The sequence below is a fragment of the Canis lupus genome, chromosome 37 (assembly GCF_048164855.1).
Source record: "Canis lupus baileyi chromosome 37, mCanLup2.hap1, whole genome shotgun sequence".
Taxonomy (NCBI): domain Eukaryota; kingdom Metazoa; phylum Chordata; class Mammalia; order Carnivora; family Canidae; genus Canis; species Canis lupus.
In genome coordinates, this window is record NC_132874.1 from 2,650,740 (window position 1) to 2,768,910 (window position 118,171).

Genomic DNA, 118,171 nt, shown 5'->3' on the forward strand with positions numbered 1-118,171 from the left:
CAGCAATGGACAGATAATCTAAGTAGAAGATCAACAAGCAAACAAGGGCTTTGAATAACACAGTGGACCAGATCAACCTCACAGATATATTCAGAACATTTCATCATAAGGCAGCAGATACAGATTCTTTTCCAGTGCACATGGAACATTCTCCAGAAAAGATCACACACCAGGGCACAAATCAGCCCTGAGCCAGTACAAAAAGACTGAGAATATACCATGCATATTTTCAGACCACAATGCGATAAAACTTGAAGTCAAGCATAAGAAAAAATGTGGAAGGACCACAAATGCATGGAGGCTAAAGAGCATCCTACTAAAGAATTAATGGGTCAGCCAGGAAATTAAAGAAGAATTTTTAAAATTCATGGAAGCAAATGAAAAGGAAAACAGGAAATTCAAAATCTTTGGGATGCAGCAGAGGCAGTGCTAAGAAGGAAGTACATAGCAATACAGATCTTCCTCAAGAAGCAAAAGTCTCAAATACACAACCTAAGCTTACACCTAAAGGACCGGGAAAAAGAGCAGCAAATAAAGTCTAAATCCAGCAGAAGATGAGAAATAATAAAGATCAGAGCAGAAATAAATGATACAGAAATCAAACAAACAGTAGAACAGATCAACAAAACTAGGAGTTAGTGCTTTGAAAGAATTTAAACGATTGATAAATTCCTATCCAGACTTATCAAAGAGGAAAGAGAAAGAACCCAAATAAATAAAAGCATGAATGAAAGAGGAGAGATCACAACTACCAAAAAAAATACAATTTTAAGAGATTATGAGCAATAATATGCCAACAAATAAAGCAATCTGAAAGAAATGGATAAATTCCTAGAAACACATAAACTACCAAAATTGAAACAGAAAGAAACAAAATCTGAACAGACCCATAACCAGCAAAAAACTGAATCAGGAATTTAAAATCTCCCAATAAATAAGAGCCCAAGGATGGATAGTTTCCCAGAGGAATTCTACCAAACATTTAAAGAAGACCTAAGGGATCCCTGGGTGGCGCAGCGGTTTGGCGCCTGCCTTTGGCCCGGGGCGCGATCCTGGAGGCTCTGGGATCGAATCCCACGTCGGGCTCCCGGTGCATGGAGCCTGCTTCTCCCTCTGCCTGTGTCTCTGCCTCTCTGTCTCTCTCTGTGTAACTATCATGAATAAATAAAATATTTTAAAAAAAAATAAAGAAGACCTAATACCTTTTCTTCTGAAATTGTGCCAAAAAATAGAAATGCAAAGAAAACTTCCTAACTCATTCTATGAGGCTAGCATTACCTTGATCTCCAAACCAAAGAGCCCACTAAAAAGGAGAATTACAGACCAAGATCCCTGATGAACATGGATGTCAAAATACTCACCACAATACTAATCAGTAGGATCCAACAACCAAGTGGGATTTAATTCCTGGGCTACAGGGGTAGTTCGACATCCACAAATCAATCAACATGATATATACCACATTACTAAAAGAAAGAATAAAAACCATATGATCCTCTCAATAGATGCATAAAAAGCATTTGACAAACTATAGCATCCTTTCTTAATAAAACTTTCAACAAAGTAGGGGTAGAGGGAACATCATTAAGGCCACATGTAAAATACCCACAGCTAATATCAATAGGGAAAGAGAGCTTTCCCCCTAAGGTCAGACATATGACAAGGGTGTCTACTCTCACAACTGTTATTTAACATAGTACTGGAAGTCCTAGACTCAGCAAATCAGACAAGAAATAACAAAAAATAACAGGCAAAGAAATCCAAATCTGTAAAGAAGTCAAACTTTCACTCTTCACAGATGACATGATCCTCTACATAGAAAGCCCAAAAGATGCCACAAAAAAGCTGCTAGAACTGATACAAGAATTCAGCAAAGTTGCAGGATATAAAAACTCACAGAAGGTTGATGTGTTTCTATACACAAACAATGAAGCACCAGAAAGAGAAATTCAAGGAATTGATCCTATTTACAATTGCACCAAAAATCATAAGATACCTAGGAATAAACCTAACAAAAGAGGTAAAAGATCTGTACTCTGAAAACTATTAAAAAAAAAAAAAAAGAAATTGAGGAAGACACAAAGGAATGGAAAAACATCCCATGCCCATGGACTGGAAGAACAGATACTATTAAAATATCTATACTACCCAAAACAATCTACATATTCAATGCAATCCCAAGCAAAACTACAGCAGCATTTTTCACAGAGCTGGTGTTGTTTTAGAACAATTCTAAAATTTGTTTGGAACCAGAAAAAGACATCAAACAGCCAAAGTAATATTGAAAAGAAAACCCGGAGGCATCACAATTCCAAATTCAAGCTCTACTACAAAGCTGTGATCATCAAGACAGTATGGTACTGGCACAAAAACAGGCACATAGATCAATGGAACAGAATAGAGAACCAGAAATGGACCCTCAATGTCGTGGTCAACTAATCTTCCACAAAGCAGGAAAGAATAATATCCAGTGAAAAAAAAAGACAGTCTTTTCAACGAATGGTGCTGGGAAAATCGGACAGCCACGTGCAGAAGCATGAAACTGGATAGGTCCCTTACATCAAACACAAAAATTAATTCAAAATGGATGAAAGACCTAAATGTGAGACAGGAATCCATCAAAACCCTGGAGAAGAACATAGACAGCAACCTCCCTGACTTCAGCTCCAGCAGCTTCTTGTTAGACACGTCTTCAGAGTCAAGGGGAAAAAAATGCAAAAATGAACTACTAGGACTTCCTCAGGGCAAAAAGCTTTTGCACAGCAAAGGAAACAATCAACAAAGCTAAAAGGCAACCTATGGAATGGGAGAAGATATTTGCAAATGATGTATCAGATAAAGGGCTAGTATCCAAAATCTATAAAGAACTTATCAAACGTAACACCCCAAAAATAAAAAATCCAGTCAAGAAATGGGCAGAAGAACAGACATTTCTCCCAAGAAGACATACAGATGGCAAACAGACACCTGGAAAAATGCTCAGTATCACTCAGCATCAGGGAAATACAAATCAAAACCAAATGAGATGCCACCTCACACCAGTCAGAAAGGCTCAACTTAACAACTCAGGAAACAATAGATGTTGGGTTAGGATGTGGAGAAAGGGAAAAAGTAGTGTCCTCTTACACTGCTGGTGGGAATGCAAGTGGATACAGCCACTCTGGAAAACAGTATGGAGGTTCCTCAAAAAGTTAAAAATAGAGCTACCCTAGCAATCACACAACTAGGTATTTATCCAGAGGATACAAACATAGTAATCCTAAAGGGATCTGCACCCCAATGTTCATAGCAGCAATGTGCACAAGAGCCATGGACAGAGCTATGGAAAGAGCTCAGATGTCCATCAATAGCTGAATATAAAGAAGATGTGGTCTATATATACACAATGGAATATTACTCAGCCATCAAAAAGAATGAATCTTGCCACTTGCAATGACATAGATGGAACCTTATGCTAGGCAAAAAATCAGTCAGAGAAAGACAAATACCATATGATTTCACTCACATGTGGAATTTAAGAAACAAAACAGATGAACATAGGGGGCTGGCAAGGGAAGGAAAAAAAAGATACAGACAGAAGAAGGCAAACCATAGGAGATGCTAAACTCTAGGAAAAAAAAGGGTTGCTGGAGGAGATAGGTAACTGGGTGATGGGCATTAAGAAGGGCATGTGATGTAATGAGCACTGAGTGTTATATGCAACTGATGAATCACTAAATTCTACCTCTGAAACTAGAAATATACTATATGTTAGCTCACTTGAATTTATTTTTTTAAAGATTTGTTTATTTATTCATGAGAGACAGAGAGAGGCAGAGACACAGAGGGAGAAGCAGGCTCCTCACAGGGAGCCCGATGTGGGACTCAATCCCAGGACCCCAGGACCATGCCCTGAACCAAAGGCAGATGCTCAACCACTGAGCCATCCAGGCATCCCAGCTAACTTGAATTTAAATTAAAAATAAATAAGTTAAACTGTCAAGATGTCAATTCTCTCCAGATTGATATAATAACTTTAATATAATCCTAGTAAAAAATACAGCTGGTGCTTTTGTTGGGGGAGAGGGGCGGTTATCACAACTGGCAATCTGATTCTAAATTTACATGGAAATGCCAAAGGCCAGAGAGAACCAAATCAATCTTTAAAACAAGGAAAACAGGGATCCCTGGGTGGCGCAGCGGTTTAGTGCCTGCCTTTGGCCCAGGGCGCGATCCTGGAGACCCGGGATCGAATCCCACGTCAGGCTCCCGGTGCATGGAGCCTGCTTCTCCCTCTGCCTGTGTCTCTACCTCTCTCTCTCTCTCTCTCTGTGACTATCATAAATAAAAAATTTAAAAAAAATTTTAAAATAAAATAAAATAAAATAAAACAAGGAAAACAGTCCAAGGACTTACTACCATCGAATTTTAACATTTCATTGAAAAGCTGTAGTTATCAATACCGTAAGTCAGTATGTGCTGGCATAAGGATAGACAGATCAATGGAACAGCACTGAGTACCCAGCACAGAGTACCACAGATCCAAACATCCACAGTCAACTGATTTTGACAAAGGTGCCAGGGCTAGCTAGTCAAGAGGGAAAGAACAATCTTTTCAACCAATGGTTCTCAAACAACTAGATAGCCTTTGTGGGGTGGGGGGTGGGGGAAATAACATCAAGCCTTACGCAAAAATTAACACCAAGTGGATCACAGATTTAAATGTAAAAACCAAAATCACAAAACTTCTAAAAGAAAACACAGAAGAAAATCCTTAATACCTCAAAATAGGCAGAGATTTCTTAAAAATACACAAAAACCATAACCATGAATGATAAAATGACAAATTTACCTCATCAAAAGTAAAAATCCCTGTCCTTCAAAAAGCAGTTAAGACAATGAAAAGATAAATCACAAGTGTTTATAATACATATATCTGACAAAGGACTGGTACCCAGAAAATATAAAGAACCTTACCACTCAAAAAATAAGAAGACAAGCAAAAAGAAAGTGTAAGTTTTCAACAGACATGTCACAAAAAATGTACAAATGGCCAAAACATGTTAAACATTATTAGTAATTGTGGAAATACAAATCAAAACCACAATGAGATACCATTTCACACCTAATAGAATGCTTAAAATGAACAACACTGATTGATGTTAGCAAGGGTCTGGAAGAACCAGTACTCTCACACCATGCTGGAAAAAAGAGTTTGGCTGTTTCTTATAAAATTAAACAAACACTGATACATCCCAGGAATGCCACCCAACAGAAATGAAAACACGTCTACACCATGACTTGCATACAAACGTCTCTATCAGTTTTTTTTCACAATGCCGTATATTAGACACAACCCAAATGTCCATCAACAGGTGGACTGGATAAACAATTGTATTATATCCATAATACAAAAGATGGCAATAAAAGGGAACACATGCAATGACATGGATGAATCCCAAAAGCATATTGAGAAAGAGACCAGATACAAGAATATGTGATATAAATTCCATTCATATGAAGCCCTGGGAATGGGAAAACTAAGGTATAATAGCAGAAAGCATATCAGTGGGTCGTTAGGCCCCCAGGTGCGGGTCTGAGAGGTGGGGGACATGTATAAAGTGGCATAGGGAAACTATGTTGATGGAAATGTTCTGTATCTGAATTATGGTGAAACATTGGTATATAAAATTCATTACATCATACAATTAATATAAGTGCATTTTTTACAAATTATTCTTCAATAAACGTTATTTTTTATTAAGAATATTACCGAAAAGAAAAAAAAAAAGAATATTACCGGCTGGAAAAGGGCAGGCGACAATTATTATCAGGTTAATTAAGCACAGTAAGAACTTAAAAAGTACTATTTACCAACTCATAATTATATGTGGAAATTAAAGAGGAGAAATTATGGTGTAATTAATTAAAAACAACCTCTAAAGAGAAACAAAGGCAAAACTGAACTATTGGGACTTCATCAAGATAAAAATCTTTTGCACAGCAATGGAAACAGTCGATAAAACCAAAAGACAACTGACAGAATGGGAGGAGATATTTGCAAATGTCTTATCAGATAAAGGGCTAGTATCCAAATCTATGAAGAACTTATCAAATGCAACACCCAAAAAATAATAAATCTAGTCAAGAAATGGGCAGAAGACATGAACAGACATTTCTCCCAAGAAGACATACAGATGGCAAACAGACACCTGAAAAAATGCTCAGTATCTCTCGGCATCGGGGAAATATAAATCAAAACCACAATGAGATACCACCTCACACCAGTCAGAATGGCTCAGCAAATCAGGAAACAACAGATGTTGGGTGAGGATGTGGAGAAAAGGGAAAAGTAGTGCCCTCTTACACTGCTGGTGGGAATGCAAGCTGGTACAGCCACTCTGGAAAACAGTATGGAGGTTCCTCAAAAAGTTAAAAATAGAGCTACCCTACAACCCAGCTAGGGTAATACACCCAAAGGATACAAACATAGTCATCTGAAGGGCACCTGAACCCCAATGTTCACAGCAGCAATATCCACAAGAGTCAAACTATGGAAAGAGCCCAGATGTCCATCAACTGATGAATGGATAAAGAAGATGTGATATATATATATACATAATGGAATACTATTCAGCCATCAAAAAGAGAAATCTTGCCATTTTCAACAATACTGATGTAACTAGAGGGTATTTTGCTAAGTGAAATAAGTCAGAGAAAGACAATTATCATGATTTCACTCATGTGGAATTTAGGAAATAAAACAGAGAATCATAGGGGAAGGAAGGGAAAAATAAAACAAGACAAAATCAGAAGGAGACAAAACAAAAAAAAAAAAAAAAAAGAAGGAGACAAAACATAAGAGGCTCTTAATCATAGGAAACAAATTGAGGGTTGTTAGAAGGGAGAGGGTTAAGGGGATAGAGTAACTGGGTGATGTAAAAAAAAAAAAACATTGGGTCTTAGGTGCAACTGATGAATCACTGAATTCTACCCCTGAAACTAATAATACCCTATATTACTTAACTGAATTGTTTTTAAAGATTTTGTTTGTTTGTTTGTTTATGAGAGACCCAGAGAAAGGCAGAGATACAGGCAGAGGGAGAAGCAGGCTCCTCGTGGTAAGCCTGATGTGGAACTCGATCCCAGGACCTTGGGATAATGACCTGAGAGCCAAAGGCAAATGCTCAACCACTGAGCCACTCAGGTGTCCCTACTTAATTGAATTAAATGAAATAAGAAAAAATAAAAAATAAAAACAAATAAAAACATCAACACTTAATGGTAAGATTCCACATACTAGACCAAGCGAATGGGAAGATCTGGAGATCAGGATTCCCCCTTCACTCTTTTGCTCTCCCCACTGAACACATATATTGGGCTCAGCTACTGAAGTAGCTGAACAACTGGGGTATAAGTACTTTTCTAGCTGAATCCTGGGTTATGTCACAGTGATATGGACAATCTCTGACTATGCCACATCAGCCTTCCCTGTTGATGGTGTGGTTCTGAGGACCCAGCAGGTCCTTTGTTGGCAGAACTCTTATTTCCCCAACAGAAGAGAGCTCTGATTCAGAAATAAATGAGGAAATCAGTACGATAGAAGAGAAAGCCTAGAGACAGCGCCAATACATACCATACAATAGCAACAGTTCTAAAATTTGGTGGAGAAAGGCAGAGAACTCAGGCTGAGTAATTGGCTTTCATACAGAATCAATAGAAAATTATAGTTCTACCCCACACAAAAAGTTCCAGATCTAGTAAAGAAATAGACTAGAAAAGAAAGTATTTTAAGATTTTAGAAGAAAATTGGAGAATATTTATGACCTCAGGGAAGTGCAGAATCCCTTATTATCAGATACAAAACCAAAAATGATTAAGGAATATGGTATTCAAGTTGAACAATTGAAAATTAACATTTTCTTTATTTATTCGTGAGAGACACACAGAGAGAGAGGTAGAGAGAGAGAGAGAGAGAGAGAGAGGCAGAGACACAGGCAGAGGGAGAAGCAGGCTCCATGCAGGGAGCCCCACGTGGGACTTGATCCCGGGACTCCAGGATCACGCCCGGGGTGAAGGTGGTGCTAAACCGATGAGCCACCGGGCTGCCCTGAAAATTAACATTTTCAACGTAACAAGATCCATTCTAATCACAATTAAGGGACAAACAATATATTTGTAGACATTATTTGTTACATCACTAAGAATCAGAAAAGAATCAGAATCCAAAGTTCATAAAGACCTCTTAAATATCAATCAGTAAAGAAAAACAACCCAGAAGAATACTGAACAGACAATTGGTAAAAGAGGGAACTACAAAATGACCAATAACTTGCAAAAAGCAAGGAAATGCAAATTAAATAATAGTGAGATACCATTTCACATCCTCAGTGCCAGGAATGTAGGAAAACAAGGATGCCAACTTGGTGGTCTGGAGTCCAGTTGAAAGTGTGTATTCCCTAACACTCAACAGCTTCCCTTCTTGGTATATACCCTGGAAAAAATCTTGTACATCTACACAGAGATCTGTACTAGAACATAAGGTGCAGCAGTGTTTGCAAGAGAGTTAAAAATAAGACACAAGAAGGTCATGAAGAGCTCACACACTGACTTGGGTGGTTACAGGTGCTGATCACGATCACCAGAAAAGAACGGATAGTTTGTATATGGAGCCCTGAAAACTAGCTCACTGAGTGACAAAAATTAAACAATCCTAACACTCCATCGCCTACAAAAATGGAATCCAAATGAATTAAATGCCTATGAGTATAAAGTAAATTCTAAAGTTTTAAATAAATAAATAAACAAACAAGAACTTGAAGTCAATCCCATAGGCACAAATCAAAATCAAATCAGTAATTTCAATTATGTTAGAATTCAGGTTTTCTGTTCAATTAAGGATCTATGACAAAGTTACCCTGCATGTGAGGAGATACTTTTTAAATATCAAAAAACAACAAAATATTAATAGCCAAACTATATCAAGATCTGAAAAATCAACCAAAAAAAATGTAAGTGACTCAGTGGAAAAATGAACAAAGGATATCATCGGGCAGTATTCAGATGAGAAAACTGCAATGCTAACAATCATTTAAAGAGATTTATAACTCAGTTCCCAAACTGGACAAATAAAACAATGAGATGTCACCTCACTCCCTATTTGCCTGGCACAAATTAGAAAGCTAGATAAAAGCAAGCACTGAGGAGTTCATGGGACATAAAAATTGGGACATAAAAACGCTCACCTGCCAATACTGGATTCTAAGATCCTGAAGCCACCAGAAGTATCTGGCAGCACTTAGTAACTGCTGGAACATGGGAGTCTCACTGGGAGGGTGAAAAAGTGTGCACACACTGCAGAGGAATGCTCTGGAGTCATTAGGATTCAGGTAAATTAGAAACACAGCAGCATAGAGGGGTCTTAAAAACATCACAGCGGGACCCCCAGGGTGGCTCAGTTGGTTAAGCCTCTTTCTGCCTTTGGCTCAGATCATGATCCCAGGGTCCTGGGCTCCCTGCTCAGCTCGAGCCTGCTTCTCCCTCTTTCTCTGGTTCTCTCTCTCAAATAAATAAAATCTTAAAAACAAACAAACAAACAAACAAACAAAAAAACCAAAACACATCACAGCGTCAGAGCCTGCCACTCCCCACCAATATCCTCACTGTGGAAATACACCAACTAAATGTTCACTAACACGGGAATTCATTATGACCTAATCTTTCAATGGAATGGACTCCACTGCATGTATTTACCAAGATGAACAAAATCAATACCCCGTGGCAAGTGACCAAAGCTTGGATATAAATGGTCAGTGCAACAACACAGCACTTGATGCTATTTTGCCTGTCCTTAAACATTCATTTAAATGATGTACTGCAGCTAATATTTCGGAAAGTACCTTTTCATATTTTTAATAAAAACGGGTGCTGGGAGTTTCCACCCCACCTGCAAAGGCACTGCTGACACTCAGAGGGCTAGGCGGTGAGTCCTTCCTTCAGCTTGTCACCGTTTATTTCTCTAAACACAATCTGGAGCAGACACGGTCTAATGTTCACTTTCAAACATCTAGGGGCTGGAGATGCAGGTTTCCATCACATTATTTTTTGTATTTTTCCATTTAAAGCCCCTCTCAGGAAACCCCAGGAGCTTCACCCCAAAAGTACAAAGCTGGGAGGGGTCGGGGTTCTGTACTCAGACTCACCTCTTTCCTTTTGGCCCGACTCAGGCCTAGGGTCTCCATCTCCTTTACCTGACGATCCCACCAGGGTCAGCTCCTCTGCTAGAGCTCTCGCTCTGAGAAGGAAACGAGGAAAACCTCCGCGGGGAGCAGCCGCAGTCGGGCTCCTGAGCGCGCTGCAAGCCGGCCGGGGACGCCAGCTTTGGCCGGGCGAGCAGCGACCACGCCAGGTGCAAGGGCGCCAGGTGTGCACGGAGGGGGCTGCGGGTGAACCCGAGATGCGGGGAAACAGGCCCCGGGCGGCGCCTGCGCGGCTTGGGCAGCCGGTGGGGGCGGGGCCAGCGTGGGGCGGGGCCGGCGTGGGGGCGGGGCCAGCGTGGGGGCGGGGCCAGCGTGGGGGCGGGGCCAGCGTGGGGCGGGGCCAGCGTGGGGCGGGGCCAGCGTGGGGGCGGGGTTCCTGCGGCCCGAGTCTCCGGACGCCCTCGGGGGCGGGGTCTGGGCTCGGAGGGGCGGGTGCTGCTTGGTGGGCGCGGACTCCGGATCCCGTGTGCCCCCCTCGGGAGGTCTCCCCCCACGCCCCCCACCGTGGAGTCTGCGCAGAAGGCCGCCGGCGTGGGAGGGGTGCTGCGGCGGGTAGGTGCGCGCGCTGCTCTCGCGCCCCGGCGCCCGCGGGCGATGGAGAGGCTCCGGTAGAGGTGGGACCTTGAGCGCCCCCGGGACCCGCCTCAGGAGAGAAGGGTCATCCTTGAGGCTGATGGGGTGGGGGGACCTGGGTAAGGCCGAGGAAGTGACACCCCTGGGGGAGAGGTCCCTTCAGTGTCCCTGCAGCAGCTCAAGATGTCACCCCTCTGCGTGGGCTCTCCTTTTAATTTGTCTGGGGCAGGCCGGCCTCGGTGTGTTATTAAAAAGTTCTCTCCAGGGACACCTGGGTGGCTCAGGGGTTGAGTGTCTGCCTTTGGCTCAGGACGTGATCCGCCGGTCCTGGGATCTAGTCCTGCGCCAGGGTCACTGCATGGAGCCTGCTTCTCCCTCTGCCTGTGTCTCTGCCTGTCTCTGTGTCTCTCATGAATAAAATAAAATCCTTAAAACAAAACAAAAAACTCTCCGCAGATAACCACGATGGGCTGAGAAGCGCTGATCTGGGCCGAGTCCCACACAGTAGTGAGTATCTTTTGTCATCACTAAAATGGGTTAATATTTTTCTGGAGTAATGAAGGCCCAGAGAAGAGATTGAATTACCCAGGATCCCACAAAGATTTCATGATGGTGGCTCAAGAAGTCCTCTTTAGCAGGTCATGCCTATGAAAGTGCTTTGCAATGTTACATAAATTAACAGAGAAAGCCTATTTATTGTGTTACATACCTGACGCTTTGTACCTGAGTCTGGGATTATGGACCCAGTATTACACTTGAGGAAACAGGCCCGGGAGGGTAGTGTCACTTACCCATTTGTAAATAAAATGAGAAGTCAGACATAGGGGCGCCTGGGTGGCTCAGTGTTGAAGTCCGCTTTTGGCTCCGGTGGTGATCCTGGGGTCCTGGGATCAAGTTCTGCATCAGGCTCCCTGGGGGGGGGGGGGAGCCTGATTCTCCTCTGCCTATGTCTCTGTCTCTCTCATGAATAAATCAAATCTTAAAAAAAAATCAGACATAGATCTGCTGGTACCACAGAAAGGTGAAAATTTTTAAACTTCACTTAATAACTTTAATGGATGCAGGTGTCTAACAAACTCAAGCAGGCACTTAGGATTGGCACCAAGATATAAAACAAACAAAACCCAGTCCCGTCCTCAGATTAGGCATTGGAGAAACCCAGAGGATCAGATGGCTGAGATGCAAGACCGGTGGGAAGGAGATGAGCTCTGGACTGAAGACCCTGCCTTTGCATTGGAGTGATGAGACACCTGATTCCTACAGGATGACAGGTTGCATCATTTTTACTTTCCAGAGAAATTCAATATAAGCTCAAGGAGTGTAGCACCTGCTCTTGGCCACATGCTCATTAACATGCTAACCAAACGCCTTTCTGAATAATGATCTCTGTCCTCCTTATTCCTGGTGAAGAAGAACATTCCAGTGAAGGTCAGAGGAGTTTGCTGCATTTCCAATTCCAGCTGCTTGGAATACTTTTCCTTCCCTGGGAGTCCCAGAGAACCAGTGCACAGACTCCACTTCAGGCTGGTGTTATGGGTGGGCATGTGTTCTGAACAAAAGATTCACGACAGCCATGTTTCAGTTTCAAAAAAGAAAGATAACTTTATTATTATTATTACAGAAACCTGATAGAAACAGATAAGGCAACAGAAAGCAATACATGAGAATAAGGCAAAGTTACATTAAATCAAATACTTAGAACATCCAACCTCATCATCTGGGGATGCAGGTGGGAATAGCCAGCTGGTAGCCAGATGGAGAGGCCTGGATGCAACTCCTGCCTCCGGTGAGACTTCCAACTAACCATCCCCAGAAGGGCCCTATTCACAGGGCAAATGACGGGGTCTGAATCTAAACACATGTTCCCCTACATACAGTTTGGAGCAAGCTGAATTTCCATGTTACCTGTTTCTGCATTTTCAAGGAGACTGGGCTGTGTGTCTTCCTCCCCTCTTGGATTCCATCAGGGGGTCAGCCCTGCCTGGAGCAGGAAGGGATGTGAGATTTGTAGCTCCTGGTGTTCAGAACAGAACAGCCAGTTCTGACCTGGAAGATGATGGATTTTAAATAACCAGGCTTCCAAGGGTATTCACACACCACAACTCTGACAAACACTTCTTGTCTATACAGGTCCAGGTGGTCAGTTATGGGGAACAAATCACAGAAACATTTATCCATATAGATGCGTGAGGGGCAGGGCTGAGAGGTGGGTGTGAAGATCAGTTCTCACAGAGTTCCAGGGGCTGAGGCTGTCTGTGTGGGCAAAGAGTGGAGTTACTGATGTTGCCAAGAGTTTCTAGGGGAGAAATTGGAACAATCTGCTATGGGCCAAGGCCATTCAGGGTGTCTCTGAATCTCTATCCCTCCCTGAGTTAGATGTAGAGACTTTAAACAATAAGTTTCTTTTTTTTTAAAGATTTATTTATTCATTTATGATAGAGAGAGAGAGAGAGGCAGAGACACAGGGAGAGGGAGAAGCAGGCTCCATGCCAGGAGCCCAACGTGGGACTCGATCCGGGGACTCCAGGATGGCGCCCTGGGCCAAAGGCAGGCCCTAAACCGCGGAGCCACCCAGGGATCCCCCTAAACAATAAGTTTCTAATGATAGATTGCAAAAATTGCCCTGGCTTCATTTCATCCTGTTCTGTCTGCATGCTTTTGCTTTTGTGATTTTGCAGCTTCTCCCATCAAGAAGTGGAATGTATTTCTCTATCCCTTGGATCTAGACTTGGCCAAGTGATTTAGCAAATGTCACCTAAGCAGATGCTTGAAAAGAGGTGCTTTGCAACGTCTTCCCCTTTTGGTTCTCTTGTAGCCCTGAAACAACCATGTGAAAGAGGTAAGCTTGCCTGTTAGCAGGAGAGGGCACCCCAAGAAACCACCTGCCAACCCCCAGACTTATGGGTGAGGCCAGGCCTGATCACCAAACACCAGTGACTCCAGTTGTTACAGACACATGAGAAGGCACAACAGGGTTCAGCCACATACAGCCCTGACCTACAGCACTGTGAGTAAAACTGATAGTAGTTTTAAGCAACAAAATTTTGGAGTGGTTTGATGCAGAAATTAATACACATTCAGTGAATGGCCCTGAATGAGTCTTTTACAACTGTGACAGTTGTGTCATTCCTTCAGGAGAAGCAAGTGTTGCTTCTGGAGGAAAATCCCAGATGCATCCAGCTCCTTGTTCCCTGCTCCTTCAGCCTCCTAATTTTTAAAATTCTGTACCCCTCCCTTTCTCACATGAGGAAACACAAGTGGGGATTAATGAGATGATCTCCATTCCAGTGATGTTTTCATCTCCAAATAGCAACATTCTCAACCCCCATCTCCTGGGAATGATTCTCCCATCTGACCTCCAGCTGCCACGAAACTTTGATAGTTACCACATTATCAAAGCCTACCAAGGATCCAGCTCCTAGAGGGGTTAGCCAATGACAGCCAGAGCTACAGGAACAGAAGGGATAGAGGGAGTGGGGGAAGGGGAAAAAGGGGGCAAGAATATATCAACAGTCTTTTAAACAAACGTTCATATTCTATGATTCAGGCTAGGGAAAACAAGAGAGGTGAAGACCTAATTACATACAATGATGTTCACTTGAACATTACTTATAATTGCAAGAAACAATCCAAATGAGAGTATGAGACTGCTACAGTAACTTAAAACCACATATTAGAGTAATTTTTAATGCCATGGGGAAGCACCCACACTGAGAAAAACATGCAAGCTCTAACATATATATGGGGAAGGTGATTCTGCCAAAATCATGCCAGCAGTAACTATGTGTTGAGATCTTAAACTATGTCAAGACAGCTGGCTTAGCACACAGAATCTGGAAAATATCAACTTCTTTCCCAGTACTGAGTCCCCCAAGAAAATTTGTTTTTACTTTTAATCTCCTTCCCATTTGAAGCATATCACCGTAAGGCAATTTTAACCCTTCTTTCATACTTTACTAGTTATTGCCCAGGTGGAGCTCACTAGGTATGGCAGGCATCTGCACTCATTGCATCATCCAGGGTTATGGCTCAGATGAATAAGCAAATGTCAGTGGTTATAAGAGTCACTACATTGGTTTTCCTCCTCTTTCTTGCAGTTGGCAGAGACAATCGCAACTTTTCCTCACCGCCTACCCATGAGTTCATATGGCATCAAACAAACTGGGAGAACTCAGACCTCTTGACCTCTGGGTCACCCTGCAGGTCACCCAAAGACTCTTGGAAATCAAAGCTCTGAACCCATTGAGGGGAGATGGAAAAGACAGTGCGTGATCGTTGATATTCTCTTGCTTTCCCCCAGCTCAGGCTGACAATCTGCAGCATTTTTGCAGTTGTTCTATCTATTCACTCAAAGCAGATGTATTAAGTAGCCACTCTAAAAGCCCAGTACAAGAGCAGTGAAGAAGACAGACCACATTTCTGCCCTCACAGGATTTTCATTATATTTTCTATGGTGTTAAGCCAAGAAAGAGATTTTACTTCTTTCCTTACTCGTCTGGGGGAGGCAGAAACAAAGGAGAATGTTGATAAACCCAGAAATAGGGCCACACAGTATCCGAGGAGGAGGTCTTTGGGAAGGTAAAGATGTGGGATCCAGGTGTCATGTTGTAAAAGGATACAACTCCAATATCACAGTCCGAAAAAATCCCCACAACCAGGGGCTGCTCCCTCAGATAAAGGGAAGTTACGGGAGAGGTAAGTGCTACGTAGCCTTTCTTTTTGCATAGTCTAATGGCCCAGAATCCAGACTGAGGCTTTTGTATCACACCAACGTCCCTCTGAACACTATCCAAACAGACTCCTAAGTCCCATCCAGTTCCTTCTCCCACGTCCACTTCAAAGTAATGTCTTCCTGAGGTGAAGCCTTCACAGCCCAGAATACAGGGTAAGACACTAAATCTCTTAGAAGAATTTTTCAGATTGTCCTGGAGGTATCCACGAGTCACTTGTCTCCGATCCTCAGACAGAATTAGCTCATGATGAGCTGTATCTGGATCCAGGGTCACACTGACTGAAAAAAAAATAAGTAAGTAAGTAAGTAAGTAAGTAAATAAGTAAGTAAATAAATAAATAAATAAATAAATAAATAAATAAATAAATAAATAAATAAGACACGCTTTGTTGCTGTTGGCAAGAGCACAGTTTAATTTAAATAAAACCAGCCTGTGCTCAAACCCAAGCATCCTCTGTGACTAGCCAGTAAGAGCTTAGGCAAGTCATCCTCCAAGACTCGGTTTGTTAAATATGAAGTAGAAATTATCATATATGCCACAAAGAATGGTGGGGGAATTGAATGAGCTAATGTATGCTCAGTGCTCAGAAAAATTCCTGGAATATGGTAAGTGCCCAATAAGTGCCCCATAAGTGGTAGTAATAATAATATCATCCTCCTCATCATCACCATCTTAGTCATTCAGAGGAGCCAAGGCCCGGAACTAACCAGAGCTGACATGGTTACTATCCTCTCCAAAGGCAATGGGAAGGACCAGAGGAGACCACAGGGCAAAAAGAAGCAGAGTTCAGAGTATTTAGTATCCCAAGACCCTCCCCACTGGCTATTGTTTGGATGGTCTGCCTTCCTCTGCCTTTGGCTACCCTCTCCTACAATTAGTGCCCTCCACCTGCTACTGAGGCCCCAGGGAGGTGATGAGGCTCCCTACCTACTCCTAGCCCTGGCTGCTTCACTCTTCCTTATTAATAACCCCAATCGTCATCTTTGTAGATAACCCATTTATTAAATGCTGTCCAATCAGTCCTTATTATGAGCCTGACTCAAAAAAGCTTGGAGCTTCAATTTATATTATCTTAATGATTCAGGAAAACCCAAGTTAAGAAATTAAAATGCTTACAGGTTGGCAATACCACTTGAAGGAGAAGATACCAAATTGGATTTTTAAAATTCTACCTCATGTTGCTTATAAGTGACATAACAAAAAGACATAGAAAGGCTGATAGACACCCCCTTCCCAGAACCAGAGTCTATAAAGAGAGAACTAACACCCGCAAAAAAAAAAAAAAAAAAAAAAAAAAAAAAGGCTGATAGTTAAAGGATGGATAATACAGTTATATAGATGTTACAGTTATATAATTGCATCAAAAGGTATTAAGTCAAAGTATTATCAAGGATGAAAAGGATTACCTAAAAGAGAAAAATATATAATTCACTGGGAAGATATCCTAATTCCAAACAAGCATGCGGTAAGTCTCAAAATATATGAAGTGAAAATTACAGAATTACAAGGAGAAACTCACAACTCTACAGTCACCATGAGATATTTTAACATTCTTTTTTCCCATAATTAATAGATCAAGCAGGCAAAAGGAAGATATGGAAGATCTGAACAATCCAACAAGCCCAATCTAACAAATATATGTAAAGTTCAGCAACTAATAGAGAATAGGCACTATTTTCCAGTACAGATGGAATATGTACTAATTGAGTAAAGACTAGTCAGAAAGCAAATCTGAACAAATTCCAATGAATCCATACTGCATAAACCACATTCTCTGACCTCAATACAATTAGGTTAGAAACCAATTAAAAAAAAAAAAACAGTAAAAAATATTTTAATTATAAGGAAATGTAAATGTTTCTAAATCATAATATGATGATATACACACTTGAGCAATAATAAATACTACATTTAAAAATTATACAATGAAGCTAAGGTGGAATTTTTGGGAAAATTTATACCTTTAAGTGCTTATTTTAGAAAAAGAAAAAAGCTGGAAATTAGGATGCTAACTAGCTTAAAATAGGAAAAGAACAGAGAATGGGGTGCTTGGGTGGCTCAGTACACTGGACGCCCAAATCAGCTTAGGCTCAGGTTATGATCTGAGGGTCATGAGATGGAGCCCCATGTAGGTCTCAGCACTTGAGATACTCTCTCCCTCTCCTTCTGCCCCTCCCCCACTCACACATTCTTTCTAAATAAATAAATATATAAATAATCTTTTAAAAAAAGTAAAAGAACATAGAAACCCAACAAGACTTTTTCTTAAAAAAAGGAAAATAAAGTCTAAACAATAAACCAATGAAATGAAAGGAAATAAGAATTCAGTGAAGAGAGAAAAGCCAACAGTAGCTTTCACAAAAAGACTAATATAATAGGCACAGCTCTAAAAAGATTTATTAAAGGAGAAAAAAGAGAGAGGACAAAATTTGAATGAATATAGAAATTTAAAAATTAAGATAATCTATGATAAACTTTATGCTATAAATAAAATTGAAAAAAATCAACCTAATGAATAACTTTCTAGAAAAACAGTTCTTAGGAAAACCCATTCAAAAGAAAAATGTGAACAGACTTAACATAAAGAAATATAATAAGGAATTTAAAATTTACACACAGATAATAAAACATGCACATAACATCAAGGGACCTTGTCAATTTTTAAAGAAATTCTACCAGTCGAGGGATAGATAATGGCAATCTTATATCAAATCTTCCAAAGAATAGAGAATTACAGAGCCCTGTAACTTACACAGATGTAAAAATCCTAAAAATACTGTAATTAATAAGAAATCAAATTTTACATATACATATAAAATTATATTTTATATAGACATTTAATTTACATTTTATATATGTATATACTTTGTGTATTTAATGTGTTTATTATACATATTATATATTTTTACAATATATCATGTAATTATGTGATAGCATTATTTATATGTAAATTATATAATCTCATTATATAATTCAAGTCATCTAATATGTATCAATATATACTATAAGTCACACAGAATATATTTTACATCAAAAATATAATCTATATATTATATATCAAATGTTTTAATATATTATTAGATATATAATATTCTGTGTGTGTGTATAATTGTATGAAAAGACTGAGCTGTTTTTATTACCAACTAGACAGAGTCAAGCAGTCAAGGTGAAGAGCCATCTTACAATATTATTATCAACAGAGCTGGTACAGTATCAGTTATAGTAATGAGAAAAGAAGATGTCTGGAGAGGGACACTTACCAGGAAAACATATGACCCACTTTATATGTGAGGAGGTCTGATGTGTAAGCAGCCTATCCCGACACACTTAATAACTGTCTCCATCATCACTCCATCATAATCATAATACTATCAGAGTTTGGGTGACAGCTAAACTTTACTTACTAATGTCAGGATTCCTATTTACCTAATGGACTATTTGTTTGTTAACTGCTTTATGCAACTAACCCTTATCTAGCAATCTAAGTGAGGCACAATAATGATCTTCATGACAAATTAATATTTGGGCATCAGACCTATGTTATATATACTATAAAACAAAAATATCAAAATTTAGCTTTTTCTGAGGCTGCAACTATGGTTTAACGTTAGAAAATAAATTATCATAATCACAAAATTAACAGAGGAGAAAAGCCACATGATCCTATTAATTAATGCAACTAACTCATTGAGAAAATTCAATGCCCATTGATGATGATGGCACTCTTTGGAATCAAGGAGTCACAGACCTTGAATAAAAATGCATCTTGAAACCCTATATATCAAAAGATAGACTGAAAACATAAAATTCCATACATATGCCAGAGGTACTAGCTATAATGGGTTCCCTTGAGTCAATAAGAGAAAGAATCCAACAGAAAAATGCCTAATGATTGAGAGCAAATCATTGGTAAATCACAGAAGTCTAAAGGGCTAATGGACTTACAAGAGGCTTGACCTCACTGGTGAAATCATAGAACACAAATTAAGTCCACAATCAGGTATCATTTCAGATCCATCAGATTGCCAAAAATTATAAATTATAAGCAAAAACTCAGGAAGATGTGGAACGGTGAGAGCTCTGATGTTGTCGGCAGGATAAAAACTGATACAATTTCAAGATCTGCTATACTAGTCAAATTAAGATATGCATCCCTACACAGCAGCATTTTCAATTCAAGGCATATGCTCAGAGGAAACCATTCACAGAACACAAGGACACATCAGTAAGAATGTCCACAATAGTAGGTGTACACCAGCAACAAACAAAACCAACTATACATAAACTTCAAAGTCCCCTCCACAACGTGGATTAAAAAACAACATATTCCTTTTTTTTTTTTTTTTTTGCCACAGTACAAAGTGATTAAGAGAGTGAGTTCAGAGAGATACTACTTAAGTTACCAATCATTGCTTATCTGTGTCTTCGTTTCCTCATCTATAAAGTGAAAAATGCTTCCTACAGAAAGGACTGTTGTATAAAACAGGTTAACACATGCGAAGCTTTTCTCATCTGCCATGGAAAGAGTGCTTGGTATATTTCTTGGTGCTGCTGAGACTGTATGTTGCTACACTGGAACAAGTAATATGCATTAAGATTAACAAAAATCCCAGGAACCCCAATGCTAGGTATATGCCCACAAGTATGAAAACACAAGGATGTAAGGTTGCATGGCCCAGGCAGTTATTACAGCAATGTTGTAATACACGAGTGCTGGAAGCAGCCTGAAGCTCCAATGGTAGGGATATGGTTACAAATAATTATGATATACTTATTAATATTTGCTTTAAAAAAAGCAATGAGTGACATTCTATATAGCAAATGTTTGTAAACAAAACAAAAAAAACAAACATAGAGAAAAACATAGATCTTGTTATCCAGAAAAGTAAGATTGGAGAGGGGTAGGAGAAACCTTGAATTTTTCTTCATACTTATCTGTGTTGTTCGATTACAATATATTTGTGTTACTTTTGAAATAAGAAAAGTTTTAGGGATCCTGGGTGGCGCAGCGGTTTGGTGCCTGCCTTTGGCCCAGGGCGTGATCCTGGAGACCCTGGATCGAATCCCACATCGGGCTCCTGGTGCATGGAGCCTGCTTCTCCCTCTGCCTGTGTCTCTGCCTCTCTCTCTCTCTCTCTCTCTCTCTCTCACTGTGTGCCTATCATAAAAATTAAAAAAAATAAAAGTTTTAATAATAAGGGCTCTAAAAAAGAAAGGAAATTATCTAGTTAAAAGATGAGACAATTTAAGAAAGAGATTGACTTGCACAATGTTGTAATCTTCTGTAAAAGCCAAGGGTAGACAAATCAGCTCAGTGACATCTGAGTATGATTTGTACAGAGTCCTATTTTTTCTTTTCCTGAATCTTTATAGGATCAAACACAGAGTTGCTTTGCTTTATAGTTGTTCTTGTTGTTTGTTGTTTTTAACTTGAGGGAAAAACAAATACAGGTCCATAATCCTTATCTCAATTCCCTGGGGCCAAATGGTTTTTGGATTCAGAATTTTTTATCGATGTTGTTCTACTGTGTAATAAATGCAGCTGATATTTTGATAAGGATTGCATTAAATCTGTAGACTGCTTTGGGTAGTATAGACATTTTGACAATATTTGGTCTCCCAATTCATGAACCTGGAATATCTTACCATTTATTAGTGTTGTCTTCAAATTCTTTCACCGATGTTTTATAGTTTTCAGAGTACAGATTTGTCACCTCCTTGGTTAAGTTTATTCCTAGGTATCTTAATAATTTTTATGCAATTCTAAATAGGATTGTTTCCTTATTTTCTCTTTCTGCTATTGCATTATTAGTGTATAGAAATGCAACAGATTTCTGCATATTGTTTTTGTATCTTACACCTTTACTAAATTTAGTTCTAGTAGTTTTTTGGTGGTGTCTTTAGGGTTTTCTATATAAGATATCATGCCATCTACAAATAGTGAAAATCTTACTTCTTCCTTATCAATTTGTATGCCTTTTACTTCTCTTGTTTGATTACTGTAGCTAGGACTTCCAGTACTATGTTGAATAACAGTGGTGAGAGTGGACATTCTTGTCATGTTCCTTACTTTAAGGGTAAAGTTCTGTTTTTCACCACTGGGGAGTATGTTAGTATTGATTATTTTCTTCAGGTTATTAACTGCTTCTGTATTTGGGTGCTCCCATGTTAAGTGCATAGGAATTCAGAATACTTTTGATGTTATGAAGTATATATGTATATTCTAAATTATGTGCCTACCTCTACCAGGTCTTAAGCAGTACCTTGTGATCAAATGCATCAATATTTCTGCAGTAAAATATATATTCAAACTAAGTGGGATAAATAAAGACTTCAAACAGTCTCATATTAGTACAGCTCAGTTTTGGCCACTGTGGAAGACAGACACAATGATAGCCTTTCAGAGTCCCTGCCTTCTGATGTTCCTGCTCTTATACAATTCCTTCCCATAGAGTGTGAGCAGGACCTGTGAATTGCCTCTGAATAACAGAATATGGCAAATGGGATGTGACTCCTATGATTGTATTTCATTATATGTGACTCCATCTTACTAAGAGACATGCACTAGAGACTCTTCTGAGCTCACTTTGAAGAAGTAATTGGCCATGTTGAGAGGCCCATGTGCTAAAGAAATGAATTCTGCCAACAACCTGAGTGAGCTTACAAGAGAATTCTTCCCCAATCTAGTCTCCAGATGAGAACCCAGCCTGCCCAACCCCTTCATATGCAGCTTTGTGAGGCCCTAAGCAAAGGACCAACTAAGCTGTACCCAGATTTCTGACCCACAGAACTTGTGAGATACTATGTATGTGTTGTTTTAAGCTGCTAAATTTGTTTACTGGAAGAGATAATAGAGTCACCAGATCATTTTAGGTTAGGTCTGCTTTTGTAGCCAAACAAGTTTTTAAAAACTTTGAGTTTTCAGAGCTTTTAAAATGTTGTAATTATAAATAAGAGATTGTGGAAATATAGTAAGCACTGATTAGGAGAATCAATGGAGCAAAATTTACCAATTGAAATTGGAATTGGAATTACCAATTTGGAATTGGTAAAATTTGGTTTTCATCATGGTTCTAATATTTACCATCTGTGTTGTCTGGGTCAAGAGCCTAAAATCTTTTGAACCAAAGTCCATAATATTCACTTATCTTTCTTACCTTGCTCTGAAAATTGATTAAAATATTAACCACAAACACTATGTCCCAGTCACTGCACTAAGGACTTTGTACTTGTTGACAAATTTACTTTTCATGACAACCCAATGAAGTGGGAATAGTTCATATCTTCATTTTTTCAGCTGGGGAAACTAAGGAAGTTATTTGCCTGGGTGACACAGTTATTATATGGGAGATCAGGAATGTGAAGGGTCTGCACAGATAACCAGTACGCTATGTCCTTATCTAAGCACTGGAGTATGCTAACAAGGGAGAGTAAGACAGTTACACTAAAAATCACTAAACAACCTCTCTGCTGTGAGCCTGCCCAGGGACAGGTGGTGAATGTGATCACAACATAAGGTCCCTTCCACCCTTAGCATTTAGGGATTCTTCACATACCTTGATAGCTCCGTAACATTTTCTTCACATCAAAATATAGCTCAGAAACACTGCACACAGTATGAGGTTCCAAATAGTGGGCCTCTGGTATTTCCAGCGTCACAGCTCAACTCCTAGAATAAGCAAAGGCCAAGGGCTTCTTCAGTGATACACTCAACTCTATATACCCATACCTCTTCCCTCATGCATTCATATAGGACTTATCTGCGCAAAGTATCTTTCACATCCTACAGAGAAACAAAGACAAAAAGTGAATGTGGAAACATCAGTATTTCATGAGGCTTTGCACATGCAGCTGGTCTCTATAAATGTTCCTTCCAAAAAAGTAAATAGAGTGACTCCAGCTTTAGCTATTGATGAATACTCAGATAGAATGATTCCCATCCCAGCTCCCTGGGTATTCAGAATGGCAGGATGTTTATCAACCTCTGAGTCTGTTATCTTTCTTGCTGAGATCTGTGGGAACCTGTGGTGTCTACAATCACAGTCTGTGGGAGGCTTAGGGAAGAGGCCTAGGAGGTTTCCCCATGCTTCCTTTGCTAAGACTTGCTTCCAGTGACCTAATTTCTTTCAGAGTGAGCCCATATTAAAGACCACTTATCATTAAGTGTCCTTAGTGGTGAATATATACATAGCCTCTGAGAATGTGCCACTAAGATGATGGGAGCAGGTATCATGTGGTGGTGCAACAGTCATGCTATGGTCTCATGCTTACAGTATAACCTCAAGATCTACCAGTGGGAACTAGAATTAATAGCTCCGGGCACAGTTATCTTAATGGGCTGGATCTTTCATATAGCAGAAAGAAGGCCCCTTAAGGGCTGTGAAGGGCTCTACAAGCAAATTAGGGAAAAGACTGTCACTCATGTTGGCTGCCCCACTTTATCACCACCAGTCACCTGGCGGAATATTTCAGGAGGCAGTTTGACAGTCAGGGTTCTGTGCACATGGAACAGAGACTAATGGTAGCAAAAGTTACCCTATGATTCCATTTAGCCAAGGACCCCACCACATCCATCCAGAAGGGCTATATTTTCCTGATTCACATAGATTTTTCTGATTCACTACAAACAAGTGAAGGCTACCCTAGAAATACTGAGGTATACATAAAATAAACATTTCTTTAAATTCCCCATACCAGTGTGCCACTTTTAAGTGAGGCAGGCAGGCCTCATGAATCAGCCCATATTCCCTCACCCTTCTTCTCTTAACAGTTCAAGAGTTCTTTCCCCCAAGTACACAACCCCACCTGTAGCAACTTCTGGGGTGACCCCTGACATTTCTCCTCTAGTTCCAGGATGTGACTCTTGCGCTCTTGATTCTTCTGTTCCAGAGTGGCCTCATTATCTCAGTCTCCTTAGAGTCTGCTCTCTCTCTTTCTCCAGTCTCCAGAGATAAGACTTCTCCTCTTCTAGCAGGAAGCTCTGAAGATTCTTAAAGTCAGACTGAATTTTTTGTTTCTGAATCTCTATCTTCTCCTAGAGTCAAGAAAGTATGCTCAGACGGTAGAAACAAGCCAAATGTCCACCAATGAATGAATTGATAAAATGTGGTACTTTGATAATGGAATACTGCTAAGACTTAAAAGGGAATGAAATGCTGATGTATGCTATGACATGGATGAATCTTGAAGACATTATACTAACTGGAGGTTGAGAGGAGAAAGAAATGGGGAGTTAGTGTTTAATGGGCAGTTTCAGTTTGGGGTGATGAAAAAGTTCTGGACATTAGTTTCCACTATTAGTTCCCACTAATAGATGGCAGTGATGATTGTACAACAAAACAATACTTAATGCCAATGAGCTGTGTACCCTTACAAATGATTAAGATGGTAAATTTTATGTTATGTGCATGTTAACATACACATACAGAGAAGAAAGTTTTCTCAGCTACTTAGTCATTGGAGCTGGAAGAATGTCACAAATATAACAACAGAGTCATGCCTAAGAAGTAGGCACTCAGATGTTGGAGAGTTATCATGATTCTCTACAGTTGCCTGATTGATTTCCTTCTTCTTCAACCAAGGTACAAGAGGAAGGAGGGTCAGTGGTGCCAGATAATTTAATCATGGAATTAGGGCTGAGGTCAAACACTTTATCAGTTACAGAGGAAAAAAAAAATCTGAGTTTTTATTTGGGATGTAAGGAGGTATTTCTGAGCCTGAGGAAATTTCTTGAAGTGAAAGCTTGTAATAAACATCACTGTGACTGGAGTCTAAGACAACCAGGCTAGTAGGGAAATCCATGGTCTCAGCAGGGGGAGGTCTGAGTGGCAGGCTTTTATCATAGTTAACTGAGAAATAGTCACCACCAGCCCAGGGTCTAAGTAATTATCTTTATGTGTAAGACTTACAGAGGCCAAGTGATACATCTCTTGGGACTTGGCTTTCATTTTGGGAGATACAGAATTGCAATTTCTGCCAGTGCTTCCCCAATTCAGACAGTGTTTTGATGACTGAGATGATGTTCTAGAAGACTCATGGATGCGGTTTCTGTATATATTAGTTAAAATCAAGATCCTCCCCACTGTCCAAGAGCCAGAAAGGGAAGTGAGAGCATCCTCAGAGTTTAGCAACCAAAGGGCAGAGGATGGAAGAGACCCCTGAGAGAGGCTAAATGGCTCACAAGCCTAAGGCATTTGGCTACAAATTGATGGATTACATAAATATTTCCATTAAGGAATGCCCCTCTGATCATGGGGAGCTGGTCAGCCATGGAAATCATCTTAAAGACTCCTAGTCTGCAGTTTAAATGTGCAAGTTCTTGCAACAGTTATGACCCCTCTTATAAATCAAATAGACTCCTTTTATCAGCCTCACCAGCTGAGTAATATGAATCTCAACTTGGAGTTTTTCTGTTTCCTTAATGTTCACAAAGATTAATTTGTGAACCTGTGAGGCTGGGAGCCACAGCCTGCACTCTGTGTGCTAAGTGTGGTAAAGTATTAAAGTTGAGTCCTTCAAACCAGGAAGGAACTTTGAGGTATTTAAAATATGAGACCTAGTCAAGATGGCTCTAACTTAAATAGATATCCCAATTCTGCTTCTCCTAAGGTATCAAGAATCCCAGTCAATTACAACTGAGAAGTTGAAGATATTAGACATAAATTCTTACAGATGTAGACAATGAGGGACATAAAAACAAAGGAGAGTTCCTTTTTTGGGTTTCATCTGGTTCCCTGTGGTCTGGTTTAGTGAAAATAAATTATCATTGTGTTCTGTCAATCCTGTCCTATTTTTACACTCCAGGATAGAAAATGGCTTGAGATCAATAAATCCAAATTCTTACATTCCATTCACTTATTTGCTTTGTTGTGAACACCTTCCGTTTCATACATTCCTCTTCTAGTTGCTTCAAATTTGTCACAGCATTCTGAAGCTTTTCCTGAAGGAAAAATTCAGTGAATAAAGTCAATTCAATTTGATAACTCTTCAGTAAGCACATAAAGGGAACCCCAGCCCTCCAGACTATCAGAATAACACTGAATATACATTGAGTTGTTACAATAGTCTAGGAAGCACACTAAGGACTATATGTGCAATCAAATATTTGATTCTCTTGGCAGCACTGAATGATTGGTAGGATTTTAATGTCATTTCTGTGCAGTAGACACTGAGGCTTAGGAAGGGGTTAAATAATTTGCCCAAGATGCTACAACTGGTCGATGGCTGAGCTGTGATTCCAACCTTGTCTGCTAACCCAAAGCCTGAGCTACATCCACCACTATAGTCTTCCCAGGGAAACGCTTCACACGCAACAAGCTAATCATCTTCTAAAAGAAGATTTTATAAAGTAATATGTTGAGCCAAACGACCAATGCCAGAGTGTCTAATACACACAGAACTTTGTGTTATGGTGAGTAGGGAAGGAAAGCCCAAGATGTCAGCTAAAGTAACTGGAAACACTTAATGGAGGAGGGAGGTTCTGATATCTTTGAAGAGTGCTAATTCATGAAGCCAATCTAAAATGATTTTGTATGTATATCAAGCTTTTGGGTTATTTTTCAAAATAGTTTCTCACATTTCCATGGAAAGCAATTTTAAAATGACCCGAATTGCTGATTGTGTTCAATACTAAAAGAATCAAATCCTGTCTTCTGTAAACCCAATAAGTATACTCATCTATTCTTGAGTCCTCTCAAGAAAGGGCCCTCTGAAACTTGTCAAAGACAGTATTGCCATGACTACCCAGGGAACTCAGAACCTTACTACAAGCCCACCTCCACCTCATAGGGGAGGGAACAAGGAGCCCCACACTAGGAACCTTTTCCTCAAATATAGGCAGGTCAGAGGGAGAATAAGGTAGCAGGACTGTGCCCTTTCTTCATTCCCTATAGCAAAGGCCAGCCTTCCTTTACTGCTTCTGAGTGAGAAACAGGAGTTGCTCCAAACCTCTCCCTCCATTTCATCTTCCATGAAAAATCATTTCCAAATCCTTTAGCTCCCCAAGCTTCCATCTTGCCTGAAACTGTCCCTTTCCTCCTTTTTATAGGTATAATCTGAACTTTACTCTTTGATACTCGGAGCAGTACTTGCCAAAGCCCTCCAACCCATTCACTCACCTTGTAATCTTGGGATACGTCTTCGATGAGAGCTGTGTGGTGCCCCTTGTGCCGCGGTGACCGCTCACAGCACCAGCATATGAGCTGGCTCTCGTCTTCGCAGAAGAGATGGAGGTGCTCTCCGTGTTCCTCACATGACATTTCACGTTCCATCTCCTTGATGGCTTCAATGAGACTTCCCAGTTGCTTACTGGCCGGAGGCTGGACAACTGAAATGAAGCCCGGCAGTGGGGACAGGGGAACATATTTGGCGATGGTTCTGCGTGGCCTAGGTTCTCAAGGAAGCTGATGATGCACAGTGTGCAGTAGCTATGTCCACAGCTGATGCTCATAGGCTCAGACATTAGTTGCAGGCAGATAGCACATGTGGCTTCCCCCTTCATCCTCTTGGTGATTGGGGCAGAAGCCATGGCTTTTCCTGATAAGTTCTAATACTGGATCTAGAGGCAGAGGTGAAAATCCACAGGAATGGAATTATAGCTTACTGGCTGCCACTGGCCTCCATGGATCTTGGAGTCTTCTCTCTAGAGAGAAGAAATGGATTGGAATTTAGATGGTACATAAAATGAGGCTGTGTTGTGGGAAATGGTAGTGATGAGCACATGAGGGCACTTCTATTTAAACGAATTAAAATTAAATAAAACTTAAAATTCAGTTTCTCAATTCCATAGCCATATACCAAATGCAGTGATAGAGACTGGTGGCTGCATGATAGGTGCTACACAACACTCCAGGGTTGCAGAAAGTTTTCTTAGACCAAGCACTGACAGAGAACAGGAAAGGCTTCCTCCTCAAAGTGGTAGCAAGAGAGAACTCTGTGAGGGTGTGTGAAACTCTTTCCTACTCTAATGAACACCAAGAATAACGAGTACCAGAACGATTTCTTTGTGACTGGAAGTAACCCTGGGGTAACTGGGGCTACTGTGTATGTTCTTTCAGAGGAAAGATATTGTTGTGGATATAATAACTCATTTTCTCAGAAGAAATAGATTTTTGCTTCCATATTATTTCCTCTCTGGCCACATAAAAAGCAGACTGAATGGCATAAGTTAATTTAATACAGTTTCAGGTGAAGTCTCCCACTATTCCTGGGATAGGATAGCAGAATAGGATAGTCAAGATCATCTAAGATTGGCTGTGGACAATTGCAGTTGGTACTCTCCCCTACACATTGGGAACCATGTCAAAATTTCAAGAAGTGCTACCAGAAAAAATCTTGTTTGCCTATCTCAAAAGCTGTTCCTACCTTTTCTCCTGATGTAGAGCCTTTATTTGCATTCCAGGGGGTAGCCCCGACTCATGTGACTTGAGAAAGATACATTACCCATGCCCCAGCAAGAAATTCTAATTGATTTAAGCCAGTCAGACATTGTGATCCAGTTTGCTTGTCAGTTATCGTGTCTGAAGTGGGCATGCCACTGCATTTCTGCCCAGGGGGATATGAGAAACCTTCAGGTTCTTGGAGAAAAGGCTCTTCTCTTGTTATCAGAGGCACATAGATGAACAGTCCCTCTCCTTCTGCTCAATGCTGTTGTGTCTGAATGGGGTCCTGAGAAGGCTGCGGGCAGCTTATGACATGAGAACTAATCTGCAGATGAGAGACATGCCAAGCATGGCAGAGAGGAAAGAGAAAGCTCTGGGCCACAGGCAGAGGCTTGTGTGGCGTGAACCGCAAAAGGAAATTTTAAAGAAGTCAGCTGGAAGGGTATCTGCATTGGGCGACATGGCTGGGTAGGCATGCACAGTTTGCTGGACACGCACACATACAAGCACACGTTTATATATGTGCAGCAAAGAATTTGGCAAAACATCATGTTCTTCAGTTTTCTTCTACTGTTGCATGTATGTATAAATTATCTCCCTCATGGGACAGAATCTTGTAGTGCTGGGTTTCAGAAATGAAAGTGAAAATTAACCACTTTTATCACTTTCATTTACAAGTGAAAGGAAAATTGTGCAATGGCAACACTGAAAAATTTCCCAGCCTGTCATGGTCGCTTCCACTTTTAAGAACTTGGAGATTACATTGGGTCCACTTGGATAATCCTGGACACTCTGCCTGTTTCAAGATGAGCTGATTAGCCATCTTAATTCCATCTGTGACCTTAATTCTCTTTCTGTATGTAACAAAGCATAGTCAAAAGTTCCGGGTATTAGGGCAAAGACTCAGATCCTTGCCATCTTAATCTTTCTTCCATTTTAGGTTGATTCAAAAATTTATCCATTTGGTAAACATTTGAGCACTTGCTATGGAAATGTAAATGAGACATAGGCCCTGCACCTCAAGGAAGTAATGATTTAGTAATGTCTTCCTTACAAAATGTTATAATATGCAGCATTCTATTCAATAATAAGGGAGATGTCATTCTAAATAGTCTAAATAACCTGTTGCAGATATTCCAGATGTGTATGTGCATGTTTTTCATTTTACAGCTGACTAACTGAAAGTTTACTGAGGCAAAGCTACTCTTACCCAGGTGCGCAGCTGGGAAAACTAGTGAATTGTGATTTTCTTGCTTGTCCAATGGTTTTTCCTCCATATCAGTGAATGCTTTATGCATGAAGAATCCGGGTCTTGTTTTTGTTTTATAATGACTTACAGACATGTAAAACAAAATACGAGCAGGGCTTTTCCTGTTTTCACAGAATTTCAGCTGAGAATGGTGGGTGACAGATCCTCACTGAATCTGTGAAGTTCAGTGACTGTCCTCGCCAACAGTCTAAAGACGATAAAGACTTATTGAAGTTTTCTTTGAAATACATCGAGAATATATATGTATGTGAGTGCCTGTGAGTATATGAGTGGCTTTTCCTCCTTCCTCATCCTGGTTGAGAGACACTTCCATGACTACTGCCTAAAGAATTCTAAAGGCGGGGCCTTGGCCAGAGTTACCCATTAGCACGGCAAGGAGAAAGGGTAGCAGAAAAACATGCCAGTTTGGGGGATGTTTGGATATGTGATTTCGTGGATCAGTGGCTATTGCACAGAGGAGCTATGCCTGAGTGAACAGACAGGTCCCTCTCTGGAGGGCAGGGAACCTCAGCAGGGGCTTGTGTGGCATGAACCCCACAAGGGATTTTAAAAGAAGTCAGCTGGAAGAGTATCTGCATCAGGGGATCCAAAATCCTACCAGTGAGATCCAAGAGAAAGCGTGCCTTAACAGTGAACAACAGCTATTTCTCAAGAATGACAGTTACTGTGACCGTGCCCTTTCTCTGAGCCAGCAGCAGGATGGAGAGGAGGAGAGGAGGAAAGAAGGAGAGAGAAAGGAAAGAACACACACAGCCCTCCACCCCATTCCCCTCCCTGATTTCAGTGCCTGCATATTCTTCTGTCCTCGCCAACAACTTTGTGCTAAATGGCTCTCTAAAGGACAACTTTTAATTTTAAACACAGTGTTTCTCCAATTTGGGTTTCTAAGTTTCTGTGAGTTTCTGAGTCTAAAGGCTCAAGTTATGTCTTGGAGATCAGGTTCCTGACTTAGAGACTTGGTTATTTATTTTTTTCACAATGTTCCCTCAGTATAATAATTTGTATTTAGAAAGCTATATTCATTGACATTGAAAAATCTATAAGACTTCATGTTTTATAGTTTAAAATAAATAACCTTGGGGAACCCTGGGTGGCTCAGTAGTTTAGCGCCTGCCTTTGGCCCAGGACATCAGGCTCCCTGCATGGAGCCTGCTTCTCCCTCTGCCTGTGTCTCTGCCTCTCTCTCTCATTCTCTGCCTCTGTGTGTGTGTGTGTGTGTGTGTGTGTGTGTGTGTGTGTCTCATGAATAAATAAATAAAATCTTTAAAAAAATAAAAAATAAAATAAATAACCTTGACTTGAGGAGACTCTTGTCAAAATAAATACCACATGCACAGGCAGGAGTATGTCAAGATTTGTGTCTCATAATTGTGAGTAAACATAGTAAGAACCTTCACTTTGGGTTTTGCCATTTTGTCCTTGGGATTTTTTGCACAGGCCCAAAGTGGAGGTGGTCTCTGAACTTTAGGAAATGAAATGGGGTCACTGTGGTAGCAGATAAAACAATTTCTTGTCTTGGTGATGGGCACTGTCTCTGTATACAGTGGCTCTGGTCTGTGTGGGTCCATGGCTAGAGCTGGCCAGGACAGTAGGTGACTGGAAGGAAGGAAATCCCTTATGTTCCTCCTTATATAGGATAACTACCTCTGCTCTTTTCAAAATGTACAGACAGGGTTATCATCTTTGCATTTCTGAACATGTACAGGGAAACCTAGATACTTGCAAACTTGATTTGTAAGTACACCCAACTGCTTCCCAGCACAGCTGACCCTCAAATAAAGCTGGTAAAGTAATACACAGTACAATATAACCTAAATTGATCTTGGATCTTCATATATGCATCCTTTGGTGCTGGCAACCATCAGTGACTTGAAGATTCTTCCTTTGATCAGGTGACGATCCCTTAGTCAAATTGAGGCAAGTAGCCATTGTTGATTATAAATTTTCAAAATCACCTATTCCTTCTAACCAACGACAATGGAGACAAAGTGAAGAAAACACAGCATGTGATTAAATAGAGTTTCACCCCAGAAAAACAGTCTGCTGAAAAGTTTTTGGTCTCAAAATGCTAATACAGGAGTGAATCAACTGGGAATGGAATTCATATGAAGAAAATTATGAAGCTTTTTCTCAGGGAATGGACAAAGTATTTCTCAACATTCCTGAAGTCACCTGAAACTGCAATGCATTTCACCACATTTCAGCAAGATAACAAAAGCATGCGGTGGGGACAATGGCTTGTCTTATACATATTTGTCTGTGTGAGGATGAAATAAACCATCAGTTATGTGGAAAATCTGTAAATATTATTGCAAAAGTTATTGACATTATAGATTATACTTATTCATTGCTTACTGGCAAAGGAATTGTGCAACACACTAGCTTTTATTCATTTTATTATTAACAAATTGTTGGCAAAAGGCCTCGATAATGTATTTCCTTTTAAACACCAGAGAAAGTATTGAAATAAAAGCAAGCTATTGTTTGTTTTTAAATTTACCAAATTTCTGTTCCAGAAATATTATGACCTTCACTTTTAAATGGTATAATGTAGGAAATGAACTATATTTCTTGGTCAGCAATCTGAAAAATTCATAAAACCCTGTCCCCTCTTTGACTCTTGAACCTAGCAGCAGTAGTGTGTTCACAGAATTTCCTTTAGACTTGATGAAAGTCACAGGTGCGCTTTTAGAGGGAACAATATCTGGTGGCCTGTTATTTGAATAACATTGTAAAAGACTGCTTTAGAGATGTAACCAGTATGGGTAGAAGACAAAAACCAAGGAAAAAAAGGTCCGTGTTTGCTGACATGGGTGTACATTTGTATGATTTCATTAGTTGCCTAGTTTGGAGAATACTTACTGAGAAAATAATTGTGGGGAAAATAACTCAGTAAAAAGAGAAAAATGGAAAGTAAAACCGTAAAGGGTTAATATATTTGGGAATCTACTTTGCAATTGTGTGTGTGGGTGTATGTGTGTGTGAGAGAGAGAGAGACAGAGACAGAGACAGAGAGGTAGAGAATGGTAGAGAGAGAGAGTAAGAGGGAATAATGACTGCTACCTCTATTGGTAACATCTATTCAAAAACTACACATTCCTACAAAGGGTGTTCTGGCTCAGCCATCTCTATGCCAAATATCTGTTTCTTCAATAAATGACTTTTTAAAAACTTCAATAGCTCTATCATGGCTTGCAATTGATTCTTGGCTCAAGATATAGTTGGCTTTGGGTTTTTATTGATGAGTTGTGTGTTTTTCCTATTAACATTTCTTTTATAATTTCCATAGCAGTTTAACACCTGGAATATAGTTTTTATTTTGGAGGAAGAAAACCTATTTATTTCATTTTATTAATTTTTTTCAAGGTCTTTTAACATCATGATCTTGCTGATTTTTTTCTTTGTGTTGTTGATGATAGTTATTATTTGAATGAATTGGCTGTCATATGGGCTTAGTCAGCCTGAAGCTTTTAAGTGTGCGAGTTTTATTTTGTTGAACCATATTATAACAGGATGAAAAATATCGTACCATTCTGAATCCCTTAAGAAAGGTTCTGAACATCTGACATGCCTATACAAAACATAATCACTTATTTTGCCTGAAAGCATATGCCAATGACTTTTGCTATAGTTCTCTGTTGGTAGATACTGGATTTTGTGTATCCCTAAAGTCACACTGCCTCCAAGTGCTTTATAGTGTCTGCTTTGCTGATTCCTCACAATTGTTTAGGGCACAAATATCACGTTGGACTCGAGAAAAAATGTCCCTTTGGTGGGATTTTGTTGTGTTACGTTATGGGATTCCTTTGTCTCTTCTACTTTCAAAGAGGTGGTCCTCCGTAAAACAAATTTAATGATTCCTGCATTTTTAAGAGTATCCTTCCACACACCAGAATGTGCTAAAGATCTGGAGGGCTTGGCTGGAGTGTCCAGTGAGTGAAGACTTCTGTTATGGCAAAATAACGAGGTGTGGGCTTTTTATTATGAAGTCCCCCTGGAATGTCAGGTTTTTAAAAAATGTTTTCTACTTACTAAAAACTAAAACTTTACAGTGAACCCTTAAATCTAATACATTCTGCTAAAATAAAGTACATAATTTATTATTCAAAATCAATTTCCACGTTGGTACCCAGAAAGTTGATGCTGTTCCCAAGCCATTTTAGAAAAGAGAATAAAATAATAGTCATGAGTGATAATATGTAGGAGTATTGAATTTCCTTTAGCTAAATTTATTTTCCAGGTTAATGTATGTTAACATACTTATAAGAATAAGCTTTCATTTCTTCCCAGTTCGGTCATATACCAATGTGGCAATTTCCTGCCCTGCTTACTAACACACGTGTACACACACACAGACACTAACTTGTGTATACAGGTACACACACATTCCTATTTAGTGATGAGGTCTCACATTATCTTGCTGGACTTCATAGTAATCACTATTAGGTTGCTCTGTAACAGTTACAACCTCCTAATTTACTGTGTATTTCATTATTTATCTTGTCTGTTTTCTTCCTCAGCCACTAGAGTGTAAATTCCACAGGGGCAGGGACTTCTGTTTATCTTGTTCATTGCTTTATGGTTTGTATCTAGAAGAGTGTCTACCACGATGCAAATATTTTTGAAAAAATATTTGTGAAATGATCAAATTGCATGCTTTTGACGCTAGAAAAGAGGTTTAGATAGCTGTTGCCAAAAAGAAAGAAGTGTTAACAACTACCTCTCTTCTACCTTCTCTCTTGTAGTAGGATATTCTCTGAGTCTATTCTTCCTATCAGGACCGAAATGCCTAACAGGAAATGTGGTCATAATGGCTCTTCCTGGATTCTGATTCCATTTGCAATTCCTGCTCTATGTCTTGAAGAAAATCTGAGCAGAAGGATTATGTCTCAGGGCATCATCCGTGCAGACTAAAGATTATGAAGTCCGCAGCAGTTCCACTGTATGATTCAGGTCAGATACCCTCTAAGAAAATCTTGAACTTTAGAATTCTTAGAGCCTTTTCTTTTCAAAGAAAAGAATATATTCAATTATCTATGCAAAAATAGAAAATAAATGCTGATATTCTCTATTGACGCTAGAAAAACAGACAGATCATTTTAAATGTACAATTGCTAGGAATATCAGTTTTCCTCTGCACAGCATAAGATAGTAAGTATTTTATTATGTATTATGTACAAAGTATGTGTGTATATATACACATATATACATACATATATGCATATCTATATGTACACATATATACATATGTACGTACATATAATACAATAACAGATATCAGTTGTTGACTGAGTGTCAAATCAAAATGGTAATTATAAGTGCCTGCATATTCTTCTTTATAAGTATAGCCATGTTATAACTTGATTATCTTTTTCTTAAAGTTACTCTCAGCTGACATCTTTAAATTTTTATTTATTTTTATTTTAAAACATTTTATTTATTTATTCATGAGAGACACAGAAAGAGAGGCAGAGACACAGAGGAAGAAGCAGGCTCCCTGGAGGGAGCTCGATGTGGGACTCGATTAAGGAACTCTAGGATCATGCCCTGAGTGGAAGGCAGGTGCTCAACCACTGAGCCACCCAGCTGAGGCAAAACATAATTAGAGAAATAGATGCTAAAAAGTTACCCAAGCTCATACAGAGCTGGGGGTGTTTACGTTTTGACCAGCCAGAATGCAGAGTCCTCACTGGGGCTTTCAGTAGAAACTTGGGAGAGTTTTGCCTCAAACTGTGGCAAAACTAGCCCTGAACTAAATGAGATCATTTTTTGTATTACATGGCTATTAACTTATTGAAAGAGAAAGGGGATTTTCCAGATATACTGAAGTCCCCTATAATTAATTTACTTCAAAGCCTACTTCAAGGAGATGAACTAGAGTGAACCCAAACGGTAAACTCAGATAGCAAAATGAATGACATAAATAGGAAAAAAGGAGATTTCTGTTTCCAGCTCTAATAATTGAAAGACTGCCCTCTTACTGTAAATAATGGGACAAAATGTATTGAACAACTGTTTTCAGAAACTTGGCAACAAACAGTGGAGGACTACAATCCCTGGAAAAGAAGAAATCAATGAGGTGAACCATAGAATCTCTCTGACCTCCTCAGAGACATTTTCCAGACTGCAGCCCAGGAAGGAGAATCTAGGCAAAACACAGCATTTTCTCTAAGTTGAGGAGAACAAGCAGAGTTTAGGGGGAATGCGGTGGCTGGAATATGGGAGGCTGAGTGCCAGGGAGGAGGCAACTCAAGAGATAAAATGCCTCAGAAATGTGCAAAGGGTTCCCTTGAAGTTTGTCTTCAAATCCTCAGTTATGGATATGGACGATGAACTTCATTGAAGTCAGGCAAAGCATGGCCAGAGTCTGTTACTAAATACTTAACCACACATGCATGGGATAAAACCCCATGGGCTGAGGCAAAACATAATTAGAGAAATAGATGCTAAAAAGTTCCCCAAGCTCATACAGAGCTGGGGGATGTTTAAGTTTTGACCAGACAGAATGCAGAGTCCTCATTGGGGCTTTCAGTAGAAACTCGGGAGAGTTTTGTCTCATACTGTGGCAAAACTAGCCCTGAACTAAAGACTATGCTAGACTTGACCTAACAAGGCTTAAAAACAAGTCTTATGTATTGACCTGATATATAAATAACTTCCTATCAAATCAAAGTCCAATAGCATTTAAGGGAAGCAAAAAAATCTAGTATTAAATATGCATACTCTACAAGGTCCAGCATCTAATACAAAATCACTAGGCATGCAAAGAAGAAAAATCTGACCCATAGCTATGGTAGAAAACAACAAACAGTAAATAGTAGCCGGACTTGATGATGGCTCTCAATTGTCATCACCTCCTGATATTTATACCCATTAGTCTCCTTGCATATGGAGTTGGAAATTAGTTGGTATGACCAGTAGAGTTAGCATTAGAGGTGCTCCTGAGTGACATTCTAGGCTGGGACATAAAGGACAATTGGACTCCTTGTTCTGGGAGAAGCCAGCAGCTACATGATGAGCAGCCCTGTGATGAGGCCCAGATGGAGAGGAACGGAGGCCTTCAAAAAAAATAGGCAACTCAGCTTGCCAGTCCTGTGAATTAACCACCTTTTAAGTGGATCTTCTTCCCTCTCAAGCCTTCAGATAGATGCATCCCCAGCTGACATCTAAATCTCACAATACTACAAGATAGCACATCCCATCAAAGCCCCAATTCCTTAACCACAGAAAATATGAAAGACAATAAATTTGATGTTTTCTGCTGCTGAGTTTTGAGATAATCTGTTGGGGAAAAATAGAGTATTAACATAGACTTTGGTACTGCTACTATAACAAAATCCAAAACATGCAGGAGTAGCTTTGGGACCGAGTAAGTAGAGAAAAGCTAGAACATCTTGAGATTTTTAGCGAAAGGCAAAAAGCCTTGGAGTTGCTATTAACAACCTTGTGGCCCTTGAGGAGGCTGCCATGGAGGCTGTCAGGTAGGTGAGAATATGCCTGGAGACTGTAAAAAGAGAATCCCTTGTACATGGTTGCAAAAAATTGAGAGGCACTGTTTCATGTGGTGTCATAGGAACTAGAAAAGGCACTGAATCAGCGGGATGGTTAAACTAAAGAATCTTTTCAGGCAGGATATGGAATGTGCCATCTAGCTTCTTTTTGCAGTTTATTGCATGATGGAAAGGAGAGAGGGAGAGAGAGAAGTTAAAGAAAAAGTTGAACACGAGGAACTGCTAGGTCTGAAAGTTCCCAGACTCTTCAAACAATGCTAAATTTTAGAAATGGCTCTAGGAAAAGATCAAATGTCAGGAACTTTTAGGAAAGCATGGTCTAAAGATGAAACCAGGCATGGAGGGGATTGATGTCATCAAGATGGCAATGCAGGTGGTTGCCAACATCAGTCCTCCTCACAAGGACAGCTAGCAACTATCCATCGGCAAGACACCATTTGAAAATCCTAGAATGGGAGTAGGGCTGAAAAAACCCCCTCGAACACAGAGACTAAAAAGGATTGCATTAGAAGGGCAAGAGGAGCAGTTATACTGATTGCATCACACTCCCCAGACCAGCACAACGATGCACTGAGAGCTCCCCCCTCCCCCCCAGGCCTATGGTTTCTCCAGTGGGAAAAAGGAGAGAGCTCAGGGTGAACATCTAGCTCATCGAGCATTGTGGGATGCTTCCTGGGAGACCCACTTGGGTCTTGCCTCACAAGGATCATAGGGGAAATCTGGGGGTTTCAATCCCTGGGAATCAGATTGAGATGGAGGAGTTGGGGTAGGGTTTATAGCAACTAGTGCCCAGATCTTGGGTGACAGCATTCTTTCTTCCTTGCAGGAGCAACCAAGTAGATACTAGAGCCAGTGGCTCTGCCCATCTGCAGAGCTGAGTTGGTGGCTCTGTGTGGCCAGGGAGCAGCTCAGCTTGATTTAAGTCCACAGCAAATGAGCCATACACACCTTGGAGCTTGTTCAGTCCTTCTGCCTTGGCAGGGAAGCAAGCTCAAAGCCCTGGCGAATGCTGCCTATAGCCCCCTCTGTCTTGCAGGACAGAAGGCCTAACCAGAGTGCCTGGGGAGCTGCACAGACAATCCTACAGCCCCATCTATGGGAGCAGCTGCACAGAGAGCCCAGCCAGTGCTCTGCAGATCTACAGAGCCGAGCCGGTGGCCTGTTGGGCCAGGGAGCTTGGTGGGAAGTTCTGCCAGATTCACATACCCATCCAGCTCGTCATACCAGCTTGGAGCCTGTTCTCCCACTACGTCCAGGCAGGAAAGTGAATTCACAGACAGTGTAATGCAGAAGAGAGCCCATAGTACCCCGGCCCAGCCCGGAAGCCCGATCAGGGAACCCGAGGAGCTGCATAGCCCATGCACTACATGCGCTACCCAGGAGCCAGCTTAGCTCACTGGAGATGAGGAGGATATGTGATTGGAGAGGGCTAGACATTTTTTTAATGTTTTATTCCACTAATTTTGCAACACAATTCTTTCATTCCTCCTCCCCCCCCTTCCTTTTTGTTTAAGAGATGTGGTTTGGCCTCCAGAATAATGGAATTTAGAGATAATTTATTAGAGTTACTCACTCATTAGTGTTCAAGTCCCTTTACCTCCCGGGGTCATCTTTGTCCTCTTCCAATCTATGCCCAGATCTAATAGTCTCAAGGAACAGGGCTGACTTCCTGCTTGGCTCTTGTGTTCAGCCTGTGCCCTGACACCCAGAGCACTTCCAGAAACTCCCCTGATGCTGGTCTCCACTTGGTTTGGGACCCCTGATCTGATGTCCAGAATACTTGTGAACTAGGTCTGGATGTTTGGTTTGGATCTGGCCCTGGCCTCCACACTACCTTTTCTTCTGGAGCTCATCCAACCCTTCACTTGAGGATCCCAGCTGTGCTGATTACCGCTGACAACCCCTCTCAAGTTGACAAGCAGTCCTGCCCTCTCCTCCAACTCCCCTTCCAGCTCCAGTATGGCTCTCAATGCCAGCCTGGCTCTTGGTTCCAGGCTTCATCCTGGGTAGTAATCACATTCTTCTCAGGAGCAACCTTAGAATAAGGCTCATTTCCCAGAAGGTAAGGATGTTCTCAAACTCAAGCATAGGTTAGAAAGCAGATACTTGTAGGAGTGCCCATCTCCACCCCACCTGACGGCTTTCTGGAGAAATTCTAAGGATGTCAGTTTGAGCTCAGCTTGCTCATGACTGGATCCTAGCAGCTTCCGTGGAGATCCGGTGGTTTGAGCAAAATTTGTTTGTAGTGTGCCTGTCCTTTCAGGAGTTCAGTTAATACAATAAACGCTTCTTAAGGATGCATAAAATACATATGTATTCTACAGGACTCACAGGTTTTTTTTTTTTAAGATTTTATTTATTCACGAGAGAGAGAGAGAGGCAGAGAGACAGGCAGAGGGAGAAGCAGGCTTCATGAAGGGAGTGTGACGTGGGACTCAATCCCGGATCGACAGGATCACGCCTTGGGCCAAAGGCAGGTGCTAAAACGCTGAGCCACCCAGGGACCCCCCCAGGACTCACAGTTTGCTGGCAGAATTTGGCTTGTTCACAGACATGCACAAGTTCTAACTGGCAGTTTTTGCATTTCAAGGGACCATCGAGTAGCACAGTTCTCACATAAGGCTGTTGTGAACCTGGTACACCTTATTTAGTTATTTTTATTCTCTAATTACAAAAGTAATTGGTGCATACATTCTCCTTGGAAAAAGAGGGTGTTCATCCTTACAAACCCTTTCTATGCATTTACACATTTGAAAATATGTGCAAGTGTATGGTTTTCATAACTGTTATATACTATTCGTGCATGCAGATTACATTTTTCATCTAATACATCAAAGGATCTTAACATGTCCGTGCATATAGATATCTTAGTATTTTGAACTGCTCTATAATTTTCCAGTGTATGAGTGAAACATAAGTTAATCATAACCCTATTGATAGATCTGTGGGTTGTTTTGAGTCTTTTCTGCTATAAACAATGCTAAGTAATGGATTTTTTTTTATTCAGAGTGCAAGAACTGTATCAGTGAGATAATTTTTTAGAAGTAGATTTACTGAGCTAAAGGATAGCTCCTTTTAAATCTCTAGAGCTATTGATAAATATTCTTAGAAGTTTATCGATTTACACCCTCAAAAGGAGAGTATGAGGTTTTGTTTTGCCATAGCCTATCCCAGAATGTCAGTAAATCATTTGATTTGTGCCAGTGGTATCTTATTTTGGTTTTATATTCAAATTATTGCTTAGAATCATCATATTTCTTCTTTGGGTGAATCATCATCTTATGTGTTTTTCTGGTTTACCTTTTGGACTGTTGGGATTTTTTTCCCCTTGATTTAAAAGCACCATTCATATATTAAGGAAATGATTACCTTTACCTATGTTTTGAGTCATGAGCTCTTCCCTCCACCCACTCACCCCTGCCACCTTTGCTGGTTACCATGGCACATGTTTGTAGGTGAATTAAATAATGCTATAATGCTTTGCTTTTATGAGTTTTGGATTTTGTGTCATAATAGACAGACTTTTCCCTTTCTGTGATGATAATTATCTACTTCATAAAAAAATTAATCATCTGGAGTTTATTTTTGTGTAGTATAAGAGGTTAAGAATCAATGACACTGAGTGCTTGCTGTCAACCAAAAATGGTGCAAAAATGGTGCTAACATGGTATGGCAATTGAAACATGGCTATCCACTCAAGGACTACATATTCTAGTCCCTTTGCCCTACATGCATAGTCATTTGGCCTGTAATCAAGTACAGAATATAGCAAGAAGTGATGTGTATTACCTTATTGGCCAAGACCTTAAGAAGTTCTCTGTTCTGTCTGCCATCAAGACATATGCAACACAGGAACCCATTTAATACTATAAGTTGCCAGGAATCTGGGTCCTTGAACTATTGTAGTCAAGATGCCTAACACTGAGCAGGAACATCTACTGTGATTCTTTCATGAATGAGAAATATACTTGCATTGGAATAAGCCACTAAAATGTTGGGCTTTATTATTAAAGTGGCTAGTAAGGCTTTACCCATAAAGCATCCAATGAAGAAATAGCTGTCCCTAACCACTCATGTCTGTCATTTTATTCAGTGAGCAATACGCCAACTGTAAGTAAAAATGAAGTGTTAGTTCCATAGTGTCTGTAGAGGATCTGGAAGGAAGGTGGTTTATCAGTGGGTGACTTTCAGATCAAACACACGTTAAAGTGAGTATTCTATTCAGTGCACCTGTGTCATCCACAACACTAGACCAGACCGTGGCAGAATCTGAAAGTAAAAAGCAGAGGTATATCAAACCAATCCAGGCTTAATTTAATTCAACTGTTAATAATACTTCATTTAAAATAAGACATCCAAATTTAAATTAGGTGGTATACCAGGACAACAGTGGAAAATGAGTTTTGGCTGCTGGAGATAGAGTTAACAATCACATAGAAAACTTAATGACCTATACTAAGCAAAATAGGCTTCATTTCTAAATATTTTTTTAAAGATTTTATTTATTTATAAGAGAGAGAGAGAGAGAGAGAGAAGGCACAGACACAGGGAGAAGCAGGCTCCATGCTGGGAGCCTGACGTGGGACTCGATCCCGGGTCTCCAGGATCAGGCCCTGGACCCAAGGCAGCGCTAAACCGCTGAGCCACCGGGGCTGCCCTCATTTCTAAATATTAATGGATGATCAAAGATTATATCTGAGGAATACCTGCAGAAGGAACAGATGAGCTAATAAAATACCAAACATAAGTGAACAACAAATATTTGGTGATTAAGCTGAAGTTGAATTTAAAAATATTCAAGGATGACAGTATGTGCTGTCCAACATCAGCCAGATTTTTCAAATGCTTGACTCTTTGAAAAACTACTTTGAAAATCAATCTAGGTCCTACAATGGTATTGGACTAGTTTGTGAATGAATCCTCTATTTGTTCTTATTGCAATTTATTCAAAATCAGATGTGAATCCTTAATCAAGTGTTCAATGAAGGAAAGACCACAGAAACTTAAAGTTTTGAAACCTTTAGTAAATTGGAATTATTGAAAACAAAGTGTGTGAATAGGAAGCCATTGAATTTGTCACTACAAAAGTGAGGAAGGAAATGGACAAATCAAACAAGAAGAGCTCAGACAGTGTACCTGATTTAATTTTGCAATTTTACAATTGTGCTTTGTAGTTTCTTAACCTGAGAGAAGAATTTTTTAATGAGCTTCCATTTTGGGGATAAACTTACATTCTGTAATGAATGGAATGAAAGTGAAAAGACCTATTATTTTTCAGCATCTCAGGTTGGTTTGCCAAATATTCAAGATAATCAGATATAGTGAGAACTTATTTGATGAATTTTGTGTTATAAAATATTTGTCTAAGGGAGGAGGGGCAAGATGGTGGAAGAGTAGGGTCCCCAAGTCACCTGTCCCCACAAACTTACCTAGATAACTTTCAAATCATCCTGAAAACCTACAAATTCGGCCTGAGATTTAAAGAGAGAACAGCCTGGAATGCTATAGTGAGAAGAGTTCGCGCTTCTATCAAGGTAGGAAGACGGAAAAAATAAAGAAATAAAAACCACAATGAGATACCACCTCACACCAGTCAGAATGGGGAACATTAACAAGGCAGGAAACCACAAATGTTGGAGAGGATGCAGAGAAAAGGGAATGGGAACTGGTGCAGCCACTCTGGAAAACTGTGTGGAGGTTCCTCAAAGAGTTAAAAATAGACCTGCCCTACGACCCAGCAATTGCACTGTTGGGGATTTACCCCAAAGATTCAGATGCAATGAAACGCCGGGACACCTGCACCCCGATGCTTCTAGCAGCAATGTCCACAATAGCCAAACTGTGGAAGGAGCCTCGGTGTCCATCGAAAGATGAATGGATAAAGAAGATGTGGTTTATGTATACAATGGAATATTCCTCAGCCATTAGAAATGACAAATACCCACCATTTGCTTCAACGTGGATGGAACTGGAGGGTATTATGCTGAGTGAACTAAGTCAATCGGAGAAGGACAAACATTATATGTTCCCATGAGCACTGGGTGTTTTGCTCTATGTTGGCAAATCAAACTACAATAAAAAATATACACCCCAAAAAAACAAAAACCTTTAAAAACTTCAACTTATCAAAATACACCATTAAAAAATGCATATGAACCTCCAGTCTTGGAGAATAAAGAATAAGTTGTACTTTTACATAGTAATGAAATAGGAAGTACAATGAAAATAATATTCCATTTATATTATAATATATAAAATACTTGAACTCCAGGCAAAAATATCTACCAATGAAACAAAAGGAAAAAAATAATTGGAAAGTCATACCTTATGCTTGATTGTACAGAGTATAATAAAGATGACAACACTTCCTAATTTAGTAAAGATATTTTAATGTAAGACTAACTTTTCTCAGGATATTTTAAATAACATTTTAAAATGGGATTTCCAAGCCAAGGAAACATGCCTTTTTTTTAGTTTATTGACTATTTCTAATAGTGCATTTTTATCAGATTGTATTGTGGCAATCAGGAATTTTATAATTGGTGTTTGATTTGTTAGTGTATATTCAAACAAACCTTCAAAAAAAGGTTAAGAATACTGGGATAAAAATAAGGCCATGAGCAGCCCCAAATAGCATAACAAGAAACATAATCTTAAAAAATGTCCTGAAGATGTATGCTTTAGCTACAGATAACACACACACCCCTATTACTGTTGAAAGTGCACTTTGTAACACTGGGTAGCCTAGCAGATACAATGCCTCAATTGTTTTTTTGTTTACTGAGGGCTTAGAACTGGAAACAAATGCGTAAGAAATGTGTGCAGAAAAATGGAAAGAAAACCCTATACAAATAACAAGATTAATCATGGATATGGAATCAAGATTGACATTCCAGAATGCTATGAAACCTGTTACTCCCACAATCACAGAAGCAATAGCAAAAGTTACCCACAAGCAACACAGTGGATGAGGAATTAACAAGGAAACAATGAACATAGATAGCAGCTGATGCAACAATAACATTTCGAACAGTGTTTTCTAATATTGCAGTGTACTGATCAAAATATATGAATGCCTGGTTATACACCATTAGTGGAATTTCACATTTTTCAGCTCTGCTTCGTAATTGGAATAACATCTTCTTTTTATTGGTTGAAGAACAAACATCCACAGTCTGAATGAAGCCCCGGGAAGAAATGATTTCATTTGATGATGAAACATTAATATCATACATAAAAAGTGGAAAGTTTGTTAAAAAAGGAGGCAAACTGTTCATAAATGTATCCTTATCATTTACATTTTGTCTGTTTTCCATATATTGCACATACTCTCGTAACCAAAATTCTGTAAGATTTTTATCTACATAGTCACTGCTTTCCAAATCTGCCAGACATTTTTCCAGCTTTTGCATCTTCATCCCAGTAGTCAAAAGTTTCAGTAACAATAACCATAACCCTTGGACCAAACTCTGAAAAATAATCTTCTTCTACATTAAAATATGGTGTGATGTAGGAATCATCACTTGCCAAATTTTGAAGGTCTAAACCTTCCTGTACTTGGAAACAACCATAAATACTAAATATGATGTACAAAATGTATATAAGCACTACAAAAAATTTGGACTCAGTGCGTGTGAGAAAAGGGCCAAAATAGTCTTGAAAGAACAAATTCATTGGATGGGTATCAGTTTCTTGTTCATGTGGGAGAGAATCACATGGGAGACAGCAGTATCTTTTTAATGAAAAACATTTTTGGTCAGGAGTTTCTGGCTTTTTCAACCAGTGTAGACAGACTATTTCTCTTTTACCATCCAGGGCCATAAATGCTCCAAAACAGGTGATGTTATAAAAATAACAAAAGAGCAAAGTTGTTCCTGTATAGATGCAAAAGTACTGTACAGACCTGAAAGAGGTCATAATCCCTGTATAGAAGGCCAAGACGTTGGAAATGGTGGTAATTGTTATAGACACTGCCACCTTGGAATAGACAGTGGACAGCCTCTGGCTCACGCTGTCCTTGGCGCTGGTCTTCTGCCAAGCAGAAATCATAATAAACGTATCATCAACCCCAACACCTGTTTAAAAAAACAACAATCTTTATATGTATTAATATCTGTTAAAAATTAGACACATAAGCTCAAACCTTCCTCTCTGTCCATCTCTTAAGGTCTTATTTATCTTGCCCAGTCTGTGCTTTGGTACTACTTTCTCCGTTGCTTTCTCTGATTGCCTCTGAATCCACAACAGAATTCATCCCTTCCTCTGTGATAACTCTGTGCTTTGAACACACTCCCATTATCTGTACATAGCCCGGATACTCTACTCTGAGTCTTCATTTAGGGTGTTTTATTTTAGTTTTTTAAACAGATTTTATTTTACTGATTTGACACAGAGAGAGAGAGAGAGAGAGCCAGCCACAAGCAGCAGAGTGGCAGACAGAGCAAAGCGGTATTAGCAATGGATTTTGATTCCACCTGGAATACTTGAGGGACCATTTTCTCTCATAAACCGTTTTACACAAATGCACAAACACATCAAGCCAACATTCTGTTGCTTGAGACAGAAGCTGGACTCAACTGTTCTACCGTTAGCATCTAACTATCAATATGGAATGATCTGAGAGACGCCACGTAGTTCACACACACACACACACACACACACACACATCGTTTTCCCACTAGCCTGTTTTTGATACCCAGAATTGTTATCATTCAAACTTACTTTCCCAGGTTAAGGTATTGTTATTAAAATGCAAGTACTCTTGAGATCAGACATATGCACCAAAAATACATCTTAAGAATCCTTTACGTACTAATGCCTACTAGGTAATTCTTTTCCACAAGGATGTTTCATGACTGGCTTGGAATAGAGGACAGAACATTTGAGGACTTTGAAATCAGCACTGAAAACCAGGAAAGGAAAACTAGAAAGAAGGAAGGGGATTAGCAAGGACAGCATGAGATGTCACAGATAAATTTCACCTCCTCAAGCTTTCTACTGGAGTTGACACTACTTTCACTCATGTATATTGATACAAACTCAATAAAATAGACAAGTTAATATATAAAGTGGAATAAAATCCTGATCTTAATTTCAGTTTGGAGGGATCTTCTCTCCATGGGAGGGTACTAGGAATTGCAACTTTGCCTTTGATCAGATGTTCTATAGGTATGATCAAGAAAGTAGAAGGATGGGATCCCTGGGTGGCGCAGCGGTTTGGCGCCTGCCTTTGGCCCAGGGCGCGATCCTGGAGACCCGGGATCGAATCCCACATCGGGCTCCCTGTGCATGGAGCCTGCTTCTCCCTCTGCCTGTGTCTCTGCACCTCTCTCTCTCTCTGTGACTATCATAAATAAATAAAAATTAAAAAAAAAAAAAAAAGAAAGTAGAAGGATCTAAAGTAACACAAGTCTATATAGTCTGTCATAAACTGCATCCTGACATTCCACAGCTACTGGCTTCGAGGATTTCATTTGTACTTAGCTGGACCAAAGGGAAGAATCAGAAGCACTAAGGACCAAGAATGAACTCATGGTATTTATTAGGTATTTAAAAATTAGTTTTATTATAGAACCTTATTCAGAAATTGTCCTCGCACATTCCTTGCTTAAATCACACACACACACACACACACACACACACACACACAGAGTCATTCACACTCCTATGAATACACAGACTATAGGATACTGGTTTACATTAAATCAATTATATACACTTTAACTATAGTTTTTAATGGCTGTGGGGAATAGTGAGTGACCAAAAATCCCCCAAAATAATATTTTGGATTTTTGGTGTGTGTGTGTGTGTGTGTGTGTGTGTGTGTGAACTGCCTGTTCATGCCCCTTGTCTGTATATCCCCATTTGGGGTACTAGATTTTGCCACCTCTAAAGATACATAATTCAATTTGATTTTCTTCTTTCCTGTCACCTCATTTTGGATCCATAGAGCCACCTAAATGTAATTATTTTGCTTAATCTAACATTAACTCCTTCCCTTATCTACCCCACACCCTCACATACACAATGTGTAGCGTCATGTTTTGTTTTACTCACCTAGAATAAGAAATGGTGAATTTGCAACTATGGTTACAAATGGCACCCCAATATACAACATCAGGCCAAAGCCGCTCACCACTGCCAAGGCAGCAGAAATCACCCCAAAGGCTGCAGCCCACATTTTGTTTTGTACATAGTTACACCTGTAAATTTGGAGGGAAAAATCATGGGATTTGTGGTGGTAGCTTCCATACTGAAATTCCATCAGTTTATAACATTCTCGACTTGGACACCTCTTCATAAAGCCCTTGGGCAATAATTCCCATAATTGTCTAATGGAGACCTTTAATTCCTGGGCACTATCCCAGACCACGTGGGAAAAAGCAGAGAGGGAACAGAAAAGTTGTCTATACTTTTACCAAACTTCCTGGGTGATTCTTCTGCGACTGAGCAAGCACTACTCCACTGACTGGCAGTGCAGAACCACAAAGATATATGAAATCACTTCAGATGGTTAATTCCTCACTGCTCTTCAAAAGGTGTAAATGGAACACAACAGCAGAGAGGACAAGCCAAAGCAGAGAGGGTACCCCAAAACCACAACATTACATATTAAAATATTGACAACAATCTCTGCTTTTATATTTCACTTGTTTCTTAACTGCTTTAAAACAAATCACTGATCCTTGTCTCTAGACATTGTTAGGAAGAGAAAGTAAGTTTGGATTGAAAACTAGGAGAGTCAACTATGGAAATGGAAGCACTGATTTTTTTTTAAATTTTTTTAAATTTATTTATGATAGTCAGAGAGAGAGAGAGAGAGGGGCAGAGACACAGGCAGAGGGAGAAGCAGGCTCCATGCACTGGGAGCCCGACGTGGGATTCGATCCCGGGTCTCCAGGATCACGCCCTGGGCCAAAGGCAGGCGCTAAACCGCTGCGCCACCCAGGGATCCCGGAAGCACTGATTCTAATACAGCAAGAACATGACCAAAGACCTTTTACTATAGTAACAGTAAAATAATGAAACTTTCTTATTATGAAAAGATTTTCTACACCATAATCATGGTTCACCTTTTTTCAACACACTAGTGCTAAGAGTTAAATTCAGGGCCCCAAATAAACCATACATACAAAATTCCAGCAAAAGTAAATTGCTTTTGGGGTGCCTGGGTGGCTCAGTCAGTTGGGTGTCTACCTTCATTTCAGGTCATGATCCTGGGGTCCTGGGATTGAGCCCCACATTGGGCTCCCTGCTTTGTGCAGAAATTCCTTCTCCCTTTGACCCTACTCCCTGCTTTGCTCTCTGTCAAATAAATAAAATCTTCAAAAAGTAAATTGCTTTGTTAGAATAAAATTTGATAATGAATACTTTTTAAAAAAAATACTGGTTTATAGCAGTTTAAAATATGAAATAACAAAGATGAACTTCGAAATCAGAAAGATTAATGAGGATAAATGTTACATATAACACATTTAAGTTTCTAGTTTTTCAAGTTTCTGGGTTTTTTGGTGTAAATTTTTCGGAGGATAGGGAAGTATGACTTTACTTTGATTAGTTGCTGAGTTGACTTTCTCTCAGTGACCTTTATTTTAATGTTCAATAGACAATGGAAGAAAAGATTTGGAAGTGGAACACTGTATTCTACTCCCCAAGAAGGATTTTGTTTTAAGCAGTTTATCAAAATGACTTGGAAGAGTTTTAGAACTTTGGAATTCCTGGAATCCAGCCATGCAGATCCTGATTCAGTAGGTTTATAGTGAAGCTGCAGAATCTGTAGGTCTAAAACTTTCCTCATATGATTCCAGTGCTCAGGCCAATTTGGGGACTACCGGCAGAAAAATGGCCGATCTTCTGAAATTCTTATTCACTGAGCAGGGAAGGGGTAAATTAGAAATTATTGTTCTTAGAAAACAACCTGTATGTTTGGTGAGAGATCCACATCTTCCTTGAAAGTTAATGATGTCTCCCATGAGTAAACAATAGTTTACAGTTTATTTGAGCAGGGAAAGATTTTCCAGATTGTTTCAGAAATATTTGGTATAAGTTTTATAATTTCCAAAATGCTACACAATTTTGAAACAGTCTAGAAGTTCAATAGACCACTACTTACTATAGAATGAGGTTCACATTAGAGCATAAATTTGATGAAGTCTTACTATTGTTCATATAACTTCATTATGAAGACAATAAGTATAAACCCTAAAAATGGGCAGCCCCGCAATTGGAGAAGGACAGTGTATGTTCTCATTCATTTGGGGAATATAAATAATAGTGAAAGGGAATATAAGGGAAGGGAGAAGAAATGTGTGGGAAATATCAGAAAGGGAGACAGAACATAAAGACTCCTAACTCTGGGAAACGAACTAGGGGTGGTGGAAGGGGAGGAAGGCGGGGGGTGGGGGTGAATGGGTGACGGGCACTGAGGGGGGCACTTGACGGGATGAGCACTGGGTGTTATTCTGTATGTTGGTAAATTGAACACCAATAAAAAATAAATTTATTAAAAGAAAAATGGGCAGCTCCGGTGGCTCAGTGGTGTAGCGCTGCCTTCGGCCCAGGGCCTGATCCTGGAGACCCAGGATGGAGACCCACATCAGGCTCCCTGCATGGGGCCTGCTTCTCCCTCTGCCTGTGTCTCTTCCCCTGTGTGTGTGTGTGTGTGTCATGAATAAATAAAATCTTTAAAAAAAATAAACCCTAAAATGTGTTCAAATAAAGGCTCTATGGGAGGCAAATGAGTGTATGCAAGGAATAACCTTCATATACAGGTATATGAGACAAGTAGAATGGCCAGTGTCTTTGGGACTGTCTAGGAGGTCCTGCCCAGAACATAGACAAGAGATTTTCAGTGATAACAGAGAGGTAGGTAGGAGTGCGAGATGTCCAAGAAACTTAACACACTCACAGAAGAATCAGTTTTATTTTTGAGCCCAGAGAAGGCACATATTGAAGCATCATGGCAGCATCTGTGTTTTAAGAAATTTCCTGCTCCCTTTCCTCTTCTCCTTGGGCATGCTCCAACCCAGAAGTCAGCTTAGCAAGACGGGAAGTAGGAAGAGAAATGATAGAAGAGGGCTGGTGAGTCCCTTTTTTTCTCCATAAAGGACTATCCTAAGCAGCATGCTCCAGCTAAGAGTGCTGGGGTGGGGGTGGGGGGGGGAATCCTTAGCTTCAAATCAATTTATCACTTTTGTTTATTACATGGACATGGATACGGACATTTTAATTTTGACTGGAGGATTTAGTCTTATCTAAGAATGATCACAAAAGTCACAGGGCCTACCTGAGTTTTTATGGGGCAGAGGAAGAGCTTGCTTTACCTACAAGACTCAACGGGAACAAAGGGAGACAAAAATAAAGTTGCTTTATGCTTATACCTCATGAGTTCTAGTGTTCAGTATGTTGGTTAGATAAACATAAAGGCTTCAAAGAGAAAGAAATATAAATCATTTTATAATTGCCTTTGGTACAAGATTTTCTGTATTACTGTCCATAATCATGTGTAAAGATAAGCAGGAATTGAAATTTGTATCTTCAGAACCAACTAGCTAGTAGAAAAATTTTTGACAAGCCAGTTGTTGGTGCCTTATAGATTCCATGCTAGGTTAACTTTATTTTTTCCTCTACTGACTTTAACAAGATTGAATTTTGTCTTTTCCCCTCCCCATAGTTCTTTCCTCCTTCCCTCCTACCCTTACTTCTAGTTTTTTAGTTTGTTTGTTTTCTACAGGATGTGGGCTATTGTTCCAGAAAAACAAAGTTGTGAGGTAGTTTATTGACTCTTAAGAGGTACCCATTGTGTTTAATTCCCTTCACCAACAGAAGCCTCATTTTTCCCTTAAAATCTAGAGTTGAATGACATCATTTGTTCCTAAACCAACCTACACATGATAATGAACTAGAGAAGTTTTTGAAATGTTAATTTTCAAATTAAACCCCCAGAGACTTGATTCAGTAGGTCAGCGCCTTGGAATATATGGGTTTAAAGTGACTTTCCTGTGAGAATCACTGTAGTGATACAATCTATGGGACTTTGCTGATATTTTTCATATTCTAGCTTTCTGATCACAAGAACCTGAACTAATCCTAATGCTTAGATAACAATTTTTAAGTGCCTGCAAGGTAAACCCCACTCCAGAACAATGGAGATACTTAAATAAATTAGAGATTAATTTTTTTTATATAGTTAAAAGTACCAGTTCAAACTTATAATAGAAATAAGGACTTCTTGCTTAGTTCTATCTCAAAATCTGCCTCCAAATGGGATAACTAGTCATAATTGGCACATGTAAGGTAAAAAACATATGCCAAATCAAACAAAACTGGCCACAATTTATTTCTTTTTGCTATTCTATCTGCACACTATTGCTAATGGGGAAAAAAGTAAAAAAAATAAGAGTTTAGTGCTGGACATCAACAAAACCTATAGTAGAAATTTCCCAAGTCTCATCACCCTGCCCCACCCCCAGAAATATAGAAAAGCAAGCCTATATTTTTCAGAATTCTGTGAACTCTGGAAAATAGTGAAAAGCTTACAACAGCTAAGTGAGTGTCAAATAAAAGAAAAGGTGGTGGGGGAGCACTTCAACATAGTAAGAAGGTTTTATAGTGATTTTACATGCCCATCTCTCTCCCTCTCCATTGTGGTAGAAGTCTTAAAGTCGTAGCGACCATAACGTGGCAAATGTGTTAAAGTGGCTACAGTCTCAGGGTGGCAATAGCATTGAGGCAGCAGCAGTCTTAAAGTGGTAACAGCTCATGTTACCAGTATGGAACCAATGCCCTGTTTCTGGAGGAAGCAGAAAAAATCGTATTCCTAAAATATTTTATATGTCTGTTCTAACATATCTGGAGGTTACTTGAAGGACTGATGCAAAAACACTCTGTTTTGTCGAATGCTCAGGTTTAGAAACCTGGAAATACCACAAGTTGAATGAACAAACCTCAAGTCATAAAGAAATTATAGCTCAAAAATATAAAAGACTGCCTATGACTAAAGATGAGTAGCATTTCTCTGGGGATTTAGGATATCCAAAAGCGCTCAAGTATACCGGGGAATTCATAAAGTTATCCAGGGAAAGGTGTATGCCCAGAAAAAATCTGGGAAGATCCCAGGCTTCCACCTAGGACTGATTCTGAGGCATACTGTAAGCCTTGCTAAATGTTGAAGGAGGGTCAAGGCACAGAAACACTTTGCAGAAACTGGGAGAGCTCCTGGCATCCAGGGAAATCTGTGTCAAGACACTAGCTAAATATGAGCTAAGGTACAGAAATACCAGTGACTTCAAAAACAAGAATTACAGTCTTTGTGATAATAGTTTGGGAAAATCACTAAGAAAATGGATTATTATAGGGCAGTCCGTGGCTCAGCGGTTTAGTGCCGCCTTTGGCCCAGGGCCTGATCCTAGAGACCTGGGATTGAGTCCCACATCAGGCTCCCTGTGTGGATCCTGCTTCTCCATCTGCCTGTGTCTCTGCCTCTCTCTCTCTGCATCTCTGTGTCTCTCATGAATAAATATTAAAAAAAAAGAAAATGGATTATTACAGCCTTAAATAAACACACTGAAAAACAACAGAAAACTCTAAGGAAAGGGGGATCTAATTTCTAGTTACTACATTATGATAGCTAAATGTTCAGTTTTCAACAACAAAAATCACAAGGTATATGAAGAAAGAAAAGTATGAGTCAAAATATGTATGAAACAAAATAAATCAATAGAAATCATCCTTGAGGAAAGACAGAGATAGGACCTACTAGATAAAGACTATAAACACTGTTCTTAATAAGGTAATAAGAAAAATAACATTTGAGGAGAATGATAAATAAAGAGAAGGGAAATTTTTAAAGGAACTGAACAGAAACTCTGGAACTGAAAAGTACAATAACTAAAATTACAAAAAACAAAAACAAAACCCTAGAGGTGATCAACAGCATATCTAATAGGCAGAAGAATCAGTGAACTTGAAGATAGGACAAGAAAAATTAGGGAGCCTAAGAGGCAGAAAGAAAAAAAGTTGAAGGAAAGTGAAAAGAAAAAAAAATATTAATAAAAAAAATAAAAAGTTAAAAAAAAAGTGAAAAGAGCCTCAGAGACCTGTGGGATACCAGCCAGTAGATAAACATACACATTATGAGAGTTCCAGAAGAAGAGAGAGGAAAGGGGGCAGGAAGAATATTTGAAGAAATAACAATGAAAAACTTCTCAAATTTGATAGAGGACATGAAGCTATAAATACAAGAAGCTTAATGAACCCCAAATAGGAGAAACTCAAAAAGACCCAGACTGAGACACATTATAATCAAACTGTTGAGAGCCAAAGGCAAAGAGAGTTCTTGGAAGCAGTAAGAGAGGAGCAACTCAGCACAATAAGGGATCTTTAGTAAAAGTAAGAGCTGATTGCTGGAATATATGAAAACCACAAACACACATGCACTGACAATAGAAACCATGGAGGCAAAGGGACAGGGGAAGATTTAAAGTGTTAAAAGAAAAAAAAATCTATCAATTGAAAATTCTATACCCATAAAAACTGTCCTTCAAAAAATGAAGGAGAAATTAAGGCACTCCCAGATAAACAAGAGGTGAGGGGGCTTGTTACCATTCAATCTGCCCTATATTAAATGGTAGAGGGAGTCCTTCAGATTGAAGTGAAAGAACAATAAAAAGTAATTCTAAGTTATATGAGGAAATATAGGTCTTAGTCAAATATAACAGCAAAGTATTATTACATTTTTTGTTTATAGCCCTTATTTTATAGCCTACGGAATTCAGAACATAAAAAAATTATAAACTTATATTATGGGCATATAGTATATAAAAATGTAATTTATGACAACATAAGAGAGGGACAGAGATGCATAGAAGCAGTGTTTGTGTGTGTGCGCGCGCGTGTGTGTGTGTGTGCACGCATGTGTGTTTTTAAGATTTATTTTATCTGAATGGGTGAGAGGGGGAGAGGGAGAGAATCTTCAAGAAGACTCCACACTGAACACAGAGCCCAATATGGAGCTCAGTCTCAATACCCATGAGATCATGACCTGAGTCAGACACTTAACCAACTGAGCCACCCAGGTGCCCCCCACCATTTGTGTGTTTTTTAAGTTAACTTGGTATCCATTTAAAATAGACTTATAAATTTAGAATTATATGAATCTCCATGGTAACCACAAAGAAAATCTCACAGAATCATGACAAAAGGAAATGAGAAGAGAATCAAACAGCTCACTAGGAAAATAGAAATTAAACATTCAAGAGGCATAATGGATGAAACGAGGGACAAAAAGCTGTAAGATATACAGAATACAAATAGCAAAATAGCAGAAGTCCTTCCTTGGCAGTTTTTTTTTTTTTTTAGATGTAAATGGATTGAACTCTCCAATAAAAATATAGAGATTGACAGAATGGTTAAAATACATGATTCAACTATATGGTGTCTCCAAGAGACTCACTTTAGATCTAAACAGATTGAAAAGTTAAGGATGGAGAAAGATGTTCCACATGAATAGTAACCAAAAGACAGCAAGGGTGGATATATTGATATAGGACAAAATAGACTTTATTCTTAAAATGTGTAAAAGAGACAAAGAAGGGGGTCCCTGGGTGGCTCAGTCAGTTAAGCACCTGCCTTTGACTCAGGTCAGGATCCTGGGGTCCTGGGATTGAACCCCATGTCAGACTCCCTGCTGTCTTCCTCTGCCTCTCCCCTTCCCCTGGGCTTGTGCTGTTCTCTCAAATAAATAAAAACTTTTTAAAAAAAGAGACAAGTAAGGATATTATATATTGATAAGAAGACTAATTCATCAAGAATATATAAAAACCACAAACACACATGCACTGCCAATAGAGACCCAAAATACATGAAGCAAATATTGACACACTTGTAGAGAGAAATAGGTAGCTCTACAATATTGGCTGGAGAATTCAATATACTACTTTCAATAATGGATAAAATATTTAGGCAGATAATCTATAAAGAAAGAAAAGAAATGGACAACACTATAAATCAGTTAGACCTTGCAGAGTTATATAGAACACTCAACCCAACAATAGCAGAATATACATTATTCTCAAGTGCACATGAAACATTCTGTGGAATAGATCATGTGTTAGGTTACAAAACAAGTCTGAAAATGTAAAAATATTGAAATTACAAGTATCTTTTCAACCAACAATGGAATGAAGCTTCAAATAGAGGGAAAACTGGATAATTCAAAATATATGGAAATTAAACAACTCACTATTAAATAACTAATGGGCCAAAGAATAAATCACATAGGGAATTAGAAAATACTTAGCTACAGATGAAAACAAATACACAGCATACCCTAACTTATGGGATGTAGCAACACCAGTGCTCACAGATAAATTCACACATTGAAAAAGAAAAAAGTTCTTAAATCACCTTATGCTACTAGACATCTTGTAGAAATAGAAACAAAACAAAACCCAAAGCTAACAGAAGGAAATAAATGAAAAGATCAGAATAGAGAAAAATAAAATTGAGAATAAAAAACAATGGAGAACCGGTAAAACTAAAAGTTGGTTATTTTAAAAAATCAGCAAATTGACAAACCTTCATATAGAGTGACAAAGAAAGAAGAAGATACAAATAACTAAATCAGATATGAAAGTGAAGACATTACTGACCTTAGAGAACTTGAAAGGATTATAAAAAATACTATAGACAACTTACACCAACAAATTAGATAACCTAGATGAAATGCACAAATTTCTAGAAATACAAATGACCTAAACTGACTCAAGATAAAACAGAAAATCTTGACATGTAACAAGTGAAAAGATTGAATCAGTAATCAGAAACCTCCCAACAAAGAAAAGTCCAAGACCAGATGACTTCACTGGTAAATTTTACTAAACACAAAAGGAGAATTATCACCAATCCTTCCAAAAAATTGAAAAGGAAGGAATACTTCCTAACTCATTCTATGAGGCCAGCATTACAGTAATACCAATTCCAGACAAACACTAAAAGAAACTACAAATCAATATCTCTTTTGAATATGGATGCAAATATCCTTAATAAAATTCTAGCAAAGCCAATTCAATTGCACATCAAAGGGATCATGAACAAGTGGGATTTATTCCAGGAATGCGAGAATGAGTCAACATGGGAAAATCAATGTAATATAGCACCCTAATAGAACAAAAGTTTAAAAACCACACGATCATCTCCATAGATGCAGAAAAGGCATTTGACAAGATCCAATACCCATATGATAAAAACACTAAAAAAACAAGGAATAGAAGGTAACTTCCTCAAAATGATAGGGGCATTTATGAAAACTGCATGGCTAATGTTATACTCAATAGTGAAAGACAAAGATTTCCCTCTAAAATTGGGAACAAGATAAAGATGCCCACCTTCACCAATGGCATTCAACACTGAAGTAGAAGTGCTAGCCAGATAAATTATATAAGAAATAGAAATAAAAGGAATTCAATTCCTTTTTACAGATTATATGATTCTATCCATGAATGTTCCAAAGAATCCACAATAAAACTAATAGAGTTAATAAACAAATTGAGCAAAGCTGCTCAAGATCAACACAGAAAAATCAGTTGTGTTTCTATCTATGTGCAATAAACAATTAAAAAATGAAAGAAAGCAATTCCACTTAAATAGTGTCTAAAAGAATAAAATACTTAGAAATAAATTTAATAAACCAAAGAGGTGAAAGACTTTTTTTTTAAAAAAAAGGTTTATTTCTCTATTTGAGAGAGAGAGAGAAAAAAGAGCATGGGGGGGGGGCGGGGAGAGAGAGAGAGGGAGAGAGAGAATCTTAAGCAAGTGCCATGCCTAGCACTGAGCCCAATTTGGTGCTTGATCTACGACCCTGAGAATGACCGTGACCTGAGCTGAAACTAAGTGCTGGACACTCAACCAACTGATCCACCCAGGCACCCCTACAAATCATATATTTGATAAGGGTTTAATATTCAAAACACACAAACTACTCATCAATAACAGGACTCAACAACAAAAAGACAACCCAATTAAAAATGGGCAAAGGACTTACATAGACTTCTCTCCAAAGAAGATGGGCAAATGGCCAATAAGCACAGGAAGACCCTCAACATTATTACTTGAGTACTTTGCCACTACTTTGCCATTGCTAAGATGGCTTTAATCAATAAAACAAAAAGTAACAAGTGTTGGTGAGGATGTGGAGAAACTGGAACCCTTATACATTGCTTGGTAAGATATAAAATGAGGTAGCCTTCATGGAAAGCAGTGTGGCGGTTCTTCAAAGAACTAAAAACAGAATTATCATATAACTCACCAATTCAACTCCTATGTATATATTAAAAATAATTTAAAATAGGAGCTCAAACAAATATTTGTACACCAGTATTCATTACAACATTATTCACAATAGCCAAAAGGAGGAAACATTCCAAGTGCCCATCAACAGATAAGTGGATAAACAGTGCTGTATGTATATATATGTGTATATACATATATATGATGAATTATTAGTCATAAAAAGGAATGTTTTTATACATGCTACATCATAGTTGAACCTTGAAAACATTAGGCTAAGTGAAATAAGCCAGTCACTAAAGAACAAATATTGTATGATTCCATTTATAGAAATCTCTAGAATAGGCAAATTCATAGGGATAAAAGGTAGAGAAAGATTAACTGGGACTGGGAGGCGGATGCCATGGAGGGTTACTGCCTAATGCTCACACAAATTCTGTTTGGGGTGATGGAAAATACTTAGAAACAGATAGTTGTGATGGCTGCACAACAGCGTGAATGTAATTGATACCACCGAATTGTACACTTAAAAATGATTGAAATGGCATATTCTATATCTTTTTTATGTATTTTCCCACACACAAAGATTTTTTAAAAAGAGTTAAAAACCAGTAATAAAACTGTTTATCTGTAGCATTATGTGATTGCAAATAATATGATTAGAAGGTATGCCGCATGAAACAAGGGGATCACTGTCATAGAGGTTGCTTCAAACTCCAGTTGTCTAGAAAGTGATGTAAAGTAGACCATCTGCCAAAAAATAAACTCCAATAACTTTTAATTCCAATATGTGTGAGTTACAAACACTATTGAAATGCTATCACTTATTGATTGAAATGTTAAAATTTAGTAAAAGATCAAAGAAAGTGAATTATGACTTTAGAATAAAGACAATATGGATTTGCTTCTTCCCACAAATCTGGCCTGCTTTCCAGTTTCTTGCAAAAACCCAAAGTTGAAAACTCCTGAGTTCTCAGTTCCTCCGAACTCAAAATCTGAGTTCTATATAAGACTATGAATCATTAATAACTACAGAAATTGTCACTTTTTCTAAGTTTTTATTAGGCTGTTGTCTATCTAATTGCATTGATATTTCAGAAAGATCTGGTATTCAGATCTTTTTTTCCTAGTAGTTGTCTCACTTTGATCAGGCTTACTCACAAGTATTAGTAGGCTTGCTGGCCCAACAATTACAGAGTAGCTAGCGTGTACCTGGCACTATGCTATAACTTACTTGGAAAATGCTGAGCTAGTTATTTTTTCAAAGACACCATGGAGCTTCTGCTTAAAGGTTAGTTTCTGAATTTTTTTTAAAAAAATATTTATTTATTCATGAGAAACACAGGGAGAGAGGCAGAGACATAGGCAGAGGGAGAAGCAGGCTCCCTGTGGGGAGCCTGGTGTGGACTCCATCCAGGGACCCTGGGATCATGATCTGAGCCAAAGGCAGATGCTCAACCACTGAGCCACTCAGGTGTCTATGTTTTTGCATCTTAGTGAACTTCAAACTAGTTTTAAGAGGCTCCCCCAAACAGCAAAGACTTTAACAAAGAGTAGGAATTTCAACATAATTTGACTCGAAAACCTGATAGTCGATGCCTGTACCGAACACACCGACCTTGAGGATATGGGATTCGTGTTTTCCACCAGATTATTACTAAGGAGTTAAGATTTGTGGCATCCTTTGATGTGTGAGATTAAGGAAGTTGGATTAAGTACCGTATGGAATAGAGCACTCCGTGCTTCAGGTCAAGGGCTCCACTGAATTATCAGGGAGTGCCACTGCTATGGTCCTCAGAAAAAGTGTTATTATCCCTCCCACGTTTCCCTGGCCTCCCTATAAAACCCAGCCACCAGATACCTGGATCTTCTTTGAGGCCAAACTCTTTTCAATGTTGGTAGATTGGTTCAGGAAATGGATCAACCACATCTTGCTAAGCTCATTGTCCTTCACATCCTCAGTTTTCAGGTAGTACAGTAGCCACATGGCTTTGGCTTTCACGAGTAATTGGTTCCTTCCCGTCCTCTTGCCTAAAAAGGTTCCTCCAATGGTGCCCACCAGGTAGTTGAGCTGACCCGATAGGTTGAAGACCGGGAAAGTGATGTTTGTCAGGTCGAGGTCCTTGTTCATGCGCCAGGCGGACAGGAGGGGGTTGGAGGGCACGCAGGCCCCCTGGTATTTAGCGCACACCCCATTGTAGCCAATCTGGGTCCCGTTTTCCTTGGCAACATAAAGATACTGCACCACGGTGTCCAATGACTAATTTCTTCTAAGATTTCTTGTTGCAGCAGCGAGGCAGTGCTGGAAGCCACTAGGATGGAGACAAAATTGACCCCGGTGCTCTTCCTGGAGTTGGAGAATCCGTGAGAGTCGTTGGCGGTGAAATGCCCCTGCACAAAGCGCCGCTCAGCCTTGGCGGGGCTCCCCATGGGGGTGCACTGCTCCTCGAGGTTTCCTTCGGTATCGCTGGGCAAGTAACGCAAGCCTGTGCCCAGAGCGGCCCTCAGCAGCATGGGCACCATCAGGGAGATGCAGGGCTGCGAGCCCACCTCCCGCCCCAGCCCTCCGAGGGCGCGGCTGACGGGCGCCTCCGGGCAGGCGGTGTGGCAGGGGGTCTCGCGGACGGCTGCCTAGGGGAGGCCGCAGACTTGGACGCTCCGCACTGTCCCCGACTGTGGAGGAGACGCCTCGAGGGGCCCTGTGCGCTCTCCCGAAGCCCAGTCAAGCTTGGGTTCCTGTCCCTGACTTGGCTTGGAGGCGGGGAGCGGCTCTACCCGGGACCCCGCGCCCACGTCCCGCGGCGGCTGTGCCGGGTGTCGGCCCGGGATGGGCCTCGGCTTCCCGCCTGGCCTCAGGCTGCGGCTCCGGCTGCGGCTCCTGCTTCTCGGCCCTGGCCTCGGGCTCCCCCTTCGCCTCCATCTCCCGCCAGGCGTCGGGCGCAACCTTGGAGAGACTGAGGCTCATTTCCGGGAGGGAAAGGCAAGGTCGGGAAGCAGCCACTGCCTGGAGCGCCCGACTCCTCCCCCGGACCCTTGGCTGGAGAATTCCAAGGCTGCTGCTGCCCGCGCGAGGCCAGGGGGCCGTTGGGGAGCACGCGTTTTGACCCACAGCCCAAGCAGCCCAACTTGTCTGTGGCGTGCCTTTCCTCTCTGAAGTTTAGTTTCAAACAGAAACACTTTTTTTTTTTTAAGATTTTATGTATTTATTCATGATAGAGAGAGAGAGAGAGAGAGAGAGGCAGAGACACAGGCAGATGGAGAAGCAGGCTCCATGGAGGGAGCCCGATGTGAGACTCGATCCCAGGGCTCCAGGATCACACCCTGGGACAAAGGCGGGCGCTGAACCGCTGAGCCACCCAGGGATCCCCAGAAACACTTCTTAATGCTGCGTGAGATGTGTGCCCGTTCTACAAGACTTACATATTTTATTGGGGGAAATTCGACTTGTCACCCCACTCCCCGCCCCCGACACACACATGCTAATCCAGTAACACACTTCTTGGGTAAGGTGAACCTGATACACTTTATTATATTTTATTTTATTTTTATTTATTTATTTTTTTCCCCACCACCGGCCTCCCAGGCCCAGGCCCAGGCCCAGGCCCAGGGAGCGGGGAGGAAGAACAACTTCCTCCTCGAGCCCCGGCGACTGGCCTATTATATTTTATTAACTACAAACGTAACAGATACATTCTCCTTGTAGAAAGTCAGAAGTAAGTGTGTAGAAGGAAAAGTGAGGATAAGTTTATCTTTGGTCTGTTCCACAGCTCCCAGGATGGAGGGACCCCTGGGTTCATGTCACCATTTTATTTTTTTTTTATTTTATTTTTTTTAATTTTTATTTATTTATGATAGTCACAGAGAGAGAGAGAGGCACAGAGACACAGGCAGAGGGAGAAGCAGGCTCCATGCACCGGGAGCCCGACGTGGGATTCGATCCCGGGTCTCCAGGATCGCGCCCTGGGCCAAAGGCAGGCGCCAAACCGCTGCGCCACCCAGGGATCCCTCATGTCACCATTTTAATGGAAATCCTCGCCTACCTTTTAACATGCAGGTAACTGAAAGGCAGGTGGAGAGAGGTTCCTAGAGTTATGAAAATTGTTTGCCATGTTTGCCATGGTTGGCAGTTACTTAACATGAATAGTGATTGTGTTTTTATGTGGGTAGATAGAGAATGTTAATGAAATCTCCAGACTGCAAGAGTACCAAGTCCAAGAGAATAAGGGAGGTATCTTCAACAGCATTTTACAGGAGAAACAAATAGGTGATTTCGTTAAGTTGGCTTTCCAGAAAGTCATTGTTTAAGAGTGGCCTTAATAACCACAAGGTGGCACCCGTTTTCTATTTTAAAAGTTATGGTCAGTGGGCCTGAGGATTCCTTTTCTCCTTTATCTGCATGTTGCAAGTTCTAGTTACATGCTGCGTTTATTGTGTTGGTGTGCTATAAATCTAGTGGCATCTGTAGCACATTTAAATGGAGGAACTGATTTGGGAATTCCATTTGCCAAACTGTATCTACCTTATGAAGAGAAGGGCTCAGCTGGCCTCCTAAAGATTTTAGGATGAGATGTTAGAGGGAGGGTGATCACAAATACTCTGTAATGTTCAAAACCAAACACAGGACCTCTTAGTGCCCATCTTTATGGTATTTCTTTAGCACAGCATCAGCATTTTTTTTTTAATCTCAAAATACAGCCACTAAATTTCTACAATTGCTCATAAATCAGCCACTGTGAAGTACTAAACTCTATAGAAAAATATGTGCCTCGGGATTTGATTTTATCTAGTTTCTTCATTCTAGGTGATTGATTCTAGATTATTTTATTTTACTATTCTAGTTATCTAGATTACTAATGTTTGTATGGGTTTAGAATGTCAATCAAAAACACCACTATTAAGTATTTTCCACCAGTTTCCATAAAAGGAATTTGGCATTTTTAAAATGAGCTCATCTGCTATTTTTGAGTTGTGAAACCCTTTCATATTTGTTTCAGAACTCCAGACTACTCCGTGCAGCTGTAACATGGCCGAGAAGTGACTTGTCTGTCCTAAGTGATATGTCTCTTAAGTCCTTTCAATGCAGACAACCTATGGCCTTTAATCTGAGAATGGTGTCTACTTTGTCAGGATAGGATTCTCCATACTCTAGAAAATGCCTTCTGGATGAGAAGGGGGTGGTGGGTATTGGGAATTCAAGAATATAGTGTAAAACTTAAAATTTTATCTAGTCTGCTTCTTATCCACCTTCAGTCTAGATAAAACGAATCAGACAAAACATTAACTTTTCTTCATCTCTCATCACTATATAGATTCCATTTCCTTCTATTCCCCAGCTCTTCTTTGGCAGCCCCCATGACCCATTTTTTTCTCTTGCCCCCGTTTCTTCTTTTCTAAGTCCCATTCTCTCAGGTTAGCCAAAGTCAGTTTGGCATAAATTAAGGGCAATTGCCCATTATTTTAAATGTTTTATTAATTTTTTTTGCCCATTTTTATTTACAAGATGTTTCTCTTTTAGCTATTACATGATAATCTGTTTCCAACACTTGACTATGTGCTTCTTAGAGACAAGGACTGCATCGTATTCATCCCTGCATTTGATACTCAGAGGACACTCTAATGTTAGTCATAATTTAGGTGGTCCTGCTTGTCTTTCCACAGCTCTAGGAATTATATCACTCAAATATGGCAGACATAATGGCTGAAATATATTCCATGCATCTTGTAGGGTCTGCTCAGATGCCTGTATTCTGAGACACCAGGTACCAACCTGGTAATCATCAGTTTGTTCTTATAGTTAAAAGTCTGTTTCTTGATTACTCTCTCTCTTTTTTATTACTTTGCTGGTCTGTTTTCTTTCTAAAATTCTACATATAAGTGAAGTCATATAGTATTTGTCTTTCTCTGGCTGACTTATTTTGCTTTGCCTAGCATTGTACTCTCTAGATCCATCCATGTCATTGCAAATGGGAAGATTTCATTCTTTTTACAACTGAATCATATTCCATTATAAATAGTATTCCATTATATACAATATTTCATTTCATGTAATATATGGACACTTGGTCTGCTTCTGTATTTTCGCTATTGTAAATAATACTGCAATAAGCATAGGGGTGCACGTATCCGTTTGAATTAGTGCTTTTGTATTTTTTGGGTGAATATTCAGTAGTGTAATTACTAGATCATAGTAATGAATTTGGATGTTTTCCTTCCCTTTCTATTTTTGGGAATAGTTTGAGAAGAATAGGCATTAAGTCTTCCCTAAATGTTTGGTAGAATTTGCCTGTGAAGCTGTCTGGTCCTGGGCTTTTGTTTTTTGGGAGTTCTCTCCTGTGACTTATCTGGGTCTAGTTCCTTTAAGAGATGGAAATTTTTGCCAACCAATTAAATTTCTTTGGTAGTATAAGGTGAATCAGCTGTTAAATTTCTTCTTAAGCCAACTTGATAATTTTTCTAAAAATGTGTTTATGTCACTAATTTTTAAATTGCCAGAACATTTTCATGTATTTTTTTAAATTAAAAAAAAAAACCTATTTTTTATCTGTACTTATGACCCTTTTCCATTCCTATTATTAATTTGTGTTTACTCTCTTTTTTCCTTAGGAAGGCTTTTAAAGCACTTTAAAAAAATTTTACTATTTTAAGAGAAGGTTTTGATTCTGCAGTTTAACTCTATCTTAAAATTCTCCTGCCTCTATCATGAATAAACAAATAATAAATTAAAAAATCTAATTCATTTACATTCAAAGTAAGTATTGATAGATATGTATTGATTGCCATTTTGTTACTTGTTTTGTGATTGTTTCTATAGATTTTCTTTGATGTTTTCCTCTCTTGCTATATTTCATGGTTTGTTGGCTTTCTTTAGTGATATTCTTGGATCTTTTCTCTTTATTCTTTGCATATCTTTCATGGTTTTTGGTGTGTATATATAGGTTTTTGATTAGGTTTGTATATAACATCTTTTGTATATAGCAATCTATATTACGTTGATGGTAGCTTAAGTTAAAACCCATTCTTTTCTGTCTCCTCCCATTTTAGGTGTGTGGTGTCATATTTTACATCCTTTTATTTTATCAAAACTCCCTTGACTAATTTTTTACAGAAATACTTATTTTTACAGATTTTGTGTTTTTTACTTTTCATATTCTCCCTTATGGTCTTTTTTTTCCACTCAAAGAGTCCCCTTTTATATTTCGTGCAGGGCTGGTTTAGTGGTCATGACCTCCTTTAGTTTTCATTTGTCTGGGAAACTTTTCTTCCTCTTCTCTTCTTTCTCTTCTCTTCTTTTCTTTTCTTCACAGGCTCCACACCCAGCATGGAGTCCAATGTGGGGCTTGAATTCACAACCCTAAGATCAAGACCTGAGCTGAGATCAAGAGTAGGAGGCTTCCCCAGATTAGGGACGTTTTTACCTTTTATTTCTTCAAATAAAATTTCTGCCCCTTTTTCTCTTCTTCTGAGATCCCTACAATGCAAATGTTATTATGCTTGATATAGTCACTGACTTCCTTAAGACTATTCTCAATTTGCATAATTTTCTTTTCTCTCCTTTCTTCTTTTCTCCCTACTTTCCATTCCTCTGTCTTCCAGGTCATTAATTCATTCCTCTGCTTCATCTAGCCTGCTATTTTTTCTATTAAATATATTTTGAATTTCATTTGTTGTGTTCTTGATCTCTGATTGTTCTTTTTTTATCTCTGTGTTAAGGGGTCTCACTGATGTCCTCTACTCTTTCTCAAGTCCAGTAAAGATCTTTATGATCATTAAACTATCACATATTACTTATGTCCATTTCACTTAAGTCTCTTATTGTGTGGTTTCGTGCTATCCTTTCATCTGGGAGCTATTTCTTTGTCTCCTCATTTTGTCTAACTCTTGTTGACTTCTGTGTGTTAGGATAATTAGCTGCATCTCTTGCTCTTAACAATAATAGCCTTATGAAGAAGAGGTCCTGTAGTGCCTTGCAGTGTAGTGTCCCCTGTTTCCTGTGGCTTCAGAGAGTGTCTCCTATATGTGTTGCATGTGGTCTGCTATTGAGTCTTGACCTCTTTTTCCTTCCATCCAGTTGTATCCAGAGGCTCTTTTTGCCTATTGTGGGCAATGTTAGGTCCCAAGCAGTGGTGTGGTACATTTTAACAAGGTGTGAGGAGGTCTCTTTGCAAAATGAGATCTGCCTCTGCTGCTGCAGGAACTGAGGTCTGACAAAACATGTGGGTCTGGAGATGTGGTGGACAGGGTTTGGGCCCGTCTTCTGGGGGAGGGAACTCTGCAGCCCTGGAAAGGCTGGATCTCTCCAAGCAAGGGTTAGGGGCTTGGTGCAAAGTAGGTAGTGAGTTTCAGCACAGTGCTTGTTCCCAGAGATGGCTGTTGCTTATGCTGGGAGGCAGGGGCAAGGGGAATGGCACCTGCCAGTTCCTTTGTCTCCGGAGGGGTCTCCCATGATCCTTGTCTTTCCCAGCCACACTCTGATATGAGGAAATCACTCTCCCTCTTTCCTGCCCACTCTGTTTTTCAAATTGTTGGTTCTAGCACTGTGTCTGCATGGGCTGTTTGTCGTGCTATTTCTTTAAGAGTGGAGACTCGGCTTTCTAACACCCTCCAGGCTCTCCCAGAACTGAGCCTGCCAATTTTTAAGATTCAAGGCGTCAAGTCCGCTGGATGTACGAACTCATGAAATTTGGCCCCTTTCTCTTTCAAAGGCGAACATTATGGGGATTTGTCCTCTCCATTAGTGGGATCCCCAGTGTGAAAGTCTGTTTTTTACCCTTCTCTGCATCACCAGGTTGCTCTCCACCAAGGATGTTCATGGTCCATTTTGCTTTGCCCTTCCTACCTCCTTCAGTGTGACTTTTCTTTGTTCTGCCAGTCTTGGGTCATTTTCTGGGTTATTTCCACTGCTGTGAGTGTTACCTTCTTGTATCCATGGGAGGAGGAGGAGAGTTTAGGATCCTCCAACTCTGCCATCTTTCCAGCCAACCAGAAATAACCTGTTTCTTGAAAGATTGCTGAATCTCTCCTGTGACTTATCTGGGTCTAGTTCCTTTAAGAGATGGAAATTTTTACCAACCAATTAAATTTCTTTGGTAGTATAAGGTGAATTAGCTGTTGAATTTCTTCTTAAGCCAACTTGATAATTTTTCTAAAAATGTGTTTATGTTACTAATTTTTAAATTGCCAGAACATTTTCATGTATTTTTTAAAATTTAAAAAAACCAATTTTTTATCTGTACTTATGACCCTTTTTCCATTCCTATTATTAATTTGTGTTTACTCTCTTTTTTCCTTAGGAAGGCTTTTAAAGCAGTTTTTTTTTTTTTAAATTACTATTTTAAGAGAAGCAGGTTTTGATTCTGCAGTTTAGCTCTCTTAAAATTCTTTGACATTGTTTTTTTAAATTTCTACCTTTGCCTTTATTTCCTTCTTCCAACTTTTTAAATTCTTTTTCTAACTTAAGTTGACTGCTTCCTATTTTATAATAAGTGCATTTAAAACTATGAATTTTCACTTATGTACTGGATTAACGACTGTAGGTTTTGATGGATAGTGTTCTACAGAGAAATTTTCAAGAGTTTATTAATTTCCTTAGAATGTACCCTATTTTATGTCATCCTTTTGTCAAGCTTTTATTCTCACTTGCTTTTTCTACTTTTATTCCTGCTCTTATTGTTGGAGTACTACATTTTTTCTTAATTCTCATGGCTTGTTTTAAAAATTACTCTTGGTTTTACATTTCTCCAACAAATTCTTTTCTTTTTTTAAGATTTATTTATTTATTTATTTTAGAAAGAGCGAGAGTGAGTGCACATACAGGGGGAGGGGTAGGAGAGGAAGAGGGAGAGAGGCAGACTCCCTGATGAGTGGGGAACCTGACTTGGAGCTCAGTTTCACAACCCTGAGATGATGACCTGAGTCAAAATCAAGAGTTAGGCTCTTAACCAATAGAGCCACTCAGGCACCCCTTTCCAACAAGTTCTAAGGTAAGTATTAACTATTCTTTTCCAAAAGCAACAAAAATATTTTTAATTTTTATTTCAATTTGAACTACCCTGCCATCAGCTTTCTGAGTATTGTTATCTAGAATTTTCCAATTTTTAAACATCTGTGAAAATTACTACTGTTATTTTTTTTCTTTTAAGATGTACTTATTTTTATTTGAGAGAGAGAGAGAGAATGGAGGAAGGGGCAGAGGGAGAAGGAGAGAAAAATCCTCAAGCAGACTACTCACTGAGTGTGGAGCCTGATCCCAGGACCCTGAGATAATGACCTGAGCCAAAAGAAAGAGTCAGACACTTAACCAACTGGGCCATCCAGACACCTCATACTGTGATTATTTTTTTCACACTCAATACTTCATTTAGTTTAGCTATGGTTTTCAAATGAATTTGCTCACTTGTTGAATTTCCTCTTTCCTTCTCTGAATCAGTTTTATGGCTGATGCATATTCTTTAGTAGTTTCTTCACAAATGCCAGTGAGGAATAAACTCTTGGTTTTTAAAACTTTTTAAAAAAGATATTTTTTATTTATTTGAGAGAGAAAGAGAGAGAGAGAGAGAAAGAGAGAGAGAAAGAAATCGCACATGATCTGGGTGAGAAGGGGAAGAAGCAGGCTCCCTGCTCAGGATCCCAGGATCCTAAGATCATGACCTGAGCTGAAGGCAGACATGTAACCTACTGAGCCACCCAGGTGCCCCTTTCATACTTGAATATATATTGACTTATCTTCCTTTTGAATGATAATTTATTATATATTGAATTCTATGTTATGAGTTCTTTACCTTAGGTATATAAAAGATATTTTCCTACTACCTTTTAGCATTTATTCTTGCTGATGAGAGCTCTGCTACCAACTTGATTGCTACTTTTTTTCTGGTAATTTGTCATTTAAAAAAAGAACAGAGTGTCACCTGGTTGGCTTAGTCAGTGGGAAATGCAACACTTGATTTCAAGGTTGTGAGTTCAGGTCCCCTGTTGGGTGTAGAGATTGCTTAAGAATAAAATCTTCTGAGTGCCTAGGTAGATCAGTCAGTTAAGCATATGACTCCTGATTTTGTCTTAGGTAATGATCTCAGGGTCATGAGATTGAGGCATGGAGCCTGTTTAAGATTCTCTTTCTCCTGCTCCCTCTGCCTCTCCCCACCCCTGCTTATGCACACTCTTTCTAAAAAATAAATAAATAAAAATTAAAAAGGAACACCTGAATGGCTCAGTTAAGCGTCTGCTTTTGCCTCAGGTCATGATCCCAGAGCCCCAGGATTGAGCCCCACATTGGGCTCCCTGCACCATGGGGAGTCTGTTTCTCCTTCTGCTCCTCACCCTGCTTGTGCACACATGCTCTTCTCTCTCACTCTGTCTCAAATAAATAAATAATATCTTTAAAAAAATAAAATAAAAATAAAAAAATAAAATCTTAGAAAAAGAATAGAAATTAATTCTTAGAGTAATTTTAGAGTCACAGAAAATTTAAACCAAAGGCTCGGCACCTTCTTATTTACCTCCTGCCCCTGCACATCCATGTCTGCCTCATTATCAGCATCCCCCACCAAAACTATAAAGAGTAAAAAGTGAATCTCCTCTTTGCCCTACACCACTCTACTTTTCAACTTGTCAATTTTTACTCTTATTGTTATCAAGTTGGTGTGCATCCTTCCTGAACTCTGTCTACATACACACATACACACATGCACACACCGTGCAGCAGTGCATCTGTATCATAATACAAATGTGTATGTAAAATCACATGCATGATGGTTGGTTTTATGTGTCAACTTGGTGAGGTTATATGGTTCCTAATAATTCCATCAAACACCTATCTAGGTGTTGCTTTGAAGGTACTTTGAAGATGTGATTACATAATCAGTTGATTTAGGAAGGGGTATTATCCCAGATAAGAAAAAATTCTGTCTGGGGGCATGAGTTTCAGCTTGCAACTGACAGTTGTAGATTACTCCCTTCCTGATGCCCTGTGATTTTCCAGCTTGCCTAGCCAGCCTTGATAATTGCATGAGACAAGTTTTTGTGATCCATCTCTTATTTCATATTTCTTACTAATTCTGTTTCTCTGGTTGAGCCATGATTGACATATATGATTCTGCAACTTACTTTTTCACTAACAATATGTCTTAGAGACAGTGTTATGATTAACTGCTGAATCATAGCTCATAATATGAATGTACTGTATCTCATCTAATCATCCTGTTACTGGTGAATATTTTGTTGTTTGGATTCAAATTTATATTTTCCTTTGCTACTTCGAAAATTTAATTTATCCACTTCTTGTATCCAGCATTGCTATAGTAAAATTTAATACCAATTGGATCCGTTCTTTGTAGATAATTATATTTCTTCTTTGAAAGCTTTTAAGATATTATTCTTTTTTTTTTTCATCTCATAAGAACATATTGGGGAGAAAAAAATTCCTTCTACTCTTCAAGGTTATTTGACTGGTTTCATAATTGAATTAACATATGATAGATTAATAGGAGAAAACAAATTTGATTACATATGTATGAGAGGGGCTGTAAGAATATGAGACATATCCACAGCCAGCCCCGACCTGCCCTCGCGTGTCCCGCAGCCGCCCGCCACACGCACCGAGCATGAGGGAGATCGTGCACATCCAGGCCAGCCAGTGCGGCAACCAGATCAGAGCCAAGTTCTGGGAGGTCATCAGCGATAAGCACAGTATAGACCCCAGTGGCAACTATGTGGGCGACTCAGACCTGCAGCTGGAACGCATCAGTGTCTACTACAAGGAGGCCTCTTCTCATAAGTATATGCCTCGGGCCATTCGGGTGGACCTTGAGCCTGGAACCTTGGACAGCGTCCGGTCTGGGGCCTTTGGGCATCTTTTCAGGCCTGACAACTTCATCTTTGGTCAGAGTGGGGATGGCAACAATTGGGGCAAAGGTCACTACACGGAGGGTGCAGAGCTGGTGGACTCAGTCCTGGACATGGTGCAGAAGGAGTGAGAATTGAGACTGCCTGCAGGGCTTCCAGCTGACCCACTCACTCGGCGGGGGCACAGGGCCCGGGATGGGCACACTGCTCATCAACAAGGTGCCCGAGGAGTACCCCGACCGCATCATGAACACCTTCAGTGTGATGCCTTTGCCCAAGGTGTCGGACACAGTGGTGGAGCCCTACAACGCCATGCTGTCCCCCCACCAGCTTTGTATGACAACTGCTTCCGCATTCTCAAGTGGCCATGCCCACCTACGGTGACCTCAACCATCTGGTGTCGGCTGATGGCATATAAATCATCTCACTACTTCTCTTGGCTTCCCCGGACAACTCAATGCTGACCTGCTCAAGCTGGCCATGAATATGGTGCCCTTCCCCCGCCGGCACTTCTTCATGCCCAGCTTTGCCCCACTCACCGCGAGGGGCAGCCAGCATTACCGCGCGCTCACAGTGCCCGAGCTCACTCAGCAGATGTTCGATGCCAAGAACATGATGGCTGCCTGTGACCCCCGCCATGGCCGCTACCTGACCGTGGCCACCGTCCTCCGCGGGCGCATGTCCATGAAGGAGGTGGACGAGCAGATAGATGCTGGCCATCCAGAGCAAGAACAGCAGCTACTTCATCAAGTGGATCCCCAACAAGGTGAAGGTAGCTGTGTGTGACATCCCACTCAGGGGGCTCAAGATGTCCTCCATTTTTATTGGCAACAGCACGGCCATCCAGGAGCTGTTCAAGCGCATCTCGGAGCAAATCACAGCCATGTTCCAGCGCAAGACCTTCCTGCACTGGTACATGGGTGAGGGCATGGACGAGACGGAGTTCACTGAGGCTGAGAGCAACACGAATGACCTGGTGCCCGAGTACCAGCAGTACCAGAATGCCACGGCTGATGAGGAGGGCGAGATGTATGAAGATGAGGAGTCTGAGGCTCAGGGCCCCAAGTGAAGCAGCTGGAGGGGCAGAGCCAGGCTGTTGCTGTGGCCCAGAAGCCTGTCCCCCAGAGCCATGTCGCCATTGACACCACCCCAAGACTTGCTCCCACCAGCTCTGGTCCACAGCACCCTAGGGCTCCCGACTGTTTGTCCTCCAGTATTTATGGCATCCCCACCCCATGTGAGTCCTGTTTTCCCACCATAGGGCAGCTCCATCATGTCTGCTTTATTGTCAGCTGTTTTAACCAGGCCTGTTTTATGGCTTGTTTTGTTTTTTGTTTTTACTGGTGTTTATATTTTTTGGGGGTAATACTTAATAAATTTATTGCTGTCAGAAAAAAAAAGAATATGAGACATAAGGTCAAGCTGGGCAGTTCCTATTTATATGCCATCTTCAGCTAAGGAATGGGACAGGGACCTGGGGCTTCAAAGAAAGGAGGATGATTCACAGGACAATAAGGAAAAAAGATGCTTGGCAGTTAGATGTTTGCCCTGCCATACAGAACTGTCACTCAGATAAAAAAATTATTCCTAAAGGAGAAAAAATGAGTGGGAAATATCAGAAAGGGAGACAGAACATGAGAGACTCCTAACTCTGGGAATGAACAAGGGGTGGTGGAAAGGGAGGTGGGTGGGGGGTGGGGGTGACTGGGTGACGGGTACTGAGGGGGGCACTTGATGGGATGAGCACTGGGTGTTATGCTATATGTTGGCAAATTGAACTCCAATAATAATAATAATAAATTATTCCTGATAATAGTTGTCTTTCTGGGCTAGGTCTCTGTCTAAATTCTTTCAGGTAGTTAAGGGAGCAGTAAGATTTTTCCTGAGTTTTCTGGGTCTTGATTGTTTTCAGTTTAAAATAGTCCATGTGCCCAAATGACACATTTTGGGGAGACTTGTTTTGAACCTCTCTAATATCTATGGTTGTTTTTCATCCTTCTTAATTTTTAATAATCCCCTTAAATCTGGAGACTCACTTTTGATGTTTTCCTGTCATTACTTTTATTACTTTTTTTTCAGTCCTCTTTCTCTGGAACTCATATTTGATAGATGCAGGATTTTCTGGGACTTTCTCTCAAGCCTCAATTTTTTTTAAGATGTATTTATTTGAGAGACAGAGTAGGGGGAAGGGCAAAGGGAGAGAGAGAGGGAGAGAATCTCAGGCAGATTGTGCTGAGCACTGGTGCCACATGTGGGCTCGTGACCTTGAGATCATGATCTGAGCTGAAACCAAGAGTCGAAATGACATTTCATTAGACCTTAAATGGGGCTGAGTTAAAAAAAAAAAATGGGGCTGAGTAGAGAAATAAGGCAGGAAAGGGATTTACCCAAAGAAAACAAAACACTAACTTAAAAGATACTTGCACCTCAAGGTTTTCTGCAGTGTTATTCACAAAAGCCAAGACACAGAAGCATCCCAAGTGCCCATGAACTGATGAATGGATAAACATGTGGTCTATACACAATGGAACATGACTCAGTCATCACAAAGAATGACATTTTGCCATTTGCAATGACATGGATGGACCTAGAGGGTATTACGTTAAGTAAAATAAGTCAGAGAAAGACAAATACCATACGATTTCACTCCTATGTAGAATTTAAGAAATAAAATTTTATATTCCCCAAATGAATGAGACCATATAATGTTTGTCCTTCTCTGATGGACTTATTTCAATCAGCATAATACCCTCCAGTTCCATCCACATCTAAGCAAATAGTGAGTATTTGTCGTTTCTAATGGCTGAGTAATATTCCATTGGATACATAAACCACTTCTTTATCCATTCATCTTTCGATGGACACCAAGGCTCCTTCCATAGTTTGGCTATTGTGGACATTGCTGCTATAAATATTGGGGTGCGGGTGGCCCGGCGTTTCATTGCATCTGTATCTTTGGGGTAAATCCCCAGCAGTGCAATTGCTGGGTCGCAGGGCAGATCTATTTTTAACTCTTTGAGGAACCGCCACACAGTTTTCCAGAGTGGCTGCACCAGTTCACATTCCCACCAACAATGCAGGAGGGTTTCCCCTTTCTCCACATCCTCTCCAAAATTTGTCGTTTCCTGCCTTGTTAATTTCCCCCACTCTCACTGGTGTGAGGTGGTATCTCATTGTGGTTTTAATTTGTATTTCTCTGATGGCAATGGCATTTCTATACACTAACAATGAGACTGAAGAAAGAGAAATTAAGGAGTCAATCCCATTAACAACTGCACCCAAAAGCATAAGATACCTAGGAATAAACCTAACCAAAGAGGTAAAGGATCTCTACCCTCAAAACTACAGAACTCTTCTGAAAGAAATTGAGGAAGACACAAAGAGATGCAAAAATATTCCATGCTCATCAATCGGAACAATTAATATTGTGAAAATGTCAATGCTACCCAGGGCAATTTACACGTTTAATGCAATCCCTATCAAAATACCATGGACTTTCTTCAGAGAGCTAGAACAAATTATTTTAAGATTTCTGTGGAATCAGCAAAGACCCCAAATAGCCAGGGGAATCTTAAAAAAGAAAACCAGAGCTGGGAGCACCACAATGCCAGATTTCAGGTTGTACTACAAAGCTGTGGTCATCAAGACAGTGTGGTACTGGCACAAAAAACAGACACATAGATCAATGGAACAGAATAGAGAATCCAGAAGTGGACCCTCAACTTTATGGTCAACTAATATTCGACAAAGGAGGAAAGAATATCCACTGGAAAAAAGACAGTCTCTTCAATAAATGGTGCTGGGAAAATTGGACATCCACATGCAGAAGAATGAAACTAGACCACTCTCTTTCACCATACACAAAGATAAACTCAAAATGGATGAAAGATCTAAATGTGAGACAAGATTCCATCAAAATCCTAGAGAAGAACACAGGCAACACCCTTTTTGAACTCGGCCATAGTAACTTCTTGCAAGATACATCCACGAAGGCAAAAGAAACAAAAGCAAAAATGAACTATTGGGACTTCATCAAGATAAGAAGCTTTTGCACAGCAAAGGATACAGTCAACAAAACTCAAAGACAACCTACAGAATGGGAGAAGATATTTGCAAATGACATATCAGATAAAGGGCTAGTTTCCAAGATCTAAAAAGAACTTCTTAAACTCAACACCAAAGAAACAAACAATCCAATCATGAAATGGGCAAAAGACATGAACAGAAATCTCACAGAGGAAGACATAGACATGGCCAACACACACATGAGAAAATGCTCTGCATCACTTGCCATCAGGGAAATACAAATCAAAACCACAATGAGAAACCACCTCACACCAGTGAGAATGGGGAAAATTAACAAGGCAGGAAACAACAAATGTTGGAGAGGATGTGGAGAAAAGGGAGCCCTCATACACTGTTGGTGGGAATGTGAACTGGTGCAGCCACTCTGGAAAACTGTGTGGAGGTTCCTCAAACAGTTAAAAATATACCTGCCCTACGACCCAGCAATTGCACTGTTGGGGATTTACCCCAAAGATACAAATGCAATGAAACGCTGGGACACCTGCACCCCGATGTTTATAGCAGCAATGGCCATGATAGCCAAACTGTGGAAGGAGCCTCGGTGTCCAACGAAAGATGAATGGATAAAGAAGATGTGGTTTATGTATACAATGGAATATTACTCAGCTATTAGAAATGACAAATACCCACATTTGCTTCAACATGGATGGAACTGGAGGGTATTATGCTAAGTGAAGTAAGCCAGTCGGAGAAGGACAAACATTATATGTTCTCATTCATTTGGGGAATATAAATAATAGTGAAAGGGAATATAAGGGAAGGGGGAAGAAATGTGTGGGAAATATCAGAAAGGGAGACAGAACATAAAGACTGCTAACTCTGGGAAACGAACTAGGGGTGGTGGAAGGGGAGGAGGGCGGGGGGTGGAAGTGAATGGGTGACGGACACTGGGGGTTATTCTGTATGTTGGTAAATTGAATACCAATAAAAAATAAATTAAAAAAAAAAAAAAGAAACACACCTGATGCAGTGAACATCAGACAGGAGGAAGCAGAGGAACAAATTAATGACCTAGAAGACAAAGTAATGGAAAGCAAGGAAGCTGAATAAGAGAGAGAAAGAATTATGCAAAATGAGATTTGACCTAGGGAAATCAGTGACTCCATCAAATGTAGTAATATTCATATTATAAGAGTCCCAGTAAAAGAAGAGAGAGAGAAGGGGTAAGAAAATTTATTTGAAGCAAGAATAGCTGAAAACTTCTCTAATCTGGGGATGGCAACAGATACCAAGATCTAAGAGGCACAGAAAAAACTCCCATCAAAATCAACAAAAGCAGGCCCACATCAAAACACATTGTAATTAAATTTGCAAAATACACCAATCAAGAAAACAAAAGCAGGAAAACAAATCAGAAGCTTCCATGAGTAATCTCTTAAGGTTACTGGGAGTTTTTAAACAGAAACTTTGTAAGCCAGAAGAGAGTGGCATGATATATTCAATGTGGTGGGAAAAATCTGCAGTCAAGAGTACTCTATCGAGCAAGCCTATTACCTAGAATAGAAGGACAGATAGAGTTTTCCAGATAAACAAAAACTAAAGGAGTTTGTGAAACTAGCCCTGCAAGAAATATTAAACACACACACACACACACACACACACACACACACACACACACCAAAACCAAAGGCAAAACCACTAATAAACATGCAAAGAAGAGAACAAAATCCAAATATATCACTAAAGAAAATCAGCAAAACATCAAAGACCCAAAAAAGAATCAGAGAAAATTTCCAGAAACAACCACAAAACAAGTTGCAAAATGACACATACATATCTATCAATAATTGCTTTGGATGTAAATGGACTAAATGCTCCAATCAAAAGACATAGGATGTCAGAATGGATTAAAAAACAAGTCTATATTCTGCCTATAAGAGACTCCTTTTCGACTTAAAGATACCTGCAGATTGAAAGTGAGATGAAGAAACATTTATCGTGCCAATAGATGTCAAAAGAAAGAATAGCAATACTTATATCAGAGAAAATAGATTTCAAAACAAAGCTGTAACAAGAGATAAAGAAGGGCCTTATAACAAAGTGGACAAACAGGAGATCTATCAATTGTAAATATTTATGTACCTAACATGGGAGCACCCAGATACATAAAACAATTAATGACAAACATAAAGAACTAGTTGGTAATAATACAAGAAAATTGTATGGCACTTTATTTTTATTTTATATGTATATTTTAATTGGAATTAGTTGCTTTTATTCCTAGTCACAAAAGTATCCATGAACACAGTGTACAATTTGGATATTTTAGGAAGGCATAGAAATCCCTAATTCAGTACTTTAACACCCCATTTATATAAATAGGCAGAAAGTTAACAAGGAAACAGTGGCTTTAAATGACACACTGGGCCATGGGCAATGGACTAAAGAGATATTCAGAATGTTCCATCCTTAAACAGCAGAATACAGATCTGGAATATTCTCTAGAATATATCATGTATTAGGCCACAAAACAGGCCTTAATAAGTACAAAAAGATTGAAGTCCTACCATGCACCTTTCCCGACCACAATACTATGAAACTAGAAGTCAACTACAAAAAACAGTCTGGAAAGACCACAAAAACATGGAGGTGAAATAACATCCATCTATCAATGAGTGGGCCAACCAGGAAATAAAAGAAGGAATTTCAAAACACATGGAAACAAGTGAAAATGAAAATTCAATTTTCCAAAACCTTTAAGATGCAGCCGAAGTGATTCTAAGACGGAAGTATATAGCAATGCAGGCCTACCTCAAGACACAAGAAAAATCTCAAACTACCTGACCTTACATGTAAAGCAGCTAGAAAAAGAACAACAGCTAGAAAAAGAACAACAAACGAAGCCTAAAGCCAGCAGAGGAAGAAAATAATAAAAATTAGAGCAAAAATAGGGGTGTCTGGGTGCCTGAGTTGGTTAAGCGGCCAACTCTTGATTTTGGCTCAGGTCATGTTCTCAGGGTCCTGGAGTTGAGCCCTGCTTCAGACTCCAACCTCAGCAAGGAATCTACTGGAGGATTCTCTCTCTCCCTTTTCCTTTGCCCGGTCCCCCCCACCTTCTATAAAAAATATTAGAGCAGAAATAAATGATATATAAACTATACAAAGATAAAAATAGAACAGATCAATGGTAGCTGGTTCTTTGAAAAATTAATAAAATTGACAAGGCTCTAGCCATAGTTATCAAAAAGAAAAGGGAAAGACCCAATTAGAATCACAAATGACACAGGAGAAATACCAATAATGCAGAAATGCAAACAATTATAAGGGAATATTATGAAAAATATATGCCAACAAATTGGACAACCTAGAAGAAATGGATAAATTCCTAGAAACATATAAATTATGAAAACTGAAGCAGGAAGAAATTAGAGCAGACCAATAACCAGCAGACGACTTGAATCACTAATCCAAAAACTCAGAACAAACACAAGTCTAGGACCAGATGGATTCAGAGGCAAATTCTACCAAGCGTTTAAAGAAAGAGTTAGTACACATTCTTTTCAATCCATTCCAAAATACAGAAAAGGAAGGAAAATTTCCAAATTCATGTTATGAAGCCAGCATTACCCTGATACCAAGACCAGATAGAGACACCACAAAGAGAATTACAGGCCAATATTCTAGTGTAAAAATCCTTAACAAAAATAGTAGCAAACTGAATCTAACAATACATTAAGAAAATCACCACCATGATCAAATGGGACTTATTCTGGGTTACATGGGTGATTCAATATCTGTAAATCAATCAGTGTAATACACCATCTTAATTAAAGAAAGGATAAGAATCATTATCATCTCAATAGATGTAGGAAAAGCATTTGATGAAATACAACATCCATTCATGATAAAAACCCTCCACAAAGTAGGTTTAGAGGGAACATACCTCAATAATAAAGGGAATATATGAAAAAAATGCACAAATAATATCATAAATGGGGAAAAACCAAGAGAAAAACTTCACGTCTGGTATTGTTGATGCTGGCTATTGCCTAGAATTTTAGTTAGGGCAAGCAAGCCAAAATGCTTACACTGGCTCACATGGACTCACTTTGTGGCCTGAGCTTCCTCACAAGAGGAGGAGCTAAATTCCAAGAAAGCAGCCTGAGATACAGAACAAGGCAGAAGCCGTGTTGCCTTTTGTAGCCTAGCCTTGGAATACACACATCACATTGACCATATTCGGTTCGTTAGTAGCCAGTTACTAAGGTTAGCCCACAGTCTTTTTTTTTTTTTAATGGAATATTTTAAAACCTATTGACACATTTAAAGAACAAAATTTTTAGTGTAATTTACCCACCGGCCATAATTTTCATTATTCCTTTCACATGAAAAATACACTCATCTCCTCCCAGTACCTCCCACAAATCTCAGTTATCATGGCATCGGGTTCAGGATGGAGTCCAAGAACTTGCCATCTTAATCAAGTGCAGTGGGGATAAGGTGCCAGGGTTCTGTAGTCCCTTGAGTGCAAGTCTTCTCAATAGGAATGAAGACTTGAGAATTAAAGAGACAGTTCTCTGCTACTGAAAACACAACATTCTGGTAACTTGCTAAAGACTCTTACATTCAGAAAGAAGATGGAAATCACACTAGTCCATAGCGGGTTTGAAATGCAGCCTAATGCATGCTATCAGTTCTTCAGTGAGGACTTAGTCTTAACCATGGAAATTTTTCTTCATGGCTCTTTGCTGTCTGTCCCCTCTGAGCTCTTGGTTCTGTCCTTAAGAAGTGACTTGTGTTTGCAGCTGTGTTTTCAGCCTGCTTCCTCCCTGTGGGACTTCTAAGACCCAAAGACCTATTTTCAATCTGTGCTATCTCTTTTAGTCCAGACTCGCAAACAGTGTTTTTGATGCAGTAATTTTCTTAACTTTTTGAGTTTTTCTGTGACTATCAATGGATTTTATGTCAGTAGAAAAGCCACTCTCCCAGGTCTTTTTGAGATAAACTTTTCACCTGAGGTCTCCTGTGAAGCTCATACTCTTAAGATCCTTAAAGAAATTTGAGGCATACCTTAAGTCCTTCTGAGGTCTTAAAAAAACATTTTATAGTCTTGGCTTCATCCATAGGCCATGTTTTCCTGGATTTGTTCTTGACCCAGAATCCATTTCTTTATTTTAGCATTATTTGGCAATTCAGCATATGGAAAGGCCATAAATGTGGAAAAAATATTTGAACCCAGTTAGTCCTGGTTCTTTCATATTGAATAGACCTTCTTTAGTTTATTTTTCATATCAATTTTACTTTCAAGTGGTTTGTGGCATGAGTTCCTTTTCCTCTAGTGTCATTTTCTTCACTTACCTAGAACCCTTGCTGTCAGCCTCTTCAAGGGCCATCAGGTTTCCACTAACAGTCTCTTGGAAGCTCTTTTGGTTTTCATTCTTACTCTTCTCTACATCCTTTCAAGTTCCACCTATCTCTTGGTTCAAAGGAGGTTTAGGTTTAATTTTTTTTAATGGCAGCACCCTATTTTTAATATCAGTTATCTGTGCCAGTTGATTATTGCTGCATAATAAACCACCTCAAAACCTAGTTGCTCAAAACAGCATTTATTTGGTTCACAAGTGTTTAGTTTAAGCAAAGCTGAATAAGGCCAACTCATTTCTTCTTCATTTGGTATCAGCTGAGATGACTGGAAGCTGGGGACTAGAACCATCTAAAACCATGTTCATACAAATGTTTGGCTGTTGAAGCTGGCTTTTGGCTAGGATGTTAGCTGGGTCAGTCTCAGCTGAAATGTCTACATGAAGACACACCAGGTGGCCTGGGCTTCCCCACAGCAGCTAGATTCTAAGGGTTAGTTTCCCTAGAAAAAGAATGTCGATGGAAGCTATATCACATTTTTTAACCTAGCCTTAAAAATCACACAGCAGTTCTGCTGAATTCTATTCACTGGAAACCAGTTACTAAGGTCCGCACATTTTAAGGGGAGGGATTATCATGGGCGAAGTATCAAAGAATTTATAAAACCGCCACATCCACTCACCTTGTCTTATCAATCATATCCAGAAGAAAGAAGTTCTTCACAACTCAGCATCAGTGAAAATCTGTCAGGTTTTTGGTTGTTTTTGTTGCTTAGTATGTTCTCTTGTTTTGTGGGAAGTAACAGAGGATTATAAGATAACACTATTCAGTTAGGTATTCTTTATTTTTGTCCAAAAGTATATGATTCATCTCACTAAATTTTTATACTGAGAGGTGTGATTTCTTAACCCTGAGAATCATTTCTCCTGGGAGTGCAATTCAAATTAGTGTAAATCATTTGTAATTCAGAAAAGGGCTTGTGGCATTAGAATCAGTATTTATAGATTCGATAATTAGAGTCTTATTTTCAAAGGCTTCTCTTAGGAAGCATTTATTTTCTCAGACTTACATAAGTCAATATGATATTACTAAAACTTCTTAAAAATTAATGGAGTATTGGGACAACCAAGTGGCTCAGTGGTTTGAATATCTGTCTTTGGTTCAGGGCATGATCCTGGGGTCTTGGGATCGAGTCCTTCATCGGGCTCCCTGTGGAGCTTGTCCATCTGCCTGTATCTCTGCCTCTCTTTCTCTTTCTCTATGTCTCTCATGAATAAATAAATTTTAAAAAATTATGGCATGTTAGGATGGGGGAAAGGGTAAGAGACTTTCTTTTCTTTTTTAAAATTTTATTTAAATTAAATGTCTGTATAAGAGAGTTTCTACTAAGAGGTGACTTACAGGTATTTTATGGAGGAAATATCCGAAGCAGTCATAGAAAAATAAAAGCATAAAATGAAGTACAAATGTTGTGTGGCAAAGACAATGATAGCAGAAATCTATTTTAGTAACTCCTAGTGGTTTTAACTTTGTTCTTGATTTTCTAAGTTCTTCAAGGTTTCACATTTTAAGACTCTACTACAATATAGATTATATTTTATTGCAAGTGAGTTTATTTTAAAATGGGAGTCCCTGGCTGACTTACGCTTTAGAGCATGTGACTCTCTCTTTTTTTTTTTTTTAAGATTTTATTTATTTGTTCATGGGAGGCACAGAGACACAGAGAGAGGCAGAGACACAGGCAGAGGGAGAAGCAGGCCCCATGCAGGGAGCTGATGTGGGACTTGATCATGGGTCTCCAGGATCACGCCCCAAGCTGACGGTGGCACTAAACCACTGAGCCACCAGGGCTGCCTGAGCATGTGACTCTTGATCTTGGCATTAAGAATTTGAGCCTACAGTTCAGTTCAGAGACTTAAAAATAAAATATTTAAAAATAATGTTGGTTATAGTTTTTAGTTAAACTATTTTCACTCCACTTCCAAACTGTATTGTTTTATTCATGCAGATTGATGATCTTACAGCAAAACTGGAAACTGAATCTTCAAGATGTCTACACCTGGATGCAAAAAATCAAGTTCTTCAACAAGAGTTATTATCTATGAAAGCAACAGAGAGGAAATGTGAAAAACTAGAAAAGAATAAAAAGAAGTTGGAACAAAAAGTAGTAAACCTCAGAAGTCATTTAGAAGTCAATGTGGTAGAACAGTCAAATAGAAAAGTCTAAACGGGAGATTGAAGAGAGAGCAAGATTGGTTATAGTAGAAAATTTAAAAGAAGTCAATCTATTTTTACAGGTTAATTTATTAATCTGTATGTGATATGCTTGCATTTATTTCACTACAAATTACACTTTGGTTATATGCATTGTGTATGTTGCCTCTGCTTCCTTTACAGCAATCTGTTTGGTAGATTTCTGGAGGCATTCGTTCCTTCCTGTAAAGATTTCTGTTTTCATCATTATTCTCACTAAATTGATCTCCTGAGAATCACTTTATTTTTAAGACCAGTTTGTAGGAATCAAGAGTATTAAGAGGAAAAGAAAAAAAATTGTGATTTAAAACTTTTACCGTGGAGTGTCTGGGTGGCTCAGTTGGTTAAGCAGCTGACTCTTGATCTCAGCTCAGGTCTTGGTCTCATGCTTGTGAAATCAAGCCCTGCACTGGGCTCCATATTCCATTCCTGGGTTATTCTTCTTTTTTTAAGATTCTATTTTTTTTTAATTTACTTGTTTATTTATTTATTGAGCATGAGCAGGGGGATTGGCAGAGGGAGAGAAAGAATCCTGGGCAGATTCCATACTGGGTGTGACACAGGGCTTGGCCTCAGGACCCCTGAGAACATGCTCTGAGAAGAAATCAAGAATCGGGTTATTCTTAGGTTGTACTATGCACTTTTTAAAATTTTTAATTGATTCTCTTGTTCTTTGAATTATCAGATCACACTACTACTAATATAAGAATGATTGAACTTTATTTTTATCATTCAGATTTAATTCAGGTGACATTGATGATAAATATTTTACACTTAACCTTTTTTTTTTCTCAAATTCCTCTCTGAATCATTGACTCACAACTAAAGGAAAGAAATATACTATAATTTTCCAGGTTATAGCTGTTTTAAAACTGTGTTTTTAATTTGCTTTAGACACAAGCAGCATCTCAAGAAAACTTAGAACAGTTAAGAGAAAGTAATAATGCTTCAATAAGAGGTCAACTGGAACTAAGAATTAAAGAGCTAGAATCTGAAATATCCAAAATCAAAAATTCTCAAGAAGATAAAGCAGAATTGGAAAAATACAGGCAACTCTACGTAGGGGAATCAAAAATTCGAATGTCATTGACAAATAAACTGAGCAAGTAAGTTAAAACAGAATCATAGAAAATAGATTTAGCTTATTAATTTGTCTCTAAAGCATAATTTTTATGGAGATGGGTTTATGAGATGAGTAGGAAGTAAGGAAGTGAAAACCAGTTGAATAGTATAATTTTGGAAAATAATGTTTGTAAATAAACTTAACTTTATATGTTCATCCAGGACAGTTAGCCTCTTTCCTCCATTTTGGGGGGGTGGTGGTATATGACTTTATTTTTTCCCCTTAATATTCTCAGTTCATCTGGTCTCATCATCTTTACAAACTAATTGTTTAAAGCTTTATAATTTGGACAGCATATTATTATAAAATTGTTTGTCAGAATTACCCTAAATAGAAATATTAGTGAGTTTGTTTTTGGAAGATTACATCTTTAACCCAAAAGATCAAGTGCCAATACTGCACATCCTGGCAGATTGGTAAATTAACTTTCTTGATTGTATCTTTGGTATTATTACTAGAGAGCCTTGGGGTGGGGGGACTATCCTTTGTAGCTTTTCTAATTTATATAAAGGTGTACATGTGAAATACAGAAAGATTCACATATGGGTGAAAGGCAGTATAAATCCCAAAGTGGTGATACCTGGGTGGCTCAGAGGTTGGGTGTCTGCCTTTGGCTCAGGGCATGATCCTGGTCCAGGGATCAAGTCCCGCATCGGGCTCCCTGCAGGGAGCCTGCTTCTCCCTCTGCCTGTGTCACTGCCTCTCTCTGTGTCTCATGAATAAATAAATAAAATGCTAAAAAATAAATAAATAAATAAAAATAAATCTCAACGTAGCTAAAAAATAGCATCATGGTGGGCATGAGGGGGCATGTGGAAGATAAAAAGGGCAGATTCTATCTCCAGGGCCTTGGTAACTGTTATCAGCTAATTGCCTCTGGAGCTGTTTCAGTCCTTTCTGATCACAGCTCTGTGATCTACCTGGCCCCTAGAGATGATTGGTCTGAGTTATTCCTTGGTGCCAAATACTCAATTTCTCTGAGGTAATGAGTGAAATGTACAAGAGTGGTGAAAGCACATCCTTGAAAATGTCTTTGAGGGATGTTATTTTTATGTCTCTAAACTGGTTTACTAAATATAAATATGTGTAATGGCATCCTCCAGAATCTTGTAGTTACATCCATTCCAGAAGGTAGCAAGTATTACCTGTCAATCCATGTACATCATGGACAGCCATTTATTTCCCTCCCCTAATTTGAATTTCTTGTTAGTTAAGAATCCCTAGAATCATATATACTCCTTTGGAACAGTTTTAAACCTATGATTATATATAGTTGCTCTGCTCTGTCACATTTTCAGCATTAAAACACTGTTTAATGGCACATTCTGTTTACTATTACGGAAACTTTAAAAAATGCAGGTCATTTAGGAATGATTTGGAGAAAAATGAAATACTAAGCATTTGTGTTGTGTAATCTTCACAGGACTAGTGAGAGGCTGGCAGATATCACTACCAAATATCTGGTGGAGAAACAGCAGAACAGACCTTTCCACAGCACTCTTACTATGAGACCCGTCTTGGAACTGCCTTATGTTGGAAATCTGACTAGTAGTTTACTGCTGGATAGAAATGTTACTCCAAGAGAAAATGTAGTGATTCCTACCTCAAGCTCATGCCCTTCAAATAAAAGCATTGATACTTACTTGACCAAGGTCAGTTATATTATCTTTTCTTGAGTTTCAGATTTCTAATAAAATTTTTGTTTGTACTTTGGTGAAATTCTGAGTTAACTGAATAATGCTCACTAAGTAAAAGTGATACTTGTTTGTGCTAATAAGGAAATGGGACAGAAATTTTATGGTATTTTTTTAGTTCCTGGAGCTCTTATTTTCAAGAGATACCTATTATTAATTTTATTCAATAAATACAACTAAACTGGCACATTCTATCTTATTATTTTTAAAAGATTTTATGTATATGAGAGAGAAGAGACTGTGCTCACAGGCCAGGCAGGGAGAGAGGCAGAGAGAGGGGGAGAATCTCAAGCAGACTCCCCACTGAGCGTGGAGCCTGACTCGGGGCTTGATCCCATGACTCCAAGATGATGATCTGAGCTGGAATCAAGAGTTGGATTCTTTCAGGGAAATACAAATCAAAACCACAATGAGATACCACCTCACACCAGTGAGAATGGGGAAAATTAACAAGGCAGGAAACCACAAATGTTGGAGAGGATGTGGAGAAAAGGGAACCCTCTTACACTTTTAGTGGGAATGTGAAATGGTGCAGCCACTCTGGAAAACTGTGTGGAGGTTCCTCAAAGAGTTAAAAATAGATCTGCCCTACATATGACCCAGCAATTGCACTGCTGGGGATTTACCCCAAAGATTCAGATGCAATGAAACACCGGGACACCTGCACCTCGATGTTTCCAGCAGCAATGTCCACAATAGCCAAACTGTGGAAGGAGCCTCGGTGTCCATTGAAAGATGAATGGATAAAGAAGATGTGGTTTATGTATACAATGGAATATTACTCAGCCATTAGAAACGACAAATACCCACCATTTGCTTCAACGTGGATGGAACTGGAGGGTATTATGCTGAGTGAAGTAAGTCAGTCGGAGAAGGACAAACAGTGTATGTTCTCATTCATTTGGGGAATATAAATAATAGTGAAAGGGAATAGAAGGGAAGGGAGAAGAAATATGTGGGAAATATCAGAAAGGGAGACAAAACATAAAAGACTCCTAACTCTGGGAAACGAACAAGGGGTGGTGGAAGGGGAGGAGGGCGGGGGGTGGGAGTGAATGGGTGACGGGCACTGAGGGGGACACTTGATGGGATGAGCACTGGGTGTTATTCTGTATGTTGGTAAATTGAACACCAATAAAAAATTAATTTATTAAAAAAAAAGAGTTGGATGCTCTACCAACTGAACCACCCAGGCACCCCCAAACAGACACATTTTAAATTTCTTGAAATGCTATGTTAAATTGGATTTTGGAAAGTAAATATTATTACATACTAACCAGAAGTACACTTAGATGCTTTAACTTATTTTCTGATTAGCAATAGTTTTTATAACAAGTTTAAAGTTTGTTGTAACCCAATTTTTCCACCCCTGTGCATAAGTGAATGATTAGAATCCAAATGCTTAACCATGTAGGAATGTTTATTATTTTAACAATTCCATGGTAAGTCCTTTTTATGAATTATATAAACTTGTAACGCTAAAAAGATTGATTTTTCTTTTTATGTTATATGTTTTGGGGGCACCTGTGTGACTCAGTGGTTGAGCATCTGCTTTTGACTCAGGTCGTGATCCAGGGATCCTGGGATTGAGTCCTGCATCAGGCTCCCTGTAGGAAACCTGCTTCTCCCTCTGCCTATGTCTCTGCTTCTCTCTCTGTGTTTCTCATGAATAAATAAATAAAAGCATTTTCTTACATGAGAGTACATCCTTAATTGCTGTCTTCAGTGAAGTTCCAGAACCAAGAGCATGGAGTCCATGAGGAGGATTGGTTTCAAATAAATCCGGGCTGACATAGTGAGGCATCTAGCAAAACTTGTATCTCCTTCCTCTGCTCTGCACATTTCCTTTATAGGATGTTTACATGTAGCTAAAATTCATAACCACCACTGAGTTGGGGTACTGGGGGAAGGTGGAGAATGACTCTGCTTGGTTTACTCATCCCAGGCTAGGCTCTTCCCCTTCCTCACCAAATCGTCTCCCTTTGAGGGGGCCCAGACAGACTAAGTTCAGGTCCTAGAGACCCCTTACCTGCATACAGAGCCTACTCTGAGGTGGAGTTTACCCCAAGATGGACTACAACCATCCCCTGACTCTTAGTATAGCCAAATTCAATCTCAGACAGCCTCCCTTTCCAGGAATCTCCCACCCCTAAGACACCTCAACATCTTCAACACCATTCAGGGTTATGGAGGTGCTGCCATGTCCTTAGCTCAATGCCCAAACTAGCAGTGCAGGGACGAGAAGGCCATCAGCCCTTGGATTGGACCCTTTTCTGTGACTCCTATGATCTTCCACCTGTTTTAAACTCTACAGCCAAGAAATCTTTGGACCCCAGGGCCGCTTTGTAATGATGTTTAAAAGTTCAAGTAATCTTCAAAACACCTCCCCCGTATCCTTTAAGAACTCACTATTGTGAAAGATGAAGGGGCTGAGAGCTTTTCCAGATTAAAAAAAACTAAAGAAAAATGACAACTAAATGCAGTGTGTGATCCCAGACTAGGAGTGGGGTGGGAAATGTTAAGAGAGAACATCATGAAAACAGCTAGTGAAATTAAAATTTGGAGATAAAATGTTTAAGGATAGAGGATGATATCTGCAACTTTACCTCAAATGGTTCAGCAATTATATATAGAGACACAGATCTATAAATAGATAGATGGGTAGAAGGAAAGCTAACGTGGCATATTAACAATCGGTAAATCTAGGTAAAAGGTATAGGATAATTCTTTATATTTATTTTGCAATTTTTCTGTAAATTTGAAATTATTTCAAAATAAGTTTTTAGGGGTGCCTGGGTGGCTCAGTTCGTTAAATGTCTGCCTTTGGCTCTGGTCATGATTCCAGAGTCCTGGGATCAAGCCCTGCGTCGGGCTTCCTGCTCAGCTGGGAGTCTGCTTCTTCCTCTAAACTTCACCTCACTCTCATGTTCTCCCTGTCTCTCTCAAAATAAATAAATGAAATCTTTCAAAATAAGTCTTTTAAAAAACCCCCAAGTCCCATTGACCTTTGACCTATATGACCAGGCTCACGTTCAGTGAGGACTCTGCGCCTTCTAGGCTGTGAGATGAAGGGATCCCAAGGAGATAGGCTGCTCGGTTCTTCCCTTTGAGACTAGAGTTCTGTCTCTCTGTCTCTGTTTCTCAAACACACAAACACACACACACATACACACACCCCTCTGAATATCAAATCTCACTCTCACTCCCATGGTCTGGTCTATATCTCTTTGGCTTTATGTTGCCTTGTTTATTTGTTTGTTTTTTTTTTTGCTTGCTTATTTTTGAACTATTTCTCACTCTTTTTTTTAAAAAAAAAGATTGTATGTATGTATGTATGTATTTATTTATGAGACACACACACACACGCAGAGAGAGAGAGAGAGAGAGAGAGAGAGAGAGAGGCAGAGACACAGGCAGAGGGAGAAACAGGCTCCATGCAGGGACCCCGATGTGGGACTCGATCCCGGGACTCCAGGATCATGCCCTGGGCCAAAGGCAGGCACTAAACCGCTGAGCCACCCAGGAATCCCCAAACTATTTCTCTTTTTGAAACTGAGAGGAGAACTTTCAGAACAGCATGTTGTACTTCTAATCCATCCTGGGCATGGATTTTTTTTTTTTTTTTTGATTTATCCTGTTTAAAGTTTTCTGATTATCTTGACTCTGTATTTCATTGTATTTGAGATGATTTCAGTCCATATTGGTTCAAATATTTTTTTCCACTCTATGCTATTTCTCCTTTACTTCCAAGGCTCCGATGAACCAAACGTTAGAGCTATTCAAAATTGTCCTGCTGGCTTACCACAATGCTGCTTTTTTTTTTTTTTTTTTTCCTTGACCGAGCTTCCATAAATCCAAAGTTGAAGCATGGCTTAGCTGGGTTCTCTGCTTCAGGGTCTCACCTTAATGCAATCTAGTTGTTAACTTATTCTGAGGTCTCATCAAAAACATAACTCAGGAAATAGCTACTTCCAAGCTCAGACTGTTGGCAAAATCCAGTTCCTTACAGCTGCAGAACTGAAAGTTTAAATTTCTTAGTAGAGGTTGCCCACAGTTTCTTCCTATATGGGGGTTCCTAAATACAACCACTTGTTTCCTCTGAGCCTGCAAAGGAGAGACAGAGAGGCAGATCTGTTAACAAGACAGGGGATAATTTAATATAACACAGTATAATTGTGGAAATGACATCCCATCACCTTTGTCATATTCCATTGGTTAGAAGCAAATCAGAGGTCACGTCCATACTCAAGGACATAAACATAGACATGGACTTGAGGAGACATGAGGGATCATGGAGGCATCTTTAAGTCTGTCTGCCACATCACAAAGGAAGCTGCAGACCAATCTGTAGCCTGATATGTCTAGGGCTACAAGCCTTAGCAAGACATAGTCCTGAAGAGGTAGAGAGGCAAATACAGACTGAGGCTGGCAGCTAGAATCTCAGTTAAGCTTCCTACAGGATCAGAGACCAGATTTGTGATGGCTGGAATATCATTGCAAGACAGGAGACCTGGAATGTTAGTATAAAACCTGGCATGGTTCTAGAATATCAACCTTAAAACGCAGGTGAAGGCAACACAATAAAGTGCTGGGTAAGCCCTGAGGGAGAGAGAGAAGGAAGAGGAAAGAGATTCGGAGACAGACAAGTAAAAACACTGAAATTTTGTTTGCACACCAAAATTTCAAAATTCATGAGGTAACATAAACCAAAAAGACAGTGATCAAACTCAACAAATGCCCTATGAATCTATTCCAGATGAAAATAATTTTAAAGTCAGACAAAGATAACTATGGTTAGGATGCTTAAAGAAATAAATGAAAGATTCACTTCCACATAGACACCAGAAAATTATGAAATTAAAATAGGTCAAAGTTAAATAAGAAAAACTGACTATTCTAAAAATTTAGAAATACTAGAAAAAAAATATAGACCTTGAAAGAAGAAAGCTTATTGCTGAAATAAATCTTAGGCTAAATATTATTCCCAGACTGAATTATAGACAAAATATAGTGGAAGAGAGTATAAGAGCATTTCTACACAAAGTAGCAATGGGCTAATAACTTCAGGATAAGCATCATTCTAGAAGTTTCATAGAACAAAAAACTTCAGGCTCAACCCACACCCACTGAGATACTCAACACTTTCACAAATTCCCCAGGTAATTCATATGCACATTGAATTTCAGATGTGCTGCCTTAAGGCAGTGGAAGAAAATTTTGAGGAATTTGCTCAGAATGCAGAACAGAAGAGAAAGACAAGAAAAACATGTATATGCAAATGCAGTTAAGAGTCAAAGATAGATAAAGGATTCTGTATGCCTGTTATAGGTCAATCCAGTAAAGCAAAAGCAGAAGTATTTGGAGAGATAACAAGAATTTTTTGGAATCAGGAACCTGGATTTCTCAAATTATAAGAACACTGCAAGTCCTGAGCAGGACAAATACAGATGATTTCTGTCTCTCCCTTGCTGCATTCTACTTTATTGTTGAGGTACTCCTCCATTGGATAAAAAGTTGTTCCTTTCATAGATAATCTGTTAGCTTTCCATGGTAACTTTTAAGAGTCTCTCTTTATCTTAAAATTCTAGCAAAAGCTGCTCTTTTCTTGGTATACTTGGTTGGTTGGGTATACTTGGACTTGGTTGGTCCCTCTTTGTCTCTTCTTGCCACCTGGGGCCTTAGGTCTCAAAAGGTGTGATCAGGTTGCAGGTCTAGGGAAAAGGTAAGAAAGAGGTTCCATAGTCTCCTTTTCACCTGGAACAACGAGGCAAAATCAGCCTTTTCCATATGGTGCATACTACACCTGAGGTAGAAGCCCCACCCATAGGCCTATGGCCTTATAGAAATAATATGTGTTTACTTACTCTGAGAGCCCCTGGGGATATTTGCTTTCTGGACTTAAGGCAAATGTGGGCATTGCTTAAATCCTTGGGGACTTTGATCTGGAGGCCTCTCCATTTATCAACTTCTTTCCACCTCAGTGTTATTTTGCGGCCAGATTTTTTTTTTAAGATTTTATTTATTTATTCATGAGATACACACACAGAGAGAGGCAGAGACATAGGCAGGACTTGATCCCAGGACCCCAGGATCATGACCTGAGCCAAAGGTAGGCTCAATCACTGAGCCACCCAGGTGCCCCTGCAGCCAGATTTTGAGTAAGTTCTATGATGTTCACTTAGGGAAGTGAAGTAGAATGACATAATCTGAAGTTCCTGTGGTCCGTTGTGTGTCCTCCTCATTGCTTATATCCATCTGCCTCCTGCTTGGACACAAAAGTCTGGTTTCATTCTGTTCCTCTCACTTTGAGTTTCTCACTTTGTAGTACTTTTCAGTTAGGGATGTACATACCATCATTCATCAGACATAACCACCAAATTAAACTTCCTAAAAGTATATACCTGATCATGCCGCACACTTGCTTAAAACATTTTAATAATTCCCAGTCATTTTTCTTTTTTTTCTTTTTTTCCACTAGATGATTTTTTTTAAAGACTGTATTTATTTATTCATGAGAGACACACACAGAGAGAGAGAGAGAGAGAGAGGCAGAGACACAGGCAGAGGGAGAAGGAGGCTCCATGCAGGGAGCCTGATGACTTGATCCTGGTATTCCGGGATCACGCCCTGCTGAAGGCAGATGCTCAACCACTGAGCCACCCAGGTGTCCCTCACTAGATGATTTTTAACTACAGAGTGGATCTGGGTTACAAACACAAAAAAAGCCCAGCATGGACTCTTTTTTTAAGTCTCTGTATTTTTCCTTGTAGAATTCATACAAATTTTGCATTGACCAAAACTATTTAAGACACATAAACACATGTTTCTCAAAGTATTACATAAAATCTGCCTTTCAGAAAAATATTTTGTGCTTTTCCTGTGGTCTCAGCACACTCCCCATGCATTCCTATTTCTGTGTCCACATAGATTTTTGTGTTGAGGAAGTACAAAAACCACGAGGTAAAATTCATGCTCTTGAATATTACATAAAAGGCCTTTGTGACCTGGTCTTGTTGACTTCTCCCACAGATTTCCCACTATTCCCTGACTTGGAGTGACCTGGGTGCTTTGGGTTTTTCTAAAATCAAAATGGGCTTTTTTTTCTTTTTCTGATTACAAAACAAATAAATGCCCTTTGTATAGAACTTTAAACAATATAGGAAAAACCTAAGTAAGAAAGTCAGGCTTATCTCTGTCCACAGAACTAATTATCTTAGATATTAGACTGTAACTCTCTCGCTTTCTCTCAATATATATGTGTGTGTGGGGATCCCTGGGTGGCGCAGCGGTTTGGCGCCTGCCTTTGGCCCAGGGCGTGATCCTGGAGACCTGGGATCGAATCCCACATCGGGCTCCCGGTGCATGGAGCCTGCTTCTCCCTCTGCCTGTGTCTCTGCCTCTCTCTCTCTCTCTCTCTGTGACTATCATAAATAAATAAAAATTTAAAAAATATATATGTGTGTGTACATGTATGCATAAACATACATTCCTGTACCTGTGTATGTACATGCACACATCAACAAATATATATACATGTGTATTTATGCATATATACATGCATAATTCTATAGGCATGGGCTATAAATGCTGATTTTTTTTTTTGTAGTCACCTTTTTGTGGAGTTTTATAGTTTTTTTGTTTTTTTACCAACACATTAGTTACCCAAACCAGATAACTAAAGTTAACAGCCAGGTCTGACTCATAGAATCTCATACAAAGATACTTAGATATTGGGTTTTTTATGTGTAAATATTTAGATAAACATGGACTCCCTTGGGACACTTGGGTGGCTCAGTGGTTGAGCGTCTTGCCTTTGGTTCAGGGCATGATCCAGGAATCCCAGGATTGAGTCCCATATCGGGTTCTCTGCATGGAGCCTGCTTCTCCTCCCTCTGTCTAGGTCTCTACCTCTCTCTCTCTCTCTCTCTGCGTCTCTCATGAATAAACAAATAAAAATCTTTAAAAGAAAAGAAAATGGACTCCCTTCCTATGTACTCTGCATCTGATTTACTCACTTAAATTATATGACATTATACAAAAGCATCCAAATCCAATGGTTTAGGTGCAACTGATTCTTTTAAACTGTTGCTCACTTTTTTTTTTTTTTAAAGATTTTATTTACTTATTCATGAGAGACACACAGAGAGAGGCCGATATACAGGCAGAGGGAGAGGCAGAATCCCTGCAGGGAGCCCAATGTGGGACTCAATCCCATTACCCAAGGATCACGCCCTGACCTGAAGGCAGATGCTCAACAATTGAGCCACCCAGGCACCCCACTTCTTTTATATATAAAGGTGTATTGCAATCTGTTCAGTTGGTCTCCCACTGATGGGCTTTCAAGCTCTTTCCAGGTCGCCCTTCCAGTTATCCTTTTTGAATTGGATTTTCACTGAATACATCTATTAATTCTGAGAGGATTAATACTGTTATATTAAGTGCTCCCACCCAGCAATATAATACATAGTTCCATTTAGCCAGATCTTGCTTTATGTGCTTTAGTAAAGTTTTATTGCTTTCTTTTCCTTGAGTCACACTTTTCTTATTTGAATGATGTTCTTGTTCCAAAAACTCCTGCAATTTTTGTTGCTAGAGAACGTTAAAAACTCCTTTCTATTTCCATTCCTAGTTAGTTATTTCTAGTACTGGGAAAAGCAAATGATTAAAAAAAAATCTTTCCTATGTTTGCAGTCAGTTCTCCAAATCACTGTCATGCCTTTGCACTTTAATCTCTGGTCCTGTTGAACAATTGCAATTCCCCACACTGAACCTCTGGGCCTTTGCTCTTTCCGGGAGGTCCTTCCCCTACATCACTGACTCACCCACATCACCTGTGGAGACTAATCACAGCCGTGTCTCCTCTTGGAAGCCTTCCCCTGACACCCCTGTGTGGTTGGCAGGGTCCTCAGCTGCTTTCTCCCAGTATCTCTGTTCCTGTGTGTCTTGTTTGTTTTCTTCACTTTTCATCCCAATTGTCTGTCTATGTATAGTCTCACTCAGTGGACTACAACCTCTGTGGAGTCACAGGTCAGATCTTAAATAAATCAGTGTTATCACATCTGGAACAGTAAATTCTCAAAAAAGAGTGTGGAATTAATCTGCTCTGATTGGAAACAGCTGTTAATGCCAGGCCAGAGAGAGCTAACTTTCTAAGGACATCTGATCTTTTCTGCTACATTACACTTGATATTTATAAGTAATTTACAGATACTTGTTCTTTCTATACAGAGCTCCCAGAGGGAATTGATTTAACAATACTTTGTTATGTGAAAATCATGAAGAGGGTGAAGGGCTTGGAGCAGCTACAGAAATCTTGATTCTTGATGGGGAGCATGATTCAAGAATTCATCCTCTCAGTAAATTAATGTTTAATGAATACATACTATAAGCCAAATGCTGTGCCAGGAGCTGTGAATATAGCGGCTTTCGAAACACACAGGATCCCTCCAAAGAGCTTGCAAAACTCAACTACACAATTACACTATTTAAACAAAATATGCAACTTGAAGAATACAGTTTGAATCTTACTTGTGGCATTGGACACTGTGGACTATTTCTCTTTAGCACATTTACCCCTATTTGGGGGATCCGCTCTTTTCTACTTTTTCTTCCAGAACTACTGCCAAGTCATGTTGTGCCTTCGAGCAAATGAGAAAATCTCACATCTTCTTCTTCACTAGGCAAAAAAAAAAAAAAAAAAAAGTCATCCGTCTTCTTTTTAACTATTTTCATTAAACATCAAGTACTTGATGTATTTATAATAAGTCAATAACCAAAATTTTCATTAAAGGAAGGAAGGAACTATCCTTTCAGTTCTCCCTGCTATTCCTCCTTGCCCTAAAAGTGGACTGAATAATTCCACTCAAAGATTTCCACGTCCTAGTCCCTGGAGCCTGTCAATATGTCAGTTTGTGTGGCAAAGGGCATATTACACGTGTGATTAAGTTAGGGATTTTGAGATGGGAAGACTCTCCTGGATATTCCAAGTGAGTCCAATATAATTACAAGGGTCCTTATAAAGAGAGAGGCAGTAGGGTCAGAGTTAGGTTTTTTTTTTAATAATAAATTTATTTTTTATTGGTGTTCAATTTACCAACATACAGAATAACACCCAGTGCTCATCCCGTCAAGTGCCCCCCTCAGTGCCCGTCACCCATTCACCCCCACCCCCCGCCCTCCTCCCCTTCCACCACCCCTAGTTCGTTTCCCAGAGTTAGGAGTCTTCCATGTTCTGTCTCCCTTTCTGATATTTCCCACTTATTTTTTCTCCTTTCCCCTTTATTCCCTTTCACTATTATTTATATTCCCCAAATTAGTGAGACCTCACCTCAAAAGAAAGAATCAGAAACAGTCCTCTCTCCCACAGAGGTACAAAATTTGGATTACAATTCAATGTCAGAAAGCCAATTCAGAAGCATTATTATAAAGCTACTGGTGGCTCTAGAAAAAAACATAAAGGACTCAAGATACTTCATGACTGCAGAATTTAGATCTAATCAGGCAGAAATTAAAAATCAATTGAATGAGATTCAATCCAAACTAGAGGTCCTAACGACAAGGGTTAACGAGGTGGAAGAACGAGTGAGTGACATAGAAGACAAGTTGATGGCAAAGAGGAAAACTGAGGAAAAAAGAGACAAACAAAAGATCATGAGGATAGATCAAGGGAAATAAGTGACAGCCTGAGGAAGAAAAATCTATGTTTAATTGGGGTTCCGAGGGCGCCAAAAGGGACAGAGGTCCAGAATATGTATTTGAACAAATCATAGCTGAAAACTTTCCTAATCTGGGAAGGGAAACAGGCATTCAGATCCAGGAAATAGAGAGATCCCCCCTAAAATCAATAAAAACCATTCAACACCTCGACACTTAATAGTGAAGCTTGCAAATTCCAAATATAAAGAGAAGATCCTTAAAGCAGCAAGAGACAAGAAATCCCTGACTTTTGTGGGAAGAAGTATTAGGCTAACAGCAGAGCTCTCCACAGAGACCTGGCAGGCCAGAAAGGGCTGGCAGGATATATTCAGGGTCCTAAATGAGAAGAACATGCAACCAAGAATTCAGAATAGAAGGAGAGATAAAGAGCTTCCAAGACAGGCAGGAACTGAAAGAATATGTGACCTCCAAACCAGCTCCGCAAGAAATTTTAAGGGGGACTCTTAAAATTCCCCTTTAAGAAGTCCAATGGAACAGAGTTAGGTTTAAAGAGGTTTTGAAGATATAGGAAGGGGCCAAGGAAAGCTAGTGGTGACCTCTAGAGGCTGGAACAGGTAAGGAAATGGATTATCCCATAAAGCCTCCAATGAGTGTGGTGGTTCTGCAGGCCTCTTGATTTTTGGCCCAGTGAAACTCATTTTGGACTTTTGACCTCTAGAACTGTGAGGATAAATATGTGTTGTTTTAAGTCACTAACTTTGTGTTAATTTATTACAGCAACAACAGGAAGCTAATACAAAGAAACAAAGTAGCTAAACTAAGGTGCTGGCCCCAGTAGACTATTCCAAGAAGTATGGTGGGACCCATTCCACAGGGACAACTCAACTAAGGCAGTTCATTTTATAAGAGTCAAGTTGGAAATATCCAGTAACAACCAAGGACCACAAAATAAAATTCATAAATAAGATGCAATCCAAGAATCAAGAGTCAAGCAGAGATTGGAGCACTTAAGGCTCGGATAAAAAACAGGAAGGAAGACTGCAGGGTGTTGGTTTGTAGCCCTCTTGGGAGCATCCTGAGTATTATCTGAAACTGGCCCCTGTACTCAGAGGACAAGGAAAGACTGAACACAGAAGCAGGCCACTCCAAGTCAGCCGGTGGCAGTTTTAATATTAGCAAAGGGAAAGATGCTTATCATAGGAGGCAGCAAAATGAATGGATTTCTGCACCCATCTTCCAATTCTTAGAAGTTTATGAAGAGGCCCTAACTGGGCTCAGTCGTGTATCCTATAGGTAGGCTCAACACCACATCACCATCTCAAGGCTACGTCCTTACAGCTTCTGGCAGTGGAAAAGGCAAATGGGACCCACATTCCCAGGAGATGCTGAGGAGCCTCTGAGTGCCCAGGCCTAGCTCATGGGTCACATGTCTTTGATGATGTTCCCCAACACAGGGTAGCATCATCATGAGAAGATAGCAGTTTAGCCAAAGTTTATTAGAACATGGGCACTAAAAGCTTAAGGAAAGTCTAGACAACTTACCAGAACCTCTTAGTGGAAATGTCTCATTTATTGAAGACTGACTACCAGTGAGTTAGCATACCAGTTAGCATAAGTATTTAGCATAGCATAAGTATTTCATCCAATTTGCATAATAACACATGAATTGAGTGATATAACCCTTGCTTTACTAGTGAAATTCACAGGGGTTAAGTGACTTGTCCAAAGCCACAGAAAATTCTAGAAAGGGGCGCCTAGATGGCTCAGTCAGTTAAGCATCTGCTTTTGGCTCAGGTCAAGATCCCAGGGTCCCAGGATCAAGCTTGGCATCTGGTTCCCGGCTCAGCAGGGAATCTGCTTCTCTCTCTGACCCTCCTCCCTCTCATACTCTCTCTCTCTCTCTCAAATAAATAAATAACATCAAGAAAGAAAGAAAAAGAAAGAAAGAAAGAAAGAAAGAAAGAAAGAAAGAAAGAAAGAAAGAAAGAAAGAAAATATGAGGAAGTGAAGGTGGGGTTCACATCATCTCTCCAATCCCAAGAGCCTTGGTCTTTCATCCATACCATGCCACCTTCCTTTCAGGAAAAATGCTTGTTGACTTTTTTTGGTTGTATGCACAGTTCAAAGCAGAAAAACATGATGTCACCTTTTGAGATACTCGTATCAGTAAAAACTTGAAAATGAGGTTAAAAATTAATCAGCAGAGTCAAACCCGGGTGCTCTGCTCTGAGGATGCAGGGCTGGACCTGAGGCTGTCTGACTGCCACGTGGCTCATTATTTATCCTTGTGAAACTCTGGAATTATTGGAAAGGGAGGAAGGGACAGAAAATTCTTCAAGTAGCCTTATAGTCTAGGGCTTAAAATACTGGTTTAATGGTGAAGGTAAGTGCTTTTCTTCTTTTTGGGTTGGAGGATAATTACTAATCAATCAGAGATCCATTAAAGGGAAGGAACAGTCTGAGGGGGAGTCAGAAGAAAACCATTAACAGCAGTTTAAGGATTCCCACCTGGAAACGGTTTCTGGTTCCAAAATGAAGAGACTTTCTGAAACATGCAATCAATTCAATCGATACTCTAGAGAAAGGTTTGAGAGACCACCAGTGCCAATGGACACTGGGCAATGATGCCTTCTCTGAGGATTCTGTATTAACTGTGACACCTTGATGAGTTGGATGGGTTTCACTGTGGGATGAAATACTGGATCAGAACGAACAAGGTTTGGGGTTGGAGGCTGTGGCAAATGAGTCTTCTCAGATTTCTACGTATATTTGAAATTGTCTCTCAAGGAAAGGAGAATATGAAGTCATGATTAAGATTAAGGGCAAGAGGGGCACCTGGGTGGCTCCATGGTTGAGCATCTGCCTTCAGCTTAGAGCGTGATCCTGGGGTCCTAGGATAGAGTCCCACACCGGGCTCCCCGCAGGGAGCCTGTTCTCCCTCTGCCTATGTCACTGCCTCTCTCTCTGTGTCTCATGAATAAATAAATAAAATCTTAAAAAATATATTAAGGGCAAGAAAAACATGTATGCTTTTGTTGCTCACCCCGTTTGTTGCCCTCATTGGACAGCTCAGGAGAGGTACCCAGAGAGATTAGTATGATGGTGCTATGGTGGGAAGCCCTAGGTGAAAACGTTGTGAAGTTGCCTTCTCCCAACCTGCCAGAGAAGGTCCCTAGTCCAAAGCGCAGCTGGGCTCTTCTCCTGGAAGAGAAGCCTACGGTTGGAGGAAAGGCCCACAGGCACTCCTACAGATCTCCCGCTGAGCTGAGCTGTGAGTCCCGGGAGGCAGTGACCCAACTGCACTGATTTGAGCATTAGCCTGCTTTCTAGGATCACCCTCTATTGGTGCTTGATACACTTTTTCTTTTCTTTTTCTCATGATTAAATCCATTAGTGAATTGACAGCCTGACATAAATGACCTACTGGAATAACCAGTCTTATTTCAGCACTACTAATCTTTCAGAAAGGTAGACAGGTGATAAAAAGGGCCCTCAGTTTTACTAACATGGAAGACATTGCTTCTTCCTGAGTTCTCTGATGTTTGTAGCAAGATACATCCCTTCTTCCCCCATTTCCCAAGGTCTCATTCAGAGGAACCTTATTTTATTTTATTTTTTAAAAGATTTTATTTATTTATTCATGAGAGACACACACAGAGAGAGAGGCAGAGACACAGGCAGAGGGAGAAGAAGGCTCCATGCTGGGAGCCCGATGCGGGAGTCGATTCTGAGACTCTAGGATTATGCCCTGAGCCAAAGGTGACACTCAACTGTTGAGCCACCCAGGCATCCCAGAAGAACTCTCTTTTAAAAGGAAATGTTTGAAACCAATTGAACAATCAATCAAGAGCACGTCTACAGGAATGTATTTTATTTCTTGTAAATCTGTACTTACTAACCTGAGAGGGCCTTAGTGCCAATCTTGACTGTTGATTATTATTGCTATTGTTTGTATCAATAACATTTATGATGCATATTTTACATTTAGAAGGCATGCATCATACCTTTTTTTTTTTTCCACTCACAACAGTCCCATGAAATAATATCATCTCCATATGTGCTGCTTTTTTCTATTTCCTATTCAATTAAAGCTCGGGTAGCTGATGAAACCTGCCCTGGTTTACTCAGATTGTGAATGGCACAGAAAAGTTTGGTCCCTGGATGCCCTTTGAACTGGAGGTTCATACTCTTCAACCACATGTAACATTTACTCTGAGTAAACTGGGGGACTTGGCTAACAGAGATGATGCAAGATGGGCTGAGGATTAGGAGAAATCTAAGAGCAATAGAAAGACTACTATAACAAAGCAGTGAGTTCCAGATGGAGGCAAATAGGAAAAAAGCCCTATTCTTTTGCTTGTGTATAAGCCATATTGTCTACATTATTAAGTTTATATAAAATACAATTCTATACTGTATCATCAAATTATTTTTAAAAGAATTTTCATTGAATGTCTATTCAATTTTTCTATATTTACTTACAGCTTTGACACTGGGACTCACTAGTTTTTAGAAGTGTCACCCCTGAATGGGCAGGTCCTTAACAGTGTTTATGACTGGGCTCAGACTCAACCCACTGTCTCTGAGTGCTAGTCACAACAGGGCTCAGACCCCATCATTTCATATGCTTTTGTGATTATGTTAGCAAAATAGTTTCTATTACTACATCACTTAGAGACTCTAGTTTAGAGTGATTTGTGATATCTGCTCAATTTCTCTATTTGTCTAATGCAAAGGAAGTAGGAAATTAACAAGTGAAATCAGCAACTGAGGCAAAATTCAAAACAGTGTGTGAAATCATGAAAACTATGATAACGATGATGACAACAGGTGGAAGGGGAAGGACTAAGTGAGAGGTTTGTGATATAATTCCACTAAAAAAAAAGTAATAAAAAGTCATTTTTATTCTCTTAAAATTCAAAGCTCCACTTGAAAGTATTTTCATCATCAAATTTCGTTCTGGAATAAATGATTAAAACCATTTAAAGCCATATAAATCCCCCTGTAGAATACCTCAAAATGAAACTACCATATTGTGTTCTAAGCTGAGCTTAAAATATGAACATAAAGGGAAAGTAGTGTTCACAGATAGGATAAGCACCAGTCTGGGCTTTAGGAGACCGGGTGCTGGCTCTGTAAACTGTGTGACTTGGTGTCAACTCCTCAGATTTCTGCACAGCAGTTTTCTCGTCAGTAAGTTGAATGGTTGGGCCAGAGGATCTCTGAGCATCTTTCAGCTCTAGAGTTCAGATTGATTGGAGAAGTTGCTGGGAAAGCTGTAAGTAGAGTATGGATACTAGTAGCTGCATGTACAGATAAGAAGTTCCCTTCAGGTAAGTCTTGGGGAACTCACATTAAGGGAAATCAGATAGAAAATGGTCCAAACTCTGGGTAAACTAGGTGTCCATTCCATTTTGCTTCAGCTAGGATCTGAGTGAAAAGCACTGAATCAGGCTCCTGATATCGTCCAGAAGTTAGCAAGACTCGAAAGCCTTCCACAGCAGGACAAAAGTCAACATGTTTCCTGGTGCTGACCTTCTCTTGCTTAGCAGCTGGGCATTTATTTAGGTCCAGGTAAATAAAAAAAGAAAATTTCAAAACTTAGAGGGGGAAATCTTATTCTTAGAATTCTAGAGACATTTGGCAAGCAGAAAGAAGGTTATCCTGTCTTTGCTAATGAAGGCTAATTATCATTCTTTCAAATTAGCTTCCTCTGGGTATAAAATGAGTATCTATGATTTGTTTAAAAAAAAACAAATCACTAGGTGGATCTGAAAAATCATAAAGAATAATGTGACCACCAAGTTCTATAATGCAGAATTAGCCACTGCTGGCATTTGTATGAATCTGCTTCTTTTTCTGTGGATATGCAGGTATCAACACAAGCACAGCAACTGCTTTGTACACTAGAGTATCCACATGTTGGGGACATTATTTTAATAATGTCCATCATAAGGATCAATTAACATTGACTCACTAAAAACCTTTTTGTTAGGTTAATTTGTCTCCAGTATTAAGCTGTAATAACTAATACTGCAAAGAAACTTTGGATAAAACTCTTCATCTTATCATTCCTTATAAGCCTCTATTCTAAAGTCACAGAATATGAACATACCTAAGGGTGCAGATATTTCTCATTAAATTGATGTGCAGAAAGAATGCAGAGTTTTGGGTGATGAAATATAAGCATGATATATTACTTATAAAGTCATAGAAGCTTCAATTTAGGGATGGCTGCAAAACTAACAGTATTCTGAGAATAAGGATATCTCCTAAAAGAAGTAAGTATATGTATCTGCAAAGAGAGTTTGATCAGTGTACAGATATCAAATTAAACATGTCCACTTGGGGATCATGAATTCTCTTTTCCTGTCAAAATAACTAGATTTATTTGTAATTGTAGCAGAAAGCCCCACTCAATGTAATTTTATAGATGGTTTTCTTAGAATTCTAGATATGTTTGTGTGTCATGTTTTGGATTGTTGTTTTTCCCACAGATAAAAACCAGTTGTGGTAAAAGAGATTCAGGGCAGAGGGAAAGTCCACCACAGAGTGTGCCACCACTTCCCAAAGAAGCCAAATGGATGAGAAGTCTTCCACCAAGAAAGGTAAACTCTCCCCTCCCCTCTTGTTTGCAGACTACTTTAATGAAGAGTAGACACTTGCCTCCAAGGTTGTTCTTTTCCTTTCCCTTCTTGTTTGTTTGTTTGTTTAAGTCATGTCACCCATTATGAAAACTCAAAGTAAACTCAGTGTAACATTGGACCAACTCTTGATTTCGGCTCAAGTTAGGATCTCAGGGTCCTGGGATCAAGACCCACATCAGGCTCTGAGCTCAGTAGGAAGTCTACTTGAGGATTTTCTCTCTCCCTCTGCCCCTTACCCTGCTCTCTCTCTCCCAAATAAATAAATAAATTTAAAAAATATGTTGTTCTTGTAGCATATTGAATACTCATCCAGTGCCATATCACTTACAAACTCAGTAAAAATGGTTCTCCACATTAGTTTTTTAAAAGCTGAACACATGTGCAGGCAGAGTCTAGTGACACACAACAAAAATGTTTCTAAGTGAATATCACACTAAGGAGTCAGTGGAGGTGTTCAATTAGGCATACTCTCTCTCAGATTAGAGATTTGATTAGCTTCCTTCAAAAGCAGTTATCCAAATACAAACATCCAAGCTTTGCGGTGAATAGATATGTAAAACAGATAGGACCTCTGACTTGCAGCTGGGTGACTTGGGTTTTGTCACTGGCTTTGTCATGATCTCCCCCATTCATTTGATTTTGGGAAAACATGACTCTTAGATTTTCCTATAGTTACAGTCTGCTTCCCACACCTCCAGAAAAAGTCATATTTGCTTTACTTGACTGTAAGATCCCAGATTGCTTTTCTTACAGCCAACTAAAGAATATGACAAAGGAGCATTATAGTCATGGTTTTTTTGGTGAAAAAGGGCAGTAGAGCTAAGTGAGGTCTCTGATGTCTTTTTCAGGCTTAGCCATGGGAGAAGTGGAAAAAAGGTGGCCTCAGTCAGGATGCTCATTGTGTACTTTCATATCGTCCTCTAGGTCCAGAGTTCTGTTCATTACGCTATGGACTGGCTTTCATCATGCACTTCTCAAACTTCACCATGATTACCCAGCGTGTGAGTCTGAGCATTGCAATTATTGCCATGGTGAACAGCACTCAGCTGCATGGTCTGCCCAATGCCTCCACAGAAGGACCTCTTGCAGACACCGTCAACAACCCCAGCAGATCTATGAAGGAGTTTAATACAGAGGTAAGTAATTATCATGGAGAATGGTGCTCTTTGTTGAGAGGGAAAACCCAGTTTGAACGGAAGGATCTTGATTCTATGCGTTAGAGAAGCATGAGGTACCAATGACAAACTAAAATAAGACTGGAATTTTGTTTTTGACATATTGCTTACTTCTGTGATAAAAATAATTCTTCATTGAAATTGTTATGATTACAAGGTGGGGAGACTATAGAAAAAAATTGTGAAACCGTCTACAAAGGAACAGAATATTAGGTGTCTTCCATGAAAAACTTGGCACGGAGCGCGCCTTCTGCCAGATTCTATGTAGACTTCTGCACCTTTCATTGTCTTGGGGCTATTCTGCAACTCTCTAAGTTCTATATAACAAGTAGTAATGCAAGAGACTTTTGCTCATAGCTCTGCAAATGATTTTTGTCCTGTGGAAAATCAACTGATACACTCCTCACTTGCCCCTCAGTTGAGTAAGCCAATTTTGCCATATATTTAAAATCGAATTCAGCATTAATTCCTACTTCTCTGTCTTTGAATTCCCTTTGGACCAGTTGTAACATCTTACCAATTTCCTCATTGATTACTGAGATAAACAAAAATCTTTATCACAATATCATATGAGAATCATGATTATATCCTATTTTTAAATTTTTCCTTTAAACTATCATTTACTGTACATTCCTAATGTCACCCTTGTATTTCACGATTTTATTGCCTTGGACCCAGCTTATTTATAATGACCTCTCTCCCTCCAGTCTTTTCACCATCATTCATTCTATGCATTCAAATTCTCATGCTTAATGTTCCAGTATACCTTCGAGTTGCCAAACTTCTTTCTTGATGTGCTGTGTTCCTCCAGAATCTGGCCTCTCTTCTCAGCACACTCATATCTACTATCAGTGGCCCAAGGAAGGTCTTTGAGCAAATCAGAGCCCTGATTAGTTTCTCATCATTTGATATCATTTCAAAAGTGACAAGTTCAACTTTTGTTCCTCAATAAAAATAAATTTTCCTATTTCTTTTTGTACAAATCATAGTCATTCTTCAAAGGATGGTTCAAGTATTGCTTCCTTCCTGGGACCTTTGCAAATTGTTCCCCCCTCTTCTCAAACTTCCTGTTTTACTGATGTTTTATCCTCAAACTTGAATTCTGATGTGAAGCATATATCTTGCATTATTTATAGTTATTATAAGTAGATAAAAATAGTTCATTTTCATATATATATTTTTTGTTTCTTTGGTTCAATCTATAGCACGATGCCACATATCTACTTGGCTACCAAAAATTATTTATTGGCTTGCATCATGAGAAGAATGTGATTTTATCAATGTGCAGTATGTGTTAGGAAGTCATCTCTCCCAGGGCAGACCATAATTCCTAAACTTGATTTTAAGGCTGATTTTGATGAGAGTTTAGTAAAGTTGTCTTTTTCTAATTTTTGAAACAAGAGTTAACATGTTACTAACTTCTCCCAGAAGCAAATAGTTAAAAGAAACTCTCAGACAAAATATCTCCCAATGGCTTTTTATTATTTATGTCTTCCTATTATGTATTTATTTCTTAACTCTTTCCTTCTTCATTTCTTTTGTTTTTACTTTACTCTGAAAGAAGCAGAGTAGGGATATAATTGATTGTTTGGAAGAAGTGGGATATTTGTTAGGTAAAAAAAATACAACTGATGAACCACTAAATCACCTCTGAAACTAATAATACACTATTTGTTAATTAAATTGAATTTAAATTTTAAAAAATTTTTAAAGAAAATAAATAAAATCTTTAAAAACAAACAAACAAACAAACAAATACAGAAAGGTGGATTTCTATACTAGAATCCCACCAACCCCAACCAGCACTGGTTTTAAAGTAGATTTTCCTAACAGAACTTCTCAGCAAAGAATTTTCTTTTTTTCTCCCACCCAGGCCTCTGTCTATGAATGGAGCCCAGAGACTCAGGGTATCATCTTTAGCTCCATCAGCTATGGGATAATAGTGACTCTGATCCCAAGTGGATATTTAGCAGGGATATTTGGAGCAAAACAGATGCTTGGTGCTGGTTTGCTGATCTCCTCTCTTCTCACCCTCTTTACGCCATTGGCTGCCGACTTCGGAGTGATTTTGGTTATTGTGATTCGGACAATCCAGGGCATGGCCCAGGTATCCAGCAACTTTCTCATTCTGAGTGTGATACAGGTGCCTAAATTCTACTTGAGATCAAAGATCTTGATAATTTTCATTTTAGGGAATGGCATGGACGGGTCAGTTTACAATTTGGGCAAAGTGGGCTCCCCCACTTGAACGAAGCAAGCTCACCAGCATTGCGGGTTCAGGTAACGATGTGCATGTGAATTACAGCTTTGCAATCTGCTTAGCCCCAACACATCTTTCCTTCTCTGTGTGGAATGTTTTAGGGGTAGGGAGAAAGTGGTACCAAGAAATTTAACAATGTGAGAAAATTACATAACACCTGTGAGAGAAAGCCACTGAGGATCAGAAACAGGAGACCATTGTGAGCTAGGGTGGTCAGAAAACCATTGTCGGAAAACATTTAGACCTTGAATTGGCATAAATGCAAAAAGTTTCAATAAAATTAGGGGTGCCTGGGTGGCTTACTGGGTTAAGCGTCTGCCATCAGCTCAGGCCTTGATCTCAGGGTCCCAGGATAGAGCCTGTGTTGGGCTTCCTGATCCGCAGAGTCTTTCTCCAGAACTCTCCTCTGCTCCTCCCCCACCTTGTGCTTGCTGTCTCTTTTTAAAGATCAAGTAAACTTATATAATACTTACTTGATGGTGTATAAAAACACTATTTTAGCAAAGCTATACATGTGAGAATTAAGACTATCAGATTTCACAGTGTAAGGAGAGAAATCAGTCTGAAAAGTTGAGTTTAAAGAGCCCACCTGACCCTGAGTTCTTTGCTATTCCAAGCTAATCTTCACAGCAACTGTCTGATAATTAGTTATTTTTTAAACTCTCATTTTACAAAAGAGGGAATTAACATAATGCAGGGATTAAATAGATTGCCCAAATATGAATAGCAGTAGGTGGTAGAGCTGAGATCTCAGCCCAGACAGCTTGGCCCCAGAGTGCACACCCTCTGTTGTCCTGCCTTCTGCCTCTCCACTGCATGTGATCAGATCACACCAAGGACTCAGTGACTTTATCACTGCCATTTGCCCCAACTGGTAGCACTGAAAGTGTAGACTTGCAGAACAAAAGTCAGGTTTCTTTAAGGCTTTCACTCCGAGCTCCAATGCACGGCTGCATCCTAAGATTTTTACTCCAAAGCAGCCCTGCGTTCGGGCTCCTTCCATTGCAGTTGTGCTGTCTTCGTTGTTTATAAATGCTCTCAGCCAGTTTTTCCTCTCCTCCAGCTTTGTTCCCTGGTGACGTCTCTTCCCATCAAAGCTAAGTTATCTCCTTAAAGCACAGTTAAGGCATTTTTGCTCACTTGCTTGGACTCCCATGTATTCCTCCATGATTGCAGATAAAGACTGGTCTCCTTATTGTGTGGATACAAAGACGGACTGCCATCTGGTCCCAGCCTGCTTTTCCACTTAGCATACTGCTGTAAGCAAGGCTCATGTCACACCACCTACAATCTGCACTTCACTTCTCTCCAGCCCTACTTTATGGGCCCATTTTCCCGGAAGGTCCTCTACTTCCAGCTTCGTTTACCCCAAATACATTCATTTCACTGCTTAGCTCATTTGTAGCTCTGCTTACAATTTGTAAGTCTCATTGTCAGTTTTAACACTCTCCTCATGTATACATCCATAGCATACTATAATAAATCATTATAGCTGTATTCCATATCCTCCCCACCCCCAGCAGAGTGTAAATTGAGACCCATTCAGGGAGTCATGAAATCAATGTAATAGGTCAAAACCAGTATTTAAAAACAAAAGTGAATAGAATAGAGTAGAATAGAACATAATAGAATGGAAAATGTTGGAGTGCATTGCACATGGTGAGTCTAAGTACTAATTCATGACACTTTGTTTAAGGTTTATGTATGTGTATGTATTTGTATACATATGGTGTTGCTGTGTAAAATGCATTTCTTATTGTGGGTCTCTATAAAATATGTTCAAACTCCAAGGTCTATATTATATTTATAAAAGTGAATTTTGCTCATGCTTTTCTCTCCAACTGGACTAAAGGCTCCTTGAGGTCAGGGACTATGTCTTATTAATCTGTGTAATTTTCCTTCCCTGTCAACCTTGTATCGCACCCTGCCAGAATGCAACTCTAATTATAAAGAAATACTGGTGGCTATGATTGTAGAGAGTTTCTATGACAAAGTAAGGGATTTGTACTGGGCTCATTGGTGTTAAAGAGCCACTCAAGTGTCAGGAGGCATACTATTATTATTTATCAGTTCTAAGTACTTCACATGACATTATTGGGAGAGATCTGTGAGCAGGAAGAGAGACTCTCCTCACTTAGTAATTTGCCTCCTCTCTGTTGAGACAATGTCCAGGGAGGCCACTCAGTCTCAGCCCTTTCCTGTTTTCATAAGTGCTTTTTTGTCCCTCTTCTCTTCAGGGGCAGCATTTGGGTCCTTCATCATTCTCTGCGTGGGGGGACTAATCTCACAGGCCTTGGGCTGGCCTTTTATCTTCTACATCTTTGGTGAGTCACTTCCCTTATAATCCCAAACCCTCTGTTTGCCAGCCATTTGGTTGGATGCCCACATTACCTGTCACCCATTACCATATGAGAGAAAATGGCCATTACTGAACAGAAAGTGACAAAGAACGTTGAAGATTGGTAGCCCCCTGACTCCAGTCTAAGAGATGAGCTCTGTGTGGTGTTGACTTTTGAGGATTTGGGAGTGTAGTGTTCCCCTCCCACCCCAGGCATCTTCTGTAGAATCTACCACCTCTAAAATACTAGATCTAGTTGCTCTGTGGTTAAAATGTCAGTGTCACCAAAAGTTGGTGAAACACATGTTAAACATGTCTTCATATTTTATTGTAATTACTATTTCTGCCAAGATGCTCTTAATCTATTCTCTACTAGGTGAATCCTACAAAGCTTGATTTAAATATACCCTTCCTGAGATGCCTTGGTGGCTCAGACAATTAATTGTCTGATTTTTGTTCTTGGCTCAGGTCTTGATCTCATGGTCATGAGTTTGAGTCCTGCATTGGGCTCCACACTGGTGGTGGAGCCTACTTAAAAAAAATAAATGCATCTTTCCCTAGGGAAAATTCCAGGGCTTATCCCATCAAATTCAGTCTTTAACTTCTTCAAATGACAGATCTCAGCAATGAGATACATTTCTGTTCTGTTGTTTAACCAAATGATGTCATTCAATATGGTTCTTGTTTGTATGACTCTCTCATTAGTGATGTTAATCCCAGGTCATTTTGATCCATACATGTTAATTAGGTACTGTCAAGAAATATGTCTTCTGGAAATCCATAATGAATGTATTGTTTGAATACAAATAATACTGTCTTTTGCAAATGTGCTAGAAATTTTGCCTTGTCACATTGATTTTCTGGCAGGTTGTTTCATGTATGTATGACTACTATCTTCTTCAATCCTACTCAGATCTTCCAAAATAAGACAATAATGAATGTAATAAGAAACTGCTGCTAAAGTCACATAACATTATAACTGAGTCTTAAGAATAGTTAACCAGCTGTGCAATGGTATGTTCATGCTTATGTTCTCTCCAGAGGGCTCTGACATTGACAAGTGGCACTCTGTATCTGAGAGGTGGTATCTGGAGATTTTTAGTTAAACGGAGATTTGTAGCCTGGGTGGCTCAGTCAGTTAAGTGTCCAACTCCTGGTTTTGGCTTAGGTCATGATCTCAGGATCCTAGGATGGAGCACTGCATCAGGCTCTGTACTGAGTGCAGAGTTCGATTAAGATTCTCTCTCTCTCTCTCCTTCTGCCCCTCTGCTGTGCTATCTCTCTCTCAAATAAATAAATAAATCTTTTTTAAAAAAGGAGATTTGTAAAAGAATTGAAATAAAGAACTGGGAAAGTTTAGTTCCTTATGGTGGCATAACCATGAGTTGATATGTGTGTTTCGAAGGGAACAAACAGGTGCCACTTCGGAGGAAACTCCTTTCTCCCAGCACACAAATCTATTCAAAACTTAACTGGATCTCGGCTTCCCAGGTAGCATTGGCTGTGTCTGCTGTCTCCTGTGGTTCACGGTGATTTATGATGACCCCATGCATCACCCATGCATAAGTGTCCAGGAAAAGAAATACATTGTGGCCTCACTGGCTCAACAGGTACAGTGCATCCCTTCTACCTATGGACCATGCAGAGATCTCCAGGGTGGGGGTGGGGCTGAAGCACTCTCAGGCCTGTTCTAACCCCACATTGATTAGATATTTCCTTTCAGTCCAGTTCTCCCAGACGATCTGTCCCCATAAAGGCTATGGTCAGATGCCTACCACTTTGGGCCATTTTCACGGGTTTTTTCAGCCATTTCTGGTTATGCACCATTATTATAACATACCTACCAACGTACATCAGCTCTGTGCTCCATGTTAACATCAGAGATGTGAGTATACTTCTGGTACTTCTATGAAAACAATAATGGCAATAAGGAGAAATCGTTCCATGCTGCCTAGAGCATTCTGGCCTTGCACATAACCACTCATTTAACCTTCACAGTGACCTTGTGAGAGACATGGTAATGATTCCTATTGTCCAGACATGGACATGGGACATGTACAGGTAAGTAAATGTGCCTTGGATTACACAACCACTGAGTGGTAGAGTCCTGCAGGATCTATGTTCTGACAACACTGAGCAACATCACCACATCAACCAAATCCTTCAATGTCCCTTAGAGATTAATATTACTTTTCTATAGAGACCAGTGTAATACCATGGAACTGGCCCTCTTACCTGAGGCAGTGTTCTTCTCCTGTGGAAAAGGATGCTAATTTCCTAAAAACAACCTACCTGGGGTGCAGGGGGCATGGGGAGCATGGTTGCCTGTGGAACTGATAAACATTGGTGCTGTATGCTCATCTGCAGTCACTGTATGTGTTTCCTCCCTTCAGAGTGGGGTTCTGTCCTCCCTGCCTTTTATTGCTGCTTCAAGTTGTACGATTCTAGGAGGCCAGTTGGCAGATTTCCTTCTGTCCAGAAATCTTCTCAGATTAGTCACTGTACGAAAACTCTTTTCATCTCTAGGTAAGAATAGGTGCAGGTTCTTGGTTAACTAATCCATTTTTCCACATATGGTCTGAGAGGGGTCCTAATGGTGTGTTTCATTGTCTAGGCCTCCTCCTTCCATCGCTATGTGCCGTGGCCCTGCCCTTCGTGGCTTCCAGTTACGTGACAACCATTATTTTACTGATACTTATTCCTGGGACTAGCAACCTGTGTGATTCAGGGTTCATCATCAACACCTTAGATGTTGCCCCCAGGTAAGGCCTTTACCTGTTTGTTCCCCTCACCCAAACTCTTCCGAGGTGTTAGGCCTCATCCTTCTTCTTGCAACTCCTTCTTGTTATGACATGCACAAAATGATAGTACAATGATAACAAATAACTAGAAATATCAGTACATGCCATGACCTGTGCCATTTTTAGAACAACAGTTCCTAATCTTGCCCAGTGATCATTTAGATATAAAGTTTTCCAAGCTTCCCCCCAACCAGAGGTTGAACTGTGTGTTCTGGGAAATGGTCCACACATGTGTGTTTTGGAGAAGCTTCCAAAGTGTTGATAATATCAGCTACCACATATGTATGCACCTGCCATGAGCCAAGACTATTTGATAGACATATATCAACACGTCTAATCCTCACAACAGCATGAGGTAGGCCCCATTGTTATCCTCACTCTAAAGGGGAGAATACTGAGTCATGACAAAGTTAATGGACAGGCCTAAGGTCACACAAAGGCAGAGCCAGGCACTTTGGGTTCAAACCCAGGCACTTTGAATGCACTGCACAAATGGCTTACCTTGCTGAGCAGCCTCAGGATGGGGGTAGGGGGTGGATCCTGGGCTCCCCAGAGACTGAAGTGGCCCCTGGTTGTTGATTTGGCAGAGGTGATTTCAGGGTAGGCAAGCAAATATTACCCCAAATGTTTCTAGGTAAATGAAAAACTGCATTAGGCAAAATGCCTTTGCCTATGATCATTGAACTGCATTAAAGTTGAATTGCTGAAAACCCCCAGGCAGCTTTCTGTATAAAATCACGTGTAAAATCATTGGCCCACAGGTATGCAAGCTTCCTCATGGGAATCTCAAGGGGATTTGGGCTCATCGCAGGAATCATCTCTTCCACTGCCACCGGATTCCTTATCAGTCAGGTTGGCCAGTTTATTGAACGTCTGCAAGTGGCAGGTATTGTTTTAGGCACTGGGGACTCACAGCAGGGCCTCTGCTCTCCAAGACTGTGTGGTCAGACAGAGATGGCAAGCACAGATGTCAACATGATCATTCTATTCACAGGGGACTCGAAATGACACTCTGTTAGGTCAGATTTCCCAGGGAAAAAAAAAACATAAGCCAAACTTCTAAAAATGAATGGATGTTACATGGATGAAACTGAACAGTTTAGGTAGAGAGAACAGCACAGGTGAGCTCCTGGATGAACAAAAGCATGAAACAGTTGTGGGTTATGACCAGAGTGAGTGATACATGGCAAGGAATGGTAAGACATGAAGACAGAGGAACAGAAGGGAAAGATTATGAAGAGCCTGCTCAGATTAATGCTAATTAGAAACAATTACAAAATGGAAACACAAAGGGTCCCAAGGCCAGTTTAAATAAGGAGATGTGAGGTCATGATGCCAAGAGCATGGCTGTGAGCATGGGCCATGAGGCTCACTCAGTGTGAAGTGTGAGCTGGGAGGACAGACGATAAAGCAGAACCAGTCTGTGGTGGCAAGATGACAAGAGTCAACTTATTAGTTGACTCTTGTCAATAAAGACAATAAAAAAATTGCAATAAAAAATAAAATTGCAATAAAAAATTGTTGCAATAAAAAAAATTTTTATTTTTATTTTTTTTAAGAGAGAGAACAGGGAGGGAGGGCAAGGGAAGAGAGAGACAGAGATAACCTTAAACAGGCTCCACACTCAGCACTGAGCCTGACTCAGGGCTTGATTTCACAACCCTGAGATCACAACCTGAGCTGAAATCAAGACTTGGATGCTTAACCAACTGAGCCACCTAGGAACCCCAACTTACAAAAAAGTTTTATTTCATTTTTAATACATCTTTATGTGATCTAGTTTCCAGTTTCATTTTCAACCAAAGTGCTAGGAATCCACTGTGACTAAAATGCCAGAAATGAACTATGACTTACCAGGGCTGGGGAGGAAGAACATTCTGGCCAAATACAACTCACATTATATTGAGATGCCCATCCAAAGGGCATTGGTGCTGACGTCAACAGCCAAAAACAAAACTAAACAGAGAGAACACAAGGATGAGACTTTAAAAATGTCATTTTAGGCATAATTTTAAATGAGTAATGTGATATTTTTGTGAATGTTGGGATCCAAATTTCTAGAAAGCCATTAGCATAAGTTAATTCATTTTGGTTTAAAGAAAAATCTATCTCGACCTAGAGCCCAATGTTCATTTGAGTCGTTCTTTCTCCAATAATTTCACAAAATCTTCTTCAATAACTTAAGATGTTAAGTGGCTATTTCATATTGCCCCTGCTATGCTTAGACATCGATGTTGCAATGCACAAAATGGAGGATTTCTAGAGCTGGTGGGGAAGAAGCTGTGAAATTGATAATTCTGTGTTTTCTGTCTCCAGGATTCTGTGTCGGGATGGAGGAATGTCTTTTTCCTGTCTGCTGCTGTCAACATGTTTGGCATGTTTTTTTACATCACATTTGGACAAGCAGAAATCCAAGACTGGGCCAAAGAGAAGACCCTTACCCGCCTTTGAGGATACTGAATTGCAAACTTAAATGCAGTACTGACTGTTAACTTTTGCAACTTTTTTTACGTATCATCATTCTTCATATTCTTGGCCATAGGCTCGGCGGTTCTCAACTCTGGCTGTGTGCAGGATCTCCCTGAGGAGTCTCTGGAACACAGGGTTGATGGGGTCTGCTCACAGAGACTCTGAATGAACTGGTCTGTGGGAGAGCCCTGTTGCCACTAGTTGTTAGACACTCTGCCGGGTCTCTAACACACAGCCACGGTCGACAACTTCCGCACACAGTTGAAGCGTCAATTCCTGTTGCCTTTGAAGTTTCCTCTTTGGAAAGTACTAGATGAATAAAAATCTATGTGAAAATAATCACTGATAAATACCTTCATGGGGGTGATTATGGACACAGAGAAGATCTGCTAGGAGCTATAGTCATATGTTATAGAGCCCAGCATGGAACAGAAATTTGAGGCTGTAATCCACAGAATTCACTTTTTTATTATTTGTATACATTGTGTGAAATATGGATGTTTATTTATGTGGTTAAACCTTATTAAAATTCACATGCTAAAATTAAATATATAATTTTCAAATTATTTAGATTAGGATTATTTCCATCAGGTGAAACAGATATCTACTTATCCTTAGTTTCCATGGGATTAAAGACTGGGAAATGACCAGACAGAGATTAAATGAATGAGGTTAACTAGAAATCAAAGGCTAGAAAAGGCAGAATTGAAAAGCTCAAGGAGGTTGGGGGGCAGGATGGGGACTTCCAGAAGATACAAGGAGATAGTTTGGACCATATAATAAAAACTGAAGGGAGACAACAGAGGTGCTTTCAAATGAAATGATGATTTATAAGGAGAATACTGAAAGTATAACAAGATGGATGAAAGCATAGACTGATCTCCCATACCAGAGAAGTTACTTTTTTGGGATTGAGAAAAATCATTTGACCTCCTTCCTCTTTTCCCAGGACTCAAATAGTCATCATTGTCTCCAACAGGAATTAATTGTGGTTCCTACCTCTCAAAACACATCCTCTAGGCTGTGAGAGCTGACTCATACACAGATCTGATGCCAATTTTGCTGCAACTGTTCTAGAAGAGAAATTCCCACCATCTTTAAAAGCCCCACAGAACCACAGGGACCTAACCTTGGGATAACCTAGTGGATGAAGACAATCTCCTAATGCAAATCAACAGGTATTTTTGAGCAGGTGTTTCAGAGAAAACAGCTGGCCAGGCTCTAAGGATGATGCTAAGATGAGAACACTCTGGCTCTGTTCCCTGGTATTTAAAATATAAAGAGGAAGGGACTTTGCAGAGAACAAAAAGAAGAGGAAAAGAGAAGAGTCATATAATGGATGGATAAATCAAATACAGGAAAAAATAATTTAAAAAATGGAAGACAACCCAACAGAAACATGGCCCAATGTCTCCAGCAGAGACTTCATGGGAGAGAAATTCTAAGTGGCCTAAAGATATAAAAGGTGGTCAACTTCACTAGGCAATAGAGAAATGAAAATCAAAACCACAGCAAGATAGCACCACACACTTCAACAGGATGGACAGAGAAAGTGAGAGAAGAGGGAAACAAAGATTGGCAAGGGTGCAGAGCCACAGAAACTCTTGCCCCTTGTGTGTGAATGCAAATTAGAACCTCTGGAAGCTGTTTGGCAACCTCCCCTAAAGCCAGACATAGACATTTCAGTGGCAGACACTTAGAAATGTCCCTACACATTCAGAACAAGAAGTGCAACAATGTTGGGAGTAGCCCAACAGTAAACAACTCAATTGTCTACCTAGAGAAGAACAAGAAAATACATAATGGCCTATTCCCACAGCAAGGAGAGTAAGGACCTCAGTATACAACACCATGGATGGATCACATGGATTCAGTATTAAGTGAAAGAAGTTGAAAAATACCTTCTTTCAAGTGCTTGCATCAAGGTTTTAAAAACAGACAAAACTAGTTTATCCTCTTAAAAATCAAGTTAGGAGGGGCAGCCCTGGTGGCTCAGCAGTTTAGCGCTGCCTTTAGTCCAGGGCCTGATCCTGGAGTCCCAGGATCGAGTCCCACGTCAGGCTCCCTGCATGGAGCCTGCTTCTCCCTCTGCCTGTGTCTCTGCCTCTCTGTCTGTATTTCTCATGAATAAATAAATAAAATCTTTTTAAAAAATCAAGTTAAGGCTTCCCCTCGGGTAGGGTGGACATAAAGGAGGCTCCTGGGTGCTGGTATCTCCTATTACTTGGGTGCTAATCACATGGTGTTTTTCCTTTTGGAAAGTGTACATGTATGTAGATAAAAAGTAAAACATTTACTTAAAACAACTTCAATGTTTCCTTCATCTCAAAGCCTCTCTTCTCTCTTCTCCTTAGGTTTGATAAATGGAGTGGGCAGGAAGGAACCACTTTCATGTTCTTCCTGGCCTTCCTCCTCATTCTTCTCCATGGGACCCTCCAGCGTCAGAGCAGAAGGGAAGGCAACCAGATGATCAGTGCTGTCAGCTTTTGGATCAAAGTGTAAGTTTGCAAACAGCAACATAAATGAGATCAGACTTTTTCCTGGAAGCGTCCAGTGCCTCGGAGGTAAGAACAACGGCTGTACATGCCCAGGACTTTTGGAGCAGTTGCTGTGATTGATTCCTGGCAGACAATATCTCTGTGTCGGGGACTTTGTACTGTTCCCCATTTCGTGGTTTGAAGAAGGGTTACCATTTATGTTTCCCAGGGGCATCAGAATAGGCACAATTGTGAGCTGATCGGAAGCATCTCTAGTCATCCCCTCTTCTCTAAAGAGCTTTTTCTAACATTAAGTCATGTGAATTAATTCACTTTTCTCAAATTGTTTATTGATATCTAACAATTATATAATCTGCTTTTTCTCTTTTGACTTAAATATTATGAAGTATATGAATACATTTCTTAATGCTGAGAAAACTGTACCTTGGGTATTCTTATGATATACCATCAGATTTCATCCACTAATAGTTTATTTAGGCCTTTGACTGCCCTATTGATATATGACATTGGTTCTGAATGCACATATTTTTTTTTTCAGTTTTAAAATGTTTTATTTCACAGGTTGTAAAAAATGTTTATATGTACAAGACTCAAAGTAAATAGAAAGGCAGCTCTCAATCACAAATGGATGAGACAGGAGTCATTCAAACTCTACTGTGGAAGCCTACTTAAGGCACACACCTCATAAATAATTTTAACTATGCCAGGTTCTGGTTTTTATATCAGATCTGCAAAATAGGACACTGTGGTCAAATTTTAAGATTGGTAAAGTCAATTTGAAGCTGCTCATATACAGTGTACAGGTTTCACTACTACAAAGAGAAGATGTTAACAAACAAAATAATAGTCCTCAAAGATCTCTTTGTCCCCATGCTCATACATTTGTAATCTAATTTTCCTTCTTGTAGTTACTCCTCAAATTATAATCATTATGCATTGAGTTCCCTATGCATCTCACCCATCTCCTTTTATCTCAGCCTTCTCATACTTTGCCATTCTGTTCTTTCTGGAAATAACCAGCACAACGATTCCAGCAATAACTGCTAGTGTCACAACCACAATCTGGATATGAAGCTTACTCAGAGTTCAAGAAAAGAATGAGAAAAATTAGAATGGAAATTGTATTATTGATTTTATTATCTGAGGGCTTAAAAGCATTGCTTATAAAACTATGTAGGTTAAAAATCATTGTGAGGAGACTCTGAATAACTCCCTCTATTACCTTCATGGTTATGAGCCAGTGAAAGGGTTTTCTATATTTTCTTCCATAAATTTTAACAATTTATTTTATCTTGGAGAATCATTCATTTTATTCCTAATTTAAAACATTTTGCAAGATATTGAAATATTTTATCACCTTATCTTTTTAATAATATTTTCATTTTTTTCCTATATCTGAGCTATGAGCATCTTTGGGACTTGGACATGAGGGATGTGGGCTTTCTTTCTGCTTCTTCATCAGACCATTTAGTGATTTATTTATTTTAAAGATAGTTGTCTTTATTAAAAAACATTTATCTATTTATTATTTAGTGAGGGAAGGACAGAGGGAGAGAAAGAGAGAGAGAATCTCAAGCAAGCCCCCCTGGCGAGTGCAGAGACTGACATAGGGCTCAATCTCATGACCCTGAGATCATGACCTGAACCAAAAACCAGAATGCTTAACTGACTGAGCCACTCAGGTGCCCCCAAGATAGTTGTCTTTTTATTTTAGAATCTATTAGCTTATCTTTCATCAGTCTTACCTCCCAATTCCTTTAGTTTTACTTCTTATAAATTTTGTTTTATATAGTTAGTTCATTTATTTTCACTTTTATTTAATTATGGAGAGAATTTGAGACTCTGAAGACTTCTGCCCTAAGTCCTAATCTTCTGTAGGAAGATTACATTTTGCTGTGTTGAGCCCCCAGATTCATTATTTTCTTACTGCTTTATTTAAGTCAATAACTCATGGAGTAAAATAAGCATCTGTTGAGTTCTACCTGAGACATCTGGGCATCTCACTCATGTACAATCCCCCTGATTTCATTATGTTCTCTG

General features: G+C 39.6%; 3 protein-coding genes, 1 long non-coding RNA gene and 1 pseudogene across 13 annotated transcripts; 3 read left to right on the forward strand and 2 right to left on the reverse strand.

Moving 5' to 3' along the window:
- The first annotated feature begins 10,655 nt into the window (after positions 1-10,655).
- LOC140626343 (uncharacterized) lies at positions 10,656-34,029 on the forward strand. Of its 2 annotated transcripts, none has more exons than XR_012025539.1 (4): positions 10,656-10,790; positions 11,268-11,318; positions 13,490-13,650; positions 27,591-34,029. It is a non-coding gene; the product is annotated as an uncharacterized lncRNA (long non-coding RNA). The 2 variants fall into 2 exon arrangements; XR_012025538.1 differs by having other exon boundaries at positions 10,790-10,852.
- On the reverse strand, positions 15,223-59,986 carry TRIM38 (tripartite motif containing 38). Its single transcript, XM_072814085.1, is given in 8 exon segments — positions 15,223-15,822; positions 23,101-23,236; positions 24,350-24,449; positions 24,451-24,578; positions 26,388-26,483; positions 27,661-27,851; positions 27,854-28,184; positions 59,852-59,986. Coding segments are annotated over 7 exon segments (1,392 nt in total). The 5' UTR covers positions 28,071-28,184; positions 59,852-59,986; the 3' UTR covers positions 15,223-15,298.
- Positions 34,928-114,188, forward strand: SLC17A2 (solute carrier family 17 member 2). 9 transcript variants are annotated; one of them, XM_072814073.1, is made up of 17 exons: positions 34,928-35,146; positions 82,226-82,514; positions 83,365-83,576; positions 85,017-85,245; positions 101,111-101,276; positions 101,367-101,517; positions 102,441-102,551; positions 103,515-103,726; positions 105,639-105,872; positions 105,958-106,045; positions 108,263-108,349; positions 109,855-109,973; positions 110,087-110,248; positions 110,757-110,889; positions 110,978-111,125; positions 111,926-112,050; positions 113,481-114,188. In XM_072814073.1, exons 7-17 carry the CDS (start codon positions 102,524-102,526, stop codon positions 113,654-113,656), a joined length of 1,512 nt encoding a protein of 503 aa, XP_072670174.1. In that variant the 5' UTR covers positions 34,928-35,146; positions 82,226-82,514; positions 83,365-83,576; positions 85,017-85,245; positions 101,111-101,276; positions 101,367-101,517; positions 102,441-102,523; the 3' UTR covers positions 113,657-114,188. The 9 variants fall into 9 exon arrangements, with proteins under 9 accessions (XP_072670174.1, XP_072670173.1, XP_072670177.1 ...); XM_072814072.1 differs by lacking the exon at positions 101,111-101,276 and having other exon boundaries at positions 34,930-35,146; XM_072814076.1 differs by lacking the exon at positions 101,111-101,276 and having other exon boundaries at positions 34,930-35,146; positions 101,371-101,517.
- LOC140626086 (patched domain-containing protein 3-like) lies at positions 44,270-60,955 on the reverse strand. Its single transcript, XM_072813696.1, is given in 8 exon segments — positions 44,270-44,701; positions 44,703-45,114; positions 45,116-45,779; positions 47,761-47,903; positions 58,616-58,740; positions 59,852-60,249; positions 60,252-60,621; positions 60,773-60,955. Coding segments are annotated over 8 exon segments (2,727 nt in total).
- LOC140626004 (tubulin beta-3 chain pseudogene) lies at positions 67,379-72,495 on the forward strand (annotated as a pseudogene).
- Positions 114,189-118,171: the final 3,983 nt, after the last annotated feature.

Excerpts from the sequence above, each read along its gene's own strand:
- SLC17A2 (XM_072814073.1), top strand. The coding sequence starts at position 102,524 with ATGGATGAGAAGTCTTCCACCAAGAAAG. Across the intron at positions 105,873-105,957 it reads CAATCCAGGGCATGGCCCAG|GGAATGGCATGGACGGGTCA; the intron begins GTATCCAGCAAC and ends TTTTCATTTTAG. Across the intron at positions 108,350-109,854 it reads TTTTATCTTCTACATCTTTG|GTAGCATTGGCTGTGTCTGC; the intron begins GTGAGTCACTTC and ends TCGGCTTCCCAG.